Below are 144,179 nucleotides of genomic sequence, written 5' to 3' on the forward strand. Positions count from 1 at the left end.
AGACCATGGACTATAGCCTGTCGCTTTTCAGTGATTTTCACCTTTTTTTCAAATCCTCCGAAACCGTGAAAAATGGCACCCTGTAGCATGTGCTCCGAGACCATGGACTATAGCCTGTCGCTTTTCAGTGATTTTCACCTTTTTTTCAAATCCTCCGAAACTGTGAAAAATGCCACCCTATATCATGTGCTCCGAGACCATGGACTATAGCCTGTCGCTTTTCAGTGATTTTCACCTTTTTTTTTTAAATCCTCCGAAACCGTGAAAAATGCCACCCTATAGCATGTGCTCCGAGACCATGGACTATAGCCTGTCGCTTTTCAGTGATTTTCACCTTTTTTTCAAATCCTCCGAAACTGTGAAAAATGCCACCCTATAGCATGTGCTCCGAGACCATGGACTATAGCCTGTCGCTTTTCAGTGATTTTCACCTTTTTTTTTAAATCCTCCGAAACCGTGAAAAATGGCACCCTGTAGCATGTGCTCCGAGACCATGGACTATAGTCTGTCGCTTTTCAGTGATTTTCACCTTTTTTTCAAATCCTCCGAAACTGTGAAAAATGCCACCCTATAGCATGTGCTCCGAGACCATGGACTATAGCCTGTCGCTTTTCAGTGATTTTCACCTTTTTTTTAAAAATCCTCCGAAACCGTGAAAAATGCCACCCTATAGCATGTGCTCCGAGACCATGGACTATAGCCTGTCGCTTTTCAGTGATTTTCACCTTTTTTTCAAATCCTCCGAAACTGTGAAAAATGCCACCCTATAGCATGTGCTCCGAGACCATGGACTATAGCCTGTCGCTTTTCAGTGATTTTCACCTTTTTTTCAAATCCTCCGAAACCGTGAAAAATGCCACCCTATAGCATGTGCTCCGAGACCATGGACTATAGCCTGTCGCTTTTCAGTGATTTTCACCTTTTTTTCAAATCCTCCGAAACCGTGAAAAATGGCACCCTGTAGCATGTGCTCCGAGACCATGGACTATAGCCTGTCGCTTTTCAGTGATTTTCACCTTTTTTTCAAATCCTCCGAAACTGTGAAAAATGCCACCCTATAGCATGTGCTCCGAGACCATGGACTATAGCCTGTCGCTTTTCAGTGATTTTCACCTTTTTTTCAAATCCTCCGAAACCGTGAAAAATGCCACCCTGTAGCATGTGCTCCGAGACCATGGACTATAGCCTGTCGCTTTTCAGTGATTTTCACCTTTTTTTCAAATCCTCCGAAACCGTGAAAAATGGCACCCTGTAGCATGTGCTCCGAGACCATGGACTATAGCCTGTCGCTTTTCAGTGATTTTCACCTTTTGTTCAAATCCTCCGAAACCGTGAAAAATGGCACCCTGTAGCATGTGCTCCGAGACCATGGACTATAGCCTGTCACTTTTCAGTGATTTTCACCTTTTTTTCAAATCCTCCGAAACTGTGAAAAATGCCACCCTATAGCATGTGCTCCGAGACCATGGACTATAGCCTGTCGCTTTTCAGCGATTTTCACCTTTTTTTCAAATCCTCCGAAACCGTGAAAAATGCCACCCTATAGCATGTGCTCCGAGACCATGGACTATAGCCTGTCGCTTTTCAGTGATTTTCACCTTTTTTTCAAATCCTCCGAAACCGTGAAAAATGGCACCCTGTAGCATGTGCTCCGAGACCATGAACTACAGCCTGTCGCTTTTCAGTGATTTTCACCTTTTTTTCAAATCCTCCGAAACAGTGAAAAATGCCACTCTGTAGCATGTGCTCCGAGACCATGGACTATAGCCTGTCACTTTTCAGTGATTTTCACCTTTTTTTCAAATCCTCCGAAACTGTGAAAAATGCCACCCTGTAGCATGTGCTCCGAGACCATGGACTATAGCCTGTCGCTTTTCAGTGATTTTCACCTTTTTTTTTTAAAATCCTCCGAAACCGTGAAAAATGCCACCCTATAGCATGTGCTCCGAGACCATGGACTATAGCCTGTCGCTTTTCAGTGATTTTCACCTTTTTTTCAAATCCGCCGAAACCGTGAAAAATGCCACCCTGTAGCATGTGCTCCGAGACCATGGACTATAGCCTGTCGCTTTTCAGTGATTTTCACCTTTTTTTCAAATCCTCCGAAACCGTGAAAAATGGCACCCTGTAGCATGTGCTCCGAGACCATGGACTATAGTCTGTCGCTTTTCAGTGATTTTCACCTTTTTTTCAAATCCTCCGAAACCGTGAAAAATGCCACCCTGTAGCATGTGCTCCGAGACCATGGACTATAGCCTGTCGCTTTTCAGTGATTTTCACCTTTTTTTCAAATCCTCCGAAACCGTGAAAAATGGCACCCTGTAGCATGTGCTCCGAGACCATGGACTATAGCCTGTCGCTTTTCAGTGATTTTCACCTTTTTTTAAAAAATCCTCCGAAACCGTGAAAAATGCCACCCTATAGCATGTGCTCCGAGACCATGGACTATAGCCTGTCGCTTTTCAGTGATTTTCACCTTTTTTTCAAATCCTCCGAAACTGTGAAAAATGCCACCCTATAGCATGTGCTCCGAGACCATGGACTATAGCCTGTCGCTTTTCAGTGATTTTCACCTTTTTTTCAAATCCTCCGAAACCGTGAAAAATGCCACCCTATAGCATGTGCTCCGAGACCATGGACTATAGCCTGTCGCTTTTCAGTGATTTTCACCTTTTTTTCAAAACCTCCGAAACCGTGAAAAATGGCACCCTGTAGCATGTGCTCCGAGACCATGGACTATAGCCTGTCGCTTTTCAGTGATTTTCACCTTTTTTTCAAATCCTCCGAAACTGTGAAAAATGCCACCCTATAGCATGTGCTCCGAGACCATGGACTATAGCCTGTCGCTTTTCAGTGATTTTCACCTTTTTTTCAAATCCTCCGAAACCGTGAAAAATGCCACCCTGTAGCATGTGCTCCGAGACCATGGACTATAGCCTGTCGCTTTTCAGTGATTTTCACCTTTTTTTCAAATCCTCCGAAACCGTGAAAAATGGCACCCTGTAGCATGTGCTCCGAGACCATGGACTATAGCCTGTCGCTTTTCAGTGATTTTCACCTTTTGTTCAAATCCTCCGAAACTGTGAAAAATGCCACCCTGTAGCATGTGCTCCGAGACCATGGACTATAGCCTGTCGCTTTTCAGTGATTTTCACCTTTTTTTTTCAAATCCTCCGAAACTGTGAAAAATGCCACCCTATAGCATGTGCTCCGAGACCATGGACTATAGCCTGTCGCTTTTCAGTGATTTTCACCTTTTTTTCAAATCCTCCGAAACCGTGAAAAATGCCACCCTATAGCATGTGCTCCGAGACCATGGACTATAGCCTGTCGCTTTTCAGTGATTTTCACCTTTTTTTTTCAAATCCTCCGAAACTGTGAAAAATGCCACCCTATAGCATGTGCTCCGAGACCATGGACTATAGCCTGTCGCTTTTCAGTGATTTTCACCTTTTTTTCAAATCCTCCGAAACCGTGAAAAATGCCACCCTATAGCATGTGCTCCGAGACCATGGACTATAGCCTGTCGCTTTTCAGTGATTTTCACCTTTTTTTCAAATCCTCCGAAACCGTGAAAAATGGCACCCTGTAGCATGTGCTCCGAGACCATGAACTACAGCCTGTCGCTTTTCAGTGATTTTCACCTTTTTTTCAAATCCTCCGAAACCGTGAAAAATGCCACTCTGTAGCATGTGCTCCGAGACCATGGACTATAGCCTGTCGCTTTTCAGTGATTTTCACCTTTTTTTCAAATCCTCCGAAACTGTGAAAAATGCCACCCTGTAGCATGTGCTCCGAGACCATGGACTATAGCCTGTCGCTTTTCAGTGATTTTCACCTTTTTTTTTTAAATCCTCCGAAACCGTGAAAAATGCCACCCTATAGCATGTGCTCCGAGACCATGGACTATAGCCAATCGCTTTTCAGAGATTTTAACCTTTTTTTCAAATCCTCCGAAACCGTGAAAAATGCCACCCTATAGCATGTGCTCCGAGACCATGGACTATAGCCTGTCGCTTTTCAGTGATTTTCACCTTTTTTTCAAATCCTCCGAAACCGTGAAAAATGGCACCCTGTAGCATGTGCTCCGAGACCATGGACTATAGTCTGTCGCTTTTCAGTGATTTTCACCTTTTTTTCAAATCCTCCGAAACCGTGAAAAATGCTACCCTATAGCATGTGCTCCGAGACCATGGACTATAGCCTGTCGCTTTTCAGTGATTTTCACCTTTTTAAAAAAAAATCCTCCGAAACCGTGAAAAATGGCACCCTGTAGCATGTGCTCCGAGACCATGGACTATAGTCTGTCGCTTTTCAGTGATTTTCACCTTTTTTTCAAATCCTCCGAAACTGTGAAAAATGCCACCCTATATCATGTGCTCCGAGACCATGGACTATAGCCTGTCGCTTTTCAGTGATTTTCACCTTTTTTTTTTAAATCCTCCGAAACCGTGAAAAATGCCACCCTATAGCATGTGCTCCGAGACCATGGACTATAGCCTGTCGCTTTTCAGTGATTTTCACCTTTTTTTCAAATCCTCCGAAACTGTGAAAAATGCCACCCTATAGCATGTGCTCCGAGACCATGGACTATAGCCTGTCGCTTTTCAGTGATTTTCACCTTTTTTTTAAATCCTCCGAAACCGTGAAAAATGGCACCCTGTAGCATGTGCTCCGAGACCATGGACTATAGTCTGTCGCTTTTCAGTGATTTTCACCTTTTTTTCAAATCCTCCGAAACTGTGAAAAATGCCACCCTATAGCATGTGCTCCGAGACCATGGACTATAGCCTGTCGCTTTTCAGTGATTTTCACCTTTTTTTTAAAAATCCTCCGAAACCGTGAAAAATGCCACCCTATAGCATGTGCTCCGAGACCATGGACTATAGCCTGTCGCTTTTCAGTGATTTTCACCTTTTTTTCAAATCCTCCGAAACTGTGAAAAATGCCACCCTATAGCATGTGCTCCGAGACCATGGACTATAGCCTGTCGCTTTTCAGTGATTTTCACCTTTTTTTCAAATCCTCCGAAACCGTGAAAAATGCCACCCTATAGCATGTGCTCCGAGACCATGGACTATAGCCTGTCGCTTTTCAGTGATTTTCACCTTTTTTTCAAATCCTCCGAAACCGTGAAAAATGGCACCCTGTAGCATGTGCTCCGAGACCATGGACTATAGCCTGTCGCTTTTCAGTGATTTTCACCTTTTTTTCAAATCCTCCGAAACTGTGAAAAATGCCACCCTATATCATGTGCTCCGAGACCATGGACTATAGCCTGTCGCTTTTCAGTGATTTTCACCTTTTTTTTTTAAATCCTCCGAAACCGTGAAAAATGCCACCCTATAGCATGTGCTCCGAGACCATGGACTATAGCCTGTCGCTTTTCAGTGATTTTCACCTTTTTTTCAAATCCTCCGAAACTGTGAAAAATGCCACCCTATAGCATGTGCTCCGAGACCATGGACTATAGCCTGTCGCTTTTCAGTGATTTTCACCTTTTTTTTAAATCCTCCGAAACCGTGAAAAATGGCACCCTGTAGCATGTGCTCCGAGACCATGGACTATAGTCTGTCGCTTTTCAGTGATTTTCACCTTTTTTTCAAATCCTCCGAAACTGTGAAAAATGCCACCCTATAGCATGTGCTCCGAGACCATGGACTATAGCCTGTCGCTTTTCAGTGATTTTCACCTTTTTTTTAAAAATCCTCCGAAACCGTGAAAAATGCCACCCTATAGCATGTGCTCCGAGACCATGGACTATAGCCTGTCGCTTTTCAGTGATTTTCACCTTTTTTTCAAATCCTCCGAAACTGTGAAAAATGCCACCCTATAGCATGTGCTCCGAGACCATGGACTATAGCCTGTCGCTTTTCAGTGATTTTCACCTTTTTTTCAAATCCTCCGAAACCGTGAAAAATGCCACCCTATAGCATGTGCTCCGAGACCATGGACTATAGCCTGTCGCTTTTCAGTGATTTTCACCTTTTTTTCAAATCCTCCGAAACCGTGAAAAATGGCACCCTGTAGCATGTGCTCCGAGACCATGGACTATAGCCTGTCGCTTTTCAGTGATTTTCACCTTTTTTTCAAATCCTCCGAAACTGTGAAAAATGCCACCCTATAGCATGTGCTCCGAGACCATGGACTATAGCCTGTCGCTTTTCAGTGATTTTCACCTTTTTTTCAAATCCTCCGAAACCGTGAAAAATGCCACCCTGTAGCATGTGCTCCGAGACCATGGACTATAGCCTGTCGCTTTTCAGTGATTTTCACCTTTTTTTCAAATCCTCCGAAACCGTGAAAAATGGCACCCTGTAGCATGTGCTCCGAGACCATGGACTATAGCCTGTCGCTTTTCAGTGATTTTCACCTTTTGTTCAAATCCTCCGAAACCGTGAAAAATGGCACCCTGTAGCATGTGCTCCGAGACCATGGACTATAGCCTGTCACTTTTCAGTGATTTTCACCTTTTTTTCAAATCCTCCGAAACTGTGAAAAATGCCACCCTATAGCATGTGCTCCGAGACCATGGACTATAGCCTGTCGCTTTTCAGCGATTTTCACCTTTTTTTCAAATCCTCCGAAACCGTGAAAAATGCCACCCTATAGCATGTGCTCCGAGACCATGGACTATAGCCTGTCGCTTTTCAGTGATTTTCACCTTTTTTTCAAATCCTCCGAAACCGTGAAAAATGGCACCCTGTAGCATGTGCTCCGAGACCATGAACTACAGCCTGTCGCTTTTCAGTGATTTTCACCTTTTTTTCAAATCCTCCGAAACAGTGAAAAATGCCACTCTGTAGCATGTGCTCCGAGACCATGGACTATAGCCTGTCACTTTTCAGTGATTTTCACCTTTTTTTCAAATCCTCCGAAACTGTGAAAAATGCCACCCTGTAGCATGTGCTCCGAGACCATGGACTATAGCCTGTCGCTTTTCAGTGATTTTCACCTTTTTTTTTAAAATCCTCCGAAACCGTGAAAAATGCCACCCTATAGCATGTGCTCCGAGACCATGGACTATAGCCTGTCGCTTTTCAGTGATTTTCACCTTTTTTTCAAATCCGCCGAAACCGTGAAAAATGCCACCCTGTAGCATGTGCTCCGAGACCATGGACTATAGCCTGTCGCTTTTCAGTGATTTTCACCTTTTTTTCAAATCCTCCGAAACCGTGAAAAATGGCACCCTGTAGCATGTGCTCCGAGACCATGGACTATAGTCTGTCGCTTTTCAGTGATTTTCACCTTTTTTTCAAATCCTCCGAAACCGTGAAAAATGCCACCCTGTAGCATGTGCTCCGAGACCATGGACTATAGCCTGTCGCTTTTCAGTGATTTTCACCTTTTTTTCAAATCCTCCGAAACCGTGAAAAATGGCACCCTGTAGCATGTGCTCCGAGACCATGGACTATAGCCTGTCGCTTTTCAGTGATTTTCACCTTTTTTTAAAAAATCCTCCGAAACCGTGAAAAATGCCACCCTATAGCATGTGCTCCGAGACCATGGACTATAGCCTGTCGCTTTTCAGTGATTTTCACCTTTTTTTCAAATCCTCCGAAACTGTGAAAAATGCCACCCTATAGCATGTGCTCCGAGACCATGGACTATAGCCTGTCGCTTTTCAGTGATTTTCACCTTTTTTTCAAATCCTCCGAAACCGTGAAAAATGCCACCCTATAGCATGTGCTCCGAGACCATGGACTATAGCCTGTCGCTTTTCAGTGATTTTCACCTTTTTTTCAAAACCTCCGAAACCGTGAAAAATGGCACCCTGTAGCATGTGCTCCGAGACCATGGACTATAGCCTGTCGCTTTTCAGTGATTTTCACCTTTTTTTCAAATCCTCCGAAACTGTGAAAAATGCCACCCTATAGCATGTGCTCCGAGACCATGGACTATAGCCTGTCGCTTTTCAGTGATTTTCACCTTTTTTTCAAATCCTCCGAAACCGTGAAAAATGCCACCCTGTAGCATGTGCTCCGAGACCATGGACTATAGCCTGTCGCTTTTCAGTGATTTTCACCTTTTTTTCAAATCCTCCGAAACCGTGAAAAATGGCACCCTGTAGCATGTGCTCCGAGACCATGGACTATAGCCTGTCGCTTTTCAGTGATTTTCACCTTTTGTTCAAATCCTCCGAAACCGTGAAAAATGGCACCCTGTAGCATGTGCTCCGAGACCATGGACTATAGCCTGTCACTTTTCAGTGATTTTCACCTTTTTTTCAAATCCTCCGAAACTGTGAAAAATGCCACCCTATAGCATGTGCTCCGAGACCATGGACTATAGCCTGTCGCTTTTCAGTGATTTTCACCTTTTTTTCAAATCCTCCGAAACCGTGAAAAATGCCACCCTATAGCATGTGCTCCGAGACCATGGACTATAGCCTGTCGCTTTTCAGTGATTTTCACCTTTTTTTCAAATCCTCCGAAACCGTGAAAAATGGCACCCTGTAGCATGTGCTCCGAGACCATGAACTACAGCCTGTCGCTTTTCAGTGATTTTCACCTTTTTTTCAAATCCTCCGAAACCGTGAAAAATGCCACTCTGTAGCATGTGCTCCGAGACCATGGACTATAGCCTGTCGCTTTTCAGTGATTTTCACCTTTTTTTCAAATCCTCCGAAACTGTGAAAAATGCCACCCTGTAGCATGTGCTCCGAGACCATGGACTATAGCCTGTCGCTTTTCAGTGATTTTCACCTTTTTTTTTTAAATCCTCCGAAACCGTGAAAAATGCCACCCTATAGCATGTGCTCCGAGACCATGGACTATAGCCAATCGCTTTTCAGAGATTTTAACCTTTTTTTCAAATCCTCCGAAACCGTGAAAAATGCCACCCTATAGCATGTGCTCCGAGACCATGGACTATAGCCTGTCGCTTTTCAGTGATTTTCACCTTTTTTTCAAATCCGCCGAAACCGTGAAAAATGCCACCCTATAGCATGTGCTCCGAGACCATGGACTATAGCCTGTCGCTTTTCAGTGATTTTCACCTTTTTTTCAAATCCTCCGAAACCGTGAAAAATGGCACCCTGTAGCATGTGCTCCGAGACCATGGACTATAGCCTGTCGCTTTTCAGTGATTTTCACCTTTTTTTTTAAATCCTACGAAAACGGGAAAAATGCCACCCTGTAGCATGTGCTCCGAGACCATGGACTATAGTCTGTCGCTTTTCAGTGATTTTCACCATTTTTTCAAATCCTCCGAAACTGTGAAAAATGCCACCCTGTAGCATGTGCTCCGAGACCATGGACTATAGCCTGTCGCTTTTCAGTGATTTTCACCTTTTTTTCAAATCCTCCGAAACTGTGAAAAATGCCACCCTATAGCATGTGCTCCGAGACCATGGACTATAGCCTGTCGCTTTTCAGTGATTTTCACCTTTTTTTCAAATCCTCCGAAACCGTGAAAAATGCCACCCTGTAGCATGTGCTCCGAGACCATGGACTATAGCCTGTCGCTTTTCAGTGATTTTCACCTTTTTTTCAAATCCTCCGAAACCGTGAAAAATGGCACCCTGTAGCATGTGCTCCGAGACCATGGACTATAGCCTGTCGCTTTTCAGTGATTTTCACCTTTTGTTCAAATCCTCCGAAACCGTGAAAAATGGCACCCTGTAGCATGTGCTCCGAGACCATGGACTATAGCCTGTCGCTTTTCAGTGATTTTCACCTTTTTTTCAAATCCTCCGAAACTGTGAAAAATGCCACCCTATAGCATGTGCTCCGAGACCATGGACTATAGCCTGTCGCTTTTCAGTGATTTTCACCTTTTTTTCAAATCCTCCGAAACCGTGAAAAATGCCACCCTGTAGCATGTGCCCTGAGACCATGGACTATAGCCTGTCGCTTTTCAGTGATTTTCACCTTTTTTTCAAATCCTCCGAAACCGTGAAAAATGCCACCCTGTAGCATGTGCTCCGAGACCATGGACTATAGCCTGTCGCTTTTCAGTGATTTTCACCTTTTTTTCAAATCCTCCGAAACCGTGAAAAATGGCACCCTGTAGCATGTGCTCCGAGACCATGGACTATAGTCTGTCGCTTTTCAGTGATTTTCACCTTTTTTTCAAATCCTCCGAAACTGTGAAAAATGCCACCCTATAGCATGTGCTCCGAGACCATGGACTATAGCCTGTCGCTTTTCAGTGATTTTCACCTTTTTTTTAAAAATCCTCCGAAACCGTGAAAAATGCCACCCTATAGCATGTGCTCCGAGACCATGGACTATAGCCTGTCGCTTTTCAGTGATTTTCACCTTTTTGTTCAAATCCTTCGAAACCGTGAAAAATGCCACCCTGTAGCATGTGCTCCGAGACCATGGACTATAGTCTGTCGCTTTTCAGTGATTTTCACCTTTTTTTCAATTCCTCCGAAACCGTGAAAAATGCCACCCTATAGCATGTGCTCCGAGACCATGGACTATAGCCTGTCGCTTTTCAGTGATTTTCACCTTTTTTTCAAATCCTCCGAAACCGTGAAAAATGGCACCCTGTAGCATGTGCTCCGAGACCATGGACTATAGCCTGTCGCTTTTCAGTGATTTTCACCTTTTTTTCAAATCCTCCGAAACCGTGAAAAATGCCACCCTATAGCATGTGCTCCGAGACCATGGACTATAGCCTGTCGCTTTTCAGTGATTTTCACCTTTTTTTCAAATCCTCCGAAACCGTGAAAAATGCCACCCTATAGCATGTGCTCCGAGACCATGGACTATAGCCTGTCGCTTTTCAGTGATTTTCACCTTTTTTTCAAATCCTCCGAAACCGTGAAAAATGCCACCCTATAGCATGTGCTCCGAGACCATGGACTATAGCCTGTCGCTTTTCAGTGATTTTCACCTTTTTTTCAAATCCTCCGAAACCGTCAAAAATGCCACCCCGTAGCATGTGCTCCGAGACCATGGACTATAGCCTGTCGCTTTTCAGTGATTTTCACCTTTTTTTCAAATCCTCCGAAACCGTGAAAAATGCCACCCTGTAGCATGTGCTCCGAGACCATGGACTATAGCCTGTCGCTTTTCAGTTATTTTCACCTTTTTTTCAAATCCTCCGAAACTGTGAAAAATGCCACCCTATAGCATGTGCTCCGAGACCATGGACTATAGCCTGTCGCTTTTCAGTGATTTTCACCTTTTTGTTCAAATCCTTCGAAACCGTGAAAAATGCCACCCTGTAGCATGTGCTCCGAGACCATAGACTATAGCCTGTCGCTTTTCAGTGATTTTCACCTTTTTTTCAAATCCTCCGAAACCGTGAAAAATGGCACCCTGTAGCATGTGCTCCGAGACCATGGACTATAGCCTGTCGCTTTTCAGTGATTTTCACCTTTTTTTCAAATCCTCCGAAACTGTGAAAAATGCCACCCTATAGCATGTGCTCCGAGACCATGGACTATAGCCTGTCGCTTTTCAGTGATTTTCACCTTTTTTTTAAAAATCCTCCGAAACCGTGAACAATGCCACCCTATAGCATGTGCTCCGAGACCATGGACTATAGCCTGTCGCTTTTCAGTGATTTTCACCTTTTTGTTCAAATCCTTCGAAACCGTGAAAAATGCCACCCTGTAGCATGTGCTCCGAGACCATAGACTATAGCCTGTCGCTTTTCAGTGATTTTCACCTTTTTTTCAAATCCTCCGAAACCGTGAAAAATGGCACCCTGTAGCATGTGCTCCGAGACCATGGACTATAGCCTGTCGCTTTTCAGTGATTTTCACCTTTTTTTCAAATCCTCCGAAACTGTGAAAAATGCCACCCTATAGCATGTGCTCCGAGACCATGGACTATAGCCTGTCGCTTTTCAGTGATTTTCACCTTTTTTTCAAATCCTCCGAAACCGTGAAAAATGGCACCCTGTAGCATGTGCTCCGAGACCCTGGACTATAGTCTGTCGCTTTTCAGTGATTTTCACCTTTTTTTCAAATCCTCCGAAACTGTGAAAAATGCCACCCTATAGCATGTGCTCCGAGACCATGGACTATAGCCTGTCGCTTTTCAGTGATTTTCACCTTTTTTTCAAATCCTCCGAAACCGTGAAAAATGGCACCCTGTAGCATGTGCTCCGAGACCATGGACTATAGCCTGTCGCTTTTCAGTGATTTTCACCTTTTTTTCAAATCCTCCGAAACTGTGAAAAATGCCACCCTATAGCATGTGCTCCGAGACCATGGACTATAGCCTGTCGCTTTTCAGTGATTTTCACCTTTTTTTCAAATCCTCCGAAACCGTGAAAAATGCCACCCTGTAGCATGTGCCCTGAGACCATGGACTATAGCCTGTCGCTTTTCAGTGATTTTCACCTTTTTTTCAAATCCTCTGAAACCGTGAAAAATGCCACCCTATAGCATGTGCTCCGAGACCATGGACTATAGCCTGTCGCTTTTCAGTGATTTTCACCTTTTTTTCAAATCCTCCGAAACCGTGAAAAATGGCACCCTGTAGCATGTGCTCCGAGACCATGGACTATAGCCTGTCGCTTTTCAGTGATTTTCACCTTTTGTTCAAATCCTCCGAAACCGTGAAAAATGCCACCCTGTAGCATGTGCTCCGAGACCATGGACTATAGCCTGTCGCTTTTCAGTGATTTTCACCTTTTTTTCAAATCCTCCGAAACCGTGAAAAATGCCACCCTGTAGCATGTGCTCCGAGACCATGGACTATAGCCTGTCGCTTTTCAGTGATTTTCACCTTTTTTTCAAATCCTCCGAAACCGTGAAAAATGCCACCCTATAGCATGTGCTCCGAGACCATGGACTATAGCCTGTCGCTTTTCAGTGATTTTCACCTTTTTTTCAAATCCTCCGAAACCGTGAAAAATGGCACCCTGTAGCATGTGCTCCGAGACCATGGACTATAGCCTGTCGCTTTTCAGTGATTTTCACCTTTTGTTCAAATCCTCCGAAACCGTGAAAAATGCCACCCTGTAGCATGTGCTCCGAGACCATGGACTATAGCCTGTCGCTTTTCAGTGATTTTCACCTTTTTTTCAAATCCTCCGAAACCGTGAAAAATGCCACCCTGTAGCATGTGCTCCGAGACCATGGACTATAGCCTGTCGCTTTTCAGTTATTTTCACCTTTTTTTCAAATCCTCCGAAACTGTGAAAAATGCCACCCTATAGCATGTGCTCCGAGACCATGGACTATAGCCTGTCGCTTTTCAGTGATTTTCACCTTTTTGTTCAAATCCTTCGAAACCGTGAAAAATGCCACCCTGTAGCATGTGCTCCGAGACCATGGACTATAGTCTGTCGCTTTTCAGTGATTTTCACCTTTTTTTCAAATCCTCCGAAACCATGAAAAATGGCACCCTGTAGCATGTGCTCCGAGACCATGGACTATAGCCTGTCGCTTTTCAGTGATTTTCACCTTTTTTTCAAATCCTCCGAAACCGTGAAAAATGCCACCCTATAGCATGTGCTCCGAGACCATGGACTATAGCCTGTCGCTTTTCAGTGATTTTCACCTTTTTTTCAAATCCTCCAAAACCGTGAAAAATGCCACCCTATAGCATGTCCTCCGAGACCATGGACTATAGCCTGTCGCTTTTCAGTGATTTTCACCTTTTTTTCAAATCCTCCGAAACCGTGAAAAATGCCACCCTATAGCATGTGCTCCGAGACCATGGACTATAGCCTGTCGCTTTTCAGTGATTTTCACCTTTTTTTCAAATCCTCCGAAACCGTGAAAAATGCCACCCCGTAGCATGTGCTCCGAGACCATGGACTATAGCCTGTCGCTTTTCAGTGATTTTCACCTTTTTTTAAAATCCTCCGAAACCGTGAAAAATGGCACCCTGTAGCATGTGCTCCGAGACCATGGACTATAGCCTGTCGCTTTTCAGTGATTTTCACCTTTTGTTCAAATCCTCCGAAACCGTGAAAAATGCCACCCTGTAGCATGTGCTCCGAGACCATGGACTATAGCCTGTCGCTTTTCAGTGATTTTCACCTTTTTTTCAAATCCTCCGAAACCGTGAAAAATGCCACCCTGTAGCATGTGCTCCGAGACCATGGACTATAGCCTGTCGCTTTTCAGTGATTTTCACCTTTTTTTCAAATCCTCCGAAACCGTGAAAAACCCTATAGCATGCCACCCTATAGCATGTGCTCCGAGACCATGGACTATAGCCTGTCGCTTTTCAGTGATTTTCACCTTTTTGTTCAAATCCTTCGAAACCGTGAAAAATGCCACCCTGTAGCATGTGCTCCGAGACCATGGACTATAGTCTGTCGCTTTTCAGTGATTTTCACCTTTTTTTCAATTCCTCCGAAACCGTGAAAAATGCCACCCTATAGCATGTGCTCCGAGACCATGGACTATAGCCTGTCGCTTTTCAGTGATTTTCACCTTTTTTTCAAATCCTCCGAAACCGTGAAAAATGGCACCCTGTAGCATGTGCTCCGAGACCATGGACTATAGCCTGTCGCTTTTCAGTGATTTTCACCTTTTTTTCAAATCCTCCGAAACCGTGAAAAATGCCACCCTATAGCATGTGCTCCGAGACCATGGACTATAGCCTGTCGCTTTTCAGTGATTTTCACCTTTTTTTCAAATCCTCCGAAACCGTGAAAAATGCCACCCTATAGCATGTGCTCCGAGACCATGGACTATAGCCTGTCGCTTTTCAGTGATTTTCACCTTTTTGTTCAAATCCTTCGAAACCGTGAAAAATGCCACCCTGTAGCATGTGCTCCGAGACCATGGACTATAGTCTGTCGCTTTTCAGTGATTTTCACCTTTTTTTCAAATCCTCCGAAACCATGAAAAATGGCACCCTGTAGCATGTGCTCCGAGACCATGGACTATAGCCTGTCGCTTTTCAGTTATTTTCACCTTTTTTTCAAATCCTCCGAAACTGTGAAAAATGCCACCCTATAGCATGTGCTCCGAGACCATGGACTATAGCCTGTCGCTTTTCAGTGATTTTCACCTTTTTGTTCAAATCCTTCGAAACCGTGAAAAATGCCACCCTGTAGCATGTGCTCCGAGACCATGGACTATAGTCTGTCGCTTTTCAGTGATTTTCACCTTTTTTTCAAATCCTCCGAAACCATGAAAAATGGCACCCTGTAGCATGTGCTCCGAGACCATGGACTATAGCCTGTCGCTTTTCAGTGATTTTCACCTTTTTTTCAAATCCTCCGAAACCGTGAAAAATGCCACCCTATAGCATGTGCTCCGAGACCATGGACTATAGCCTGTCGCTTTTCAGTGATTTTCACCTTTTTTTCAAATCCTCCAAAACCGTGAAAAATGCCACCCTATAGCATGTCCTCCGAGACCATGGACTATAGCCTGTCGCTTTTCAGTGATTTTCACCTTTTTTTCAAATCCTCCGAAACCGTGAAAAATGCCACCCTATAGCATGTGCTCCGAGACCATGGACTATAGCCTGTCGCTTTTCAGTGATTTTCACCTTTTTTTCAAATCCTCCGAAACCGTGAAAAATGCCACCCCGTAGCATGTGCTCCGAGACCATGGACTATAGCCTGTCGCTTTTCAGTGATTTTCACCTTTTTTTAAAATCCTCCGAAACCGTGAAAAATGGCACCCTGTAGCATGTGCTCCGAGACCATGGACTATAGCCTGTCGCTTTTCAGTGATTTTCACCTTTTGTTCAAATCCTCCGAAACCGTGAAAAATGCCACCCTGTAGCATGTGCTCCGAGACCATGGACTATAGCCTGTCGCTTTTCAGTGATTTTCACCTTTTTTTCAAATCCTCCGAAACCGTGAAAAATGCCACCCTGTAGCATGTGCTCCGAGACCATGGACTATAGCCTGTCGCTTTTCAGTGATTTTCACCTTTTTTTCAAATCCTCCGAAACCGTGAAAAACCCTATAGCATGCCACCCTATAGCATGTGCTCCGAGACCATGGACTATAGCCTGTCGCTTTTCAGTGATTTTCACCTTTTTGTTCAAATCCTTCGAAACCGTGAAAAATGCCACCCTGTAGCATGTGCTCCGAGACCATGGACTATAGTCTGTCGCTTTTCAGTGATTTTCACCTTTTTTTCAATTCCTCCGAAACCGTGAAAAATGCCACCCTATAGCATGTGCTCCGAGACCATGGACTATAGCCTGTCGCTTTTCAGTGATTTTCACCTTTTTTTCAAATCCTCCGAAACCGTGAAAAATGGCACCCTGTAGCATGTGCTCCGAGACCATGGACTATAGCCTGTCGCTTTTCAGTGATTTTCACCTTTTTTTCAAATCCTCCGAAACCGTGAAAAATGCCACCCTATAGCATGTGCTCCGAGACCATGGACTATAGCCTGTCGCTTTTCAGTGATTTTCACCTTTTTTTCAAATCCTCCGAAACCGTGAAAAATGCCACCCTATAGCATGTGCTCCGAGACCATGGACTATAGCCTGTCGCTTTTCAGTGATTTTCACCTTTTTTTCAAATCCTCCGAAACCGTGAAAAATGCCACCCTATAGCATGTGCTCCGAGACCATGGACTATAGCCTGTCGCTTTTCAGTGATTTTCACCTTTTTTTCAAATCCTCCGAAACCGTCAAAAATGCCACCCCGTAGCATGTGCTCCGAGACCATGGACTATAGCCTGTCGCTTTTCAGTGATTTTCACCTTTTTTTCAAATCCTCCGAAACCGTGAAAAATGCCACCCTGTAGCATGTGCTCCGAGACCATGGACTATAGCCTGTCGCTTTTCAGTTATTTTCACCTTTTTTTCAAATCCTCCGAAACTGTGAAAAATGCCACCCTATAGCATGTGCTCCGAGACCATGGACTATAGCCTGTCGCTTTTCAGTGATTTTCACCTTTTTGTTCAAATCCTTCGAAACCGTGAAAAATGCCACCCTGTAGCATGTGCTCCGAGACCATGGACTATAGTCTGTCGCTTTTCAGTGATTTTCACCTTTTTTTCAAATCCTCCGAAACCGTGAAAAATGCCACCCTATAGCATGTGCTCCGAGACCATGGACTATAGCCTGTCGCTTTTCAGTGATTTTCACCTTTTTTTCAAATCCTCCGAAACCGTGAAAAATGCCACCCTATAGCATGTGCTCCGAGACCATGGACTATAGCCTGTCGCTTTTCAGTGATTTTCACCTTTTTTTCAAATCCTCCGAAACCGTGAAAAATGCCACCCTATAGCATGTGCTCCGAGACCATGGACTATAGCCTGTCGCTTTTCAGTGATTTTCACCTTTTTTCAAATCCTCCGAAACCATGAAAAATGCCACCCCGTAGCATGTGCTCCGAGACCATGGACTATAGCCTGTCGCTTTTCAGTGATTTTCACCTTTTTTTCAAATCCTCCGAAACCGTGAAAAATGCCACCCTGTAGCATGTGCTCCGAGACCATGGACTATAGCCTGTCGCTTTTCAGTGATTTTCACCTTTTTTTCAAATCCTCCGAAACCGTGAAAAATGGCACCCTGTAGCATGTGCTCCGAGACCATGGACTATAGCCTGTCGCTTTCCAGTGATTTTCACCTTTTGTTCAAATCCTCCGAAACCGTGAAAAATGCCACCCTGTAGCATGTGCTCCGAGACCATGGACTATAGCCTGTCGCTTTTCAGTGATTTCACCTTTTTTCAAATCCTCAACAATGATGAAGAATTGCGCACTATAGCGTGCCGATCAATGACCTTGACCAATATCAATGACCTTGAGCAGTATAAATGACCTTCATAAGACTAGTAAATGACCTTGACCAGTATGAATGACCTTGACCAGTATAAATTACCTTGACCAGTATAAATGACCTTCATAAGACTATTAAATGACCTTCAGAAGACTAGTAAATTACCTTGACCAGTATAAATGACCTTCATAAGACTAGTAAATTACCTTGACCAGTATAAATGACCTTGACTAGTATGCGGTCTGTGACCATGGACTATAGCCTGTTGCTTTTCCGCGATGTTCACCTTTTTTTTTTAATCCTCCGAAATTGTGAAAAATGGCACCCTGTAGCATGTGCTCCGAGACCATGGACTATAGCCTGTCGCTTTTCAGTGATTTTGACCTTTTTTTCAAATCCTCCGAAAACCGTGAAAAATGCCACCCTGTAGCATGTGCTCCGAGACCATGGACTATAGCCTGTCGCTTTTCAGTGATTTTCACCTTTTTTTCAAATCCTCCGAAACCGTGAAAAATGCCACCCTGTAGCATGTGCTCCGAGACCATGGACTATAGCCTGTTGCTTTTCAGTGATTTTCACCTTTTTTCAAATCCTCCGAAACCGTGAAAAATGCCACCCTGTAGCATGTGCTCCGAGGCCATGGACTATAGCCTGTCGCTTTTCAGTGATTTTCACCTTTTGTTCAAATCCTCCAAAATTGTGAAAAACGTATGCCCTCCGAGACCATGGACTTTCGCTTTTCCTTGATTTTCACCTTTTTTCAAATCCTCAATGATGAAGAATCGTGCAGAAATGTAAATACAACACATTGAGCAGGGCACTGCAGGGAGTTGAACCATGTAAATACAACACATTAAGCAGGGCACTGCAGGGAGTTGAACCATGTAAATACAACACATTGAACAGGGCACTGCAGGGAGTTGAACCATGTAAATACAACACATTGAGCAGGGCACTGCAGGGAGTTGAACCCCGTTCCGGTAAACCAGAAGTACGACACCAGTTCCTTAGTTTTTGTGTTGTTGTCATGTACAGGTCCATTCGTTGAAATGTAAAATGTACATTTCAACAGTAAAGTAATATATAAAGTAGAGCTGGGACTCGATTAAACATTTTAATCTAATTAATCAGAGGCTTTGTAGTTAATTAATCTCGATTAATCGCATTTTAATCGCATATCATTATTTGACCCGAGAACAGTGAGAAAGCTATTTTTTTAAATGGATTTTGGTATACTAGTGAATCAATGAATAGTGAATACATAAGTTTAAGCAATAAAACATTGTTTTTGTAGTAATAATAGGGGTAATAAATTATAATAATATCTCAAATTTAATAATTTATATAGAGCTTTTCTGAGTACCCAAAAATGCTTTACAAGGGGGACATGATAAATCAAAACCAACTTTATTAGAGGAAAAACACTAAGGAATTAAATAGATGAAATAGCTGGGGAAAGCAATATTGAAGGTTTGGATGGTGGGGGCATGTTTCTGAGAGTTTGGGGAATGCATTCCACAGGGTTGGGGGGGGCTTGGTGCAGCAAATATGTGACATGACCATAAGAAAGCACCTCTGTGTTTCTTCCGTGGACATACAGTAACAGCCATTCACAGATTTTACATTTTATTTGGCCATAACCGTTTAGTTAGAAACCATGTCATCTGGTCGGGTCCTTGAATTGCTACTGGTAGTTGGAATAACGTTAGCTCTGATCCATAGTGTTAGAAGGAGGAAAGTAGGCTTTCACATATTTTTTTGTGCTAAAAACGAGGGGCTGCACAGCCTGCACTTCCGTGGGTGTGAGGGGAAAGGATCAAATTAAGTACCATAGAACTCCTCCTGAGTCCTAACTACGCTAAGGACCAGAGCTACTGTTGTTGACGTTAGCTTCCAGGCTAGGCAACATGCAACATGTTTCGCATCGAGCCGATACTGGAGGCTTGACGAGGTGCGGTCTTCGGTGATATGCGAATTCTTTATTGAATAATTGCACACAACTGTGCTGTAATCCACGCTATCATCGGATAGCCTTTTAAATCCTATTTCCAATCCACGGGGACAAGCAAAGTGATCTCAGCGGCTTCCCCCGGTCTGGTGAACTGTCTGGTGGTGTTATTGTTCCCCCAATGCTGCTGGGGCATACCATTCTAAAGGGGGGTGGTTTCCACTCCCTGTAACAACGGACACTTCACTCGGTGAACTGGGTGGTGCGCCGGTCCATCTGAAAACTGTCCAGTGACAACGTTCCGCGGTGAAAAAAATAGTGCGATTAAAATGCGTTAATTGTTTTAACGCGTTAATTTTTCTGTAGTTAATTAATCTCAATTAACGCGTTAAAGTCCCGGCCCTAATATAAAGAAGAAAAACATAACACAAAACTAACAATTTTGAATTACCGGTATTCGCTATTTTTTTTTTTTACTTTCTCTTGCCGACCTCACACATTTCATTCGATGATTAACAAAAAAACAGTGTTGGACCTGTAAGGGTCCATTTGGTTACACGTGCGTATGCGTGCGTGTGTATGTGTGTGTGCGTGTGCGTGTGTGCACGCTTCGATAACCAGTGTTGGACCTTCCCATTTTGTTTCATCTGTACACTCTGAGTTACAGACCTGTAAGGGTCCATTTGGTTACATGTTTTACACTCTCAGAGTTACATTTGGTTAGCATGTGCGTGCACGCCATCTGTGCGTGTGCATGTGTGTGCGCGTGTGTGCACGCTTTAAGTACAGCAGAAAAAGTACAAGTCAAACGCAATTTTTGTTTTCACTGCGAGTGTCCTGAGACATTGAGTTACGCCCTGTGCGATCGTGGTATTGGTACGATAACAAATGTTGTTATAAGAGCGAGGTAAGAAGAGAATATCAATGTTGCATTGAAAAGATAGGACAGGACGGTACTCTGGTATAAAGATAGGAGGACAGGACGGTACTCTGGTCGCTTTAAGCGCTGTAGTTCTCATTCAGAATGTGTCTGTGGTCTGGTAATCACATTGTGTGAAAGGCACCTCCCCCCCGCACCACCCAACAAGCAGACTTCCAGAAGATTGAGTCTGTCCTTGAAAGTGCCCTCCAAGAAATGTCAAGCTACTACAATACAACCACCTGAAACCCAACCCATCAAAAACCCAACTATGCAGCTTCCACCTGAGGAACCGAGACGTGAAAAAAGAACTGAGCGTCTCTTGGGATGGTCACAAACTCTCCAACCATACCCTCCCCATGTATCTTGGAGTTACACTGGACAGGACACTCTCCTTCAAAAAACACCTGGAGAACACAAAAGCCAAGGTCAACACCCACAATAACATCCTGTGAAAACTAGTGAACTCCAAGTGGGGCGCAGACCCACAAACAATCCGTGCAACTGCCATGGATGGCCCTGACTTTCTCTACAGCAGAGTATGCCTGCTCAAGCTGGAGCCGATCACGTGCCTTTATGCGGTCCCCCCCGCACATCAGACGACTGTGTATCGCTCAAGATGATTGGAGAACACAGGAGATAGACAGTGAAGTTGGGGATGAACGGAGGAAAGTCTGGAAGGAAATGATAGAGAACACCAACATGACAATAAACAGCAGGAAGGCATGGGCCACAATACGCCTTCTTGGCAAAGACCACACCACCCATAATCACAATGGTCACAGCAAACTCTGTTGCATCACAACTGGTGGCCAAAAGTCGTAACAAACACCGCTGCCGACCCACAGGAGAACACCATCACACAGTGGTATCAGACCAACCACAATCAGCCAGCCCTCAAACCAAACCCTTCGACCTAGAAGAACTCGAAACTGTAATGGGAAAGTAGCAGGGATTGATGACATAATGGCAGAATGATACAGCACCTGGGACCTAACGCAAAGACCTGGCTCCTGGGGATGCTGAACTGATGCATGGCACAGAAAACCATCCCTTCTGTCTGGAGAAAGGCCAAAGTGGTTGCAATCCCCAAACATGGCAAGATCATCCCCAAAGAGCTACCGACCCATTTCCCACCTCTGCATCACCTACAAGCTCTATGAGAGGCTGCTACTCCAACGCCTCATGCCACTCATAGACACCAAGCTGACTAAAGACCAAGCTGGTTTCCGTCCCGGCCGCTCCTGTGCTGGACAGAGCTCAACCTCACCCAACACATTGAGGATGGGTCTGAGGGAAAACAAATAACTGGAGCAGCATTCATAGATCTCTCTGCTGCCTACAACACTGTCCAACACCGCACCGTCAGGAAACTACTGAACATGACTGGTGACCTGGACCTGTGTCAAGTCATCAAAAGCCTCCTCAACAACAGGCGCTTCTATGTCCAGTTAAATGAGGAGTAAATGGAAATCCCAAAAGAACGGCCTCCCACAAGGTAGCGTGCTCACTCCTTTTCAATATCTACACAAACAACCAGCCACTACCCACAGAATGCCAGCGTTTAATCTACGCCGACGACCTCTGCATTACCACCCAACAAGCAGACTTCCAGAAGATTGAGTCACCCATCAAAAACCCAACTATGCAGCTTCCACCTGAGGAACCGAGACGCGAAAAAAGAACTGAGCGTCACTTGGGATGGTCAAAAACCTAACCATACCCACCCCATGTAACTTGGAGTTACACTGGACAGAACACTCTCCTTCAAGAAACAACTTGAGAACACAAAAGCCACGGTCAACACCCACACCCGTAAAATAAGTGTTTACACACCTCATTCAAGTTGCAGGCAGGCAGGCAGGCGGGCGGGCAGGCAGGACGAGACAGGCAAGCATGCAGGCAAGCAAGCAAGCAGGCAGAGGCAGGCATGCAGGTAGGCCGGCCGAGGCAGCCAAGGGTTAGGGTTAGTCAGCTCAGCCAGGCCTCTCTCGAGGTTACTGCCGAGAGAGGCCTGGCTGGTCTACTGATTACTGTCACAATATAGAACTATTTAACACTGTTACTGAACACACTCTATAGCAATGATTACTGTCACAATATAGAGCTATTTAACACTGTTACTGAACACACTCTATAGCAATGATTACTGTCACAATATAGAGCTATTTAACACTGTTACTGAACACACTCTATAGCAATGATTACTGTCACAATATAGAGCTATTTAACACTGTTACTGAACACACTCTATAGCAATGATTACTGTCACAATATAGAGCTATTTAACACTGTTACTGAACACACACTATAGCAATGATTACTGTCACACTATAGAGCTATTTAACACTGTTACTGAACACACTATAGCAATGATTACTGTCACAATATAGATCTATTTAACACTGTTACTGAACACACACTATAGCAATGATTACAGTCACACTATAGAGCTATTTAACACTGTTACTGAACACACTATAGCAATGATTACTGTCACAATATAGATCTATTTAACACTGTTACTGAACACACACTATAGCAATGATTACAGTCACACTATAGAGCTATTTAACACTGTTACTGAACACACTATAGCAATGATTACTGTCACACTATAGAGCTGTTTAACACTGTTACTGAACACACACTATAGCAATGATTACTGTCACACTATAGAGCTATTTAACACTGTTACTGAACACACTCTATAGCAATGATTACTGTCACACTATAGAGCTATTTAACACTGTTACTGAACACACACTATAGCAATGATTACGGTCACACTATAGAGCTATTTAACACTGTTACTGAACACACACTATAGCAATGATTACGGTCACACTATAGAGCTATTTAACACTGTTACTGAACACACTATAGCAATGATTACTGTCACACTATAGAGCTATTTAACACTGTTGCTGAACACACACTAAAGCAATGATTACTGTCACACTATAGCGCTATTTAACACTGTTACTGAACACACACTATAGCAATGATTACTGTCACACTATAGAGCTATTTAACACTGTTACTGAACACACACTATAGCAATGCTTACTGTCACACTATAGAGCTATTTAACACTGTTACTGAACACACACTATAGCAATGATTACTGTCACACTATAGAGCTATTTAACACTGTTACTGAACACACTCTATAGCAATGATTACGGTCACACTATAGAGCTATTTAACACTGTTACTGAACACACACTATAGAGCTATTTAACACTGTTACTGAACACACACTATAGCAATGATTACTGTCACAATATAGAGCTATTTAACACTGTTACTGAACACACACTATAGCAATGATTACTGTCACAATATAGAGCTATTTAACACTGTTGCTGAACACACACTATAGCAATGATTACTGTCACACTATAGAGCTATTTAACACTGTTACTGAACACACACTATAGCAATGATTACGGTCACACTATAGAGCTATTTAACACTGTTACTGAACACACTATAGCAATGATTACTGTCACACTATAGAGCTATTTAACACTGTTACTGAACACACACTATAGCAATGATTACGGTCACACTATAGAGCTATTTAACACTGTTACTGAACACACACTATAGCAATGATTACTGTCACACTATAGAGCTATTTAACACTGTTACTGAACACACTATAGCAATGATTACTGTCACACTATAGAGCTGTTTAACACTGTTACTGAACACACACTATAGCAATGATTACTGTCACACTATAGAGCTATTTAACACTGTTACTGAACACACTCTATAGCAATGATTACTGTCACACTATAGAGCTATTTAACACTGTTACTGAACACACACTATAGCAATGATTACGGTCACACTATAGAGCTATTTAACACTGTTACTGAACACACACTATAGCAATGATTACGGTCACACTATAGAGCTATTTAACACTGTTACTGAACACACTATAGCAATGATTACTGTCACACTATAGAGCTATTTAACACTGTTGCTGAACACACACTAAAGCAATGATTACTGTCACACTATAGTGCTATTTAACACTGTTACTGAACACACACTATAGCAATGATTACTGTCACACTATAGAGCTATTTAACACTGTTACTGAACACACACTATAGCAATGCTTACTGTCACACTATAGAGCTATTTAACACTGTTACTGAACACACAATATAGCAATGATTACTGTCACACTATAGAGCTATTTAACACTGTTACTGAACACACTCTATAGCAATGATTACGGTCACACTATAGAGCTATTTAACACTGTTACTGAACACACACTATAGAGCTATTTAACACTGTTACTGAACACACACTATAGCAATGATTACTGTCACAATATAGAGCTATTTAACACTGTTACTGAACACACACTATAGCAATGATTACTGTCACAATATAGAGCTATTTAACACTGTTAATGAACACACACTATAGCAATGATTACTGTCACACTATAGAGCTATTTAACACTGTTACTGAACACACACTATAGCAATGATTACGGTCACACTATAGAGCTATTTAACACTGTTACTGAACACACACTATAGCAATGATTACGGTCACACTATAGAGCTATTTAACACTGTTACTGAACACACACTATAGCAATGATTACTGTCCCAATATAGAGCTATTTAACACTGTTACTGAACACACACTATAGCAATGATTGCTGTCACACTATAGAGCTATTTAACACTGTTACTGAACACACTATAGCAATGATTACTGTCACACTATAGAGCTATTTAACACTGTTGCTGAACACACACTATAGCAATGATTACTGTCACAATATAGAGCTATTTAACACTGTTGCTGAACACACACTATAGCAATGATTACGGTCACACTATAGAGCTATTTAACACTGTTACTGAACACACACTATAGCAATGATTACTGTCCCAATATAGAGCTATTTAACACTGTTACTGAACACACACTATAGCAATGATTACTGTCACACTATAGAGCTATTTAACACTGTTGCTGAACACACACTATAGCAATGATTACTGTCACAATATAGAGCTATTTAACACTGTTACTGAACACACACTATAGCAATGATTACTGTCACAATATAGAGCTATTTAACACTGTTGCTGAACACACACTATAGCAATGATTACTGTCACACTATAGAGCTATTTAACACTGTTACTGAACACACACTATAGCAATGATTACTGTCACACTATAGAGCTATTTAACACTGTTGCTGAACACAGTAGGCTAGTGGCACTTTGGAGTAGTGTAATTAGTTTCACCCTGTAATAGGCCACCTGATAAGTAGTATAGCCCACTTGATTGCCTTGTGAAGTGTGAAGTGTGTGGTTTAGCCAGCACAGCTCAAGGGATAAGTAGCCAGGTTGTGAGTATTCTATTCAGTGTGTAACCAACATTTGAAGTGAACTGAGCTCCTGACCTCTGTCTAGTTGAGTAAGTAGCATTATTTTGTATTTTAGCAAGCTGCTAGTAGTGGTACTCTAAGTGCTTTTCTATTAGTATTATATTATTAGCTTGTGTGGTAGTCTGTAGTTTATAGTTGTATTGTTTGTGTTCAAGCAGTAGGCTAGTGGCACTTTGGAGTAGTGTAATTAGTTTCACCCTGTAATAGGCCACTTGATAAGTAGTATAGCCCACTTGATTGCCTTGTGAAGTGTGAAGTGTGTGGTTTAGCCAGCACAGCTCAAGGGATAAGTAGCCAGGTTGTGAGTATTCTATTCAGTGTGTAACCAACATTTGAAGTGAACTGAGCTCCTGACCTCTGTCTAGTTGAGTAAGTAGCATTATTTTGTATTTTAGCAAGCTGCTAGTAGTGGTACTCTAAGTGCTTTTCTATTAGTATTATATTATTAGCTTGTGTGGTAGTCTGTAGTTTATAGTTGTATTGTTTGTGTTCAAGCAGTAGGCTAGTGGCACTTTGGAGTAGTGTAATTAGTTTCACCCTGTAATAGGCCACTTGATAAGTAGTATAGCCCACTTGATTGCCTTGTGAAGTGTGAAGTGTGTGGTTTAGCCAGCACAGCTCAAGGGATAAGTAGCCAGGCTGTGAGTATTCTATTCAGTGTGTAACCAACATTTGAAGTGAACTGAGCTCCTGACCTCTGTCTAGTTGAGTAAGTAGCATTATTTTGTATTTTAGCAAGCTGCTAGTAGTGGTACTCTAAGTGCTTTTCTATTAGTATTATATTATTAGCTTGTGTGGTAGTCTGTAGTTTATAGTTGTATTGTTTGTGTTCAAGCAGTAGGCTAGTGGCACTTTGGAGTAGTGTAATTAGTTTCACCCTGTAATAGGCCACTTGATAAGTAGTATAGCCCACTTGAATGCCTTGTGAAGTGTGAAGTGTGTGGTTTAGCCAGCACAGCTCAAGGGATAAGTAGCCAGGTTGTGAGTATTCTATTCAGTGTGTAACCAACATTTGAAGTGAACTGAGCTCCTGACCTCTGTCTAGTTGAGTAAGTAGCATTATTTTGTATTTTAGCAAGCTGCTAGTAGTGGTACTCTAAGTGCTTTTCTATTAGTATTATATTATTAGCTTGTGTGGTAGTCTGTAGTTTATAGTTGTATTGTTTGTGTTCAAGCAGTAGGCTAGTGGCACTTTGGAGTAGTGTAATTAGTTTCACCCTGTAATAGGCCACTTGATAAGTAGTATAGCCCACTTGATTGCCTTGTGAAGTGTGAAGTGTGTGGTTTAGCCAGCACTCCTGGCAGACGATTAGCAATCAGTTGAAGTGGCCTTATACCACCAGCTGAAAGCGTCAGCTTTTAAGCGGCGTCCAGCAAACGAAGGCCAGGCGAACAAAGGCGACAGGCGACTTTGTCAAAGTCCGACTTCGTCACTGAACGATAAGCTGTATCATTGATTAGTGACATATATAGTAGTGTGATAGATATAGTAGTGTATTGTAGTATATGTTTAGTGATCTACAATGTGTTTTCTTCCTATTCCTGTCCTCTCTTCTTCCTGGCGGTCGCACAAACACTGGGTTACACCCAGATGTCGCGACACAACTAATCTCATCTATCCTACTCTTTCAACTCACGTCGAGCAAGTGGTAACGGGAGGGCTTTGGAATTGCCACTCGGCTGTGGTGGAAGGCAAATCTGCTTTCATCTCAGCCTACGCATCCTTGCTCTCCCTTAACTTCCTTGCTCTGACTGAGACCTGGATCAGACCAGAAAACACTGCTACGCCCGCGGCTCTGTCAGATGTGTACTCTTTCTCTCACACTCCCAGAGCCGTGCGGACAGGTGGTGGGGCTGGTCTGCTAATTTCCAGAAAATGGAAATACTCTCCGGTTTCACTGTCACAATTCTCTCCTACCTCATTTGAATTTCATGTGGTCACTGTTTCTCATCCAGTCAGGCTCACCATTGCAGTTGTTTATCGCCCACCGGGCCCTGCTGGTGGCTTCCTGGAGGAGCTGGACCATCTAGTCTCCCACTTCCCTGTCGATGGCTCTGGATTCATCCTTCTGGGTGACTTCAACCTCCCGACTGAGAAGCAGCTTGACCCACTACTTTCGTTTCTCGCCGCCTTTGACCTAGTTATTTCCCCATCTCCTCCTACCCATGAGGCGGGCAACCAACTGGACCTGATCTTCACCAGAGGCTGCTCTATTGCTAACCTGTCTGTCACTCCTCTTTCCAGTGAAAAGGGTAAGAAACTCTCTGATCACTACTTCATGTCCTACTCTCTCTCTCTCTCCTCTCCCCCCTCACAGCCCCTCCCTACCCACATGATTTCCTCACGTCACAATCTTCGCTCACTTTCCTCCACTGATCTTTCCTCTTCTGTTCTCTCTGCTCTCCCTGCCCCTGAATCCTTTGCTCTTCTATCCCCTGATACCGCCACAGATCTTCTTTTCTCTACTCTATCCTCTTCTCTCGACCATCTCTGTCCCCTCACCACCAGGCCTGCACGCCAAACTCCACCTGCTCCCTGGTTGTCGGACTCAGTGCGGACTGAGAGACGGAGCCTGAGAGCGGCTGAGCGCAAATGGAGAAATGGCAACCTCCCGGAGGACCTTCTCACCTTCCAATCTCTCATTTCTACTTTTTCCTCCTCTCTATCAGCTGCTAAAGCTGCTTTTTTCTGCACTAAAATTCAGGCTTCTGCTTCCAACCCTAAAAAACTCTTTGAAACATTCTCCTCTCTCCTACAACCACCACCCCCTCCTCCCTCCTCGTCCCTCCTCCCTGACGATTTCGCCAACTTCTTTGACAAGAAGGTGAACGATATCCGATCCTCCTTCCCTCCTCCCCCGGCTGGTGCCCTGCGCACTACCCACACCCGTCTGCCTGCCACCCCCCACTCTCTACCTTCATCTACTCCTCTTCCCCCCCCCATCCCCTCTCTATCCCACTTCTCTCCCCTCTCCCCTAACGAGGTCCTTCTCCTTGTTACCTCTAGTCGCCCCACCTCATGCTCTCTGGACCCGGTCCCATCCACTCTGTTTCAGTCTATTGCACCTGAACTTCTTCCCTTCTTAACCCACCTTATTAACACCTCTCTGACATCTGGCTACTTTCCCTCTACTTTCAAGACTGCCAGAGTCACCCCCCTCCTGAAGAAACCGACACTTGACCCCTCTGAGATCAAGAACTACAGACCGGTTTCCCTTCTATCCTTCCTATCTAAAACTCTCGAACGTGCTGTCTTTAAACAACTGTCCTCCTATCTCCACCAGAACAACCTCCTGGACTCCAACCAGTCTGGGTTCAAAGTGGGTCACTCGACAGAGACTGCCCTGCTGGCAGTGACGGAGTCGCTCCATGCCGCTAGAGCGAACTCTCTCTCCTCCGTCCTGATACTCCTGGACCTGTCTGCAGCGTTCGACACGGTGAACCATCAGATCCTCCTCTCCACCCTCGAGGGGATGGGTGTCTCAGGCTCTGCACTCTCCCTGTTTGCATCCTACCTGACGGGTCGCTCCTACCAGGTGATGCTGAGAGGGTCTGTGTCAGAACCACACAGGCTCACAACTGGGGTTCCCCAAGGCTCGGTTCTGGGTCCTCTTCTTTTCTCTCTCTACACTACATCTCTGGGTGCTGTCATCCACTCCCATGGCTTTTCCTACCACTGCTATGCCGATGACACCCAGCTGATCCTCTCATTCCCCCCCTCTGATACCCAAGTGGAGGCACGCATTGCTGCTTGTCTGGCTGACATCTCGGCGTGGATGTCGACAAACCACCTGAAGCTCAACCTGGACAAGACCGAGCTGATGTTCCTCCCGGGGAAGGGCTGTCCGCACCGAGACATGGCCATCACCATTGATAATGCTGTGGTGACCTCAACTCAGACTGCGAAAAATCTGGGTGTGACCCTGGACGATCAACTGACGTTCTCGGCAAACATCGCATCAGTGACAAGGTCCTGCAGATTCCTCCTCTACAACATCAGGAGGATTCGCCCCTTCCTCACGGAGAAGGCAGCCCAGGTGCTCATCCAGGCTCTCGTCATCTCCCGCCTGGACTACTGCAACTCCCTCCTTGCTGGTGCTCCGGCATCTGCCATCAGACCTCTGGAGCTTGTTCAGAAAGCTGCGGCTCGTCTGGTGTTCAACCGCCCCAAGTTCTCCCACACAACCATCCTTCTCCGTTCTCTACACTGGCTCCCCGTAGCGGCTCGCATCCAGTTCAAAACCCTGGTGTTAGCCTATAGGGCAGTGAAAGGAACAGCTCCTTCCTACCTCCGGGCTATGGTCGATGCCTACACCCCTGCCCGACCACTTCGGTCTGCCACCTCGGGGCGACTGATTGCCTCGTCACTCAAGGGTCCTTCTGGCCGATCCACACGGTCACGACTCTTTTCTGTTCTGGCCCCACAGTGGTGGAATGAACTTCCCACTGATGTTAGGACAGCAGAGTCACTGCCCATATTTCGCCGCAGGTTGAAAACCCACCTCTTCAGGAAACACTACCCTTCCTCTCTGCCTGACCTACTTGTTAACTAGTTGTACGAACGCTTGTTTTCTATTGTTGTATTGTTTATTGGATCTTGTTTAGTCGATACACTTAATTGTTTTAGCTCATGCTCATTTGATTTAGCTATTTTGTCTCATCTGTTTAAGGAAATAGGTAGCTGATATATTGCACTTTTACCTTAGCACTAGGTATACTCTTGGTTGCTTGTTTTTGCAGAAAATGCACTAAAGACTTCTGGTGATTAGTAGTTTTTGTTCCCTACCTATGTTGAATACACTTATTGTAAGTCGCTTTGGATAAAAGCGTCTGCTAAATGACTGTAATGTAATGTAATGTAATGTATAGCAATGATTACTGTCACACTATAGAGCTATTTAACACTGTTACTGAACACACACTATAGCAATGATTACTGTCACAATATAGAGCTATTTAACACTGTTGCTGAACACACACTATAGCAATGATTACGGTCACACTATAGAGCTATTTAACACTATTACTGAACACACTCTATAGCAATGATTACTGTCACACTATAGAGCTATTTAACACTGTTGCTGAACACACACTATAGCAATGATTACGGTCACACTATAGAGCTATTTAACACTGTTACTGAACACACACTATAGCAATGATTACTGTCACACTATAGAGCTATTTAACACTGTTACTGAACACACACTATAGCAATGATTACGGTCACACTATAGAGCTATTTAACACTGTTACTGAACACACTATAGCAATGATTACTGTCACAATACAGAGCAATTTAATTTAGGTAACCAAATGAACCCCAATAGTAGAATAGTAGATGTTTACACTCTCAATAGTTTAATTTTCGTTAAGCATCTGCATTACTCAATCTCCAAAAAACTACACAATTAGAATGTAAAAGACTGCTACTTCTGGTCATTTGTTTGTACTCTGTTGATAATATTTATATATCTTACAGTGGCCCAGTGCTTAGTGATTTGCTTTGTTAACATGAGTACCCGTGTTTGATTCCCACCAATTTCAAAAAATGTTACCAACCAAACAACAGACAATACTCTTTTCACATCTGTGACCGAGTCCAGTGGTTTGATAAACAAGGGGGGCATGGTACATATTATGAAACATAATGTAAGCATAATGTAAGCTTTCATATGATGTATTGTTCATTGAAATTGGGGAAAAAATGAAGAAGATATGACCATCTGAAACTTGTTGAACTGGAAACCCCAAAGTACAGAATTTCCCCTGCAAAGATTCCAAAAATGTTAGCACCTCTGGGCCCCAGGAATGGGTGTGACAATAGATACTTGTCTATACCCCTAATGGCTTGCATAATCACACCCCACTCACTAACCACTCCCCCACTACGTTAGCTGTCAGTGACAGTGCACAGATGAGTTGAGTGCATGGATACTTAGTATGCAGTGTGGGAAAGTACATGTTGTTTAAGTAAATACATATAAATACATGTGGAGTAAAACTACTTGCAGCCAACACTGCTATAGGCTATAAATTATGGCTTGAACCATTTTCATTTTTCCTCCTTTTTTCAACTCTAAAATATATCGCGGCGATATTGCGATATGCATAATAAGAGTAATACGTTCGTGTTGTGTTTACATGTTCATGTTTAGATGTTATTAATCAGCGGGGTAAACAACCAGTGGCGGGTGGCCAGTGCGCATACATCGTCAAAATGTTTTCTGCGTAGATTTTACCAGACATGGCAACCCTTCATTGACTATTTCAATAGGTGCACGCTAACCCCTCCTACACAATAGATAACAAAATCAAAAATTGGAAAGGAAAAAATAAGTTTTCTGCGTGGTAGTTGTTTTGGTTTCAGTGGTTGAGCTGCATAACGACTATTGATTGATTGATTGAAAATTGTATTAACAGTTTGCAGAATTACAGTACATTTCAAGCACAAACTCAATACAACTACACTGCTACAAATACAGTCTGTGATCTTTATCTTTTGCATCTGCCCGTGTGTGAAGCATAACATTGTGGCAGAGTAGGAACGTCCGTATGCAGTGCACCCCCCCCCCCCCCCCCCCCGCCAGGTTATTTCTTTAAATTAAATTACAAACGAATGGGTCGGATGTTCGCTCGAAAATTCCTGCCTTAGTGGACGACGACGGGTAATCACTTAATTTATACTTTTATTACAAGATCCAACAGCATCATATCAAGTTAACAATAATGATGTTGTTAATATTGTGTCACAGAAACACTGCACCTAATCTGGGCGGCTTGAGCTGGAGAACAAAGAGCCAATCGAAACGACTCTATGTAAATACGTGCAGGAATGTTCACACCCCCAAAATACGCAAATAAACTGTAAATACAGAGACATTTTTGCAATGTAATTACAACGACTTAATGACACTAAAACGACTTTCTGATGGAATAAAAACATTCTTTAACATTCCAACTGTGTCAAACAAACATCATACCCATTTGAGCCACTGACCACCATTGTGAGAGTCAAATGGGTGGTCCGTGGCTCAAATGCTGAATAAAATGGACCTTTTGACCAGATGTGAAATGTATTTATTTTGTTTGGTTGGTACAAAGGAAAAAGACTAATGCCGGCCCTATTGTTTACAAAGCGGCGATTCTAACCAGTCCACCACAGGAACATGGTTAGAATAGTGGATACATAATATATATAAACAACATAACAAGTAACAACAACAAAACAGCATTAAGTATTAAAGTAACATTAATTGTTTACCTGCAGACGACGAGCACGATGTGTGACGTGGCACTTTCAACAAACTGTGATCAAACCCGCAATCCCGCATCACTGCGTCTGCGTCGTATTTGAGGGGGGCGTCACTTCCTTCCGGTATGAGGCTCCGCCCACGAGTTTTCCCCGCGAGTTTGAGTTGTTGTTGTAGTCATTTGTAGTCCTACGTTACATCCGGGTACTAGTAGGCACCAGCTCCCGTCCGCTTCTCATTGTACATACTAGCAACGCGTGAATCTTTTTACAATTAGTTATTTTTCAGAAAGGAAGCCATTGGTGGTTAACATAGGTCTTAATGCTTCCAACCCGAGTAGAATTATTAATGTAACCGTACAGGTGTCTATGACAAAGAAAATATATGATGTGGAAGCGAAGCTTCCTTGAGTAAGACCCGGAAGTGGCTCTGGAAGAGGGTTTCGTCACGGCTTAAATAGTCAATACAGACACATCCCCATTCTGGGAGTGTCCTCAGTGGTCTAGCGGTCTAGACACCCGACTTTGAATCTGAACTTTATAACTTTATGGGTTCAAACCCCTCTGATGTTTTTCTCAATCATTGAGTCACAATACCAGAATGCACTTTTAATTATAATACATGAAGCAGACAGCCATGTGATTAAACCTTTAGCATTACACTGCAACCACACTGTGGCTACCTTTTTATTCACAATGCAAAGTTATTTAATATATCATGGTGTAGTCTAGCTCTGGTTCATAGCTCTAATGGGCATTAGGGCTATGGACCTGCTGTAGTCAGCACAGTAGATTCATATTTCAATCGATCTGGGATGTTAAAATTGTGCCAAACTGTGTTCAATGAATTGCCTCTTCTGCTAAACAGCAGTTACTTATTATTGGGACTCAGAGAGCATGTTGACATGAATAGCTTAGTTAAAGCATCTGTGTTATAATTAATGGGTTTCATTGATTGATTAAATGAATATTTTATTAAAAATGTAGAACAGTACAAGTACCGTCAAAACAAAATAATTCACATGTAAGTAAAGGCATGGTGTTGCAGAGGCAAAAAAAAGCACTGGTAGTAATAAGTACTATCCAGGCTTCTGGATCTAGGGTTGGAAGCCCTACAGCGCTGTGACCTGCTGACTGCCTCACCTTAGTCCTGTTGAAGCCCTACAGAGCTGTGACCTGCTGACTGCCTCACCTTAGTCCTGTTGAAGCCCTACAGCGCTGTGACCTGCTGACTGCCTCACCTTAGTCCTGTTGAAGCCCTACAGAGCTGTGACCTGCTGACTGCCTCACCTTAGTCCTGTTGAAGCCCTACAGCGCTGTGACCTGCTGACTGCCTCACCTTAGTCCTGTTGAAGCCCTACAGCGCTGTGACCTGCTGACTGCCTCACCTTAGTCCTGTTGAAGCCCTACAGCGCTGTGACCTGCTGACTGCCTCACCTTAGTCCTGTTGAAGCCCTACAGCACTGTGACCTGCTGACTGCCTCACCTTAGTCCTGTTGAAGCCCTACAGAGCTGTGACCTGCCGACTGCCTCACCTTAGTCCTGTTGAAGCCCTACAGCGCTGTGACCTACTGACTGCCTCACCTTAGTCCTGTTGAAGCCCTACAGCGCTGTGACCTGCTGACTGCCTCACCTTAGTCCTGTTGAAGCCCTACAGAGCTGTGACCTGCTGACTGCCTCACCTTAGTCCTGTTGAAGCCCTACAGCGCTGTGACCTGCTGACTGCCTCACCTTAGTCCTGTTGAAGCCCTACAGCGCTGTGACCTGCTGACTGCCTCACCTTAGTCCTGTTGAAGCCCTACAGAGCTGTGACCTGCCGACTGCCTCACCTTAGTCCTGTTGAAGCCCTACAGCGCTGTGACCTGCTGACTGCCTCACCTCTGTCCTGGTTGGAAGCCCTACAGCACTGTGACCTGCTGATTGCCTCACCTCTGTCCTGTTATATTTTATGTTTACATTAAATATGAAATGTACTATTTCACTAGAGTGTAAAGACGTTGGGTTCAGATTACCACACCTGAAACCCACTTTTAATATATTGTCTACCATACAACAGTAATACAACATAATTTGTGTGATATAGCAATGCAGTTTTTATTGTCATATCAATATTTACAGCACCCAGACAGCTCTGTAATTTACACCCTTTACACACACACAAATAATAGCAAAATATAACATAACTCATCCTTTTCTTGTTTGTCTAACTAACTAAACCCCCTCCTGTTTTCTACTTTATTGGAATAGCCGGCATTTAAAACGATCCGTTTCCCTCCCTTCTATTTGGGAGACACTTTGATCTAATGCAGTGTTTCCCAAACTGTGGGTCTCTGACTGTCACTCAACAGTAAAACAGTAAACAAGCCAACATACAGTTTAAGTGTACACTTGAGTGTTGGTGTTTAGTAAGAGTCATGACTGTACATTTCAAGGTGTATATTTTGCTGCAAGCGGATGATGTCTTTTATTTTATTTTATATACTTTATTTAGTATTTTAAAACAGTTGTTTAACCCATTTAGACCGATTCTACACGTCTTCTAAATCATGAGTTTTCTGTGTCAGTGACTCAGTGGTGCTCAACCTTTTCCATGTCAAAAATGCCATACTATAGTATGTAAAATTGTATCTGTTTTGCACAAATAAATGTCACAACCACCACTGGAGCGATCAGTGACCTAACCCTAACCCTAACCCTGGAGCGATCAGTGAGAAACCACGACCCCAGTAGGCCAAGAAAGAAGCTTCACGTCTGGATTTGTTCTTTTTCATTTATTTTAATTCGTTTTAAAACATTCGCATATATAACAACAATTTGTTCAAATCAATACAACATTGAAAGACAATAAACTTTAGGCCTTTCCATCATAGCCTAATATTTAGACCCTCGTGGATGTATTTATCGATTCTGACATTTTCAATCTACGAGAGTCTAAGAGAACTCGCCCCGAATGGCCCTGAGCGCCAAACCCCCTGTAGTGGAGCAGATTACTGAAACGATCGTTCACTTGATCATACAAGCACCACATTTGGCACACAAGTGCTTCAGAACCTACTCTCTCAGAAAAGTACGTTGTCCACTTGAAAAAACAAAATGGCCACCATTTTTCAAGATGGCCGCCTTTCAAAATGGTTTTAAACAGTGTTTGAACTATAGTTTGATTGAATAATCTTATTGTGATGGCCTATACATCAAAATGTATGTTTCTGAGTATGAGAAATCCAATTCAAAATGATTGAATATTATGATGATACAATGGGAATTAAACGAAAAGCTGGGGCAAATTAAGTCAATATTCCATAAGAATCTTTCACTTGGTGGTACAAGCACCACATTTGGCACACATGATGTCCAGGATGTATTTCTATGAAAAGTACCTTATCCAGCTGAAAATCCAAGATGGCTGCCAGTATTCAAGATGGCCGCCTCACCAAATGCAAGAAAACAAAACAACAAAAAGGTTTTCGAAGTAGAATTCAAATGTGTTAATGATCCAAACATCAAAATGAAAGTATTCTGACTGTAAGAACTTAATGGTGTTGGAATTTAATTCCAATATGGCCGCCAGTTTGCAAGATGCAGTTATTACGTGACTCAAAATTAGCGTTTTCGGAAGCTGTATATGATCATAGATATTGTTGAAGGGCAACATCATTCGTTGATCATGCATTGAAATGCTGTGATCAAGCTCTATAATTTTGTATAAAGAGTGATGTCAAAGCACAACCAGGACACACTGGTGACATCACTGCTGTGAGACTCTGCATGGGGTTCAGTGTCGGCTTGTAGCATAGCTGTAGTTGTGGTTTACTAACTGTTGTAGTGTACTCACTGTAGTTTGTTGTATACTTTAGTGTCCTAAATGCTAATTAGCCCCTGTATATATCTCCACTAGAAGTTTAGTTAGTTGTAGTATTGTAGTTAGATAGCCGCACCTGAATTGACAAGATGTGCCAGTGTGGGAGAGCTGAGACAAGGGGCTTCAGTTACCTGGATGGTGTACAGATCGCACAGGACTTAAATGGCACTGGATGAACGGTCGGGCTAGGTGTAGGGCACCAGATGCTTGAACCTAGATCAAGGTTCAAGGTTGGACTTTATTGTTACATCTTATGTACAGGTATATAAGAGTAAAACTTATTTTTAATTGGCTTCCTTACAGACAATGCAGCGGCATAGATATAATAGCATAATATTCAAACAACAAAAAACACAGCAAGCACAGCAAAACAAAGGGATAGAATAAAGAGTGCTAGAAAAATAGTAACATATGTACATGTTTCCCTGTAGTAGCAAAGTTAGGTAAACTCGCCCTGGTTCTTATCAGTTCGTTCATGTATCTGATTGTTTGGGGAAAGAAGCTTATTTGCAGTCTATTTCCAGTGGCTTCGAGACTGCGAAAAGGTTTTCCATGTGGCAGCATCTCAAACAGCCTGCGGTTGGGATGGCTTGGGTCCCTCATAATTCCACGACGAGCTTTGCTGACACAACGATCGTCATACAGGGCTTCGATGGGGGGGAGATCACATCCGCTGCACTGCACTCTTTGAATTTTTGCGTGTCCTTCACCAGGATCATTCTGAATTTCAGCTGCTCTCTTAGTGGAACGCTGGAGTTTCAGTTGCTAAACATTTGCCCGACAATTTTGGTGATACTTTGTACTGTTTTGCCTCAATGTATCCTCACTGCCACCTCCATCATCCAATCTGGATGAGTCTAACATGATGGGCAACAGGTGTATTGCCTGAAATACGGGGAGACTTCAACTCCTCTTTCGTATCTGTTTGACACTTCCTCCAATCAGTTTTAGTAGCGGAACATCTTGTGTTATACGGTTAAAGGCAGAGGGCTATATCCTTTTACCACCCAAACGTACAAAACATCAAAGCACATTGAAATATGGGATGCATCTAGGTTCAAGCATCTGGTGTCCTACACCTAGCCCGACCATTCATCCAGTGCAAGTCCTGTGCGATCTGTACACCATCCAGGTAACTGAATCCCTGTTACCCTTGTCTCAGCTCTCCCACACTGACACATCCTGTCAATTCAGGTGCGGCTATCAACTACAATGCTACAACTAACTAAACTTCTATTTGAGATATACAGTATACAGGGGCTTATTAGATAGCATTTAGGACACTAAAGTATACTACAAACTACAGTGAGTACACGACTACAACAGTTAGTAAACCACAACTACAGCTACGTTACAAGCCGACACTGAACCCCATGCGGAGTCTCACAGCAGTGATGTCACCAGTGTGTCCTGGTTGTGCTTTGACATCACTCTTATATACAAAATTACAAACCAATAGAGCTTGATCACAGCATTTCAATGAATGGTGATGTTGCCCTTCAACAATATCTGTGATCAGACAGCTTCCGAAAACGCAATTTTTGAGTTGCGTAATAGCCCCCATCTTGAAAACCGGCGGCCATATTGGAATTAAATTGACACCATCAGAATACATTCATTTTGATGTTTGGATCAATGTGTGGATCACACATTTCTGTTCACTAAAGTTCTACTTATTAATTTGACGAGGTGGCCATCTTGAAAACTGGTCGGCCATCTTGGATTCTCAGCTGGAAAACATAATTTTCCTAGAAAGTACATCCTGGACATCAATTGTGCCAAATCTGGTGCTTGTACCACCACATGAAGGATTATTATGGAATATGGACTTAATCTGCCGCACTTTATCATTTAATTCCCATTGTTTGTCCCACATCATCATAATATTCAATAATGTTGATGTTCTAAATGCAGAATTGGATTTATCATACTCAGAAACATATATTTTGATGTATATGCCATCAAAATAGGATTTTATAGCTCAATATAACTCAAACACTGTTTAAAACCACCTCGAATGGCGGCCATCTTGAAAAAGTGGTGTCCATTTTGTTTTTTCAAGTGGACAACGTACTTTTCTGAGAGAGTAGGTTCCGAAGCACTTGTGTGCCAATTTTGGTGCTTGTATGATCAAGTGAACGATTCTTATGATATATTGACTTAATCTGCTCCACTACTGCCCTAGAATAAAATAAAAAAAAGCTAAATCTAACGTGCTTATACCCTGCGGCGCCATCTTGGATCTTTCCTCGTTTCCCCCAAATTAGTGCAATTTAGGCTAATCCTGCCATATATAACATCATATACATCTATTCTATGCAAAGATTATATGGCTAATAGTAATAATACATCACTAAAGAATTTACGTCTATATCGACAAGATCTATTCTATCAGTTCAGTGCTGAATCTACACGAGAGGCAGTGAAAAAGTACTTTGTGAACCTTCATTACAGTCCTCTGTTGTCTCCATGTGTAGAGCCTACTGCGTCGTATGGCCCCGTCAACAAGCCGTGAGCTTGAAGATCTGTTATTTTTGGTGCGTGACACCGCCCTGTACGACACGCACGCATCAGGCCGACGACGTGGAAGTGTAGCGTCATTTGTACAAATATACAAATATAAGTATAATATAGTAATAATATTATAACTTACTGCATGCTTTATCGCACACATGCACACACACACACACACACACACGCGCGCGCGCACACACGCACACACACGCACACACACACACACACACACACACACACACACACACATTGTAGTTGTACTTTTGTACAACTGTTTTTTTTAAATTATTATCACAGGTTCTCAACTCAATGAGTTGCATTGGTGTGGTCTACCTTAAAAACCGTTCCGTCTCAACCCGACCATTTGGTGTGGTTTGGGCTTTAGACACAAAACTTAAATTTTGATGATGAGATTTTGTCCACAATTCCATTCTGTCATGATGTGGTACCAGAGAGGCCGTTAGGGTCCAAAATGCTCTATTCTACAAGGGTCCATTAGGTTAGCAGCTCTCCATCATTGAGCTGGGGACCACCTGGAACCCCCTCAAGGACCACAGGTGGTCCCCGGACCACCTGGAACCCCCTCAAGGACCACTGGTAAAACCACTACTGAATCAAAACACCAGTTTAATGACAAACAAACAAAAGGCACACTTCATGTAACTCCTGACGATGCCGGGCAGCGCGTCGCGCCCGCAGGGTTCCTCTGGCAGGTCCGTCTCAACGGCGCCACCTTCAGGCTCCTCCGTGTTACTACCACATGTAGATATCATTGTCACTGTGATTGGTCAAGAACACAGCGGTGATCACTTGAACATACATGTTGTATAAATACATACAGAACATACATGTTGTATAAATACATACAACATACATATATACAATACAATACAATATGTATAAATACATGTTACATACATAGACAGAACATACATGTATGAATACATGTTACATACATAGACACAGAACAGAACTTGGTAGTTGTATATTTGTAACATCTCTAAATGTTATGATGAATTGAACATGGACTCTATTGTAAACAAGTGTAATACTTTATGGTGTCGTCCACAGTTAACAGTCTTTGTATTGAGTTGTGCTGTAAATGGACTGTAATTCTGCAAACTGTTAATAAATACTTCAATCAATCAATCAATCAATCAATCACAGTCAGCTTTAAAACGGGTGAATGAAGGTGTTCTCACCTGAGGGCGGGCTCAGTGCGCGGAGGCGGACCGTAGCACTTACTCTCACTGCATCGCCACTCCTGATTGGACAAGAGACACAGAGAGATAAGACTATACAGAGATACACCTGAGGGCGGGCTCAGTGCGCGGAGGCGGACCGTAGCACTTACTCTCACTGCATCGCCACTCCTGATTGGACAAGAGACACAGAGAGATAAGACTATACAGAGATACAGGAGGAGCACGTCTCATACGTACATCCATGGCGTCCGTCATGAACTCCAGGGGCGTGTCCACCTCGCGGTGAGAGGACAGCGTGAGCACGATGACAGGCCCCGCCTTCTTCTCCTTCTGCTCCGTCTCCTTCACAGCTGAGGAGCCAATGAGGAGAGAGAATCAGAGCAGGTACGAGCCAACGAGGAGAGAGGATCAGAGCAGGGTATACAGCAACTTGGAGTTCATATTAAAGGACCACTTCACCACTTTTAAACTCTTCATATAATAATAATTGGTCCTCACTAATGCTCATGATGAAATACCATACACGGTCTGTGTCTCATGGGAGGGCTGGGGGCTTGAGCCCCCTTTGGGGACGCTTATCCCCCCCCCCCCCCCCCCCACCCCCCACCCCCCCTGGCAACATTGCGGTTACCATCCGGCCACTCTACCCCTGAGCCACCGCCACTACACTGTGTGTGTGTGTGTGTGTGTTCATAACTCACCGTCAACAGAGTCAGCGTATGCCTCCTCCTCCTCCTCCTCCTCCACCACCTCCACCTTCGGCTCCAGCTGATGGATGTAGTCTCTCAGGTCCTGAGAGGAGGAGAATTTACATGAGTTAATGTGTGTGTGTGCGTGTGCATGTGCGTGCGTGAAATGGAAACTGGGGGGGGGGGGGGGGTTGGTTTAACCACAACGTTTGGCCTTCATCAGGTGACAGTAGCGTCACCTGATGAAGGACGCTCGGCCCAAACGTCTCCTGATGAAGGACGCTCGGCCCAAACGTCGTGTCCTGAATAATGTCGGTGTTTTAACACAATAAACACTGTTTGGAGCAAAGACTTCTCCTTCACTGTGACTGTCTGCTTCTCATAATGCTAGAGGAGTCATAGTTACAGTTATAATACAGTCTCTGGTTCTCATAATGCTAGAGGAGTCATAGCTACAGTTATAATACAGCAGGTTCTCATAATGCTAGAGGAGTCATAGTTACAGTTATAATACAGTCTCTGGTTCTCATAATGCTAGAGGAGTCATAGTTACAGTTATAATACAGTCTCTGGTTCTCATAATGCTAGAGGAGTCATAGCTACAGTTATAATACAGTAGGTTATCATAATGCTAGAGGAGTCATAGTTACAGTTATAATACAGTCCCTGGTTCTCATAATGCTAGAGGAGTCATAGTTACAGTTATAATACAGTAGGTTCTCATAATGCTAGAGGAGTCATAGTTACAGTTATAATACAGTAGGTTATCATAATGCTAGAGGAGTCATAGTTACAGTTATAATACAGTAGGTTCTCATAATGCTAGAGGAGTCATAGTTACAGTTATAATACAGTAGGTTCTCATAATGCTAGAGGAGTCATAGTTACAGTTATAATACAGTCTCTGGTTCTCATAATGCTAGAGGAGTCATAGTTACAGTTATAATACAGTAGGTTCTCATAATGCTAGAGGAGTCATAGCTACAGTTATAATACAGTAGGTTCTCATAATGCTAGAGGAGTCATAGTTACAGTTATAATACAGTAGGTTCTCATAATGCTAGAGGAGTCATAGCTACAGTTATAATACAGTAGGTTCTCATAATGCTAGAGGAGTCATAGTTACAGTTATAATACAGTCTCTGGTTCTCATAATGCTAGAGGAGTCATAGTTACAGTTATAATACAGTCTCTGGTTCTCATAATGCTAGAGGAGTCATAGTTACAGTTATAATACAGTAGGTTCAGTTAACATGCAGTGTGATGGTAGAGTTATAAGATGGTAGAGCAGACAGTTATAACTTCATCACCTGATGAAGGACGTTCACGGCCGAAACGTTGTGTCTTAACTAATGGTGTTTTAAATACAATAAAACACTACTGAAGCAAAGCCTGTGTGCGGACTACTGTCTTCACTGTATGTATCTACCTTAGTCCAGCACCAGCCAGGAACTGGATGTATCTACCTTAGTCCAGCACCAGCCAGGAACTGGATGTATCTACCTTAGTCCAGCACCAGTCAGGAACTGGATGTATCTACCTTAGTCCAGCACCAGTCAGGAACTGGATGTGTCTACCTTAGTCCAGCACCAGTCAGGAACTGGATGTATCTACCTTAGTCCAGCACCAGTCAGGAACTGGATGTGTCTACCTTAGTCCAGCACCAGTCAGGAACTGGATGTATCTACCTTAGTCCAGCACCAGTCAGGAACTGGATGTATCTACCTTAGTCCAGCACCAGTCAGGAACTGGATGTATCTACCTTAGTCCAGCACCAGGAACTGGATGTATCTACCTTAGTCCAGCACCAGGAACTGGATGTATCTACCTTAGTCCAGCACCAGGAACTGGATGTATCTACCTTAGTCCAGCACCAGTCAGGAACTGGATATATCTACCTTAGTCCAGCACCAGGAACTGGATGTATCTACCTTAGTCCAGCACCAGGAACTGGATGTATCTACCTTAGTCCAGCACCAGGAACTGGATGTATCTACCTTAGTCCAGCACCAGGAACTGGATGTATCTACCTTAGTCATACCATAGTTATAGTTATAATACAGTAGGTTCTCATAATGCTAGAGGAGTCATAGCTACAGTTATAATACAGTAGGTTCTCATAATGCTAGAGGAGTCATAGTTACAGTTATAATACAGTCTCTGGTTCTCATAATGCTAGAGGAGTCATAGTTACAGTTATAATACAGTAGGTTCTCATAATGCTAGAGGAGTCATAGTTACAGTTATAATACAGTAGGTTCTCATAATGCTAGAGGAGTCATAGTTACAGTTATAATACAGTCTCTGCTTCTCATAATGCTAGAGGAGTCATAGTTACAGTTATAATACAGTCTCTGGTTCTCATAATGCTAGAGGAGTCATAGCTACAGTTATAATACAGTAGGTTCTCATAATGCTAGAGGAGTCATAGTTACAGTTATAATACAGTCTCTGGTTCTCATAATGCTAGAGGAGTCATAGTTACAGTTATAATACAGTAGGTTCTCATAATGCTAGAGGAGTCATAGTTACAGTTATAATACAGTAGGTTATCATAATGCTAGAGGAGTCATAGTTACAGTTATAATACAGTAGGTTCTCATAATGCTAGAGGAGTCATAGTTACAGTTATAATACAGTCTCTGGTTCTCATAATGATAGAGGAGTCATAGTTACAGTTATAATACAGTAGGTTCTCATAATGCTATAGGAGTCATAGTTACAGTTATAATACAGTCTCTGGTTCTCATAATGCTAGAGGAGTCATAGTTACAGTTATAATACAGTCTCTGGTTCTCATAATGCTAGAGGAGTCATAGTTACAGTTATAATACAGTAGGTTCAGTTAACATGCAGTGTGATGGTAGAGTTATAAGATGGTAGAGCAGACAGTTATAACTTCATCACCTGATGAAGGACGTTCACGGCCGAAACGTTGTGTCTTAACTAATGGTGTTTTAAATACAATAAAACACTACTGAAGCAAAGCCTGTGTGCGGACTACTGTCTTCACTGTATGTATCTACCTTAGTCCAGCACCAGTCAGGAACTGGATGTATCTACCTTAGTCCAGCACCAGGAACTGGATGTATCTACCTTAGTCCAGCACCAGGAACTGGATGTATCTACCTTAGTCCAGCACCAGTCAGGAACTGGATGTATCTACCTTAGTCCAGCACCAGTCAGGAACTGGATGTATCTACCTTAGTCCAGCACCAGGAACTGGATGTATCTACCTTAGTCCAGCACCAGGAACTGGATGTATCTACCTTAGTCCAGCACCAGGAACTGGATGTATCTACCTTAGTCCAGCACCAGCCAGGAACTGGATGTGCGCAACAAGCCACCTGCTTTTTTTAAACATGTTATAGTCCAGTACCTGGTTCTCCTGCTGCTGCTGCTCGCTCTCCTTCTGAACCCTCTCCAAGCTGCTCTTCAACTCCTGCACCTCCTGCCTGCCATAGCTCAGCTGCACCTGCTGGGGGCAGTATTGTGCAACCTTCAGCCCAACTTATTTTAGATGTTTTAAAAAAAAAACGTTCAGAAAGTACAAATAGTACCCATTTAGTGGCCTGATAGACCCCGCCCACTCTGCTGTAGTATCCATTTAGTAGCCTGATAGACCCCGCCCACTCTGCTGTAGTATCCATTTAGTAGCCTGATAGACCCCGCCCACTCTGCTGTAGTATCCATTTAGTAGCCTGATAGAACCCGCCCACTCTGCTGTAGCCTGGTTCCAGCCCATAGACTCTACTGAGTCTTATCATCAGGCTACCGTTAGGGTACCCATTTAGGGTACCTATACTCTTGGGGTTTTTACCTTTCAAGACGGGAACCCCTTTTGGGGCAGGTGTTGTTATTGTTATATATAGAATAAATATATATAGGTGACACCATGTGACAGATATCAGTTTAAGTGACATCATCATCACGTGACACTGTGACAGATATCTGTTGATGTCTATTTGTGTCTATTTGTGTAGAGAGAGAGAGAGAGAGAGAGAGAGAGAGAGAGAGAGAGAGAGAGAGAGAGAGACCTTGCCAGTGAATGAGTCCTGGGCTTTCTCCAGTTTCTGAAACGTGAGACGATGCAGAGAGAGATTCATTCACCACAGACACTTCTATTTGGAGCTGAGAGTTTCACAGTGAAATTAATGAATGTCCCTCTCTCTCTCTCTCTCTCTCTCTCTCTGGCAGTAAGTCAATGAGACTCACCCTCTCTCTCTCTCTGGCAGTAAGTCAATGAGACTCACCCTCTCTCTCTCTCTCTCTGGCAGTAAGTCAATGAGACTCACCCTCTCTCTCTCTCTCTCTGGCAGTAAGTCAATGAGACTCACCCTCTCTCTCTCTCTCTCTGGCAGTAAGTCAATGAGACTCACCCTCTCTCTCTCTCTCTCTGGCAGTAAGTCAATGAGACTCACCCTCTCTCTCTCTCTCTGGCAGTAAGTCAATGAGACTCACCCTCTCTCTCTTTCTCTGGCAGTAAGTCAATGAGACTCACCCTCTCTCTCTCTCTCTCTCTCTGGCAGTAAGTCAATGAGACTCACCCTCTCTCTCTCTCTCTCTGGCAGTAAGTCAATGACACTCACCCTCTCTCTCTCTCTCTGGCAGTAAGTCAATGAGACTCACCCTCTCTCTCTCTGGCAGTAAGTCAATGAGACTCACCCTCTCTCTCTCTCTCTCTGGCAGTAAGTCAATGAGACTCACCCTCTCTCTCTCTCTGGCAGTAAGTCAATGAGACTCACCCTCTCTCTCTCTCTCTCTGGCAGTAAGTCAATGAGACTCACCCTCTCTCTCTCTCTGGCAGTAAGTCAATGAGACTCACCCTCTCTCTCTCTCTGGCAGTAAGTCAATGAGACTCACCCTCTCTCTCTCTCTGGCAGTAAGTCAATAAGACTCACCCTCTCTCTCTCTCTGGCAGTAAGTCAATGAGACTCACCCTCTCTCTCTCTCTGGCAGTAAGTCAATGAGACTCACCCTCTCTCTCTCTCTGGCAGTAAGTCAATAAGACTCACCCTCTCTCTCTCTCTGGCAGTAAGTCAATGAGACTCACCCTCTCTCTCTCTCTGGCAGTAAGTCAATGAGACTCACCCTCTCTCTCTCTCTGGCAGTAAGTCAATGAGACTCACCCTCTCTCTCTCTCTGGCAGTAGGTCAATGAGACTCACCCTGTAGTCAACGTCTCTCTCTCTGGTCAGCTCCGCCTCCACCTTCTCACGCTCCGCCCTCTCCTCTTGAAGCCACGCCTCTTTCTGCTGCAGCTCGGCTCTCAGCTGCTGCACTTTGTTCTGGTCCATCTGGGGAATGGGAACCATACTTTAACCACATGGTTACTTTGTTCTGGTCCCTCTGGGGAATGGGAACCATACTTTAACCACATGGTTACTTTGTTCTGGTCCCTCTGGGGAATGGGAACGATACTTTAACCACATGGTTACTTTGTTCTGGTCCATCTGGGGAATGGGAACGATACTTTAAACACATGGTTAAACACATTAGGGGGAGGGACTAGTGGAGAAGAGATCCAGTAGAACTAAATGTCAGGGAGGGACTAGTGGAGAAGAGATCCAGTAGAACTAAATGTCAGGGAGGGACTAGTGGAGAAGAGATCCAGTAGAACTAAATGTCAGGGAGGGACTAGTGGAGAAGAGATCCAGTAGAACTAAATGTCAGGGAGGGACTAGTGGAGAAGAGATCCAGTAGAACTAAATGTCAGGGAGGGACTAGTGGAGAAGAGATCCAGTAGAACTAAATGTCAGGGAGGGACTAGTGGAGAAGAGATCCAGTAGAACTAAATGTCAGGGAGGGACTAGTGGAGAAGAGATCCAGTAGAACTAAATGTCAGGGAGGGACTAGTGGAGAAGAGATCCAGTAGAACTAAATGTCAGGGAGGGACTAGTGGAGAAGAGATCCAGTAGAACTAAATGTCAGGGAGGGACTAGTGGAGAAGAGATCCAGTAGAACTAAATGTCAGGGAGGGACTAGTGGAGAAGAGATCCAGTAGAACTAAATGTCAGGGAGGGACTAGTGGAGAAGAGATCCAGTAGAACTAAATGTCAGGGAGGGACTAGTGGAGAAGAGATCCAGTAGAACTAAATGTCAGGGAGGGACTAGTGGAGAAGAGATCCAGTAGAACTAAATGTCAGGGAGGGACTAGTGGAGAAGAGATCCAGTAGAACTAAATGTCAGGGAGGGACTAGTGGAGAAGAGATCCAGTAGAACTAAATGTCAGGGAGGGACTAGTGGAGAAGAGATCCAGTAGAACTAAATGTCAGGGAGGGTCAGGGAGGGACTAGTGGAGAAGAGATCCAGTAGAACTAAATGTCAGGGAGGGACTAGTGGAGAAGAGATCCAGTAGAACTAAATGTCAGGGAGGGACTAGTGGAGAAGAGATCCAGTAGAACTAAATGTCAGGGAGGGACTAGTGGAGAAGAGATCCAGTAGAACTAAATGTCAGGGAGGGACTAGTGGAGAAGAGATCCAGTAGAACTAAATGTCAGGGAGGGACTAGTGGAGAAGAGATCCAGTAGAACTAAATGTCAGGGAGGGACTAGTGGAGAAGAGATCCAGTAGAACTAAATGTCAGGGAGGGACTAGTGGAGAAGAGATCCAGTAGAACTAAATGTCAGGGAGGGACTAGTGGAGAAGAGATCCAGTAGAACTAAATGTCAGGGAGGGACTAGTGGAGAAGAGATCCAGTAGAACTAAATGTCAGGGAGGGACTAGTGGAGAAGATATCCAGTAGAACTAGAGATCCAGTAGAACTAAAAGACAAGTTATTTCATGTTGGGTTGCGCTCGGGTATTATGCTCTGAGAATAGTATCTAAATCTACAAGCACAACTGAGCTTGTAGTTTCAGCATGCAACCAATGTAAAATCAGCCTTACTATCTAGTCGACTAAAACTAAAAATCATATTAATAAAATATGACAAAAAATAAATTGAATTTGATTCAAAATCACTATAAAACTAAGTCAAAAGTTGCAAAAGTCTGCCTCAGGGCCTCTCTCTCCAGGGCCCAGGCAGTAAGGTAACAGGGGTCTATAGGGGGTCTATCAGGGGGTCTATAGGGGGTCTATGAGGGGTCTATCAGGGGGTCTATAGGGGGTCTATCTCACCTCAGGCAGTCTGCCTCAGGGCCTCTCTCTCCAGGGCCCAGGCAGTAAGGTAACAGGGGTCTATAGGGGGTCTATCAGGGGGTCTATAGGGGGTCTATGAGGGGTCTATCAGGGGGTCTATAGGGGGTCTATCTCACCTCAGGCAGTCTGCCTCAGGGCCTCTCTCTCCAGGGCCCAGGCAGTAAGGTAACAGGGGTCTATAGGGGGTCTATCAGGGGGTCTATAGGGGGTCTATGAGGGGTCTATCAGGGGGTCTATAGGGGGTCTATCAGGGGGTCTATCAGGGGGTCTATGAGGGGTCTATCAGGGGGTCTATAGGGGGTCTATGAGGGGTCTATCAGGGGGTCTATAGGGGGTCTATCAGGGGGTCTATCAGGGGGTCTATGAGGGGTCTATCAGGGGGTCTATAGGGGGTCTATCAGGGGGTCTATCAGGGGGTCTATGAGGGGTCTATCAGGGGGTCTATAGGGGGTCTATCAGGGGGTCTATCAGGGGGTCTATCTCACCTCGGCAGTCTGCCTCGCGGCCTCTCTCTCCAGGGCCCAGGCAGTAAGGTAACAGGGGTCTATAGGGGGTCTATAGGGGGTCTATCAGGGGGTCTATGAGGGGTCTATCAGGGGGTCTATAGGGGGTCTATCAGGGGGTCTATCTCACCTCAGGCAGTCTGCCTCAGGGCCTCTCTCTCCAGGGCCCAGGCAGTAAGCTAACAGGGGTCTATAGGGGGTCTATAGGGGGTCTATCAGGGGGTCTATCTCACCTCGGCAGTCTGCCTCGCGGCCTCCCTCTCCAGGGCCCAGGCAGTAAGGTAACAGGGGTCTATAGGGGGTCTATAGGGGGTCTATCAGGGGGTCTATCTCACCTCGGCAGTCTGCCTCAGGGCCTCTCTCTCCAGGGCCCAGGCAGTAAGGTAACAGGGGTCTATAAGGGGGTCTATAGGGGGTCTATGAGGGGTCTATCAGGGGGTCTATCTCACCTCGGCAGCCTGCCTCGCGGCCTCTCTCTCCAGGGCCCAGGCGGCGCGGCCCTCGTAGAAGGCCAGGTTCTCGTCAGACATCTGCATGGTGAGCTGGGCCTTGTGGAGGCGGGCCTTGTGCAGCTCTGCGTGGGTGTGGTCTCTCTGTAGCCCCGCCTCGTACAGCTCCTTGCGCAGCACCTCGGTGACGTGCTCCCCGGACGCCAGGCGCTCCCGCAGCTCCCGGACCTCCACCCGGTACCCCTCCATCTCCACCTTTGTATTGTATATAGACAATATTTTAGGCCAATAATAAAGACTATACCAAATTTCCCACTTCAAACTAAAGAAGCCTGTCAGCTGCCGGACTATCACAATTTAATAGCAAATAAGTAATAAGTTGCTAACAGTTATCCCACTTGTCCCACACAACCGATACCTCCGTCCCTCAAATGAACCGCTTGGATCTGGTCACCCAGTGTGGTCAGTGATCTGGTCAGTGATCTGGTCACCCAGTGATCTGGTCACTGCAGTGATCTGGTCAGTGATCTGGTCACCCAGTGATCTGGTCAGTGATCTGGTCACTGCAGTGATCTGGTCAGTGATCTGGTCAGTGATCTGGTCACTGCAGTGATCTGGTCACTGCAGTGATCTGGTCAGTGATCTGGTCACCCAGTGATCTGGTCACTGCAGTGATCTGGTCAGTGATCTGGTCACTGCAGTGATCTGGTCAGTGATCTGGTCACTGCAGTGATCTGGTCACCCAGTGATCTGGTCAGTGATCTGGTCACTGCAGTGATCTGGTCACTGCAGTGATCTGGTCACTGCAGTGATCTGGTCAGTGATCTGGTCACTGCAGTGATCTGGTCACTGCAGTGATCTGGTCAGTGATCTGGTCACTGCAGTGATCTGGTCAGTGATCTGGTCAGTTATCTGGTCACTGCAGTGATCTGGTCAGTGATCTGGTCACTGCAGTGATCTGGTCAGTGATCTGGTCACTGCAGTGATCTGGTCTCCCCAGCAGTGTTGATTTCGTCGACTAAAACTAAGACAAAAAAGCCGATCTACAAGCTGCGACGCGTTGTGAGCTTGTAGATCTTGTGGATCGGCTTTTTTCAGCAAGTGTAAAACCAGTCATTACGACGACATGAAGGCCAAACGACATGACTAAATGAACTGCAGATTCATTTGACCAAAAATGTATGATATTTAGTCGACTAAAACTAGACACTAAAACATTCCAGGTGACTAAAACTAAATGGAAAATCTTCAAAAGACTATGACTAAAACTAAAATAAATTTGCTGCCAAAAACAACACGCGGTGCGACAGCTTGGCTAAGAACACTTAACGACTCTGTAGAGCTCTAGAGCGTGTCTTGAGTGTACTGGGTTTGATGAGGTCAGATGAACATATGGAATGTTAGAACAGGTCAGCTCCATGTATGGAGATCTAAGGGTGACAGCGGGGACAGTGTCTTGAGTGTACAGGGTTTGATGAGGGCCCAGGTAGGGCCGGGCATTCATTTTCGTGCCTGCTGAGAACTCTAGTTTTCGCCGGCTGCCGGGCGGCTGCCGGGCGGCTGCCGGGCGGCTGCCGGGCGGCTGCAATAATAACTTTGGGGCGGGCCAGTCGAGAGTTTGAATTGACAGATATCAGTCAAAAGGGAGACATTAAATCAATAAAACATCATTGAAAAATAAATAAATACTTTGTTGTGCGCCGGTGTCACTTGCAAAAATAGCTGATCTACAAGGCCACAGCGCTTCGCAGGAAAACACACTGTAAGCTTATAGCTTATAGCTATTTGCAGCGTGTGAATGCAGCAGAGTATAAAGTCGGGGCATACGAGGTGAAGGTATGGGGGCGGGGCCTCGCGGCTATTAACTGATGCTATGTGGCCATAATGTCAGTCACACCGCTGACGCCTGGAGATGTAAATGTGGTGCGGTGGGTTGGATGGCTGACAGAGAGCTCTGCCATGTGCGTATCGTTATATATATATCGGGTGTGTACTGTGTGTATGCAGGCAGCAGCTTTCTGCTTCTACGGCCCGACGGCTTGGAATAAATAAACTCACATTGCACCACAAGATAGGCAGGCAGCTTTAGAGCACAGTCTCACATTCACTGTTGACAACTCTCATGAGAGAAACAAGCCAACCCACCACCAAAAACTAGCCGAAAACAAGCCAACTCTTGCCAGAGAAATAAGATAAATCTCCCCTCGAGAAACAAGCCGAAATAAGCCCAATAATTATCGCCAATTGGTCATATAATCCTAATAAAAAAAGATTTGATGCATTTATCATTATAAATACTATGTATGTCTATAATGATGAATGTTTTAGTCATTTATTATACTATCTACACATACTTTATCCAGGGTTTAATAAGTAGAAACACTGGAGACATTCTGTCACTCAGTGTGAGTCACACTGCTCCAAACCTATGGCTATTTATAGTAAATACATCAAAGAAATGTTGGATCGCGGTAAATAAGCAAACTTGGCAACCCGGCTCACATTATGATAACAAACAGCACACACTGGTCACAGTGGTTTAACCCATTCAGGGCAGGAACAAGCATTATGTTATACTTTAGCTATTGAAAAATAGCAGATCTACAAGCTCATAGCGCAGATCTGCTATTTTCTTTAAATCGTGAAAATTTGGTGCAAATCTTTGAATTTACATAAATTCTTTCAGTGTGAACGTTTTTAACTCAAATCTTTGCTTCTGGGGGGGTCCCTGGAACAACATAATTCAGATGGGGGTCGGCGGCCAAATACAGATATTTTTGGGGGTCCTTGACATGAAAAGGTTTGATAAGGCCCCTCCAATATACAGCTTTTGTCCTCACACGTCTCATATTTGCCAGAGAAATTAGGTCATATGAGCCTCAAATATGACGTACATTTGTGGTAACACAAACATTAAATGCCGTTGACAATGAAAGGAACATTTACGTAATATTGTAGACGAGCAAATGGGCGAACCGATCACATGATAACCCTCACTATCACTTTAGATATGATATAGTTCTCAACAGGCCCGAAAATGAAGGCCCGGCCGTACCTGGGCCCTCATCAAACCCTGTTCACTCAAGACATGCTCCTTATATGGCCCTACCTGGGCCCTCATCAAACCCTGTTCACTCAAGACATGCTCCTTATATGGCCCTACCTGGGCCCTCATCAAACCCTGTACACTCAAGACATGCTCCTTATATGGCCCTACCTGGGCCCTCATCAAACCCTGTACACTCAAGACATGCTCCTTATATGGCCCTACCTGGGCCCTCATCAAACCCTGTACACTCAATGCTCCTTATATGGCCCTACCTGGGCCCTCATCAAACCCTGTTCACTCAAGACATGCTCCTTATATGGCCCTACCTGGGCCCTCATCAAACCCTGTTCACTCAAGACATGCTCCTTATATGGCCCTACCTGGGCCCTCATCAAACCCTGTTCACTCAAGACATGCTCCTTATATGGCCATACCTGGGCCCTCATCAAACCCTGTACACTCAATGCTCCTTATATGGCCCTACCTGGGCCCTCATCAAACCCTGTTCACTCAAGACATGCTCCTTATATGGCCCTACCTGGGCCCTCATCAAACCCTGTACACTCAATGCTCCTTATATGGCCCTACCTGGGCCCTCATCAAACCCTGTTCACTCAAGACATGCTCCTTATATGGCCCTACCTGGGCCCTCATCAAACCCTGTTCACTCAAGACATGCTCCTTATATGGCCCTACCTGGGCCCTCATCAAACCCTGTACACTCAATACATGCTCCTTATATGGCCCTACCTGGGCCCTCATCAAACCCTGTTCACTCAAGACATGCTCCTTATATGGCCCTACCTGGGCCCTCACCAAACCCTGTTCACTCAAGACATGCTCCTTATATGGCCCTACCTGGGCCCTCATCAAACCCTGTACACTCAAGACATGCTCCTTATATGGCCCTACCTGGGCCCTCATCAAACCCTGTACACTCAAGACATGCTCCTTATATGGCCCTACCTGGGCCCTCATCAAACCCTGTACACTCAAGACATGCTCCTTATATGGCCCTACCTGGGCCCTCATCAAACCCTGTACACTCAAGACATGCTCCTTATATGGCCAGTACAGAATTATATTTATATATTATTAACCTGCAGAGCCTTTCTCTTCTCCTCTTCGTGTTTCAGCTGAGTGGACATCTTCTTCTCTCTCTCCTTCATCCTGTAGGACGGACCAGTTAGTTACAGTTAGTTCTCTCTCTCCTTCATCCTGAGGGACCAGTTAGTTACAGTTAGTTCTCTCTCTCCTTCATCCTGTAGGACCAGTTAGTTACAGTTAGTTCTCTCTCTCCTTCATCCTGTAGGACCAGTTAGTTACAGTTAGTTCTCTCTCTCCTTCATCCTGAGGGACCAGTTAGTTACAGTTAGTTCTCTCTCTCCTTCATCCTGTAGGACCAGTTAGTTACAGTTAGTTCTCTCTCTCCTTCATCCTGTTGGACCAGTTAGTTACAGTTAGTTCTCTCTCTCCTTCATCCTGTTGGACCAGTTAGTTACAGTTAGTTCTCTCTCTCCTTCATCCTGAGGGACCAGTTAGTTACAGTTAGTTCTCTCTCTCCTTCATCCTGAGGGACCAGTTAGTTACAGTTAGTTCTCTCTCTCCTTCATCCTGAGGGACCAGTTAGTTACAGTTAGTTCTCTCTCTCCTTCATCCTGTAGGACCAGTTAGTTACAGTTAGTTCTCTCTCTCCTTCATCCTGTAGGACCAGTTAGTTACAGTTAGTTCTCTCTCTCCTTCATCCTGAGGGACCAGTTAGTTACAGTTAGTTCTCTCTCTCCTTCATCCTGAGGGACCAGTTAGTTACAGTTAGTTCTCTCTCTCCTTCATCCTGAGGGACCAGTTAGTTACAGTTAGTTCTCTCTCTCCTTCATCCTGTTGGACGGACTAGTTAGTTACAGTTAGTTCTCTCTCTCCTTCATCCTGCAGGACCAGTTAGTTACAGTTAGTTCTCTCTCTCCTTCATCCTGTAGGACCAGTTAGTTACAGTTAGTTCTCTCTCTCCTTCATCCTGTTGGACCAGTTAGTTACAGTTAGTTCTCTCTCTCCTTCATCCTGTTGGACCAGTTAGTTACAGTTAGTTCTCTCTCTCCTTCATCCTGTAAGACCAGTTAGTTACAGTTAGTTCTCTCTCTCCTTCATCCTGTAGGACCAGTTAGTTACAGTTAGTTCTCTCTCTCCTTCATCCTGAGGGACCAGTTAGTTACAGTTAGTTCTCTCTCTCCTTCATCCTGTGGGACGGACCAGTTAGTTACAGTTAGTTCTCTCTCTCCTTCATCCTGAGGGACCAGTTAGTTACAGTTAGTTCTCTCTCTCCTTCATCCTGAGGGACCAGTTAGTTACAGTTAGTTCTCTCTCTCCTTCATCCTGTGGGACCAGTTAGTTACAGTTAGTTCTCTCTCTCCTTCATCCTGAGGGACCAGTTAGTTACAGTTAGTTCTCTCTCTCCTTCATCCTGTAGGACGGACCAGTTAGTTACAGTTAGTTATCTCTCTCCTTCATCCTGAGGGACCAGTTAGTTACAGTTAGTTCTCTCTCTCCTTCATCCTGTAGGACCAGTTAGTTACAGTTAGTTCTCTCTCTCCTTCATCCTGTTGGACCAGTTAGTTACAGTTAGTTCTCTCTCTCCTTCATCCTGAGGGACCAGTTAGTTACAGTTAGTTCTCTCTCTCCTTCATCCTGTAGGACCAGTTAGTTACAGTTAGTTCTCTCTCTCCTTCATCCTGTAGGACCAGTTAGTTACAGTTAGTTCTCTCTCTCCTTCATCCTGAGGGACCAGTTAGTTACAGTTAGTTCTCTCTCTCCTTCATCCTGTAGGACTAGTTAGTTACAGTTAGTTCTCTCTCTCCTTCATCCTGTGGGACGGACCAGTTAGTTACAGTTAGTTCTCTCTCTCCTTCATCCTGTAGGACCAGTTAGTTACAGTTAGTTCTCTCTCTCCTTCATCCTGTAGGACCAGTTAGTTACAGTTAGTTCTCTCTCTCCTTCATCCTGTAGGACCAGTTAGTTACAGTTAGTTCTCTCTCTCCTTCATCCTGAGGGACCAGTTAGTTACAGTTAGTTCTCTCTCTCCTTCATCCTGAGGGACCAGTTAGTTACAGTTAGTTCTCTCTCTCCTTCATCCTGAGAGACCAGTTAGTTACAGTTAGTTCTCTCTCTCCTTCATCCTGTAGGACCAGTTAGTTACAGTTAGTTCTCTCTCCTTCATCCTGAGGGACCAGTTAGTTACAGTTAGTTCTCTATCCTTCATCCTGTGGGACGGACCAGTTAGTTACAGTTAGTTCTCTATCCTTCATCCTGTAGGACCAGTTAGTTACAGTTAGTTCTCTCTCTCCTTCATCCTGAGGGACCAGTTAGTTACAGTTAGTTCTCTCTCTCCTTCATCCTGTAGGACCAGTTAGTTACAGTTAGTTCTCTCTCTCCTTCATCCTGAGGGACCAGTTAGTTACAGTTAGTTCTCTCTCTCCTTCATCCTGAGGGACCAGTTAGTTACAGTTAGTTCTCTCTCTCCTTAATCCTGTAGGACCAGTTAGTTACAGTTAGTTCTCTCTCTCCTTCATCCTGAGGGACCAGTTAGTTACAAACTCATTTTCAAAAACGTGTTTCCAAAAAAAGCCAATGATTTTCATGAATTTAAAACATTTTTTTTCCAGTAATTTCATGATGAAATAAAAGAAGAAATTCCATACCGTAAATTAGAAACCAAATGTTTTAAGAAGTAGTGGAAATAGCGGATCTACAAGCTCAATTGATGTTGATCGATGTCGATCGATGTCGATATCGATGTCGATTGATGTCGATCGACATCGACCTACAGTGAACGACATCGACATCGATCCTGTCAGTTACCTGTCTAACTGAGTGTCTGTCTCTCTGTCAGTTACCTGTCCATCAGTGTGTCTGTCTCTCTGTCAGTTACCTGTCCATCAGTGTGTCTGTGTCTCTGTCAGTTACCTGTCTGTCTGTCTCCCTGTCAGTTACCTGTCTAACTGAGTGTCTGCCTCTCTGTCAGTTACCTGTCTGTCTCTCTGTCAGTTACCTGTCTAACTGAGTGTCTGTGTCCCTGTCAGTTACCTGTCCATCAGTGTGTCTGTCTCTCTGTCAGTTACCTGTCCATCAGTGTGTCTGTCTCTCTGTCAGTTACCTGTCCATCAGTGTGTCAGTTACCTGTCCATCAGTGTGTCTGTGTCCCTGTCAGTTACCTGTCCATCAGTGTGTCTGTGTCCCTGTCAGTTACCTGTCCATCAGTGTGTCTGTGTCCCTGTCAGTTACCTGTCCATCAGTGTGTCTGTGTCTCTGTCAGTTACCTGTCCATCAGTGTGTCTGTGTCTCTGTCAGTTACCTGTCCATCAGTGTGTCTGTGTCTCTGTCAGTTACCTGTCCATCAGTGTGTCTGTGTCCCTGTCAGTTACCTGTCCATCAGTGTGTCTGTGTCCCTGTCAGTTACCTGTCCATCAGTGTGTCTGTGTCCCTGTCAGTTACCTGTCCATCAGTGTGTCTGTGTCCCTGTCAGTTACCTGTCCATCAGTGTGTCTGTGTCCCTGTCAGTTACCTGTCCATCAGTGTGTCTGTGTCTCTGTCAGTTACCTGTCCATCAGTGTGTCTGTGTCTCTGTCAGTTACCTGTCCATCAGTGTGTCTGTGTCCCTGTCAGTTACCTGTCCATCAGTGTGTCTGTGTCTCTGTCAGTTACCTGTCCATCAGTGTGTCTGTGTCTCTGTCAGTTACCTGTCCATCAGTGTGTCTGTGTCCCTGTCAGTTACCTGTCCATCAGTGTGTCTGTGTCCCTGTCAGTTACCTGTCCATCAGTGTGTCTGTGTCCCTGTCAGTTACCTGTCCATCAGTGTGTCTGTGTCCCTGTCAGTTACCTGTCCATCAGTGTGTCTGTGTCCCTGTCAGTTACCTGTCCATCAGTGTGTCTGTGTCTCTGTCAGTTACCTGTCCATCAGTGTGTCTGTGTCCCTGTCAGTTACCTGTCCATCAGTGTGTCTGTGTCCCTGTCAGTTACCTGTCCATCAGTGTGTTTGTGTCCCTGTCAGTTACCTGTCCATCAGTGTGTCTGTGTCCCTGTCAGTTACCTGTCCATCAGTGTGTCTGTGTCTCTGTCAGTTACCTGTCCATCAGTGTGTCTGTGTCTCTGTCAGTTACCTGTCCATCAGTGTGTCTGTGTCCCTGTCAGTTACCTGTCCATCAGTGTGTCTGTGTCCCTGTCAGTTACCTGTCCATCAGTGTGTTTGTGTCCCTGTCAGTTACCTGTCCATCAGTGTGTCTGTGTCCCTGTCAGTTACCTGTCCATCAGTGTGTCTGTGTCTCTGTCAGTTACCTGTCCATCAGTGTGTCTGTGTCTCTGTCAGTTACCTGTCCATCAGTGTGTTTGTGTCCCTGTCAGTTACCTGTCCATCAGTGTGTCTGTGTCCCTGTCAGTTACCTGTCCATCAGTGTGTCTGTGTCTCTGTCAGTTACCTGTCCATCAGTGTGTCTGTGTCTCTGTCAGTTACCTGTCCATCAGTGTGTCTGTGTCTCTGTCAGTTACCTGTCCATCAGTGTGTCTGTGTCCCTGTCAGTTACCTGTCCATCAGTGTGTCTGTGTCCCTGTCAGTTACCTGTCCATCAGTGTGTCTGTGTCTCTGTCAGTTACCTGTCCATCAGTGTGTCTGTGTCTCTGTCAGTTACCTGTCCATCAGTGTGTCTGTGTCTCTGTCAGTTACCTGTCCATCAGTGTGTCTGTGTCCCTGTCAGTTACCTGTCCATCAGTGTGTCAGTTACCTGTCCATCAGTGTGTCTGTGTCCCCAGCGCGGTCTGTGAGGGTCTTAATGGTCTCCTCCAGGTCGCTGATCCTCTGCTGGTTGACTGATTTCTCCGTCCAGAGGCTGCTCAACTCAGACGACATGTTCTCATGAGTGAACTGGACATCCTTCCAGAGAAGACCAGAAGAAATACAGTCTGTTTTTACTAACAGAGATGTCACCGAGACTCGCTCCGGGCAATGTGATTGGTCTAGATAGAAGTCAGGTGGTTTTGCACGCTGAGCTCAAACAACAAACAGAAACAGAGCAGTAGTGGAGCAGATTACTGAAACGATCGTTCACTTGATCATACAAGCACCAAATTTGGCACACAGGTGCTTCAGAACCTACTCTCTCAGAAAAGTACGTTGTCCACCTGAAAAAAACAAAATGGACGCCATTTTTCAAGATGGCCGCCATTCGAGGTAGTTTTAAACAGTGTTTGAGCTATATTGAGCTCTAAAATTCTATTTTGATGGCCTATACTTCAAAATATATGTTCTTGAGTATGAGAAATCCAATTCTGAATTTAGAAAATAAAAAAATATTGAATATTATGACGATACAATGGGAATTAAACGAAAAAACACTCTCTTGGTGATGTTTCCGATGTGACGTCTAGGTACGTGACCACCCAATGTAGACACATGTGGTAGGACAGTACACTGTGCATATTGCATTTCAGCAGTGCTAGAAGACGTAGATGTATTTTTTTTTCCAAAATGGCCACCAAATAACTAATGATGGAGCATTTTTCTAAAAGATGCGTTAAAGATATTAGTTGTTAATTATTTTACTCCTCACATTTGCAGGCACACAACCGTGTACACTTCAGGCCGAAGCGATAGCATTTGCATCGTCCTCTGCATTCAGTCTTGCAGCCGCATTTTGTCAACTGCTCACAAGACTGAGCAATGGGTGGAAGGGTTGTCCAGAGAACCTGCCAGACCTCACCATCTTTTTGCCAGCCCCAGTTGGCAGGGCTTTCAGTTTGCATTTTGCACACTGTTGCCTGGCCCCATATGCAGGCAGCTTGGAAGGCAGACCGCTTCACATGCTGAACGAGGGATGCGCTTGTCGGTGGAATGGCATCATAAGACCTTTGCTTCCGAGCAAACAAGTCCAGTCTTGCCTCATCAACCTTGCATGTAGTGCTGTGCTTGTCATACATGGTGATGACAAACTTCTCAAGGATGTTGAGTTCCGCATCTTCTATGATAGGTGGGTATTGACTGAGCTTTTTGAAGACAGGGCTCACTTCAGGGCAAACCCGCCATGCTTGCCATGCAGTTTTCTTGCCTTTACCGCGAAAAGCTGAAACTACATCACAGCCAGTGAAGGCGTGAAAGAACAGCATGCCACTGGATTTCTCTGGGCCAAGATTCACCACCATATCATGAATTGGCAACCACCTAATGGACTGACCCTGACCAAATTCTACCCAAATCATTTCTAAGCCTGCATCCTGAAGAGTCGCAAAAACATTGACTGCAACAACAAGAATATCTGTGTCGCATGCCTTCAATCAACACAGACTTCATCTGTTGCTTGGCTGCATGAAGAGCATGTGTGAAGATTCTGGAGTCAGCTTCTTCATGGTTGCAAGGACTTAAGCCTTCAAGGCTGATGGGTTTGTTTGAAAGAGCCTGCTCTCCCTTGGTCACAACTACGACATTGTCGGGACACAGGGTCACTATCTTGTCAGCTAGGAACCCGAAGAGCTCAGTCTTGTTGTCGTCGTCTCGAAGGAAGCTTTTCCAGTTGGGTGGTAGTTTGTATTTTTCTGTCACTCTACGTCGTCCTCCCTTACCTATGTTTGTCCTTGTTTCAGCCTTCAGGCTTGAAGTCCAGTAGACATCAAAAATGATGTCTGTTCGCTCATACTTTGATGAGTATGTCAGGATTTTTGGAACTAGATATTGGACAGCATATTCCTCAAAGGTCTTTGATGTCTTTTGGAGACAATGAATACACAAGAGAGGAACCATCAATGATAATAGCATCACATTTTGGTTGTTTGTCAGGAGGAGAAATGGTATCTTCCAGAATTTTTTGACAAGAGTGGAGTTTACCTGTGTCGCTCAGTGCTGCAGGGAAAGACTGATTCTCATGCTTAAAGAACTCAAGCAGGTCACACTCTCGTGATTGGCAGGATATAAAGAGCTGCGAGAACAGACGACAATTGTCTTTGAGTACCTGCCTCTTCCCCTCACTGGAAGCTGCAGCTGCCTCTTGGCGAAATAAGTCAGCTTTGTTCTTTTTAATGGGTCTATAGAAGGAAGCCTCATCACCCAGACCATTGAAAAAGTCTCTGAAGGCAACTTGGCCTTTCTCAAAGTGAGTTCTTACAAGCTCAGCAGCACTGGGATGTGCAACGTTTTTTTGTGTCCAATGTGAGCAGATCTTTGGACTCTTCCTGGAAAGGATTGCCCAGATCCTTCATCACACTAAACAACTTCTGGACCATGTCAGTGAAGGACTTCTGAGACTGTATGGTCTGCTCATGATGCCTGATATCTTCATTTGCTACTTTGACCTGTGATGCCAACTCATACTGGTTGACTGTTTTAAAACCACCAGTGGTCTTTGAGGTGCAATTGCAATTGAAGCTTTTTTATGGTACATTTTTTTAACATGACAATTTATTTTCTCGATTAATCGTTAATATTTAATTATACTAATCAATTTTCATTTGGACACATTTACACATCCCCACAATTAATTGTATTTGTATAAGATGATAATCTATTAAAATAAGACAATAGGCTATTTATGCCATGCATCGTGTGGATGCCATCGGTCCGTTCAGTTTCATTAATTCATTGTGCATTAAATAATCAATGGATTACAATAATATCACGTTACCAGTATGCCCTGGTTGTGCTTTGACATCACTCGTATAAAAAGTGAATAAATGATCATGGCTGTTGCCCTGCAATATCTGTGATCAGACAACTTCTGAAAACACTAAATTTGAGTCACGTAATGGGCGCCATCATGAAAAATGGTGGCCATATTGGAATTCAATTGACACCATTGAGTTTTTCCACATCAAAATACATTCATTTTGATATTTGGATCATTAACACCTTTCTGTGCATGCAAGTTCTACATCGAAAACCTTTGTGCATTTGACGAGGCGGCCATCTTGAAAACTGGTGGCCATCTTGGATTTTCAGCTGGATAACATACTTTTCTTAGAAAGTACATCCTGGACATCATTTGTGCCAGACTTGGTGCTTGTACCACCAAGTGAAGGATTATTATGGAATATTGACTTAATCTGACCCATTTTATCGTTTAATTACCATTGTATCATCAAATATATATACATATATATTTTTTAATTCAGAATTGGATACTCAAAAACATATATTTTGAAGTAAAGGCCATCAAAGTAGGATTTTAGAACTCAATATAGCTCAAACACCGTTTAAAACCACCTCGAATGGCGGCCATCTTGCAAAATGGTGTCCATTTTGTTTTTTCAAGTGGACAACGTACTTTTCTGAGAGAGTAGGTTCTGAAGCGCGTGTGTGCCAATTTTGGTGCTTGTATGATCAAGTGAACGATTCTTATGATATATTGTTATAGTGTCTCTCCTCTATGGGCCTCTAGGGGGTGCTGTCTCTACCTGGTGTCTGCCCTCCAGCCTCCTGACAGAACAGGAAGGAATAGAACAGAGTGTCTCTCCTCTATGGGCCTCTAGGGGGTGCTGTCTCTACCTGGTGTCTGCCCTCCAGCCTACTGACAGAACAGGAAGGAATAGAACAGAGTGTCTCTCCTCTATGGGCCTCTAGGGGGTGCTGTCTCTACCTGGTGTCTGCCCTCCAGCCTCCTGACAGAACAGGAAGGAATAGAACAGAGTGTCTCTCCTCTATGGGCCTCTAGGGGGTGCTGTCTCTACCTGGTGTCTGCCCTCCAGCCTCATGACAGAACAGGAAGGAATAGAACAGAGTGTCTCTCCTCTATGGGCCTCTAGGGGGTGCTGTCTCTACCTGGTGTCTGCCCTCCAGCCTCCTGACAGAACAGGAAGGAATAGAACAGAGTGTCTCTCCTCTATGGGCCTCTAGGGGGTGCTGTCTCTACCTGGTGTCTGCCCTCCAGCCTCCTGACAGAACAGGAAGGAATAGAACAGAGTGTCTCTCCTCTATGGGCCTCTAGGGGGTGCTGTCTCTACCTGGTGTCTGCCCGCCAGCCTCCTGACAGAACAGGAAGGAATAGAACAGAGTGTCTCTCCTCTATGGGCCTCTAGGGGGTGCTGTCTCTACCTGGTGTCTGCCCTCCAGCCTCCTCAGCTGCTCCAGGGCGAGGCGGAGCTTCTCGCGGAGCTCAGAGATCACCTCCTTCATGGCTCCTCTCTCCTCCTCCCACACGCTGTGGGCCCTACGGCCGGCCTCCTTCTGGCGGTCAACCTCCTGCCTCTCCATGTCCAGAGCACGCTGGACCTCTGACACCAGCCGCTGGCACTCTGCCAGCTGGGTCTGGGGGGGGGGAGAAGAGAGAGAGAGAGAGAGAGAGAGAGAGAGGATGAGGGCCTAAGAATCACGTCACTGACAGTACGGGATAAAAAGTTTGGAGGTCGTTATATAGAGTTGGACCATAATCTAGTAACCTGAACCGCGTAGCTCTGTCTGGACACCATATTCTACAGTCACCTGTAACAGTGTAGCTCTGTCTGGACACCATATTCTACAGTCACCTGTAACAGTGTAGCTCTGTCTGGACACCATATTCTACAGTCACCTGTAACAGTGTAGCTCTGTCTGGACACCATATTCTACAGTCACCTGTAACAGTGTAGCTCTGTCTGGACACCATATTCTACAGTCACCTGTAACAGTGTAACTCTGTCTGGACACCATATTCTACAGTCACCTGTAACAGTGTAGCTCTGTCTGGACACCATATTCTACAGTCACCTGTAACAGTGTAACTCTGTCTGGACACCATATTCTACAGTCACCTGTAACAGTGTAGCTCTGTCTGGACACCATATTCTTTTAAATGATAGTGGATTTTAGATTTGTGTTTTACACCATTTGCATTTTTAGATAGGCTATTGCATTTCAGATTTGAAGTTTTATATTTGTGATCGGCAAAATAATTCAGTGTTTTTAATGGCACCTGTCTTTTAAAACCTGTGATCATGCTGAAAGTTGAATAAACAAATAAACAAATAAACAGTCACCTGTAACAGTGTAACTCTGTCTGGACACCATATTCTACAGTCACATGTAACAGTGTAGCTCTGTCTGGACACCATATTCTACAGTCACCTGTAACAGTGTAACTGTCTGGACACCATATTCTACAGTCACCTGTAACAGTGTAGCCCTGGACACCATATTCTACAGTCACCTGTAACAGTGTAACTCTGGACACCATATTCTACAGTCACCTGTAACAGTGTAGCTCTGTCTGGACACCATATTCTACAGTCACCTGTAACAGTGTAGCCCTGGACACCACCAGCAGCATCTCCTCTCCATCCTGCTCCTCCTTCAGGGTCTCCAGCTCCACCAGAGGTTTGGGAGCGGAGAAGGTGAATGAGGCACTCTGACCTCTGACCTCTCCCCCTTCAGCAACGTACACGAACTGGTACTGCGTCTCGCCGGGGCTGGGCAGGTAGAACGCTGCAGAGAGTCACACATTCTGGTTGGTTAAGTAAGTAAGTAAGGAAGTAAGCCTTGCCAAGCCTTGAGGCCCTACAGGGCAGGAGTCTATCTCCTGTTTCTGTAGCGTGAGGCAGCTTGATGTACAAGTACACCCCCTGGACATGACGCAGGGACTTACCCCCAATCCAACCCTTGATGCTGAGTGCCAAGCAGGGACGCATTGGGTCTAATTTTTATAGTCTTTGGTCTGACCTGGCCGGGGATCGAACCCCCGACCTCCCAGTCTTGGGGCGGACACTCTAACCACAAGCAACTGTAAACTGAACACAAGATTGTATGCATTGTGTACCGTATATATATTATATGAGGAAAATCTTTAGTAGGTATAAATTAATTAAACAAAGGCCTCTATGACTTTAGTTTAGACACGATATCACAGCAATGTGCCACATATCTTTAACATTCCAACAGCCACGTATTAAATAAAGACAAAGTCTAACAAAACATACTCTCTCGTCATGCCTTCGGCCTGGTGGAGACAATAATGGCATCTCTGTGCATTCTATAACTATGATGTATAGCAACGTATCTGTGCATTCTATAACTATGATGTATAGCAACGTATCTGTGCATTCTATAACTATGATGTATAGCAACGTATCTGTGCATTCTATAACTATGATGCATAGTAACTTATCTGTGCATTCTATAACTATGATGTATAGCAACGTATCTGTGCATTCTATAACTATGATGTATAGTAACGTATCTGTGCATTCTATAACTATGATGTATAGCAACTTATCTGTGCATTCTATAACTATGATGTATAGCAACGTATCTGTGCATTCTATAACTATGATGTATAGTAACTTATCTGTGCATTCTATAACTATGATGTATAGTAACTTATCTGTGCATTCTATAACTATGATGTATAGTAACTTATCTGTGCATTCTATAACTATGATGTATAGTAACTTATCTGTGCATTCTATAGCTATGATGTATAGTAACTTATCTGTGCATTCTATAACTATGATGTATAGTAACTTATCTGTGCATTCTATAGCTATGATGTATAGTAACTTATCTGTGCATTCTATAGCTATAGCTATAGCTTGTGAACAGAGCAGCAGTGTGAACAGAGCAGCAGTGTTGTGTGGATGTGCTAAAATGAGCCGAACATCCTAATCTATCCTTTCAGCAGCATCGTATAACTGTATCACTGGACTATCTGTTAATGAAGCATTCAATCAATGAATGATGTAGCAGAATCAGCTGCTAAGAGTTTTATAGCCTGCAGCTAAAATGTCATTTGCAAACACATGGCTCACTGTAGTTGGAGAACTGCATTCCTTTATCCTTTTACATTGGGTTACATTATTATTACAACTGTATACAATACATTTTGAACAATGCCTACAAAATAAAACGGAACAAAAACTTTGTTGTATGAATTCTTATCAGTGTTAATTTTGTCAACTAAAACAATGACAACAAATGATAAGGATGGACTAGTGGAGAAGAGATCTAGTAGAACTAAAATACAAGTAATTTTAGGTTTTGATTGTGCTCTGAAAATAGCAGATCTAAAGCTCACAACGTGCCACGTTGTGACGCGCTGTGAGCTTGTAGATCTGCTATTTTCAGGATGCAAGTGTAAAATCAGCCATTATATTTAGTCGAGTAAACTACACAGTCATAAACTAAAACATTTCAGATGATTAAATATGACTTAAACCAAATGTATTCAAGACTATGACTATGGTTCTTACCAGTGAACAGAACACATCCGTTGGCCTGCGTCCCCTCGGTGTAATCGATCATAGGTCCTTCCGGGGCGCTCACCCACACGTAGGTGTGGTAATCCTTCATGGACGTCCAGCCCACCTGGAGAGAGAACAATAATTGACCATTTGGTCAGCCGTCTGATTGGTCTCTGACTGACCAACCAGCAGGCTCTTCCGCCCTGGTTCCTCCTTGTTTATGTTGAATTTGGTAAAACATAATTTTTTGGAAAAAACTACAAACAAACATGACATGCCCTGCAGTCACCGTGCCCTGCAGTCACCATGCCCTGCAGTCACCATGCCCTGCAGTCACCATGCTGTCACCATGCTGTCACCATGCCCTGCAGTCACCCTGCAGTCACCATGCTGTCACCATGCAGTCACCATGCAGTCACCATGCCCTGCAGTCACCATGCCCTGCAGTCACCATGCAGTCACCATGCCCTGCAGTCACCATGCCCTGCAGTCACCATGCTGTCACCATGCCCTGCAGTCACCATGCAGTCACCATGCTGTCACCATGCCCTGCAGTCACCATGCCCTGCAGTCACCATGCAGTCACCATGCAGTCACCATGCCCTGCAGTCACCATGCCCTGCAGTCACCATGCCCTGCAGTCACCATGCAGTCACCATGCCCTGCAGTCACCATGCAGTCACCATGCAGTCACCATGCCCTGCAGTCACCATGCTGTCACCATGCTCTGCAGTCACCATGCCCTGCAGTCACCATGCCCTGCAGTCACCATGCAGTCACCATGCAGTCACCATGCCCTGCAGTCACCATGCAGTCACCATGCAGTCACCATGCCCTGCAGTCACCCTGCAGTCACCATGCCCTGCAGTCACCCTGCAGTCACCATGCCCTGCAGTCACCATGCCCTGCAGTCACCATGCTGTCACCATGCTGTCACCATGCCCTGCATTCACCATGCTGTCACCATGCTGTCACCATGCCCTGCAGTCACCATGCCCTGCAGTCACCATGCCCTGCAGTCACCATGCTGTCACCATGCTGTCACCATGCTGTCACCATGCTGTCACCATGCCCTGCAGTCACCATGCTGTCACCATGCTGTCACCATGCAGTCACCATGCTGTCACCATGCTGTCACCATGCTGTCACCATGCAGTCACCATGCTGTCACCATGCTGTCACCATGCTGTCACCATGCAGTCACCCTGCAGTCACCATGCTGTCACCATGCTGTCACCATGCTGTCACCATGCCCTGCAGTCACCATGCTGTCACCATGCTGTCACCCTGCAGTCACCATGCTGTCACCATGCTGTCACCATGCTGTCACCATGCCCTGCAGTCACCATGCTGTCACCATGCTGTCACCCTGCAGTCACCCTGCAGTCACCATGCTGTCACCATGCTGTCACCATGCTGTCACCATGCTGTCACCCTGCAGTCACCATGCTGTCACCATGCTGTCACCCTGCAGTCACCATGCTGTCACCATGCTGTCACCATGCTGTCACCATGCAGTCACCCTGCAGTCACCATGCCCTGCAGTCACCCTGCAGTCACCATGCCCTGCAGTCACCCTGCAGTCACCATGCCCTGCAGTCACCCTGCAGTCACCATGCTGTCACCATGCCCTGCAGTCACCCTGCAGTCACCATGCCCTGCAGTCACCCTGCAGTCACCATGCTGTCACCATGCCCTGCAGTCACCCTGCAGTCACCATGCCCTGCAGTCACCCTGCAGTCACCATGCTGTCACCATGCCCTGCAGTAACCATGCAGTCACCCTGCAGTCACCCTGCAGTCACCATGCTGTCACCCTGCAGTCACCATGCTGTCACCATGCTGTCACCCTGCTGTCACCCTGCAGTCACCATGCTGTCACCCTGCTGCGCCTGTGATGTTCCTCTTTAATGACTAACCTGGAACAGTCCGATCCAGTCCCGGCCGCTCCAGCTGTGTTCTGCCGTCAGGCTGTAGTGGCATTCTGCTGGACTCTGGGGGTAGTAGACCTGGGCCACGTTACGGAACACCACCTGGACCGGAACCGCCTGCTTGTTGTCCATGCTGTCGCTGGGCTGGCAGGAAGGAAAACATGGACACATTAAGACCTGGACCGGAACCGCCTGCTTGTTGTCCATGCTGTCGCTGGGCTGGCAGGAAGGAAAACATGGACACATTAAGACCTGGACCGGAACAGCCTGCTTGTTGTCCATGCTGTCGCTGGGCTGGCAGGAAGGAAAACATGGACACATTAAGACCTGGACCGGAACAGCCTGCTTGTTGTCCATGCTGTCGCTGGGCTGGCAGGAAGGAAAACATGGACACATTAAGACCTGGACCGGAACCGCCTGCTTGTTGTCCATGCTGTCGCTGGGCTGGCAGGAAGGAAAACATGGACACATGATCCGGTTAATTAATCCATTAAGACAACAGATTCTACAAAAATCTTCTAAATCATGACAGTTTGTCAGTGGTTCTAAAACGTAATTGGCTGCCGAGGGCGGCAGCCAATTACGTTCCAGGGTCGGACGTTCACCGCGAAAGAAGATATAGATTCAAAGATTTGCGCCACATTTTCATGATTTTTCAAAAAAATAGCAGATCTACAAGCTTGTAGCGCGGCTACGAGCTTGTAGATCTGCTATTTTTCAACAGCTACAGTTTAAAATAATGGTTAAAAGGTGAAACAAAGGCGTTTGTCCGACTCCTAGCCCTAGATGGTTTAATGCGCCTGAGGGAAACATGGGTGATACGCTGGAATGTGTCCCCCCTTAATGTGTCCCCCCTTAATGTGTCCCCCCTTACCGCCTAGAAGAAACAGCTGATGGAAAGTTGATACGAGAGAGAGAGAGAGAGAGAGAGAGAGAGAGAGAGAGAGAGAGAGAGAGAGAGAGAGAGGAGAGGGAGAGAGAGAGAGAGAGAGAGAGAGAGAGAGCATGGGTCGAGGAATGGCATGCCACGGTGAGCCAACGCAGCGTGCCTGTGGTGGTGGCGGTGATGATGACCGACCGTGCGATGTGTTTACAAACATGGTTTCGCACGTGGCACATCCTGACCTGCTTTGACACCAATCTGACCGTCTCAGTAGCAGAGCAGGACAAACTATTACAAATCAGTAGTAATTTAAGATTTGAAGCTATATATAGATCTGTCAACAAAAAAAAAGAGAAATAAAACTTTAAGATTTAGAACTGCGGTTTAAAACAGTTCTCAAAAATAGCAGATGTAAGCTTGGAGATCCTCAACGTTTTTGAGAAATCTTTACAATTTATTATACAATTTATCTTTTTTATTTTTATTTTTTCAAATCTCCTCCTTGACATGAAAACGTTTAATGTCTAAATGGGTTACGTCTAGACTAGAGGATTCAAGTGGCAGGACGTCCCTCTCTCTTTTTGAAGATTTATTTTTGGCATTTTTGATGCCTTCTCTCGCAGAAGGGCTCGCAACTCACTCTGCTGTGTTTGTGAATAAAAGTATCATCTGTTAGTTTAAACAGTTTGGCTCAGAACCAAGACTGGAAGATGTCATATTATCTTCTCTCACAGGTAGGCGGTAGCCATAATGAAGAGAGACAGTGCTGCCATCCGTCCATCCACCCATCCATCCATCCACCCATCTATCCATCCACCCATCCATCCATCCACCCATCCATCCATCCATCCATCCACCCATCTATCCATCCACCCATCCATCCATCCACCCATCCATCCATCCATCCATCCATCCACCCATCTATCCATCCACCCATCCATCCACCCATCCATCCACCCATCCATCCACCCATCCATCCACCCATCCATCCACCCATCTATCCATCCACCCATCCATCCATCCATCCATCCATCCACCCACCCATCCATCCATCCTCCTGGGGACACATGGGTGGAAGGTGTCCTGAATCAGGTCACCCAGATGGTACACCTCTCTCTCTCTGATTATTTAACTAGTCCCTAACATCGTTAAAACAAATTAACTTATAGATGCCGCGCCAATGAATGTATGCATTGACTTCAACTTGCATTACAGATTTGCATTACAGTATAAATAAATGATTTAATTAAATAGACATTTCTTTTGTTTGCATATTTGTCATGAAGAAAATACCACTAGAAGGCCCTAAGACTGAACACCTGAGGAAGACATTGGCGTGTCCTTGATATTCAAAGATGCAAAGAGCTTTTAACTCATACAAGTATGTAGCCTACTACAGTACAAGTGTGTTATTTGTCCTCTTTAGGAGGGGGAAAAAAAGTTGATAATCACTCAGTAAGTTGTAATTTAACCACTGTAAGAACAGGTGTGGCTTTAAAACCTACCTGATGCTGAGCAGAGATTCTCTAGAGATGTATCTTCAGTCTCGTGAAGCCTTGGTGCGTCTCAGTGTGTCGTATCTAGAGCGGTGCTGAGCAGAGATTCTCTAGAGATGTATCTTCAGTCTCGTGAAGCCTTGGTGCGTCTCAGTGTGTGTGGTACTGTATCTAAAGCGGTGCTGAGCAGAGATTCTCTAGAGATGGATCTTCAGTCTCGTGAAGCTGTGTGCGTCTCAGTCTGTGATGATGATCCTCTCCTGGTCTCTCTGGTTCAACTCTCTATCAACAACTGAAGCGTGTGGACGGGTGCGTGGACCATATGTAAACCTTGTGGATGCTGTGCTCACTCATGGGAGATGCAGTTCCCTGACGTTACGGCGCCACGGTAGATCTGTGGAGGCTGGACTCCAAATCCCTTCTTTCACAACCACGGTGGTGGTCGTTACCGGATACTATAATATCATCCATGTAAACATGGTGGTTACCGGATACCGTCCATCTAGTATCCATCACTGATGACTTTAGTTGTTGTTGATGAAGCTCCTTCTGCCTTTTCTAAGAACTGGAGTTGGAGGAAGTGGAGTTGGAGGAAGTGGAGGGGGAGGGGGGGCATGGGGGGGTGGCTGTACATCTGCTATGAAGCCCAATGACTCTGAAAATAGACAGCAGCAGTATATGTGTCACACGTGCACGCACGCACACAGTATTTATATGCAGTGTTTACCAAACATTGATGGTACTTTTCAATCTTTCACAATAACCATCTGACATCATTACGCCTTACATTCCATTCCAATAACCATCTGACATCATTACGCCTTACATTCCCCCCATCCCCCCCCCTTACATTCCCCCCGTCCTGGTGCACTGAATGGGACATCATCTGGTTTTATCAGATTATTGAATGTTCTCAATAAACAGGTGACCTCCTGACCTCCTAACCTGCTGACCTCCTGACCTGCCGATGAGCTCAGTGGGCGTTTTGTTTTGTCCTTATTCTGTATTCCACAGATCTACAAGCTCACAACACGTCACAACAGATCTAAAGCTCACAACACGTCACAACAGATCTACAAGCTCACAACGCGTCACATTGTGATTTACATGAGGAGTAGAGTATTCCACAGATCTACAAGCTCACAACAGGTCACATTATGATTTACATGAGGAGTAGAGTATTCCACAGATCTACAAGCTCACAACAGGTCACATTATGATTTACATGAGGAGTAGAGTATTCCACAGATCTACAAGCTCACAACGCGTCACATTGTGATTTACATGTGGAGTAGACCTTTGTTTCTATGTTTTACTGTACAACATAGCATCTGTTTTTTTTGATAAATAGTATGATTTCTGATGACAGAATGTATTTGTTTTAGTGAACGTGACCTAACGTTATAGACGTGTGACTGCCGCACATCTATACGGTTTTGTTTCCAGCTCCAAATCCTGCTTCTTTTCATAGTTATAGATACAGGGCTATATCTTGTGCCACCCCTTAACCCCTTATCCCTATGTTAAAACAGCCGATCTACATCGACATGTTGTGAGCTGAGCTTGTAGAGCAGCTATTTGAACTATTTTAAAAGATTTTTCGAAACAGTAAAAGATGGCGAATACGTTTAGGGATAAGGATAAAGATAGGGCCCATCGTGTGTAAAGATGTAGACAGATGAGGATAAAGATAGGGCCCATCGTGTGTAAAGATGTAGACAGATGCAGGTCATTGTTCACTTGGCATCATACAGTGTTTATAGATTCAATTAGTGCTGCACATTTAATCTATCAAAGATCATGTTCTAGATTCAGATACCTACTGTATGACATCTCATTTAGATTCAGATACTACTGTATGACATCTCATTTAGATTCAGATACCTACTGTATGACATAATTTAGATTCAGATACCTACTGTATGACATCATTTAGATTCAGATACTACTGTATGACATCATTTAGATGCAGATACTACTGTATGACATCATTTAGATGCAGATACTACTGTATGACATCTCATTTAGATTCAGATACCTACTGTATGACATCATTTAGATTCAGATACCTACTGTATGACATCATTTAGATTCAGATACTACTGTATGACATCATTTAGATGCAGATACTACTGTATGACATCTCATTTAGATTCAGATACTACTGTATGACATCTCATTTAGATTCAGATACCTACTGTATGACATCATTTAGATTCAGATACCTACTGTATGACATCATTTAGATTCAGATACCTACTGTATGACATCATTTAGATTCAGATACCTACTGTATGACATCTCATTTTGTGAAGAACGGAGCAGCACTGGTTGGCTGTCCAGTTCATTGTAGTTACTCGTGTGTTTTTGCTACAAGAGAGACTTTAAGAGGTTTAAGTCTTTAAGCACTTTGATGTTGTCTGTTTAAAACCACAGTAGTTATGGCTCCAGGTGACACATTTTGAACGTAGTTAATGTTGTTCAACAACTACAGACAACACATATTTTCATGGAAAACAAAAGAGAATCGTGTGAGAATCGAGAACTCAATTCTTGTGGAGGAATATCGAGATTCACATTTTGAGCAAGGATCGTGCAGCACTAGGTTAGTTTCAATGGACAGAATATAGATTTTCTTTGGGTATTCTACCGTTAGTCTATTGATAGGTTATTGGTCTGCTTATGATCCTAGATGACTATTATTACCATGTGTTGTCGTTGCTTTACTGCAAGTGGCTCTGGATTCACAGCGTCTGCTAAATGCCTACAGCGTAAAGAGCTGAGCAGCAGTCCTGAGGAATATGGGTTAGTTACCCTGAGGAATGCCCTGCAGACACCCAGGCTGGCCAGCGACCTCTGCTCTAATGCCCAACATATGCTCAGTGGTACAAAGGTGGCACGGCCACCCTGGGAGGGGGGGGGAGCACCCTGGGAGGGGGGGGGGGGCACCCTGGGAGGGAACTGCGACTGGAGACGGGCTATTTGTGGTGCGAGGCACCGTTGTACTGCCAAGGATAAATCAGGGTCAAATGCAACAACGTCCGTTGCCAAGTGTTCCACACCAGCTGCACATGTTATTAAATATAACTAATCATCACAGATATCTTTAGCGGTTAATAGGAACAGTAATTCCTTGGTGTCCCTGATTACTAAGTCATCATCATCACTATTCGTGCAGAAATTATATTCTGTATTTTTAAAATATGGTTGTGGTTTTGGATTTGTTTTTGCAGCCACTCCAGTGTGAGACAGACAGGGCTGATGTGGGCAAAAAGAATATATATGTGCAAAAGAAAAACATGATTTTTATTTGCACACCATGTTACAGTATGACACATTAAGTATGTTTTATATAGAGGGGCGTTTGGGTTTGATGCTGTCACCAGGGACTTACACCAACTGGGCCTGTCACTGACTGAAGCCGAGCCCCTAGCACTGGACCGACCCAAATGGAGAAGAGACTCTACGCATGGTGCCGCCCCGCCCCCTAGAACTGGACCGACCCAAATGGAGAAGAGGCTCTACGCATGGCACCGCCCCCGTCGCCGAGCAAGAGACCTGATGATGGCGTTTGTATTTATGTATTATGAAGAGGGCGCTGAACCTGCCACGGGTTAGTTTTAACCTGCCACAGGTTAGTTTTAACCTGCCACGGGTTAGTTTTAACCTGACACGGGTTAGTTTTAACCTGCCACTGGTTAGTTTTAACCTGCCACAGGTTAGTTTTAACCTGCCACGGGTTAGTTTTAACCTGCCACGGGTTAGTTTTAACCTGCCACGGGTTAGTTTTAACCTGCCACGGGTTAGTTTTAACCTGCCACGGGTTAGTTTTAACCTGCCACAGGTTGGTTTTAACCTGCCACGGGTTAGTTTTAACCTGCCACGGGTTAGTTTTAACCTGCCACGGGTTAGTTTTAACCTGCCACGGGTTGGTTTTAACCTGCCACGGGTTGGTTTTAACCTGCCACGGGTTAGTTTTAACCTGCCACGGGTTAGTTTTAACCTGCCACGGGTTAGTTTTAACCTGCCACGGGTTAGTTTTAACCTGCCACGGGTTAGTTTTAACCTGCCACGGGTTAGTTTTAACCTGCCACCAGTTAGTTGTAACCAGTGCATGTCAGAAGCGACGGTGTTGTCAGACTGTCAGTATGTCTAACCAACGTATGCAGCCCAAGTGAGAGACTATGTATGCTCTCTCACTTGGGGCGAGAGACTATGAGAGACTATGTATGCTCTCTCACTTGGGGCGAGAGACTATGAGAGACTATGTATGCTCTCTCACTCGGGGCGAGAGACTATGAGAGACTATGTATGAACATGCTCTCTCACTTGGGGTGAGAGACTATGAGAGACTATGTATGAACATGCTCTCTCACTTGGGGTGAGAGACTATGTATGAACATGCTCTCTCAGAGACAGGGTTGTTGCTGCTCTGTTGTTGTTATTGGATCTGCTCCTCATTTTAACTGCGGGCCGCCTGGTGTCGTGGAACCAAATAGCCATTCGATCTACAAGCCCACTGAGGTCTCCAACGCAACACGATCCAACACGTGTAGAACTTGTAGGTCGGTTACTTAGAAAGAGAGATAAATCAGAGGATGATGCAATGTTTGTGTGTGTGTGTGTGGGGGGGGGTGGGTCAGAGAATTTTACAGTAAGATGTGAAGATGAGGGTTTAGCTCCATTCTGTGTGAAGATGAGGGTTTAGCTCCATTCTGTGTGAAGATGAGGGTTTAGCTCCATTCTGTGTGAAGATGAGGGTTTAGCTCCATTCTGTGTGAAGATGAGGGTTTAGCTCTATTCTGTTGCAACGTTGCATGTTTTGCATTAGGGGGCGTAATCTAACCTCAACGTCCGTACAGGCTAAGGCTTCACTCACACCTTTGCAACAATGTTGCATGCAAGATTTAAGCAAGTTGTAAGTGTCATGGCCGCCCCAATGCATTTCCAATGGAAGTCACATGGTTGCTTACATCTACCATGCAACATTGTTGTATGCTAGATGTATAGGTGTGAGTGAGACCTTAGTAACATTGTTGTATGCTAGATGTATAGGTGTGAGTGAGACCTTAGTATAGGTGTAGATGTAGATAGTATAGGTATAGATGTATAGGTGTGAGTGAGACCTTAGTATGCTAGATGTATAGGTGTGAGTGAGACCTTAGTATGCTAGATGTATAGGTGTGAGTGAGACCTTAGTAAGCTAGATGTATAGGTGTGAGTGAGACCTTAGTAAGCTAGATGTATAGGTGTGAGTGAGACCTTAGTAAGGTATGTATAGGTGTGTATAAGGTATGTATAGGTGTGTATAAGGTATGTATAGGTGTGTATAAGGTATGTATAGGTGTGAGTGAGACCTTAGTAAGCAAGTACATTTTATTTATAGAGCACATTTCAGTGACAACAATAACAGCAAAACATGTCAATAGTAACAATAGTAATATTAATAATTAGAATAAAAATAATAAGAATAAGGCAAAGAAAAAGAAAAACAGAGCAAACGGCACTGGTAAAAATCAAGAAATCAATACAGCACTATGTTGTGAAGGCCCGTCTAAAAAGGTCGTTCCATAGCCCGGGAGGTCGTTCCATAGCCTGGGAGGTCGTTCCATAGCCTGGGAGGTCGTTCCATAGCCTGGGAGGTCATTCCATAGCCTGGGAGGTCATTCCATAGCCTGGGAGGTCGTTCCATAGCCTGGGAGGTCATTCCATAGCCTGGGAGGTCGTTCCATAGCCTGGGAGGTCAGGTCGTTCCATAGCCTGGGAGGTCATTCCATAGCCTGGGAGGTCATTCCATAGCCTGGGAGGTCATTCCATAGCCTGGGAGGTCGTTCCATAGCCTGGGAGGCAAAACTAGCAAAGGCTCAACGATCACCTTTAGTTTTTAGTTTTGTGGAAGGAACGACCAGCAGGTCTTCATGGGATGAGGATCTCAGAGGAACATATGGGTACCTTCTAGGAACATATGGGTACCTTCTAGGAACATATGGGTACCTTCTAGGAACATATGGGTACCTTGGAACATATGGGTACCTTCTAGGAACATATGGGTACCTTCTAGGAACATATGGGTACCTTCTAGGAACATATGGGTACCGTGGAGTAAGTCACAGATATATGGGGGTGCCTGGTGGCCATGGCACCCGCTGCGGATGTTATTTCCTGAGACAAAGCACTGGGAGGATCCCAGAGGACTGGCGGATGATGAGCTCAGGGCAGCGCTGCTCACAGGCCCATTAACCCGACCTCCTTGCATGTGAAAAATGTCTCTTTTTTATTTTATTATTTAAATATAATTCCTTTTAAATAAATATATATTTTTTGGCATTCAGTTGAGTGGTAAATGTATTCATTATGAATGAATAACATGAGGTTAAAACACATTGTAGTTGTTACGTTCCCACCAAAGAGGTCCAGGTGTTATTTTGTGCAAAAACTCCTTATTGGCTATTTCCCCTACCATAAGCCCTCAATGAATTGCATTGAATGGGAATTGAATGGGGCTATGGGGTGTTGTGCTAATTCGCTTATTTCCATCAAAATAAGTAGTAAAGTCAAAGTGTGCCGCTTGGGATATTATTTACATTATGAAGAGAGGATATGTACAAAAAAATAATAATTTTGAGAGATGGAAATAAGCGAATTATTTCATATTGTTTTATGAAGTACCAGGAATGTGCCACACCTCCATGAGGAGAGCGATGCAAAGCTATTTGTTCTGTTTGAGACTCCGAGTTCCTGCAATCGATACAGGCAGCCTAGTGATGCCATGACAAGGAACCTGTACAGTCGTCACCCTAGCTGTTTGTTTAAACAATGCAATAGAGGGTATGAAATAAAAATAACAACCGTACAACTTAATGTGCACCCTCGATAATTCTGACTGCACCTTTAGTCATTTCATCCTAGAGCCCTGTAGGGGCGGCTGTGGCTCAGGAGGTAGAGCAGGTCGTCCAATGATCCGTGGTTCGGCGGTTCAAATCCCGGCCCCTCCTCCTGTCTACATGTGGAAGTGTCCTTGGACAAGACACTGACCCCTAGGTTATGCTCCGTCGTGGCTCAGCAGTGCCAGCACCCCCAGCTCCGTCAGCTTGGCCCTGGCCACTGCCTCCCAGCCTCGGTTGGCCAGCGGGTTCCTGGGGGAGGGGTGCATGATGCCCTCCACGCGCACGTGGCCGATGCCCGCCGCCGAGAGGGCTCGGCGCGCCCGCTGCTCCGCCACCCTGCCAACGCCGATCACCATGGACACGCCCAGCGCCTCCACGGCGCGGCACAGCGCCGCGTCGCACAGCGCCAGCAGCGCGTCCCGCTCGCCGCGGCACAGCTCCGGAGGCGTCAGGTTCTTCCCGCTGGCGCCCAGGAACATCAGCGGGCACAGGTTGTGCACGAAGCAGTGGCGGAAGAACGCCTGGGGCTCCCCGCACACCTAGAGGGACACACACACACACCTTAACGAGCAGCTGGGGCTCCCCACACACCTAAAGGGAGGGGTTCAGTCATCAGGGAATGATTGACGGTTAATTAGTCCTTCGCTAAATCCCACCCCAAAAAGCTGTAGCTGTTTTCCAATGCCAATCCAAACAGCAACCGTTTCTACGGATGGCAAGCTTCCGTCACCTCATGGCTGTCAGTGTTATTTTTGCAAGTCTGTGTTGTTGAACACACACACAGCTTAACGTCATGGCTGTGTTGTTGAACACACACACACACACACACATCTTAACATCATGGCTGTGTTGTTGAACACACACACACACACACAGCTTAACATCATGGCTGTGTTGTTGAACACACACACACACACACAGCTTAACGTCATGGCTGTGTTGTTGAACACACACACATCTTAACATCATGGCTGTGTTGTTGAACACACACAGCTTAACGTCATGGCTCTGTTGTTGAACACACACACAGCTTAACGTCATGGCTGTGTTGTTGAACACACACACAGCTTAACGTCATGGCTGTGTCGTTGAACACACACACAGCTTAACGTCATGGCTGTGTGGTTGAACACACACACAGCTTAACGTCATGGCTGTGTTGTTGAACACACACACAGCTTAACGTCATGGCTGTGCTGTTGAACACACAAACACAGCTTAACGTTATGGCTGTGTTGTTGAACACACACACACAGCTTAACGTCATGGCTGTGTTGTTGAACACACACAGTTTAACGTCATGGCTGTGCTGTTGAACACACACACACAGCTTAACGTCATGGTTGTGTTGTTGAACACACACACAGCTTAACGTCATGGCTGTGTTGTAGAACACACACACAGCTTAACGTCATGGCTGTGTAGTTGAACACACACACAGCTTAACGTCATGGCTGTGTAGTTGAACACACACACAGCCATGACGTCATGGCTGTGTTGTTGAACACACACACAGCTTAACGTCATGGCTGTGCTGTTGAACACACAAACACAGCTTAACGTCATGGCTGTGTTGTTGAACACACACACACAGCTTAACGTCATGGCTGTGTTGTTGAACACACACACACAGTTTAACGACATGGCTGTGCTGTTGAACACACACACACAGCTTAACGTCATGGTTGTGTTGTTGAACACACACACAGCTTAACGTCATGGCTGTGTTGTTGAACAAACACACAGTTTAACGTCATGGCTGTGCTGTTGAACACACACACACAGTTTAACGTCATGGTTGTGTTGTTGAACACACACACACAGCTTAACGTCATGGCTGTGTTGTTGAACACACACACAGCTTAACGTCATGGCTGTGTTGTTGAACACACACACACAGCTTAACGTCATGGCTGTGTTGTTGAACACACACACACACAGCTTAACGTCATGGCTGTGTTGTTGAACACACACACACAGTTTAACGTCATGGCTGTGCTGTTGAACACACACACAGCTTAACGTCATGGCTGTGTTGTTGAACACACACACACAGCTTAACGTCATGGCTGTGCTGTTGAACACACACACAGCTTAACGTCATGGCTGTGTTGTTGAACACACACACACAGCTTAACGTCATGGCTGTGTTGTTGAACACACACACACAGCTTAACGTCATGGCTGTGTTGTTGAACTCACACACAGCTTAACGTCATGGCTGTGTTGTTGAACTCACACACAGCTTAACGTCATGGCTGTGTTGTTGAACACAAACAGCTTAACGTCATGGCTGTGTTGTTGAACACACACACAGCTTAACTTCATGGCTGTGTTGTTGAACACACACACAGCTTAACGTCATGGCTGTGTTGTTGAACACACACACAGCTTAATGTCATGGCTGTGTTGTTGAACACACACACAGCTTAACGTCATGGCTGTGTTGTTGAACACACACACAGCTTAACGTCATGGCTGTGTTGTTGAACACACACACAGCTTAACGTCATGGCTGTGTTGTTGAACACATACACAGCTTAATGTCGGGAAAGTTACACGACTGACCCACCCAGGTGATGGCAATAATACTAATGACCGTTGTCTTAGGCCCCATACACACACACAGAACACATGTTCTGTGTCTTGTCTGTGTTTAATGGATGCACAATGCATTTCCAATGGGAGCCACATGGTTTGACCATAGAGTAATAAAAGGATAGATAACCCCCCCCCCCCCCCCCCCCCCGCTATTCATTTCAATAGAAGTTGCTCAGTGGCGTTTTGAAGCACCCGGAAAAGTGCCGGAAGTACAATTATAACTCTATGGCTCGAACGCGCGGAAGTTAAGCCCCGAACCTCAAATCTGAGGTGCTGGGATGACGCAAGTTACGCACATGTCCACCTCCATGAAAGTGCTGCAGTTCCTCTTTTCGCCAGTAGGTAGTGGCAGCTTCAACGTTGGATAGCCTTACTGGGGGCTTGGGTTTGACCAAACATCTGTGTTTGATGTGCAGAACACAGCCATCAAACACGAATGATCCAACTGGGAACCGTGCGGTTGTCATGCTGCCACTCTGACTCTACCACTGAGCCACAATTAAAGGAGAATTCCATGCTAGAAGGCTTTCTTACCTTTCTTTGTAGTCGTTACGTCCCCACCAAAGAGGTCCAGGTGTTATTTTGTGCAAAACCTCCTTATTGGCTATTTCCCCTACCTTAAGCCCTCAATGAATTGAATGGGAATTGAATGGGGCTATGGGGTGTTGTGCTAATTCGCTTATTTCCATCGCTCAAAATTATTATTTTTTTGTATATATCCTCTCTTCATAATGTAAATAATATCCCAAGCGACAAGAGATCCAGTATAAGTCATTTTACACTTGGTTGCATGCTGAAAATAGCCAATCTACAAGCTCACAACAAATCGGCTATTTTCAGCAAGTGTTAAACCAGTCATTACAAAGGCATCAAGGCCCGCCAAAAAAACATTTTAGTCGATTAAATCAACTGTATTTAGACGACCAAAACCTTATGATATTTAGTCGACTAAAACTAGACTAACACTAAGACATTCCAGGTGACTAATATGTGACTAAAACTAAATGATAACTATTCAAGAGACTGACTAAAACAAAGATTTGCTGCCAAAAACAGCACTGCACAACAACGCATTTATAAGTTGAGATGACTGACAGGTACAATACAGTATAATACTGTATACAGTATATCATTATACAGTACAATATAAACTGACCTTCTTGAAGAATCCCCAGAAGCGCGCTCCGCTCACTTCGCTCTGCGTGCAGGCCAGCCCTGTGATTGGCCGCTTGGGATGCTCGTCAGGCGGGTGACCCACTTCACCCGTGATCTTCAGCCAATCACGAACCGACTTGACTTCACCGAACGGGACCTGATAGGAGGATGCAAAGAAGGGAAAGGTAGGGTTTGATTATTTGATTATTTTTGTGACCCATTTTGTGACCCATTTTGTGACCCATTTTTGTGACCCATTTTCACCCGGAGCCAAAGCTGTAATCCTGGGCGCGACTCTCCCTCTGCCAACCTGGGGAGAGCACCGAACTGAGCTCACGCACACAGATCCCCGGTCCTAGTCTTTGTGAGCTTGTAGATCTGCTATATTTGAAACGTTTTAAAAGGTTACAGATCTCCATAATTTATGATACTAATAGATACTAAAAGGTCTACTTATGTCTGATAAATAAGCGTGTTATTAATTAATTTGAATCATGTTGTAGGGTATCATCTCACCCCTCCACGCCCTCATAGCTGGGGTCGCACTTGGAAAGATTCAGCTTTTGGTGACTAGTTTTTGGATTTTGGTGTGATGTTAGGTATGGGTATAATGATTTCAAAAAGCTGTGCAAACTTATTGGGAGCGCCCCCTAGTGGTCTGTTTACACAGACTCAAATATTAGACACAGGTATGGTTGAAAACCAAAATTATTGATAACAAATATTTATATAAAATTCAATTCAATTCAATTTCATTAAAGTGTCAAAACAAGACACTTTACAAACCAACAAATATCCACCCAGAGCAGCAATATAGAGCGTCACAGTCCCGCCCCCTACCATGGCCCAGGAAATGATTCTCCGTTCATTTTCCTCATAGACATTTCAGAAAGTATTTATTTAAAGATGTTTACGCCGCGGACAAAGCCAACTCGAGTCGTGACAAATCATGACAACAAACACAATTTTTTGGGCCGAACAAATAATTAGAAAGAAGAAAAAAACGGCAGGTTACAACACTTTTGTTGTTTTTCTTCTTTGTAATTATTTGTTTGGTCCAAAATATTGTTTGTGTTGTCATGAGTTGTCACGACTCGAGTTGGCTTTGTCCGCGGCGTAACCGTCTTTAAATAAATACTTTTTGAAATGTCTATGAGGAAAATGAACGGGGAATTATTTCCTGGACCATGGTAGGGGGCGGGACTGCGACACTCTATTGCAACAATGGTAACAAAAAACTCCCCTTTAGGAAGAAACGTCAGGCAGAATGGATTCTGTTACTATTGGGTGAGCTAAATAACATCTTAGGAAAAACCAACAACCAGAAAGGCATCGTTTTCAAGATGGCGTCCACGGTGGCTAAAATGAGCTAAAATGCCTATAAACTGGGATTTAATATGTACAAAATCATAACAATTATGCACTTGGGAACTACTTTTTTAATTTTGGCATGGTGTTAGGTATGGTCATAAGGTTTTCAAAAACCCTCGCAAACTAATTTGGCTCGCCCCCTAGTGGTCGGTTTTGCAATGAAACCACTATTAGATATGTCAGTATATGGTTGAAACCCCAAATAATTGATAGAAGAGATTTTGAAATAGATTATGTTACTAGTGGGTGTGCTAAATAACATACTAAATTCTTACGAAAATCTAGAAAGGCATCGTTTACAAAATAGCGTCCACGATGGAGCTGCCAGGAGCTTACAATGCCTATGGTTTCATTGCAAACCGACCACTAGGGGGCGAGCAAAATTAATTTGCAATGGTTTTTGAAAACGATACCTTTCTGGTTGTTAGTTTTTCCTAAAATTTCCGTATGTTATTTAGCACACCCAATAGTAACAGAATCTACAGTTTGGTGTAGACTAGTCACTAGAGGGAAAAATAAGCAAACCGAGTGCAGAGCCAAAGGTCAAGTTTACTAAGTATTGACGGGTTTTAGGGTTAAATGTCTGAAATAAACCAAAACCATGAAATTAAACTGGTGATAGTGCTGGAGAACAGGTCTATGAAGCTATGACACAGACCTGAGATCAGATTCTACAAATGTCTTCTAAATCACGACAATCATGAAAAACCTCATGTTTCTACATCAGTGAGCTTTTTCCCCTCAGCTGCCAGGCTGCTAAATGACTCCCACCCCCGCCCCCAGCTATCACCCCTCCATACTCACCCCAGTCTGGGCCATGCCGAAGGGTCCAGGGTTCATCCCCAGGAACAGGACACTCTGCCCGGCGTGGCAGTAGGTCTCCACGTAGCGGCGGTGAGGCTCCCAGGCGTATTCCACTGGGTTGTAGATGTGTCTGACCGGCTCGCCCAACGCCACGCCTCTGAGGACCAGGTTCAGCTCCAACTCCACCTGCAGGAACCTGAGAGGAACAGAGCTATAAGACCTCTGAGAGGAACAGAGCTATAAGACCTCTGAGGAACCTGAGAGGAACAGAGCTATAAGACCTCTGAGGAACCTGAGAGGAACAGAGCTATAAGACCTCTGAGAGGAACAGAGCTATAAGACCTCTGAGGAACCTGAGAGGAACAGAGCTATAAGACCTCTGAGAGGAACAGAGCTATAAGACCTCTGAGAGGAACAGAGCAATAAGACCTCTGAGAGGAACAGAGCTATAAGACCTCTGAGGAACCTGAGGAGAACAGAGCTATAAGACCTCTGAGGAACCTGAGAGGAACAGAGCTATAAGACCTCTGAGAGGAACAGAGCTATAAGACCTCTGAGGAACCTGAGAGGAACAGAGCTATAAGACCTCTGAGGAACCTGAGAGGAACAGAGCTATACGACCTCTGAGAGGAACAGAGCTATAAGACCTCTGAGGAGGAACCTGAGAGGAACAGAGCTATAAGACCTCTGAGAGGAACAGAGCTATAAGACCTCTGAGAGGAACAGAGCTATAAGACCTCTGAGAGGAACAGAGCTATAAGACCTCTGAGGAACCTGAGAGGAACAGAGCTATAAGACCTCTGAGGAACCTGAGAGGAACAGAGCTATAAGACCTCTGAGAGGAACAGAGCTATAAGACCTCTGATGAGGAACCTGAGAGGAACAGAGCTATAAGACCTCTGAGAGGAACAGAGCTATAAGACCTCTGAGAGGAACAGAGCTATAAGACCTCTGAGGAACCTGAGAGGAACAGAGCTATAAGACCTCTGAGAGGAACAGAGCTATAAGACCTCTGAGGAACCTGAGAGGAACAGAGCTATAAGACCTCTGAGAGGAACAGAGCTATAAGACCTCTGAGAGGAACAGAGCAATAAGACCTCTGAGAGGAACAGAGCTATAAGACCTCTGAGGAACCTGAGAGGAACAGAGCTATAAGACCTCTGAGGAACCTGAGAGGAACAGAGCTATAAGACCTCTGAGAGGAACAGAGCTATAAGACCTCTGAGAGGAACAGAGCTATAAGACCTCTGAGAGGAACAGAGCTATAAGACCTCTGAGAGGAACAGAGCTATAAGACCTCTGAGAGGAACAGAGCTATAAGACCTCTGAGAGGAACAGAGCTATAAGACCTCTGAGAGGAACAGAGCTATAAGACCTCTGAGGAACCTGAGAGGAACAGAGCTATAAGACCTCTGAGAGGAACAGAGCTATAAGACCTCTGAGGAACCTGAGAGGAACAGAGCTATAAGACCTCTGAGAGGAACAGAGCTATAAGACCTCTGAGAGGAACAGAGCTATAAGACCTCTGAGGAACCTGAGAGGAACAGAGCTATAAGACCTCTGAGAGGAACAGAGCTATAAGACCTCTGAGAGGAACAGAGCTATAAGACCTCTGAGGAACCTGAGGGAGGAACAGAGCAGTAACCAGGAAGACGCTGAGACAACAGGTCTGGGAATGCCCATATATGGTCCTTTTTTACATGTTTCTAGGACATTGGCTCATTCTAGGACATGACGTGGAATAATAAACAAATGGGTCTATGGAAACATAGGCAAGCTCAGATCTACAAGCTCACAGATCTACAAGCTCACAGATCTACAAGCTCTACAAGATCTGCTGCGATGCGGCAGTGTGAGCTCACACTGTCGCTGCGACAGTGTGAGCTCACACTGTGCTGCGACAGTGTGAGCTCACACTGTGCTGCGACAGTGTGAGCTCACACTGTGCTGCGACAGTGTGAGCTCACACTGTGCTGCGACAGTGTGAGCTCACTGTGCTGCGACAGTGTGAGCTCACACTGTGCTGCGGCAGTGTGAGCTCACACTGTGCTGCGGCAGTGTGAGCTCACACTGTGCTGCGGCAGTGTGAGCTCACACTGTGCTGCGACAGTGTGAGCTCACACTGTGCTGCGACAGTGTGAGTTCACACTGTGCTGCGACAGTGTGAGTTCACACTGTGCTGCGACAGTGTGAGCTCACACTGTGCTGCGACAGTGTGAACTCACACTGTCGCAGCACAGTGTGAGCTCACACTGCCGCAGCACAGTGTGAGCTCACACTGTGCTGCGACAGTGTGAACTTGTACATTTGCCATTTTCTACACAAAGAATCACACCCGTGTGAAGTGAGGGACGCTCTTATCATCGTACGTCATCATGACGTAACATGTCGGACTTGCTCGTCTACATATGACGTAAATTCTCCATTCATTGTCAATGGTGTTAATGTTGTGTTAGGACAACAATCTAGAGGCTAGCGCCCCTCAAAACATAAGCTTGGAATTAAAAACACAAATGTTGTATTGGTGGGTGGAAATATTTTCACATTGTTATCTGCAGACACATACACATATTAATCTGTATGGGGGTCCTTGCCATGAAAATGTTTAAGAATCAATGGTTTATAGAAATAAATAAACAATAGTTTGTCATAGACCAAAGCAATACACTTTTTTTCAACTGTGAATATGATGATTTTTTATTTTTTTTTTGAAAAGAAGTCTATATTTGTATGTCTTTACATGTTCTGATGAATTGAAAATGGAGGACCCTGATTACCCCCTCTCGGGACCCTAAGTAAAGTTTTCTGACAATTGGATGACTTTACACGTAGGGTCCCTCTCCAGTTCGTAAGCCCACAATATGACACAGCTGTACATAACCTCCGTTGCGGCCGTTCTGCGCTTTTTTGATGGGGGTTAGATGTTTCAAAAGAAGATTATAGGAGCTATAGGAGACAACGGAAACGTCAGAGAATTGTCCTTTGGCGCAGAAGCCGTTAAGTATTTTTTACCGTGTTTGACCGTTTTGGCAGCTCTGAAATTCTCTCTTCCTTCCTTCCTTATTGACATCCCATTGTACCGCCTCCAGCGCCAGGTTGGCTAGCTGCGCGTCCCTACGTTCCTGCCTCTGATCGCTCTGTCGTCACTGTAGCCAGTGTCTGTGCTATTGTGGGCTTACGAACTGGAGAGGGACCCTACGTGTAAAGTCATCCAAATGTCAGAAAAGGGTCCGAGAGGGGCTAGACCCTGATGTAAACAAGTCTTTAATAGTGCTTTTTCTGGTTTCATCCTCATAGCATATTTTCTATTGACCTGTACTTTAGTTGAACTGGTACCCATTCTACAAATACAATGTTCAATTGATTGTAGTATTTATTAACAGAATGGGTTCGTTTCACATGAAATCACAACTCAATACAGAGACTGAGGACGACACACTGATACAGCATTACACTGGTTTACTACACGGTCCACCATGTTCAATTCATCAATCAATCAAACTTCAGAAAAAATCTAGTCTTGGATCAAGAACACGATCATAGATGTATTTTATACCCCCCCCCCCACACACACACACACACACACACACACACTCAGAAAGACGCACGCAACCCACAACTAACTTAATAATAAGGAGACACAGTAACATTAATAACACTGACCTGGAGGCTACAGAAACGGAACAATGGAGAGGTTTCTCCTCCTGTTTAAACTCTGCTTCTGTGTCCTGACCAGCAGACATGCTGCTGCTGCTGCAGGCTGTCTGCGTCATCATAGAGGCCATTACACAGCAGAGATTAAAACATTATCTCATCTTTATCCACCCTCATTTCACTTGGTGTGTGTTCTCTCTGCTAGCCTGGCTAGCAGCATGCTAACGGTGTGTGTGTGTTGTGTGTTCTCTGCTAGCCTAGCATGCTAACGCTGTTGTTTACATTCTCCTCCTCGTGAGAACAATGAGCAGCAGACCAGCAGCAGCATTTCATTCCATGGCAGCCTGCTGCCCTCTACAGGACATGAACAGTCACTGCACCTCTTTTGTGAATGCGTTCTGATTATTAAATAAAAATACATACAGGCCTAAAACTGAACAAAATAAACATTACATTTATCTTAATATAAGTTCAGGAGGAATTATTTACAACCGCAGACACACACATGCAACTACCATTTTAATGGTCACGGCCACACAGCCAACTCAAGGTACGGCCACGGAGCCGACTTGGGGACCCAACGCAGCTCCTCCAAGGCAAACAAACAAAGGAACGGAGCTGAACGTGAATCCCCCCCACCGCCCACCCCTTTTTTCCCCTCACTGTATATGTTTCTTTTCCCTTTGTACCTCCATTATGATGAATTCCTGTTCTGTTCTTTGTCTATATAGAAGTGTCTATTTGTACGTCTCTAAATGTTTTTGATGAATTGAACATGGTGGACGCTATTTGGAAACAAGTGTAATGCTTAATTGGGTCGTCCACTCACAGTTAACAGCCTTTGTATTGCGTTTGTGCTTGAAATGTACTGTAATTCTGCAAACTGTTAATACATATTTCAATCAATCAATCAACCAATCAAACATGCAAGTGATGGTCTTCAATGATTGATTGAAGACAAGTATTTATTAACAGTTTGCAGAATTACAGTACATTTCAAGCACAAACTCAATACAAAGACTGTTAACTGTGAGTGGACGACACCATAAAGCATTACACTTGTTTACAAGAGGGTTAGACTGATATAACAGTCTAACCTGTAAATAACAAACATAAATTCATGTTGGTGATTATATAAAAGGTAATACGGGCGTAATAGCATGATGATGCCATACAAAACATGGGCTACATGTGGAAGAAATGTGTTTAATAAAACGAAATTAACTGCTAGAAGGTCCAAAATTAACTTAATTGAGCAGTCACCGTCTCTGTCATGTTATTCATCCTTGATTTTACAGAGTATAGAGATCGACTACTATACAATCAGAGTATAGAGATCGACTACTATACAATCAAATACATCTGTATACAAGATCATTTCAGATTTCAGAGAGAGAGGGAAATACTAAATTAACTGTTAACTACATTAACACTTTTCGCGGGGGCGAGTTGGTAAAGGGGCGAGCAGTCTGGTATTCTGGGGCGAGTTGGTAAAGGGGCGAGCAGTCTGGTATTCTGGGGCGAGTTGGTAAAGGGGCGAGCAGTCTGGTATTCTGTCCAGCAGGGGGCTCGGGGGCGAGTTGGTAAAGGGGCGAGCAGTCTGGTATTCTCCACAACACTGCAGTGCAGACATGTTTTAACCCATTTTTGGCGGGAACCCCTTTTGGTGTTAGCATTATGTTAGCATTAAGTTATGTTAGCATTATGTTATGCTTTAGCTATTGAAAAATAGCAGATCTACAAGCTCATAGCGCGCCACCGAGTGGCGCGCTATGAGCTTGTAGATCTGCTATTTTTGAAAAATCTAAGAATGACTGACATAGAAACACAGCTTTTTCAGAAAACTGTCAGGATGTAGAAGACATTTTTAGAATCTGATCTCAGGTCAAAATGTTTTAACCAGAATCCTAAATATACAATAACTTACTCAACAGATCCTGACCCAGTATGGACATTCAGAAGTCACCGTGAACGGATGCTCAACGATGGTCCCGTTCAGATCAATGGGGTTCAGATCAATGGGGTTCAGATCAATGGGGATGTTCAGATCAATGGGGTTCAGATCAATGGGGTTCAGATCAATGGGGATGATCAGATCAATGGGGTTCAGATCAATGGGGATGATCAGATCAATGGGGTTCAGATCAATGGGGTTCAGATCAATGGGGATGATCAGATCAATGGGGATGATCAGATCAATGGGGTTCAGATCAATGGGGATGATCAGATCAATGGGGATGATCAGATCAATGGGGATGATCAGATCAATGGGGATGATCAGATCAATGGGGTTCAGATCAATGGGGATGTTCAGATCAATGGGGTTCAGATCAATGGGGATGTTCAGATCAATGGGGATGTTCAGATCAATGGGGATGCCGTTCAGATCAATGGGGATGATCAGATCAATGGGGATGATCAGATCAAGGGGGATGCCGTTCAGATCAATGGGGATGCCGTTCAGATCAATGGGGATGCCGTTCAGATCAATGGGGATGCCGTCAGACTCCACACTTTCGATGCATTCTTTAGAGGGACAGAACAGGTCTTGCGGCCTCTTATGCTAGAGGTGTTTTTATGCTAGAGGTGTTTTAGAGGCCTTATGCTAGAGGTGTTTTTATGCTAGAGGTGTTTTAGAGGCCTTATGCTAGAGGTGTTTTAGAGGCTTTATGCTAGAGGTGTTTTAGAGGCCTTATGCTAGAGGTGTTTTAGAGGCTTTATGCTAGAGGTGTTTAGAGGCCTTATGCTAGAGGTGTTTTTATGCTAGAGGTGTTTTTATGGCCTTATGCTAGAGGTGTATTAGAGGCCTTATGCTAGAGGTGTATTAGAGGCCTTATGCTAGAGGTGTTTTAGAGGCCTTATGCTAGAGGTGTTTTAGAGGCCTTATGCTAGAGGTGTTTAGAGGCCTTATGCTAGAGGTGTTTTTATGCTAGAGGTGTTTTTATGGCCTTATGCTAGAGGTGTATTAGAGGCCTTATGCTAGAGGTGTTTTAGAGGCCTTATGCTAGAGGTGTTTTAGAGGCCTTATGCTAGAGGTGTTTAGAGGCCTTATGCTAGAGGTGTTTTAGAGGCCTTATGCTAGAGGTGTTTAGAGGCCTTATGCTAGAGGTGTTTTAGAGGCCTTATGCTAGAGGTGTTTAGAGGCCTTATGCTAGAGGTGTTTTAGAGGCCTTATGCTAGAGGTGTTTAGAGGCCTTATGCTAGAGGTGTTTTAGAGGCCTTATGCTAGAGGTGTTTAGAGGCCTTATGCTAGAGGTGTTTTAGAGGCCTTATGCTAGAGGTGTTTTAGAGGCCTTATGCTAGAGGTGTTTTAGAGGCCTTATGCTAGAGGTGTTTTAGAGGCCTTATGCTAGAGGTGTTTTAGAGGCCTTATGCTAGAGGTGTTTAAGAGGCCTTATGCTAGAGGTATTTTAGAGGCCTTATGCTAGAGGTGTTTAGAGGCCTTATGCTAGAGGTGTTTTAGAGGCCTTATGCTAGAGGTGTTTTAGAGGCCTTATGCTAGAGGTGTTTTAGAGGCCTTATGCTAGAGGTGTTTAGAGGCCTTATGCTAGAGGTGTTTTAGAGGCCTTATGCTAGAGGTGTTTTAGAGGCCTTATGCTAGAGGTGTTTTAGAGGCCTTATGCTAGAGGTGTTTTAGAGGCCTTATGCTAGAGGTGTTTTAGAGGCCTTATGCTAGAGGTGTTTTAGAGGCCTTATGCTAGAGGTGTATTAGAGGCCTTATGCTAGAGGTGTTTAGAGGCCTTATGCTAGAGGTGTTTTAGAGGCCTTATGCTAGAGGTGTTTTAGAGGCCTTATGCTAGAGGTGTTTTAGAGGCCTTATGCTAGAGGTGTTTTAGAGGCCTTATGCTAGAGGTGTTTTAGAGGCCTTATGCTAGAGGTGTTTAAGAGGCCTTATGCTAGAGGTGTTTTAGAGGCCTTATGCTAGAGGTGTTTTAGAGGCCTTATGCTAGAGGTGTTTTAGAGGCCTTATGCTAGAGGTGTTTTAGAGGCCTTACGCTAGAGGTGTTTAGAGGCCTTATGCTAGAGGTGTTTTTATGGCCTTATGCTAGAGGTGTTTTAGAGGCCTTATGCTAGAGGTGTTTAGAGGCCTTATGCTAGAGGTGTTTAGAGGCCTTATGCTAGAGGTGTTTTTATGGCCTTATGCTAGAGGTGTTTTAGAGGCCTTATGCTAGAGGTGTTTTAGAGGCCTTATGCTAGAGGTGTTTAAGAGGCCTTATGCTAGAGGTATTTTAGAGGCCTTATGCTAGAGGTGTTTTAGAGGCCTTATGCTAGAGGTGTTTTAGAGGCCTTATGCTAGAGGTGTTTTAGAGGCCTTATGCTAGAGGTGTTTTAGAGGCCTTATGCTAGAGGTGTTTTAGAGGCCTTATGCTAGAGGTGTATTAGAGGCCTTATGCTAGAGGTGTTTTAGAGGCCTTATGCTAGAGGTGTTTTAGAGGCCTTATGCTAGAGGTGTTTTAGAGGCCTTATGCTAGAGGTGTTTAGAGGCCTTATGCTAGAGGTGTTTAGAGGCCTTATGCTAGAGGTGTTTTAGAGGCCTTACGCTAGAGGTGTTTAGAGGCCTTATGCTAGAGGTGTTTAGAGGCCTTATGCTAGAGGTGTTTTTATGGCCTTATGCTAGAGGTGTTTTAGAGGCCTTATGCTAGAGGTGTTTTAGAGGCCTTATGCTAGAGGTGTTTAGAGGCCTTATGCTAGAGGTGTTTAGAGGCCTTATGCTAGAGGTGTTTGGAGGCCTTATGCTAGGTGTTTTAGAGGCCTTATGCTAGAGGTGTTTTTATGGCCTTATGCTAGAGGTGTTTTAGAGGCCTTATGCTAGAGGTGTTTTAGAGGCCTTATGCTAGAGGTGTTTACAGGCCTTATGCTAGAGGTGTTTAGAGGCCTTATGCTAGAGGTGTTTAGAGGCCTTATGCTAGAGGTGTTTAGAGGCCTTATGCTAGAGGTGTTTTAGAGGCCTTATGCTAGGTGTTTTAGAGGCCTTATGCTAGAGGTGTTTTAGAGGCCTTATGCTAGAGGTGTTTTAGAGGCCTTATGCTAGAGGTGTTTTAGAGGCCTTATGCTAGAGGTGTTTTTATGGCTTTATGCTAGAGGTGTTTTAGAGGCCTTATGCTAGAGGTGTTTTTATGGCCTTATGCTAGAGGTGTTTTTATGGCCTTATGCTAGAGGTGTTTTAGAGGCCTTATGCTAGAGGTGTTCTTATGCTAGAGGTGTTTTAGAGGCCTTATGCTAAAGGTGTTTTTATGGCCTTATGCTAGAGGTGTTTTTATGGCCTTATGCTAGAGGTGTTTTAGAGGCCTTATGCTAGAGGTGTTTTAGAGGCCTTATGCTAGAGGTGTTTTAGAGGCCTTATGCTAGAGGTGTTCTTATGCTAGAGGTGTTTTAGAGGCCTTATGCTAGAGGTGTTTTTATGGCCTTATGCTAGAGGTGTTTTAGAGGCCTTATGCTAGAGGTGTTTAGAGGCCTTATGCTAGAGGTGTTTTAGAGGCCTTATGCTAGAGGTGTTTTAGAGGCCTTATGCTAGAGGTGTTTTAGAGGCCTTATGCTAGAGGTGTTTTAGAGGCCTTATGCTAGAGGTGTTTTAGAGGCCTTATGCTAGAGGTGTTTTAGAGGCCTTATGCTAGAGGTGTTCTTATGCTAGAGGTGTTTTAGAGGCCTTATGCTAGAGGTGGTTTAGAGGCCTTATGCTAGAGGTGTTCTTATGCTAGAGGTGTTCTTATGCTAGAGGTGTTTTAGAGGCCTTATGCTAGAGGTGTTTTAGAGGCCTTATGCTAGAGGTGTTTTAGAGGCCTTATGCTAGAGGTGTTTTAGAGGCCTTATGCTAGAGGTGTTTTTCTAGAGGTGTTTTAGAGGCCTTATGCTAGAGGTGTTTTTATGGCCTTATGCTAGAGGTGTTTTTATGGCCTTATGCTAGAGGTGTTTTAGAGGCCTTATGCTAGAGGTGTTTTTATGGCCTTATGCTAGAGGTGTTTTAGAGGCCTTATGCTAGAGGTGTTTTAGAGGCCTTATGCTAGAGGTGTTTAGAGGCCTTATGCTAGAGGTGTTTTTATGGCCTTATGCTAGAGGTGTTTTAGAGGCCTTATGCTAGAGGTGTTCTTATGTTAGAGGTGTTTAGAGGCCTTATGCTAGAGGTGTTTTAGAGGCCTTATGCTAGAGGTGTTTTTATGGCCTTATGCTAGAGGTGTTTTAGAGGCCTTATGCTAGAGGTGTTTTAGAGGCCTTATGCTAGAGGTGTTTTAGAGGCCTTATGCTAGAGGTGTTTTTATGGCCTTATGCTAGAGGTGTTTTAGAGGCCTTATGCTAGAGGTGTTTTTATGGCCTTATGCTAGAGGTGTTTTAGAGGCCTTATGCTAGAGGTGTTTTAGAGGCCTTATGCTAGAGGTGTTTTAGAGGCCTTATGCTAGAGGTGTTCTTATGCTAGAGGTGTTTTAGAGGCCTTATGCTAGAGGTGTTTTAGAGGCCTTATGCTAGAGGTGTTTTTATGGCCTTATGCTAGAGGTGTTTTTATGGCCTTATGCTAGAGGTGTTTTAGAGGCCTTATGCTAGAGGTGTTTTAGAGGCCTTATGCTAGAGGTGTTTTAGAGGCCTTATGCTAGAGGTGTTTTAGAGGCCTTATGCTAGAGGTGTTTAGAGGCCTTATGCTAGAGGTGTTTTAGAGGCCTTATGCTAGAGGTGTTTTTATGGCCTTATGCTAGAGGTATTTTAGAGGCCTTATGCTAGAGGTGTTTTAGAGGCCTTATGCTAGAGGTGTTTTTATGGCCTTATGCTAGAGGTATTTTAGAGGCCTTATGCTAGAGATGTTTTAGAGGCCTTATGCTAGAGGTGTTTTTATGGCCTTATGCTAGAGGTGTTTTTATGGCCTTATGCTAGAGGTGTTTTTATGGCCTTATGCTAGAGGTGTTTTTATGGCCTTATGCTAGAGGTGTTTTAGAGGCCTTATGCTAGAGGTGTTTTTATGGCCTTATGCTAGAGGTGTTTTAGAGGCCTTATGCTAGAGGTGTTTTAGAGGCCTTATGCTAGAGGTGTTTTAGAGGCCTTATGCTAGAGGTGTTTTAGAGGCCTTATGCTAGAGGTGTTTTAGAGGCCTTATGCTAGAGGTGTTTTTATGGCCTTATGTTAGAGGTGTTTAGAGGCCTTATGCTAGAGGTGTTTTAGAGGCCTTATGCTAGAGGTGTTTTTATGGCCTTATGTTAGAGGTGTTTAGAGGCCTTATGCTAGAGGTATTTAGAGGCCTTATGCTAGAGGTGTATTAGAGGCCTTATGCTAGTGGTGTTTAGAGGCCTTATGTTAGAGGTGTTTTAGAGGCCTTATGCTAGAGGTGTTTAGAGGCCTTATGTTAGAGGTGTTTTAGAGGCCTTATGCTAGAGGTGTTTAGAGGCCTTATGCTAGAGGTGTTTTAGAGGCCTTATGCTAGAGGTGTTTTAGAGGCCTTATGCTAGAGGTGTTTTAGAGGCCTTATGCTAGAGGTGTTTTAGAGGCCTTATGCTAGAGGTGTTCTTATGCTAGAGGTGTTTTAGAGGCCTTATGCTAGAGGTGTTTTAGAGGCCTTATGCTAGGTGTTTTAGAGGCCTTATGCTAGAGGTGTTCTTATGCTAGAGGTGTTTTAGAGGCCTTATGCTAGAGGTGTTTTAGAGGCCTTATGCTAGAGGTGTTTTATGGCCTTATGTTAGAGGTGTTTAGAGGCCTTATGCTAGAGGTGTTCTTATGCTAGAGGTGTTTAGAGGCCTTATGCTAGAGGTGTTTTATGGCCTTATGCTAGAGGTGTTTTAGAGGCCTTATGCTAGAGGTGTTTTAGAGGCCTTATGCTAGAGGTGTTTTATGGCCTTATGCTAGAGGTGTTTTTATGGCCTTATGCTAGAGGTGTTTTAGAGGCCTTATGCTAGAGGTGTTTTAGAGGCCTTATGCTAGAGGTGTTTTAGAGGCCTTATGCTAGAGGTGTTTTTATGGCCTTATGCTAGAGGTGTTTTAGAGGCCTTATGCTAGAGGTGTTTTAGAGGCCTTATGCTAGAGGTGTTTTAGAGGCCTTATGCTAGATGTGTTTTAGAGGCCTTATGCTAGAGGTGTTTTTATGGCCTTATGCTAGAGGTGTTTAAGAGGCCTTATGCTAGAGGTGTTTTAGAGGCCTTATGCTAGAGGTGTTTTAGAGGCCTTATGCTAGAGGTGTTTTAGAGGCCTTATGCTAGATGTGTTTTAGAGGCCTTATGCTAGAGGTGTTTAGAGGCCTTATGCTAGAGGTGTTTAGAGGCCTTATGCTAGAGGTGTTTAGAGGCCTTATGCTAGAGGTGTTTTAGAGGCCTTATGCTAGAGGTGTTTTAGAGGCCTTATGCTAGAGGTGTTTTAGAGGCCTTATGCTAGAGGTGTTTTAGAGGCCTTATGCTAGAGGTGTTTTAGAGGCCTTATGCTAGAGGTGTTTTAGAGGCCTTATGCTAGAGGTGTTCTTATGCTAGAGGTGTTCTTATGCTAGAGGTGTTTTAGAGGCCTTATGCTAGAGGTGTTCTTATGCTAGAGGTGTTTTAGAGGCCTTATGCTAGAGGTGTTTTAGAGGCCTTATGCTAGAGGTGTTCTTATGCTAGAGGTGTTTTAGAGGCCTTATGCTAGAGGTGTTTTAGAGGCCTTATGCTAGAGGTGTTCTTATGCTAGAGGTGTTCTTATGCTAGAGGTGTTTTTTCCGGTGTCTGCCAAAAAGGTGACCATTTTTCCTGACATTTATAAACTCACCAGTGGTAAATGTAAGTATTCTTTAGCGACTGATGTGATGGTATGAATGCTCTGTGGGTTTTCTGTAGAGATGGACGCCAAGGTGTGTAATCCCTGTTTCTCTTCCAGGTGATATCGTTTATAATGGTGCTGGTTCTGCTCATCCAGGTGGTTCTGCTCATGGTGGTTCTGCTGGTGGTGGTTCTGCTCATCCAGGTGGTTCTGCTCATGGTTGTTCTGCTCATGGTTGTTCTGCTCATCCAGGCTTCGTACTTCATGTTCTGATGGTAGATCAAGCATGCCAGCCCGATGGCTCAACACTGGATTGAAGACAAAGACAATTACAATTTAGGCATTTAGCAGACGCTCTTAATCCAGAGCGATACATAAAAAGTAGTTATCATGAAACATGCGTAAGCTAAGAACGTAACTAGCTTGAATGTGAGTTAGTAGTATTATTAGTAGTCTAATAGTCTAATAGTTAGTCCAATGGGTCATTTATCTTCTTTATTGGCCTTTTGAGCTGTCTGAATGAACCTTAACCCATTCTGGGCGGGAACCCCTTTTGGTGTTTTAAACATTATGTTATAATTTAGCTATTGAAAAATAGCAGATCTACAAGACTCACTCCCAATCTAAACTATGGAATGAACTTCCCATTGCAGTCAGAACTACAGACTCACTCCCAATCTAAACTATGGAATGAACTTCCCATTGCAGTCAGAACTACAGACTCACTCCCAATCTAAACTATGGAATGAACTTCCCATTGCAGTCAGAACTACAGACTCACTCACAATCTAAACTATGGAATGAACTTCCCATTGCAGTCAGAACTACAGACTCACTCCCAATGTAAACTATGGAATGAACTTCCCATCGCAGTCAGAACTACAGACTCACTCCCAATGTAAACTATGGAATGAACTTCCCATCGCAGTCAGAACTACAGACTCACTCCCAATGTAAACTATGGAATGAACTTCCCATCGCAGTCAGAACTACAGACTCACTCCCAATGTAAACTATGGAATGAACTTCCCATCACAGTCAGAACTACAGACTCACTCCCAATCTAAACTATGGAATGAACTTCCCATTACAGTCAGAACTACAGACTCACTCCCAATCTAAACTATGGAATGAACTTCCCACTGCAGTCAGAACTACAGACTCACTCCCAATCTAAACTATGGAATGAACTTCCCATTGCAGTCAGAACTACAGACTCACTCCCAATCTAAACTATGGAATGAACTTCCCACTGCAGTCAGAACTACAGACTCACTCCCAATCTAAACTATGGAATGAACTTCCCATTGCAGTCAGAACTACAGACTCACTCCCAATCTAAACTATGGAATGAACTTCCCACTGCAGTCAGAACTACAGACTCACTCCCAATCTAAACAATGGAATGAACTTCCCACTGCAGTCAGAACTACAGACTCACTCCCAATCTAAACTATGGAATGAACTTCCCATTACAGTCAGAACTACAGACTCACTCCCAATCTAAACTATGGAATGAACTTCCCATTGCAGTCAGAACTACAGACTCACTCCCAATCTAAACTATGGAATGAACTTCCCATTGCAGTCAGAACTACAGACTCACTCCCAATCTAAACTATGGAATGAACTTCCCATTGCAGTCAGAACTACAGACTCACTCCCAATCTAAACTATGGAATGAACTTCCCATTGCAGTCAGAACTACAGACTCACTCCCAATCTAAACTATGGAATGAACTTCCCATTACAGTCAGAACTACAGACTCACTCCCAATCTAAACTATGGAATGAACTTCCCACTGCAGTCAGAACTACAGACTCACTCCCAATCTAAACTATGGAATGAACTTCCCAATGCAGTCAGAACTACAGACTCACTCCCAATCTAAACTATGGAATGAACTTCCCACTGCAGTCAGAACTACAGACTCACTCCCAATCTAAACTATGGAATGAACTTCCCATTGCAGTCAGAACTGCAGACTCACTCCCAATCTAAACTATGGAATGAACTTCCCATTACAGTCAGAACTACAGACTCACTCCCAATCTAAACTATGGAATGAACTTCCCATTACAGTCAGAACTACAGACTCACTCCCAATCTAAACTATGGAATGAACTTCCCATTGCAGTCAGAACTACAGACTCACTCCCAATCTAAACTATGGAATGAACTTCCCATTACAGTCAGAACTACATACTCACTCCCAATCTAAACTATGGAATGAACTTCCCATTACAGTCAGAACTACAGACTCACTCCCAATCTAAACTATGGAATGAACTTCCCACTGCAGTCAGAACTACAGACTCAATCCCAATCTAAACTATGGAATGAACTTCCCATTGCAGTCAGAACTACAGACTCACTCCCAATCTAAACTATGGAATGAACTTCCCATTGCAGTCAGAACTACAGACTCACTCCCAATCTAAACTATGGAATGAACTTCCCACTGCAGTCAGAACTACAGACTCACTCCCAATCTAAACTATGGAATGAACTTCCCATTGCAGTCAGAACTACAGACTCACTCCCAATCTAAAATATGGAATGAACTTCCCACTGCAGTCAGAACTACAGACTCACTCCCAATCTAAACAATGGAATGAACTTCCCACTGCAGTCAGAACTACAGACTCACTCCCAATCTAAACTATGGAATGAACTTCCCATTACAGTCAGAACTACAGACTCACTCCCAATCTAAACTATGGAATGAACTTCCCATTGCAGTCAGAACTACAGACTCACTCCCAATCTAAACTATGGAATGAACTTCCCATTGCAGTCAGAACTACAGACTCACTCCCAATCTAAACTATGGAATGAACTTCCCATTGCAGTCAGAACTACAGACTCACTCCCAATCTAAACTATGGAATGAACTTCCCATTGCAGTCAGAACTACAGACTCACTCCCAATCTAAACTATGGAATGAACTTCCCATTACAGTCAGAACTACAGACTCACTCCCAATCTAAACTATGGAATGAACTTCCCACTGCAGTCAGAACTACAGACTCACTCCCAATCTAAACTATGGAATGAACTTCCCATTACAGTCAGAACTACAGACTCACTCCCAATCTAAACTATGGAATGAACTTCCCATTGCAGTCAGAACTACAGACTCACTCCCAATCTAAACTATGGAATGAACTTCCCATTGCAGTCAGAACTACAGACTCACTCCCAATCTAAACTATGGAATGAACTTCCCACTGCAGTCAGAACTACAGACTCACTCCCAATCTAAACTATGGAATGAACTTCCCATTGCAGTCAGAACTACAGACTCACTCCCAATCTAAACTATGGAATGAACTTCCCATTACAGTCAGAACTACAGACTCACTCCCAATCTAAACTATGGAATGAACTTCCCACTGCAGTCAGAACTACAGACTCACTCCCAATCTAAACTATGGAATGAACTTCCCAATGCAGTCAGAACTACAGACTCACTCCCAATCTAAACTATGGAATGAACTTCCCACTGCAGTCAGAACTACAGACTCACTCCCAATCTAAACTATGGAATTAACTTCCCATTGCAGTCAGAACTGCAGACTCACTCCCAATCTAAACTATGGAATGAACTTCCCATTACAGTCAGAACTACAGACTCACTCCCAATCTAAACTATGGAATGAACTTCCCATTACAGTCAGAACTACAGACTCACCCCCAATCTAAACTATGGAATGAACTTCCCATTGCAGTCAGAACTACAGACTCACTCCCAATCTAAACTATGGAATGAACTTCCCATTACAGTCAGAACTACAGACTCACTCCCAATCTAAACTATGGAATGAACTTCCCATTACAGTCAGAACTACAGACTCACTCCCAATCTAAACTATGGAATGAACTTCCCACTGCAGTCAGAACTACAGACTCAATCCCAATCTAAACTATGGAATGAACAGAACTACAGACTCACTCCCAATCTAAACTATGGAATGAACTTCCCATTGCAGTCAGAACTACAGACTCACTCCCAATCTAAACTATGGAATGAACTTCCCACTGCAGTCAGAACTACAGACTCACTCCCAATCTAAACTATGGAATGAACTTCCCATTGCAGTCAGAACTACAGACTCACTCCCAATCTAAACTATGGAATGAACTTCCCACTGCAGTCAGAACTACAGACTCACACCCAATCTAAACTATGGAATGAACTTCCCATTACAGTCAGAACTACAGACTCACTCCCAATCTAAACTATGGAATGAACTTCCCATTACAGTCAGAACTACAGACTTACTCCCCATCTAAACTATGGAATGAACTTCCCATTGCAGTCAGAACTACAGACTCACTCCCAATCTAAACTATGGAATGAACTTCCCACTGCAGTCAGAACTACAGACTCACTCCCAATCTAAACTATGGAATTAACTTCCCATTGCAGTCAGAACTACAGACTCACTCCCAATCTAAACTATGGAATGAACTTCCCATTGCAATCAGAACTACAGACTCACTCCCAATCTAAACTATGGAATGAACTTCCCATTGCAGTCAGAACTACAGACTCACTCACAATCTAAACTATGGAATGAACTTCCCATTGCAGTCAGAACTACAGACTCACTCCCAATGTAAACTATGGAATGAACCTCCCATCGCAGTCAGAACTACAGACTCACTCCCAATGTAAACTATGGAATGAACTTCCCATCGCAGTCAGAACTACAGACTCACTCCCAATGTAAACTATGGAATGAACTTCCCATCGCAGTCAGAACTACAGACTCACTCCCAATGTAAACTATGGAATGAACTTCCCATCGCAGTCAGAACTAGACTCACTCCCAATCTAAACTATGGAATGAACTTCCCATCGCAGTCAGAACTACAGACTCACTCCCAATCTAAACTATGGAATGAACTTCCCATCGCAGTCAGAACTACAGACTCACTCCCAATCTAAACTATGGAATGAACTTCCCATCGCAGTCAGAACTACAGACTCACTCCCAATCTAAACTATGGAATGAACTTCCCATCGCAGTCAGAACTACAGACTCACTCCCAATCTAAACTATGGAATGAACTTCCCATCGCAGTCAGAACTACAGACTCACTCCCAATCTAAACTATGGAATGAACTTCCCATCGCAGTCAGAACTACAGACTCACTCCCAATCTAAACTATGGAATGAACTTCCCATCGCAGTCAGAACTACAGACTCACTCCCAATCTAAACTACAGAACTACAGACTCACTCCCAATCTAAACTAAGGAATGAACTTCCCATTGCAGTCAGAACTACAGACTCACTCCCAATCTAAACTATGGAATGAACTTCCCATTGCAGTCAGAACTACAGACTCACTCCCAATCTAAACTATGGAATGAACTTCCCATTGCAGTCAGAACTACAGACTCACTCCCAATCTAAACTATGGAATGAACTTCCATTACAGTCAGAACTACAGACTCACTCCCAATCTAAACTATGGAATGAACTTCCCATTGCAGTCAGAACTACAGACTCACTCCCAATCTAAACTATGGAATGAACTTCCCATTGCAGTCAGAACTACAGACTCACTCCCAATCTAAACTATGGAATGAACTTCCCATTGCAGTCAGAACTACAGACTCACTCACAATCTAAACTATGGAATGAACTTCCCATTGCAGTCAGAACTACAGACTCACTCCCAATGTAAACTATGGAATGAACTTCCCATCGCAGTCAGAACTACAGACTCACTCCCAATGTAAACTATGGAATGAACTTCCCATCGCAGTCAGAACTACAGACTCACTCCCAATGTAAACTATGGAATGAACTTCCCATCGCAGTCAGAACTACAGACTCACTCCCAATGTAAACTATGGAATGAACTTCCCATCGCAGTCAGAACTACAGACTCACTCCCAATCTAAACTATGGAATGAACTTCCCATTACAGTCAGAACTACAGACTCACTCCCAATCTAAACTATGGAATGAACTTCCCACTGCAGTCAGAACTACAGACTCACTCCCAATCTAAACTATGGAATGAACTTCCCATTGCAGTCAGAACTACAGACTCACTCCCAATCTAAACTATGGAATGAACTTCCCACTGCAGTCAGAACTACAGACTCACTCCCAATCTAAACTATGGAATGAACTTCCCATTGCAGTCAGAACTACAGACTCACTCCCAATCTAAACTATGGAATGAACTTCCCACTGCAGTCAGAACTACAGACTCACTCCCAATCTAAACAATGGAATGAACTTCCCACTGCAGTCAGAACTACAGACTCACTCCCAATCTAAACTATGGAATGAACTTCCCATTACAGTCAGAACTACAGACTCACTCCCAATCTAAACTATGGAATGAACTTCCCATTGCAGTCAGAACTACAGACTCACTCCCAATCTAAACTATGGAATGAACTTCCCATTGCAGTCAGAACTACAGACTCACTCCCAATCTAAACTATGGAATGAACTTCCCATTGCAGTCAGAACTACAGACTCACTCCCAATCTAAACTATGGAATGAACTTCCCATTGCAGTCAGAACTACAGACTCACTCCCAATCTAAACTATGGAATGAACTTCCCATTACAGTCAGAACTACAGACTCACTCCCAATCTAAACTATGGAATGAACTTCCCACTGCAGTCAGAACTACAGACTCACTCCCAATCTAAACTATGGAATGAACTTCCCAATGCAGTCAGAACTACAGACTCACTCCCAATCTAAACTATGGAATGAACTTCCCACTGCAGTCAGAACTACAGACTCACTCCCAATCTAAACTATGGAATGAACTTCCCATTGCAGTCAGAACTGCAGACTCACTCCCAATCTAAACTATGGAATGAACTTCCCATTACAGTCAGAACTACAGACTCACTCCCAATCTAAACTATGGAATGAACTTCCCATTACAGTCAGAACTACAGACTCACTCCCAATCTAAACTATGGAATGAACTTCCCATTGCAGTCAGAACTACAGACTCACTCCCAATCTAAACTATGGAATGAACTTCCCATTACAGTCAGAACTACATACTCACTCCCAATCTAAACTATGGAATGAACTTCCCATTACAGTCAGAACTACAGACTCACTCCCAATCTAAACTATGGAATGAACTTCCCACTGCAGTCAGAACTACAGACTCAATCCCAATCTAAACTATGGAATGAACTTCCCATTGCAGTCAGAACTACAGACTCACTCCCAATCTAAACTATGGAATGAACTTCCCATTGCAGTCAGAACTACAGACTCACTCCCAATCTAAACTATGGAATGAACTTCCCACTGCAGTCAGAACTACAGACTCACTCCCAATCTAAACTATGGAATGAACTTCCCATTGCAGTCAGAACTACAGACTCACTCCCAATCTAAAATATGGAATGAACTTCCCACTGCAGTCAGAACTACAGACTCACTCCCAATCTAAACAATGGAATGAACTTCCCACTGCAGTCAGAACTACAGACTCACTCCCAATCTAAACTATGGAATGAACTTCCCATTACAGTCAGAACTACAGACTCACTCCCAATCTAAACTATGGAATGAACTTCCCATTGCAGTCAGAACTACAGACTCACTCCCAATCTAAACTATGGAATGAACTTCCCATTGCAGTCAGAACTACAGACTCACTCCCAATCTAAACTATGGAATGAACTTCCCATTGCAGTCAGAACTACAGACTCACTCCCAATCTAAACTATGGAATGAACTTCCCATTGCAGTCAGAACTACAGACTCACTCCCAATCTAAACTATGGAATGAACTTCCCATTACAGTCAGAACTACAGACTCACTCCCAATCTAAACTATGGAATGAACTTCCCACTGCAGTCAGAACTACAGACTCACTCCCAATCTAAACTATGGAATGAACTTCCCATTACAGTCAGAACTACAGACTCACTCCCAATCTAAACTATGGAATGAACTTCCCATTGCAGTCAGAACTACAGACTCACTCCCAATCTAAACTATGGAATGAACTTCCCATTGCAGTCAGAACTACAGACTCACTCCCAATCTAAACTATGGAATGAACTTCCCACTGCAGTCAGAACTACAGACTCACTCCCAATCTAAACTATGGAATGAACTTCCCATTGCAGTCAGAACTACAGACTCACTCCCAATCTAAACTATGGAATGAACTTCCCATTACAGTCAGAACTACAGACTCACTCCCAATCTAAACTATGGAATGAACTTCCCACTGCAGTCAGAACTACAGACTCACTCCCAATCTAAACTATGGAATGAACTTCCCAATGCAGTCAGAACTACAGACTCACTCCCAATCTAAACTATGGAATGAACTTCCCACTGCAGTCAGAACTACAGACTCACTCCCAATCTAAACTATGGAATTAACTTCCCATTGCAGTCAGAACTGCAGACTCACTCCCAATCTAAACTATGGAATGAACTTCCCATTACAGTCAGAACTACAGACTCACTCCCAATCTAAACTATGGAATGAACTTCCCATTACAGTCAGAACTACAGACTCACTCCCAATCTAAACTATGGAATGAACTTCCCATTGCAGTCAGAACTACAGACTCACTCCCAATCTAAACTATGGAATGAACTTCCCATTACAGTCAGAACTACAGACTCACTCCCAATCTAAACTATGGAATGAACTTCCCATTACAGTCAGAACTACAGACTCACTCCCAATCTAAACTATGGAATGAACTTCCCACTGCAGTCAGAACTACAGACTCAATCCCAATCTAAACTATGGAATGAACAGAACTACAGACTCACTCCCAATCTAAACTATGGAATGAACTTCCCATTGCAGTCAGAACTACAGACTCACTCCCAATCTAAACTATGGAATGAACTTCCCACTGCAGTCAGAACTACAGACTCACTCCCAATCTAAACTATGGAATGAACTTCCCATTGCAGTCAGAACTACAGACTCACTCCCAATCTAAACTATGGAATGAACTTCCCACTGCAGTCAGAACTACAGACTCACACCCAATCTAAACTATGGAATGAACTTCCCATTACAGTCAGAACTACAGACTCACTCCCAATCTAAACTATGGAATGAACTTCCCATTACAGTCAGAACTACAGACTTACTCCCCATCTAAACTATGGAATGAACTTCCCATTGCAGTCAGAACTACAGACTCACTCCCAATCTAAACTATGGAATTAACTTCCCACTGCAGTCAGAACTACAGACTCACTCCCAATCTAAACTATGGAATTAACTTCCCATTGCAGTCAGAACTACAGACTCACTCCCAATCTAAACTATGGAATGAACTTCCCATTGCAATCAGAACTACAGACTCACTCCCAATCTAAACTATGGAATGAACTTCCCATTGCAGTCAGAACTACAGACTCACTCACAATCTAAACTATGGAATGAACTTCCCATTGCAGTCAGAACTACAGACTCACTCCCAATGTAAACTATGGAATGAACCTCCCATCGCAGTCAGAACTACAGACTCACTCCCAATGTAAACTATGGAATGAACTTCCCATCGCAGTCAGAACTACAGACTCACTCCCAATGTAAACTATGGAATGAACTTCCCATCGCAGTCAGAACTACAGACTCACTCCCAATGTAAACTATGGAATGAACTTCCCATCGCAGTCAGAACTACAGACTCACTCCCAATCTAAACTATGGAATGAACTTCCCATCGCAGTCAGAACTACAGACTCACTCCCAATCTAAACTATGGAATGAACTTCCCATCGCAGTCAGAACTACAGACTCACTCCCAATCTAAACTATGGAATGAACTTCCCATCGCAGTCAGAACTACAGACTCACTCCCAATCTAAACTATGGAATGAACTTCCCATCGCAGTCAGAACTACAGACTCACTCCCAATCTAAACTATGGAATGAACTTCCCATCGCAGTCAGAACTACAGACTCACTCCCAATCTAAACTATGGAATGAACTTCCCATCGCAGTCAGAACTACAGACTCACTCCCAATCTAAACTATGGAATGAACTTCCCATCGCAGTCAGAACTACAGACTCACTCCCAATCTAAACTACAGAACTACAGACTCACTCCCAATCTAAACTAAGGAATGAACTTCCCATTGCAGTCAGAACTACAGACTCACTCCCAATCTAAACTATGGAATGAACTTCCCATTGCAGTCAGAACTACAGACTCACTCCCAATCTAAACTATGGAATGAACTTCCCATTGCAGTCAGAACTACAGACTCACTCCCAATCTAAACTATGGAATGAACTTCCCATTACAGTCAGAACTACAGACTCACTCCCAATCTAAACTATGGAATGAACTTCCCATTGCAGTCAGAACTACAGACTCACTCCCAATCTAAACTATGGAATGAACTTCCCATTGCAGTCAGAACTACAGACTCACTCCCAATCTAAACTATGGAATGAACTTCCCATTACAGTCAGAACTACAGACTCACTCCCAATCTAAACTATGGAATGAACTTCCCATTGCAGTCAGAACTACAGACTCACTCCCAATCTAAACTATGGAATGAACTTCCCATTCCAGTCAGAACTACAGACTCACTCCCAATCTAAACTATGGAATGAACTTCCCATTACAGTCAGAACTACAGACTCACTCCCAATCTAAACTATGGAATGAACTTCCCATTGCAGTCAGAACTACAGACTCACTCCCAATCTAAACTATGGAATGAACTTCCCATTCCAGTCAGAACTACAGACTCACTCCCAATCTAAACTATGGAATGAACTTCCCATTGCAGTCAGAACTACAGACTCACTCCCAATCTAAACTATGGAATGAACTTCCCATTACAGTCAGAACTACAGACTCACTCCCAATCTAAACTATGGAATGAACTTCCCATTGCAGTCAGAACTACAGACTCACTCCCAATCTAAACTATGGAATGAACTTCCCATTGCAGTCAGAACTACAGACTCACTCCCAATCTAAACTATGGAATGAACTTCCCATTGCAGTCAGAACTACAGACTCACTCCCAATCTAAACTATGGAATGAACTTCCCATTGCAGTCAGAACTACAGACTCACTCCCAATCTAAACTATGGAATGAACTTCCCATTGCAGTCAGAACTACAGACTCACTCCCAATCTAAACTATGGAATGAACTTCCCATTGCAGTCAGAACTACAGACTCACTCCCAATCTAAACTATGGAATGAACTTCCCATTGCAGTCAGAACTACAGACTCACTCCCAATCTAAACTATGGAATGAACTTCCCATTGCAGTCAGAACTACAGACTCACTCCCAATCTAAACTATGGAATGAACTTCCCATTGCAGTCAGAACTACAGACTCACTCCCAATCTAAACTATGGAATGAACTTCCCATTGCAGTCAGAACTACAGACTCACTCCCAATCTAAACTATGGAATGAACTTCCCATTGCAGTCAGAACTACAGACTCACTCCCAATCTAAACTATGGAATGAACTTCCCATTGCAGTCAGAACTACAGACTCACTCCCAATCTAAACTATGGAATGAATTTCCCATTGCAGCCAGAACTACAGACTCACTCCCAATCTAAACTATGGAATGAACTTCCCATTACAGTCAGAACTACAGACTCACTCCCAATCTAAACTATGGAATGAACTTCCCATTGCAGTCAGAACTACAGACTCACTCCCAATCTAAACTATGGAATGAACTTCCCATTGCAGTCAGAACTACAGACTCACTCCCAATCTAAACTATGGAATGAACTTCCCACTGCAGTCAGAACTACAGACTCACTCCCAATCTAAACTATGGAATGAACTTCCCATTGCAGTCAGAACTACAGACTCACTCCCAATCTAAACTATGGAATGAACTTCCCATTACAGTCAGAACTACAGACTCACTCCCAATCTAAACTATGGAATGAACTTCCCACTGCAGTCAGAACTACAGACTCACTCCCAATCTAAACTATGGAATGAACTTCCCAATGCAGTCAGAACTACAGACTCACTCCCAATCTAAACTATGGAATGAACTTCCCACTGCAGTCAGAACTACAGACTCACTCCCAATCTAAACTATGGAATTAACTTCCCATTGCAGTCAGAACTGCAGACTCACTCCCAATCTAAACTATGGAATGAACTTCCCATTACAGTCAGAACTACAGACTCACTCCCAATCTAAACTATGGAATGAACTTCCCATTACAGTCAGAACTACAGACTCACTCCCAATCTAAACTATGGAATGAACTTCCCATTGCAGTCAGAACTACAGACTCACTCCCAATCTAAACTATGGAATGAACTTCCCATTACAGTCAGAACTACAGACTCACTCCCAATCTAAACTATGGAATGAACTTCCCATTACAGTCAGAACTACAGACTCACTCCCAATCTAAACTATGGAATGAACTTCCCACTGCAGTCAGAACTACAGACTCAATCCCAATCTAAACTATGGAATGAACAGAACTACAGACTCACTCCCAATCTAAACTATGGAATGAACTTCCCATTGCAGTCAGAACTACAGACTCACTCCCAATCTAAACTATGGAATGAACTTCCCACTGCAGTCAGAACTACAGACTCACTCCCAATCTAAACTATGGAATGAACTTCCCATTGCAGTCAGAACTACAGACTCACTCCCAATCTAAACTATGGAATGAACTTCCCACTGCAGTCAGAACTACAGACTCACACCCAATCTAAACTATGGAATGAACTTCCCATTACAGTCAGAACTACAGACTCACTCCCAATCTAAACTATGGAATGAACTTCCCATCGCAGTCAGAACTACAGACTCACTCCCAATCTAAACTATGGAATGAACTTCCCATCGCAGTCAGAACTACAGACTCACTCCCAATCTAAACTATGGAATGAACTTCCCATCGCAGTCAGAACTACAGACTCACTCCCAATCTAAACTATGGAATGAACTTCCCATCGCAGTCAGAACTACAGACTCACTCCCAATCTAAACTACAGAACTACAGACTCACTCCCAATCTAAACTAAGGAATGAACTTCCCATTGCAGTCAGAACTACAGACTCACTCCCAATCTAAACTATGGAATGAACTTCCCATTGCAGTCAGAACTACAGACTCACTCCCAATCTAAACTATGGAATGAACTTCCCATTGCAGTCAGAACTACAGACTCACTCCCAATCTAAACTATGGAATGAACTTCCCATTACAGTCAGAACTACAGACTCACTCCCAATCTAAACTATGGAATGAACTTCCCATTGCAGTCAGAACTACAGACTCACTCCCAATCTAAACTATGGAATGAACTTCCCATTGCAGTCAGAACTACAGACTCACTCCCAATCTAAACTATGGAATGAACTTCCCATTACAGTCAGAACTACAGACTCACTCCCAATCTAAACTATGGAATGAACTTCCCATTGCAGTCAGAACTACAGACTCACTCCCAATCTAAACTATGGAATGAACTTCCCATTCCAGTCAGAACTACAGACTCACTCCCAATCTAAACTATGGAATGAACTTCCCATTACAGTCAGAACTACAGACTCACTCCCAATCTAAACTATGGAATGAACTTCCCATTGCAGTCAGAACTACAGACTCACTCCCAATCTAAACTATGGAATGAACTTCCCATTCCAGTCAGAACTACAGACTCACTCCCAATCTAAACTATGGAATGAACTTCCCATTGCAGTCAGAACTACAGACTCACTCCCAATCTAAACTATGGAATGAACTTCCCATTACAGTCAGAACTACAGACTCACTCCCAATCTAAACTATGGAATGAACTTCCCATTGCAGTCAGAACTACAGACTCACTCCCAATCTAAACTATGGAATGAACTTCCCATTGCAGTCAGAACTACAGACTCACTCCCAATCTAAACTATGGAATGAACTTCCCATTGCAGTCAGAACTACAGACTCACTCCCAATCTAAACTATGGAATGAACTTCCCATTGCAGTCAGAACTACAGACTCACTCCCAATCTAAACTATGGAATGAACTTCCCATTGCAGTCAGAACTACAGACTCACTCCCAATCTAAACTATGGAATGAACTTCCCATTGCAGTCAGAACTACAGACTCACTCCCAATCTAAACTATGGAATGAACTTCCCATTGCAGTCAGAACTACAGACTCACTCCCAATCTAAACTATGGAATGAACTTCCCATTGCAGTCAGAACTACAGACTCACTCCCAATCTAAACTATGGAATGAACTTCCCATTGCAGTCAGAACTACAGACTCACTCCCAATCTAAACTATGGAATGAACTTCCCATTGCAGTCAGAACTACAGACTCACTCCCAATCTAAACTATGGAATGAACTTCCCATTGCAGTCAGAACTACAGACTCACTCCCAATCTAAACTATGGAATGAACTTCCCATTGCAGTCAGAACTACAGACTCACTCCCAATCTAAACTATGGAATGAATTTCCTATTGCAGCCAGAACTACAGACTCACTCCCAATCTAAACTATGGAATGAACTTCCCATTACAGTCAGAACTACAGACTCACTCCCAATCTAAACTATGGAATGAACTTCCCATTGCAGTCAGAACTACAGACTCACTCCCAATCTAAACTATGGAATGAACTTCCCATTGCAGTCAGAACTACAGACTCACTCCCAATCTAAACTATGGAATGAACTTCCCACTGCAGTCAGAACTACAGACTCACTCCCAATCTAAACTATGGAATGAACTTCCCATTGCAGTCAGAACTACAGACTCACTCCCAATCTAAACTATGGAATGAACTTCCCATTACAGTCAGAACTACAGACTCACTCCCAATCTAAACTATGGAATGAACTTCCCACTGCAGTCAGAACTACAGACTCACTCCCAATCTAAACTATGGAATGAACTTCCCAATGCAGTCAGAACTACAGACTCACTCCCAATCTAAACTATGGAATGAACTTCCCACTGCAGTCAGAACTACAGACTCACTCCCAATCTAAACTATGGAATTAACTTCCCATTGCAGTCAGAACTGCAGACTCACTCCCAATCTAAACTATGGAATGAACTTCCCATTACAGTCAGAACTACAGACTCACTCCCAATCTAAACTATGGAATGAACTTCCCATTACAGTCAGAACTACAGACTCACTCCCAATCTAAACTATGGAATGAACTTCCCATTGCAGTCAGAACTACAGACTCACTCCCAATCTAAACTATGGAATGAACTTCCCATTACAGTCAGAACTACAGACTCACTCCCAATCTAAACTATGGAATGAACTTCCCATTACAGTCAGAACTACAGACTCACTCCCAATCTAAACTATGGAATGAACTTCCCACTGCAGTCAGAACTACAGACTCAATCCCAATCTAAACTATGGAATGAACAGAACTACAGACTCACTCCCAATCTAAACTATGGAATGAACTTCCCATTGCAGTCAGAACTACAGACTCACTCCCAATCTAAACTATGGAATGAACTTCCCACTGCAGTCAGAACTACAGACTCACTCCCAATCTAAACTATGGAATGAACTTCCCATTGCAGTCAGAACTACAGACTCACTCCCAATCTAAACTATGGAATGAACTTCCCACTGCAGTCAGAACTACAGACTCACACCCAATCTAAACTATGGAATGAACTTCCCATTACAGTCAGAACTACAGACTCACTCCCAATCTAAACTATGGAATGAACTTCCCATCGCAGTCAGAACTACAGACTCACTCCCAATCTAAACTATGGAATGAACTTCCCATCGCAGTCAGAACTACAGACTCACTCCCAATCTAAACTATGGAATGAACTTCCCATCGCAGTCAGAACTACAGACTCACTCCCAATCTAAACTATGGAATGAACTTCCCATCGCAGTCAGAACTACAGACTCACTCCCAATCTAAACTACAGAACTACAGACTCACTCCCAATCTAAACTAAGGAATGAACTTCCCATTGCAGTCAGAACTACAGACTCACTCCCAATCTAAACTATGGAATGAACTTCCCATTGCAGTCAGAACTACAGACTCACTCCCAATCTAAACTATGGAATGAACTTCCCATTGCAGTCAGAACTACAGACTCACTCCCAATCTAAACTATGGAATGAACTTCCCATTACAGTCAGAACTACAGACTCACTCCCAATCTAAACTATGGAATGAACTTCCCATTGCAGTCAGAACTACAGACTCACTCCCAATCTAAACTATGGAATGAACTTCCCATTGCAGTCAGAACTACAGACTCACTCCCAATCTAAACTATGGAATGAACTTCCCATTACAGTCAGAACTACAGACTCACTCCCAATCTAAACTATGGAATGAACTTCCCATTGCAGTCAGAACTACAGACTCACTCCCAATCTAAACTATGGAATGAACTTCCCATTCCAGTCAGAACTACAGACTCACTCCCAATCTAAACTATGGAATGAACTTCCCATTACAGTCAGAACTACAGACTCACTCCCAATCTAAACTATGGAATGAACTTCCCATTGCAGTCAGAACTACAGACTCACTCCCAATCTAAACTATGGAATGAACTTCCCATTCCAGTCAGAACTACAGACTCACTCCCAATCTAAACTATGGAATGAACTTCCCATTGCAGTCAGAACTACAGACTCACTCCCAATCTAAACTATGGAATGAACTTCCCATTACAGTCAGAACTACAGACTCACTCCCAATCTAAACTATGGAATGAACTTCCCATTGCAGTCAGAACTACAGACTCACTCCCAATCTAAACTATGGAATGAACTTCCCATTGCAGTCAGAACTACAGACTCACTCCCAATCTAAACTATGGAATGAACTTCCCATTGCAGTCAGAACTACAGACTCACTCCCAATCTAAACTATGGAATGAACTTCCCATTGCAGTCAGAACTACAGACTCACTCCCAATCTAAACTATGGAATGAACTTCCCATTGCAGTCAGAACTACAGACTCACTCCCAATCTAAACTATGGAATGAACTTCCCATTGCAGTCAGAACTACAGACTCACTCCCAATCTAAACTATGGAATGAACTTCCCATTGCAGTCAGAACTACAGACTCACTCCCAATCTAAACTATGGAATGAACTTCCCATTGCAGTCAGAACTACAGACTCACTCCCAATCTAAACTATGGAATGAACTTCCCATTGCAGTCAGAACTACAGACTCACTCCCAATCTAAACTATGGAATGAACTTCCCATTGCAGTCAGAACTACAGACTCACTCCCAATCTAAACTATGGAATGAACTTCCCATTGCAGTCAGAACTACAGACTCACTCCCAATCTAAACTATGGAATGAACTTCCCATTGCAGTCAGAACTACAGACTCACTCCCAATCTAAACTATGGAATGAATTTCCCATTGCAGCCAGAACTACAGACTCACTCCCAATCTAAACTATGGAATGAACTTCCCATTACAGTCAGAACTACAGACTCACTCCCAATCTAAACTATGGAATGAACTTCCCATTGCAGTCAGAACTACAGACTCACTCCCAATCTAAACTATGGAATGAACTTCCCATTGCAGTCAGAACTACAGACTCACTCCCAATCTAAACTATGGAATGAACTTCCCACTGCAGTCAGAACTACAGACTCACTCCCAATCTAAACTATGGAATGAACTTCCCATTGCAGTCAGAACTACAGACTCACTCCCAATCTAAACTATGGAATGAACTTCCCATTACAGTCAGAACTACAGACTCACTCCCAATCTAAACTATGGAATGAACTTCCCACTGCAGTCAGAACTACAGACTCACTCCCAATCTAAACTATGGAATGAACTTCCCAATGCAGTCAGAACTACAGACTCACTCCCAATCTAAACTATGGAATGAACTTCCCACTGCAGTCAGAACTACAGACTCACTCCCAATCTAAACTATGGAATTAACTTCCCATTGCAGTCAGAACTGCAGACTCACTCCCAATCTAAACTATGGAATGAACTTCCCATTACAGTCAGAACTACAGACTCACTCCCAATCTAAACTATGGAATGAACTTCCCATTACAGTCAGAACTACAGACTCACTCCCAATCTAAACTATGGAATGAACTTCCCATTGCAGTCAGAACTACAGACTCACTCCCAATCTAAACTATGGAATGAACTTCCCATTACAGTCAGAACTACAGACTCACTCCCAATCTAAACTATGGAATGAACTTCCCATTACAGTCAGAACTACAGACTCACTCCCAATCTAAACTATGGAATGAACTTCCCACTGCAGTCAGAACTACAGACTCAATCCCAATCTAAACTATGGAATGAACAGAACTACAGACTCACTCCCAATCTAAACTATGGAATGAACTTCCCATTGCAGTCAGAACTACAGACTCACTCCCAATCTAAACTATGGAATGAACTTCCCACTGCAGTCAGAACTACAGACTCACTCCCAATCTAAACTATGGAATGAACTTCCCATTGCAGTCAGAACTACAGACTCACTCCCAATCTAAACTATGGAATGAACTTCCCACTGCAGTCAGAACTACAGACTCACACCCAATCTAAACTATGGAATGAACTTCCCATTACAGTCAGAACTACAGACTCACTCCCAATCTAAACTATGGAATGAACTTCCCATTACAGTCAGAACTACAGACTTACTCCCCATCTAAACTATGGAATGAACTTCCCATTGCAGTCAGAACTACAGACTCACTCCCAATCTAAACTATGGAATGAACTTCCCACTGCAGTCAGAACTACAGACTCACTCCCAATCTAAACTATGGAATTAACTTCCCATTGCAGTCAGAACTACAGACTCACTCCCAATCTAAACTATGGAATGAACTTCCCATTGCAATCAGAACTACAGACTCACTCCCAATCTAAACTATGGAATGAACTTCCCATTGCAGTCAGAACTACAGACTCACTCACAATCTAAACTATGGAATGAACTTCCCATTGCAGTCAGAACTACAGACTCACTCCCAATGTAAACTATGGAATGAACCTCCCATCGCAGTCAGAACTACAGACTCACTCCCAATGTAAACTATGGAATGAACTTCCCATCGCAGTCAGAACTACAGACTCACTCCCAATGTAAACTATGGAATGAACTTCCCATCGCAGTCAGAACTACAGACTCACTCCCAATGTAAACTATGGAATGAACTTCCCATCGCAGTCAGAACTACAGACTCACTCCCAATCTAAACTATGGAATGAACTTCCCATCGCAGTCAGAACTACAGACTCACTCCCAATCTAAACTATGGAATGAACTTCCCATCGCAGTCAGAACTACAGACTCACTCCCAATCTAAACTATGGAATGAACTTCCCATCGCAGTCAGAACTACAGACTCACTCCCAATCTAAACTATGGAATGAACTTCCCATCGCAGTCAGAACTACAGACTCACTCCCAATCTAAACTATGGAATGAACTTCCCATCGCAGTCAGAACTACAGACTCACTCCCAATCTAAACTATGGAATGAACTTCCCATCGCAGTCAGAACTACAGACTCACTCCCAATCTAAACTATGGAATGAACTTCCCATCGCAGTCAGAACTACAGACTCACTCCCAATCTAAACTACAGAACTACAGACTCACTCCCAATCTAAACTAAGGAATGAACTTCCCATTGCAGTCAGAACTACAGACTCACTCCCAATCTAAACTATGGAATGAACTTCCCATTGCAGTCAGAACTACAGACTCACTCCCAATCTAAACTATGGAATGAACTTCCCATTGCAGTCAGAACTACAGACTCACTCCCAATCTAAACTATGGAATGAACTTCCCATTACAGTCAGAACTACAGACTCACTCCCAATGTAAACTATGGAATGAACTTCCCATTGCAGTCAGAACTACAGACTCACTCCCAATCTAAACTATGGAATGAACTTCCCATTGCAGTCAGAACTACAGACTCACTCCCAATCTAAACTATGGAATGAACTTCCCATTACAGTCAGAACTACAGACTCACTCCCAATCTAAACTATGGAATGAACTTCCCATTGCAGTCAGAACTACAGACTCACTCCCAATCTAAACTATGGAATGAACTTCCCATTGCAGTCAGAACTACAGACTCACTCCCAATCTAAACTATGGAATGAACTTCCCATTACAGTCAGAACTACAGACTCACTCCCAATCTAAACTATGGAATGAACTTCCCATTGCAGTCAGAACTACAGACTCACTCCCAATCTAAACTATGGAATGAACTTCCCATTGCAGTCAGAACTACAGACTCACTCCCAATCTAAACTATGGAATGAACTTCCCATTGCAGTCAGAACTACAGACTCACTCCCAATCTAAACTATGGAATGAACTTCCCATTGCAGTCAGAACTACAGACTCACTCCCAATCTAAACTATGGAATGAACTTCCCATTGCAGTCAGAACTACAGACTCACTCCCAATCTAAACTATGGAATGAACTTCCCATTGCAGTCAGAACTACAGACTCACTCCCAATCTAAACTATGGAATGAACTTCCCATTGCAGTCAGAACTACAGACTCACTCCCAATCTAAACTATGGAATGAACTTCCCATTGCAGTCAGAACTACAGACTCACTCCCAATCTAAACTATGGAATGAACTTCCCATTGCAGTCAGAACTACAGACTCACTCCCAATCTAAACTATGGAATGAACTTCCCATTGCAGTCAGAACTACAGACTCACTCCCAATCTAAACTATGGAATGAACTTCCCATTGCAGTCAGAACTACAGACTCACTCCCAATCTAAACTATGGAATGAACTTCCCATTGCAGTCAGAACTACAGACTCACTCCCAATCTAAACTATGGAATGAATTTCCCATTGCAGCCAGAACTACAGACTCACTCCCAATCTAAACTATGGAATGAACTTCCCATTACAGTCAGAACTACAGACTCACTCCCAATCTAAACTATGGAATGAACTTCCCATTGCAGTCAGAACTACAGACTCACTCCCAATCTAAACTATGGAATGAACTTCCCATTGCAGTCAGAACTACAGACTCACTCCCAATCTAAACTATGGAATGAACTTCCCATTGCAGTCAGAACTACAGACTCACTCCCAATCTAAACTATGGAATGAACTTCCCATTGCAGTCAGAACTACAGACTCACTCCCAATCTAAACTATGGAATGAACTTCCCATTGCAGTCAGAACTACAGACTCACTCCCAATCTAAACTATGGAATGAACTTCCCATTGCAGTCAGAACTACAGACTCACTCCCAATCTAAACTATGGAATGAACTTCCCACTGCAGTCAGAACTACAGACTCACTCCCAATCTAAACTATGGAATGAACTTCCCACTGCAGTCAGAACTACAGACTCACTCCCAATCTAAACTATGGAATGAACTTCCCACTGCAGTCAGAACTACAGACTCACTCCCAATCTAAACTATGGAATGAACTTCCCACTGCAGTCAGAACTACAGACTCACTCCCAATCTAAACTATGGAATGAACTTCCCAATGCAGTCAGAACTACAGACTCACTCCCAATCTAAACTATGGAATGAACTTCCCACTGCAGTCAGAACTACAGACTCACTCCCAATCTAAACTATGGAATGAACTTCCCATTGCAGTCAGAACTACAGATTCACTCCCAATCTAAACTATGGAATGAACTTCCCATTGCAGTCAGAACTACAGACTCACTCCCAATCTAAACTATGGAATGAACTTCCCACTGCAGTCAGAACTACAGACTCACTCCCAATCTAAACTATGGAATGAACTTCCCATTGCAGTCAGAACTGCAGACTCACTCCCAATCTAAACTATGGAATGAACTTCCCATTACAGTCAGAACTACAGACTCACTCCCAATCTAAACTATGGAATGAACTTCCCATTACAGTCAGAACTACAGACTCACTCCCAATCTAAACTATGGAATGAACTTCCCATTGCAGTCAGAACTACAGACTCACTCCCAATCTAAACTATGGAATGAACTTCCCATTGCAGTCAGAACTACAGACTCACTCCCAATCTAAACTATGGAATGAACTTCCCATTGCAGTCAGAACTACAGACTCACTCCCAATCTAAACTATGGAATGAACTTCCCATTGCAGTCAGAACTACAGACTCACTCCCAATCTAAACTATGGAATGAACTTCCCATTGCAGTCAGAACTACAGACTCACTCCCAATCTAAACTATGGAATGAACTTCCCATTGCAGTCAGAACTACAGACTCACTCCCAATCTAAACTATGGAATGAACTTCCCATCGCAGTCAGAACTACAGACTCACTCCCAATCTAAACTATGGAATGAACTTCCCACTGCAGTCAGAACTACAGACTCACTCCCAATCTAAACTATGGAATGAACTTCCCACTGCAGTCAGAACTATAGACTCACTCCCAATCTAAACTATGGAATGAACTTCCCATTGCAGTCAGAACTACAGACTCACTCCCAATCTAAACTATGGAATGAACTTCCCACTGCAGTCAGAACTACAGACTCACTCCCAATAGTCCGGCAGCTGGGCTTGTGGGGTGGGACATGTAGTCTTTTGTATTGGCCTAAAATATTGTCTATATTCATACATTCATGAATCCACTTGCTAACCGGCTGTCAGTATTGAGCAATTCCATTGAGCATTCAATATAAGGCAAAAATAGGTTGTTTTTTTTCATGATTCTGAATACATTCCAAGCATTAGTTTTGCACAAATAACACTCCTTGGGCTAAAAATGGCCATAGCCGTCATGACCAAATGTGATCTCGTCACATTTGTCATGACGGCTATGGCCATTTTTAGCCCAAGGAGTGTCAGTACGTCAGCACATTTTGGGCACAATTGTGGCTATGGCTGTTTTTAGCCCAAGGAGTGTTTTTGTGCAAAACTAATAATGATGGGAATGAATTCAGAATCACGAAAACCCCCTAGTTTGACATGTCACATGCTACATAAAGCATAAGGAAAGTTTTACATTTTTGACATTTTTGCCTGTCATAGGATGTTAATGGTAGGGTCACAAGAATCCCCTATAAAAACAATTGCTCAATACCAACAGCCGGTCAGCAAGTGGATTGAATGAATGTACTGTAGACAATATTTTAGGCCAATAAAAAAGACTATACCACATTTCCCACTTTAAACGAAAGAAGCCTGTCGGCTGCCGGACTACAATCTTCTCCCGTCGTCTGAAAAGTGAAAACCCAGAGACTCCATCTTAATCCATAGCACTTGCCCTAGCCTCGACAACCTTACAGTCAGGCATATGCAAAGGCTCAACTTGTAACGCTCAACAATTTATTTCAGATTAGCATTTTATGTAGTCCTATGTAGTGAGTGTATGTAGTCCTATGTAGTGAGTGTATGTAGTCCTGTGTAGTGAGTGTATGTATGTATGTAGTCCTATGTAGTGAGTGTATGTAGTCCTATGTAGTGAGTGTATGTAGTCCTATGTAGTGAGTGTATGTAGTCCTATGTAGTGAGTGTATGTAGTCCTATGTAGTGAGTGTATGTAGTCCTATGTAGTGAGTGTATGTAGTCCTGTGTAGTGAGTGTATGTAGTCCTATGTAGTGAGTGTATGTAGTCCTATGTAGTGAGTGTATGTAGTCCTATGTAGTGAGTGTATGTAGTCCTATGTAGTGAGTGTATGTAGTCCTATGTAGTGAGTGTATGTAGTCCTATGTAGTGAGTGTATGTAGTCCTATGTAGTGAGTGTATGTAGTCCTGTGTAGTGAGTGTATGTAGTCCTATGTAGTGAGTGTATGTAGTCCTATGTAGTGAGTGTATGTAGTCCTATGTAGTGAGTGTATGTAGTCCTATGTAGTGAGTGTATGTAGTCCTGTGTAGTGAGTGTATGTAGTCCTATGTAGTGAAACCAAACAAAGTGAATTGAGAATAGAAGACATAATGGGACAGTTTTCCTAAAGAAAGAAGGAGAGAGCAGAGAGAGACAGAAACTTACTGAGGTATTCATGGTGTTGCATGGTGGGTTCATATGTTCCAGCAGAAATGTGCCTGGCGGGGTCCAGAGAGTTCATCTTCACCTGAAGTCCTGGAGTCCACAGGGAGAGCTGATCAGTAACGGTTTATCTCCTGGAGTCCTGAAGAGTTCGCAGGGAGAGCTGATCAGTAACGGTTTATCTCCTGGAGTCCTGAAGAGTCCGCAGGGAGAGCTGATCAGTAACAGTTTATCTCCTGGAGTCCTGAAGAGTCCGCAGGGAGAGCTGATCAGTAACGGTTGATCTCCTGGAGTCCTGAAGAGTCCACAGGGAGAGCTGATCAGTAACGGTTGATCTCCTGGAGTCCTGAAGAGTTCACAGGGAGAGCTGATCAGTGACGGTTTATCTCCTGGAGTCCTGAAGAGGCCACAGGGAGAGCTGATCAGTGACGGTTTATCTCCTGGAGTCCTGAAGAGGCCACAGGGAGAGCTGATCAGGAGGAGGTGTGGAAACAACCATGAATGACACACAACTAAACCTACACAACTGTTCTTATACTAGAGCATACATCATGCATGCATACTTGTTATGTATGTGATGTAATGCCATGCTTTTCTGTTCTTGCTTAATGTGAATCGCTCTGGATTAAGAGCGTCTGATGAACGCCTGTGGGGGCTGCTGGTCTAGTGACGTCATGTGCCTACTGTATGTGGGGCTGCTGGTCTAGTGACATCATGTACCTACTGTATGTGGGGCTGCTGGTCTAGTGACATCATGTACCTACTGTATGAAAATAGCAGATCTACAAGCTCACAATGCGTCGCATCGCAGACGCATTGTGAGCTTGTAGATCGGCCATGTGGGGCTGCTGGTCTAGTGACATCATGTACCTACTGTATGTGGGGGCTGCTGGTCTAGTGACGTCATGTACCTACTGTATGTGGGGGCTGCTGGTCTAGTGACGTCATGTACCTACTGTATGTGGGGGCTGCTGGTCTAGTGACGTCATGTACCTACTGTATGTGGGGGCTGCTGGTCTAGTGATGTCATGTACCTACTGTATGTGGGGCTGCTGGTCTAGTGACGTCATGTACCTATGTGGTGGGGGCTGCTGGTCTAGTGACATCATGTACCTACTGTATGTGGGGGCTGCTGGTCTAGTGACGTCATGTACCTACTGTATGTGGGGCTGCTGGTCTAGTGACGTCATGTACCTACTGTATGTGGGGGCTGCTGGTCTAGTGATGTCATGTACCTACTGTATGTGGGGCTGCTGGTCTAGTGACGTCATGTACCTATGTGGTGGGGGCTGCTGGTCTAGTGACATCATGTACCTACTGTATGTGGGGGCTGCTGGTCTAGTGACGTCATGTACCTACTGTATGTGGGGCTGCTGGTCTAGTGACGTCATGTACCTATGTGGTGGGGGCTGCTGGTCTAGTGACGTCATGTACCTACTGTATGTGGGGCTGCTGGTCTAGTGACGTCATGTACCTACTGTATGTGGGGGCTGCTGGTCTAATGACGTCATGTACCTACTGTATGTGGGGGCTGCTGGTCTAGTGACGTCATGTACCTACTGTATGTGGGGGCTGCTGGTCTAATGACGTCATGTACCTACTGTATGTGGGGCTGCTGGTCTAGTGACGTCATGTACCTACTGTATGTGGGGCTGCTGGTCTAGTGACGTCATGTACCTACTGTATGTGGGGCTGCTGGTCTAGTGACGTCATGTACCTACTGTATGTGGGGCTGCTGGTCTAGTGACGTCATGTACCTACTGTATGTGGGGCTGCTGGTCTAGTGACATCATGTACCTACTGTATGTGGGGCTGCTGGTCTAGTGACGTCATTTACCTACTGTATGTGGGGCTGCTGGTCTAGTGACGTCATGTACCTACTGTATGTGGGGCTGCTGGTCTAGTGACGTCATGTACCTACTGTATGTGGGGCTGCTGGTCTAGTGATGTCATGTACCTACTGTATGTGGGGCTGCTGGTCTAGTGACATCATGTACCTACTGTATGTGGGGCTGCTGGTCTAGTGACATCATGTACCTATGTGGTGGGGGCTGCTGGTCTAGTGACGTCATGTACCTACTGTATGTGGGGCTGCTGGTCTAGTGACGTCATGTACCTACTGTATGTGGGGCTGCTGGTCTAGTGATGTCATGTACCTATGTGGTGGGGGCTGCTGGTCTAGTGACATCATGTACCTACTGTATGTGGGGCTGCTGGTCTAGTGACATCATGTACCTACTGTGTGTGGGGCTGCTGGTCTAGTGACGTCATGTACCTACTGTATGTGGGGCTGCTGGTCTAGTGACGTCATGTACCTACTGTATGTGGGGCTGCTGGTCTAGTGACATCATGTACCTACTGTATGTGGGGCTGCTGGTCTAGTGACATCATGTACCTACTGTATGTGGGGCTGCTGGTCTAGTGACATCATGTACCTATGTGGTGGGGGCTGCTGGTCTAGTGACATCATGTACCTACTGTATGTGGGGGCTGCTGGTCTAGTGACATCATGTACCTACTGTATGTGGGGCTGCTGGTCTAGTGACGTCATGTACCTATGTGGTGGGGGCTGCTGGTCTAGTGACATCATGTACCTATGTGGTGGGGGCTGCTGGTCTAGTGACATCATGTACCTACTGTATGTGGGGCTGCTGGTCTAGTGACATCATGTACCTATGTGGTGGGGGCTGCTGGTCTAGTGACGTCATGTACCTACTGTATGTGGGGCTGCTGGTCTAGTGACGTCATGTACCTATGTGGTGGGGGCTGCTGGTCTAGTGACATCATGTACCTACTGTATGTGGGGCTGCTGGTCTAGTGACATCATGTACCTATGTGGTGGGGGCTGCTGGTCTAGTGACGTCATGTACCTACTGTATGTGGGGCTGCTGGTCTAGTGACATCATGTACCTACTGTATGTGGGGCTGCTGGTCTAGTGACGTCATGTACCTACTGTATGTGGGGGCTGCTGGTCTAGTGACATCATGTACCTACTGTATGTGGGGCTGCTGGTCTAGTGACGTCATGTACCTACTGTATGTGGGGCTGCTGGTCTAGTGACATCATGTACCTACTGTATGTGGGGGCTGCTGGTCTAGTGACGTCATGTACCTACTGTATGTGGGGGCTGCTGGTCTAGTGACATCATGTACCTATGTGGTGGGGGCTGCTGGTCTAATGACGTCATGTACCTATGTGGTGGGGGCTGCTGGTCTAGTGACGTCATGTACCTACTGTATGTGGGGCTGCTGGTCTAGTGACGTCATGTACCTACTGTATGTGGGGCTGCTGGTCTAGTGACATCATGTACCTACTGTATGTGGGGCTGCTGGTCTAGTGACGTCATGTACCTATGTGGTGGGGGCTGCTGGTCTAGTGACGTCATGTACCTACTGTATGTGGGGCTGCTGGTCTAGTGACGTCATGTACCTATGTGGTGGGGGCTGCTGGTCTAATGACGTCATGTACCTACTGTATGTGGGGCTGCTGGTCTAATGACGTCATGTACCTATGTGGTGGGGGCTGCTGGTCTAGTGACGTCATGTACCTACTGTATGTGGGGCTGCTGGTCTAATGACGTCATGTACCTATGTGGTGGGGGCTGCTGGTCTAATGACGTCATGTACCTACTGTATGTGGGGCTGCTGGTCTAGTGACATCATGTACCTACTGTATGTGGGGCTGCTGGTCTAGTGACATCATGTACCTACTGTATGTGGGGGCTGCTGGTCTAGTGACGTCATGTACCTACTGTATGTGGGGCTGCTGGTCTAGTGATGTCATGTACCTATGTGGTGGGGGCTGCTGGTCTAGTGACATCATGTACCTACTGTATGTGGGGGCTGCTGGTCTAGTGACGTCATGTACCTACTGTATGTGGGGCTGCTGGTCTAGTGACGTCATGTACCTATGTGGTGGGGGCTGCTGGTCTAGTGACGTCATGTACCTACTGTATGTGGGGGCTGCTGGTCTAGTGACATCATGTACCTATGTGGTGGGGGCTGCTGGTCTAGTGACATCATGTACCTACTGTATGTGGGGCTGCTGGTCTAGTGACGTCATGTACCTACTGTATGTGGGGCTGCTGGTCTAGTGACATCATGTACCTATGTGGTGGGGGCTGCTGGTCTAGTGACGTCATGTACCTACTGTATGTGGGGGCTGCTGGTCTAGTGACGTCATGTACCTACTGTATGTGGGGGCTGCTGGTCTAGTGACGTCATGTACCTACTGTATGTGGGGCTGCTGGTCTAGTGACGTCATGTACCTACTGTATGTGGGGCTGCTGGTCTAGTGACGTCATGTACCTACTGTATGTGGGGCTGCTGGTCTAGTGACGTCATGTACCTACTGTATGTGGGGCTGCTGGTCTAGTGACGTCATGTACCTACTGTATGTGGGGGCTGCTGGTCTAACTTGAAGAATGTGTATGCACAAATTATCCCCCCTGAGCTAACCTAGCTTCCCCATTTGGTCAAACATTGGTGGGGGGGGGGGGTCCCTTTTGTCCTAACTGTCCAAGGGGAGGGGGGGTCCCCCTTTGTCCTAACTGTCCAGGGGGCCGGGGCATTCACAAATGCTAATAATCTGGTGGATTTTCCACCTGCTCAGCTGTCAGGAGAAACACCTTCCTCATGCAATGAATGGTACTCATTAATCATTTACTGTTGATCATCCATTACTACTGTTATGGTGCTGAAGTGTTGAAACAAGTCATGAGTGAATCTTGTGTTCGTTGTGAACTGAAATCATACCACTGTGTTTATTAGAAAACTGTAAATAAAGTACCCAACGAAAAAAGAAATCAAATCAATCAATAAATCATCAAGATTGCTGCAATTTCCCAGCTAAATAGTATAGTATAGTATATATAGTATAGTTAGGAACCAATGGACCCTTGTCGGTCTGTAACACGGGTCCATTTGGTTCCATTTCTACACTCTCTGAGTTAAATGAACATTGATTTTACAATATAAATGGGGGTCCGTAGACTAATGCATGTCAAACTGGGGGTCCTTGAAATTAAACGGGTTGAGAATCACTGCCAGAGAAATGAAATGAAATGAAATGATTACTATATTTACCCAGGGTATCTGGGCTAAGCTAAAGAACTTGTTTCCAGCCAGGCCCTGCTCATAGAACACATTTCATCGTAGTGGTTCAATGCCTTGTTCAAGGGCACTTCAGCGGTGGTAATTTTAACGTGTCGGACCGCTGATTCGAACTGGCGACCTTCCGGTATCAAGACCGCTCCGCTATCCGTTCGGCCACCGCTGCCACAAAGTAAACATCGTCTCTCCTGGGGGTCCCTGGCATGTATTTTTCAAATGGGCGTCCGCGGGGCTAATTAGTGTCAATTTGGGGGTCCTTGACAAAGGAAAAGGTTTGGGAACCAGTGCTCTAGAACAATATTTAGATAATGTTGTAGTGCAGATAATATTAGCAGAAACACATGTGTTGAGATGTATTAAAAATGATCATTAATTGCCTGTGTATATAAATATATCATTGTCATTGTATGTATATCTATATATGCTTTTATACTGAAACCGGATGCCGGATGTGTCAATTGTGTTGACGTGTATATAATGAGTAAAATAAACACACTCGCTTCTCTCAGCCATGGTCTAAGGAAGCAAAGGATATCTGCTCTCTGAGTCCCTTTATTATCCTCCGTCAGTTCCGGCTAGCTCTGTTGTTGTTTGTCTGACGCGATGCGCGCTAGCTTTGTTTAACAGGTCATGGAGCCCAGTAGTAGAGACAGCAACGACAAATGGAACCGGGTTCGCTTTGACGGAGATGAAAGGAACTTTGAATTATGGTTGGTAAAATTTCTCGGCTACCTCCGGCTGAAAGGGCTGAAAGACACCATACTATACGAGCCTGATATCGACAACGAGGAAACACTCGGTGCGGAGGAGGCCGCAGCAAGAGACGCTGAGGACGGCGAGAAAAATGAAAATGCTTACGCTGAATTGGTTCAAGTGCTCGATGATACAAGTTTGTCGTTGGTTATGCGTGAGGCAGCGGATGACGGAAGAAAGGCGTTACAGATTCTGAAAGATCACTATGCGGGCAAGGGGAAACCGAGGGTGATCAGTTTGTACACAGAGCTGACGTCGCTCCGGAAAACTGCAGATGAAACAATGACAGCATATATTATACGAGCAGAAACAGCTATCACGGCACTGAGAAATGCGGAAGAGACTTTGAGTGATGGCTTGCTAACAGCAATGGTTCTGAAGGGGCTGCCAGAATCTTATAAGCCATTTTCCATCCACATCGCACAAAGTGATGACAGGATCACCTTCGCCGACTTTAAGTCCAAACTGAGGAGTTACGAGATCACTGAAAGGTTCAGTAGCAGTTCCGGGGATGACAGCGTGATGAGACTAAGAAGCAAGGACAACGACGTGAGACTGTCCTGTTATAACTGCGGCCAGAGGGGGCACAAATCGTTTGAGTGCGGAGATGCTGCTGGTCAGAAAGAACAGAGACAGTGGTGTAGTCTTTGCAGAAGTCCAACACATAACGACACCAACTGCAGACGAAGAAGACGGAAAGACAACGTCAATGTGACGCAGGATGAAGAGGAGCACACGTTCGCCTTCAAGGTGGGCCAGGTGAACCGCGACTCGGACGGCGCCGGAAGACCGAAGCAGAGACTTTGTCGGAGTAATACTCTGAGCAGAGGGCTGATGGTCGACACCGGGGCTACGTCACATATTGTGACCGACGTGAAGAAGTTCCGAAACTTCGATGAGAATTTCGAGCCACGGAGGAATGTTCTGGAGATGGCTGATGGAGTGAGGGCCTCTGGCGTAGCGCTGAAGAGAGGTACTGCAGTGTTTTACCTGAGAGATACCAAGGGTCGAGAGGTGGAAACGATGCTGAAGGGGGCGCTGTATGTTCCATCCTTTCCCCAAGACATTTTCTCAGTCAACGCAGCAACATCAAATGGAGCCACATTCATCTTCAAAGAGGGACAGAACAAGTTCATCCAGAGAGACGGCACGACATTCGACATTAAGGTACATGACAGGTTGTTTTATGTAAACACCGTTGATGAGAGTATTGATGTTGATGAATGTCATGGATTCTATGACATCAAGACGTGGTATGAGATTCTGGGACATTGCAACTACGAAGATGTGTTAAAACTGCAGAATGTAACTGATGGTATGGAAATTAAAGGCAAGGTTGATATTTCCAAGTTGTCATGCGATGTGTGTATAGAAGGTAAATTTGCTCAGAGCCGAAATAGAGAACCAGACCAAAGAGCTAAAGCAGCACTAGAACTTGTACACACTGATTTATCTGGACCAATTGATCCAACGGCTAAAGACGGATTCAAATATGCTTTAGCATTTACTGACGACTATTCAGGAGCTACTTTTGTTTATTTCTTGAAATCTAAGAGTGACACAGTCCAAGCTACAGAGAAGTACATTGCCGATGTTTCACCTTATGGGAAAATTAAGTGTATTCGTTCGGATAATGGTACTGAGTATACTTCTGGTCACTTTCAGGCATTGTTAAGCGGAAAGTCCATTAGACATGAGACCTCAGCTCCATACTCACCCCATCAGAATGGGACAGCTGAAAGAAATTGGCGAACGCTGTTTGAGATGGCCAGATGTATGCTGATTGAGTGCAAATTACCAAGGGAATTGTGGACATATGCGGTAATGACGGCTGCTGTTATTCGAAATAGATGTTTCAATAAGCGTGTAGGACAGACCCCATATTACATGCTGACAGGAAAGAGGCCAAACCTTTCAAGAATGAGAACTTTTGGGTCCCCATGCTATGCATATAAACAAAATAAGAAAAAGTTGGATTCACGATGTGAAAAAGGGATATTTGTAGGATATGATAAAAAGTAGCCCAGCCTATTTAGTGTTTTATCCCGACACTGGGAAGGTAACTAAGCACAGATTGGTAAAGTTCATTCAAAGGAATGTCATTGAGATTCAGACCCAAACAGAGTGGGATGATGATTGCAGTGGGGGAAGGACTGTAAACCACCTCCCTGAAGATAGGGAAACTAACGAGACACAAGAACAAGAGGTGGTTGTTGAAATGAGTGATTTGGCAAATGTTCAGGCAGGTGAAGATGGCCAAACCAGTGAGATACAGGAACAAGAAGCAGGGGAGATGGATGATTTGGTCAGTGCTCAGGCAGGTGACAGTGGCCAGAGTGCAACATATCCCAGAAGAAAAGTGAAACCACCTCAGTATTTAAAGGATTATGAGTGTCAAGTAAAATCTGATGACCTAGATGACATAACCTTTGATTATTGTTATAGAGTCATTTGTGATGTGCCACACACAGTAAAGCAGGCAATGGCATCACCTGACTCTAAGTTATGGGCAAGAGCTATGGATGAGGAAATTGAATCACTAAAGGAAAATGACACGTTTACCCTGACTAAACTGCCAGAAGGCAAAGAAATAGTGGGGGGTAGATGGGTGTATGCTTTAAAAACAAATGCAGATGAATCTAAACAATTCAAGGCACGTTATGTAGCCAAAGGTTTCAATCAAAAACCAGGTGTGGATTATGAAGAGACTTTTTCACCAACGGCAAACCAGACTAGTGTGAGGGTATTGATGCAAAAGGCAGCACAAGAGAATATGATCTTACACCAAATGGACGTCAAAACGGCCTATTTGCATGCACCAATAGATTTTGAGATTTACATGAGACAACCAGAGGGATATGAAGTTACATCTGAGAATGGGGACATGCTGGTGTGTAAACTAAATAAATCTTTGTATGGTTTAAAACAATCAGGGAGAAATTGGAACAAGATGTTGCATGATTTTTTAACTAAAAATCAATTTATTCAGAACCCAGTTGATTATTGTGTTTACACAAGGGAAATGAAGGATCAAAAGGTATTCATTTTATTTTGGGTCGATGATATAATAATTGCAGCAAGTGATGACAATGTGATGATTGATGTCAAATAAATGCTTACAGCAAAATTCAGAATGAAAGACTTAGGCAAATTGAAACATTTCATTGGTATTGATTTTGAACAAGGTGAACATTATGTGACTATGTCACAAAGGAAATATGTTGACAAAATATTGACTAGATTTGACATGCAGGACTGCAAGCCAAGAACAACACCCTGTGAGGCAAAATTGAACTACACTGACAGCAGTGAGTCATTGGGGGATGTGAGAAAGTACAGGGAAGTTGTGGGTAGTCTAATATACTTGACTACTTGTACCAGGCCAGATCTGAGTTTTGTAGTGGGAAAACTTTCACAATATTTTTCTAAACCAACAGAAGAGCAGTGGATCACAGTGAAACATGTGCTGAGATATCTGAAGGGAACCAGGGAAAAATCCTTATGCTATAGGAAATGTGAGGAACTAGGCTTGATAGCATATAGTGATGCAAACTGGGCAGAGGATGCAAGTGACAGACGTAGCACTAGTGGTTATTGTGTCAGCCTAAACCCAGAGGGCCCTTTGATTTCATGGAGGTCTAAAAAGCAATACACCGTAGCACTTTCAACTTGTGAAGCTGAGTACATGGCTTTAGCGGCAACTCTACAAGAGTGTTTGTATTTGATTCAATTGTTACAATGTATTGATGAATTTCATTACATGCAGCCAAAGATTTACGAGGACAATCAAGGTACAATAGCATTAGCTAGAAATCCTGTACAGAGACAGAGGTCAAAACATATTGACATAAGATACCACTTTGTAAGATCAACTGTCAATGATGGTAAAGTGATTCTCGAGTATTGTCCAACTGAACAAATGGTTGCCGATGTTATGACAAAACCAGCCAGGCTGTGTCAATTGAGAAATTTTGAGGGTTTCATGTTTGGAGAATAACACACAGTCCAAAGTTTTTTTTTCCTTCAAGGGTTCTTTGTTTTTTGTTTTTTTTGGTTATTTATTTTTATGTTTACCAATTCACGATCAAGTGGGGGTGTTGAGATGTATTAAAAATGATCATTAATTGCCTGTGTATATAAATATATCATTGTCATTGTATGTATATTTATATATGCTTTTATACTGAAACCGGATGCCGGATGTGTCAATTGTGTTGACGTGCATATAATGAGTAAAATAAACACACTCGCTTCTCTCAGCCATGGTCTAAGGAAGCAAAGGATATCTGCTCTCTGAGTCCCTTTATTATCCTCCGTCAGTTCCGGCTAGCTCTGTTGTTGTTTGTCTGACGCGATGCGCGCTAGCTTTGTTTAACAACATGAATATATAGGTTAGTATATATATAAATATAGTATAGTATAGAATATATAGGTTAATATAGTTTAGTAGACAGTATAGGCTAATGGTGTTTACTGTAAAACAAAATCAAACATTTGCCACAGACATAATGCATGCCTATTGCCTGCCCGTGTTTACGGACATGTTATGGTGACCTCAGCTCACCCAAGGCTAGATACAAGCAGCACAACCGCTATTTACAAGCAACTTTACACAGAGCAAAAGTTCAGATGATGTGTATTACAAGCAGACATGGTAATAATAACAATATGGCTACAGTTCAACCAAAGTACAGCCTGTAGGTAAATAATTAACGTCTACAAACACTACAACATGTTTCATCTAAATAACTTTCTGTAGCCTAGGAACTGTTTAGTTAGATCCTGAGTCTACACGATGTGAATCTTCACCAGGCATTGTTTTGGGTAACTCAGCCTCTCGACTTTAGTAAGAAATAAAGCATATAGGCCTACTTTCGCTACTCACCCAAAACAAAGATGGTTTTAACGTCCTCGGTGGGGAGTGGGGACCCCCTGAACCCCCGCCTGCTGTGACTTGCTGTCTAAAATACACTTTGTTTTGGCCAGAAAACTGAAAGGAAAATACGAATTCTGCTAAGAGGATGAAACCATAAACACAGCACTATAAAGACTTGATTACATCAAGGTCCTCCAGTTTCAATTCATCAGAAAAGACTGACCTGGCTCAGCTGGCTGGAGGGAGGCTGCAGAACAGAACAATGGACGTGTTTCTCCTCATGAGTGTCTGCGTCAAAAAGTTTAGCAGCAGCTAAAGTTGTTTACGTTCTCCTGAGAAACATGAGTCGCAGCAGCCTGCCATGACATGCTGCTGCCATCTACAGGATATGGACGGTCATTACACCCCTCTTTGTGAATGCATTCTGATAAATAAAAATAAAAATAAACATTCATTCATCTTAACCCTAGAACACTAAACATGGGTGATTTTTCACCCAGACGATTATATATTTGCAATTTTCATAATGTTGCTGATGTCTGAGGTGGGCGGGGCTTTCAGTACCTTCATGGTGCTCTTTTTTAAGGAATATTTTAAAAATAATATGCACCAATTTTGCCCCCCCATGAAATCTATATTTTGTTTTTTTTTGTGAAAAGTCATGATGAAATATTAAAGAAGAGTTCCTCAAGTAGCCATGTATTAATTGTATTGCTGTACTGCAATATAATTATTTTGATGAGAAATATTTATGGAATTTATGGAAATTATGGATATACCCGAGTTTAGTGATGGTGTTACAAAAAATATGTTTAGTGTTCTAGAGTTAATGACGTTTTGACACATTTAGACCGGACGTCGAAATAAGAAAAACGTTCGCTCTGAAAGAATATATAATTCAAAGATTTGTGGCGCATTTTCACGATTTTTCAAAAATAGCAGACCTACAAGCTCGTAGCGCGCCACTCGGTGGCGCGCTATGAGCTTGTAGATCTGCTATTTTTCAATAGCTAAAGTATAATTAAGACTAAGAGTAACGGGTTTGAAACACACCTTCAATCTTTACAATTGTTTTTTACTCACCTCTCTGGCTCCCTGTGGTGTCCATCGTGTGTCATAGCAGTCATATTAAATAATAAAAATCAAAAATTGAGAACGCTTCACGATTGTGCGTGTCATCTCTGCGCGAGTGGCCATGCTAATCTTCTCTGTATCGTTCCAATTTTAGTATATGTGTAGCAGTGAAGCTGACACACAGGATGGACCGCTGGGGGAGCTATTTAAAGGTCTCAGTAGAGACAGCATATGATGTCATGGTGTAAATAATTGATTTACATTTGTATTGATTAACATTTTTATTTTTTTCATTACAAGTGAAATAAAAATGCTGTGTTTGTGTTGTTGTAAAACTGTGTTGTTGTTTGTCAGGAATACAAAATAATGATATTCCTCGAGGCATGCTGGGTAACCCCGAGAGGAGGCAGCACCGGCCCGTGATTGGTGGATCACTTTACAGCCCCGCCCCCTCCAGGCACCGCGTCGTAGCCGTCCGTGACGTCGGTGTCGCACATTGATCACAGCGCGTCACATCCGCTGCACGTCGTGAGCTTGTACATCTGCTTTTTTTTGATTGATTGAAAATTTTATTAACAGTTTGCAGAATTACAGTACATTTCAAGCACAAACTCAATACAAAGGCTGTTAACTGTGAGTGGACGACCCAATTAAGCATTACACTTGTTTACAACAGGGTCCACCATGTTCAATTCATCAAAATTGCTATTCGCAGAGAGCCTCTGATTGGACGGTTGTTCCACAGTGGGCCGACCTGAAATGATTACTATATTTACCCAGGGTATCTGGGCTAAGCTCAAGAACTTGTTTCCAGCCAGGCCCTGCTCATAGAACATTTCATCGTAGTGGTTCAATGCCTTGTTCAAGGGCACTTCAGCGGTGGTAATTTATATTTAATCATTTATAATATCTTCACATCACATTTATGATTTGTCTACGTCATTCATTCGTCGACACAGACAACTTATTTCGTGTCTGTTGTCAATGTTACATTTTGCTGCTGTTACAGTCAACGGCCGCCAGGTGGTGCTGTACGCCTACACACTGCACAAAAGATAACCGTTGTGTCTGATTATTATTATTATTGAGGCAGCTCAACCAATCAACAGACTCTTTCTGTTTGAGAGTTAAACTTATAAATCATGATTTAAATTTAACCAAGTGTGCGCTCTCTCTCTCCCCCCCTCTCTCCCCCCCCTCTCTCTCTCTCTCTCTCCCCCCCCCTTTCTCTCTCTCTAAAAGGTGTCCCACTTCTCTCATCAGTGTCCGTGAAACAGGTTTCATTACTATTATTACAATTTGATGACCAGCAGTGGTTCCCTATGGAGACACAAAACAGTGGTTCCCTATGGAGACACAAAATCTTGTTCTATCCCCTTTAACTATATGAAGCAAATATCAAGAGGCATAGATACAAACACAGCTAGAGACATAACAAAATTAACATAAAACATAGAAATACAATTCAGTAAATTTGTTTCAACCTGATAAAAGAGTGAAGTATATTTAATAACGGTTCTGTGTAGTTTGCAGTGGTGTCGGCGTGTCAAGGAAGTCCAAACGGAGAGATTTCTTTGTCTTAAAGTCGTATCCAAGTTTTATTGAAAGAGATACGAAATGCAGTTTTACAAGGCAGTTTTCGGGAACAAAGGCCCTTGGAGTCACCGCACACGCATATTCAAATCAGCTTAGTACGAGTGAGCACACCATAGGAACGAAAACATGTAGTCTATATACTAATGCAAGTTTAAAACTCCCCCCCCTCTCATGAGGGTGGGACTCAGAAGTGTCCTTACTTACTGGCCAATCAGTGAGCCAGGACTGTCATGCAAGGTTTCCTATGAGAACTTAGCAACAGATGAAACTATACCAATAAGAATGAATGTACCATATAAAATATACAGAACATTATTTAACACCTGCAATGAAATAGTTAGACTGTATTCTTGACTCTAGATGCATATTTGACAAAGATACGTTGCATTCATGACAGACAGGACAGACAGATAGAGCAGAGCAGAGCTTGACCTAAGATATGCCATGCAGCTGTTATCTTATGGAGGCAGCTAGGGTAAGGAGTTCACGCAGACCCCTGTGGGGTTTAATTACCCCCTCTGTTTCTTCAAGCCTAGTTGTAAATAACTAAGCATAATCTCAAAGGATCTTACCGTGAGCCAGTTACCACAGATTGCATTGTATACTCATGTCGATTCTGGAGCAGAGAGCAGGAGCCCTCTGCAACACACACACACCCACAGCTGTTGGTTAGCAGTTTGAGATGTTACTCAGATTAGAAACAGCACCCAGACCCCTGGGGTGCCTGGCAGCATTCTTAACAAAGACTTTGTTTTTACGGACTGATTGTAAATAACTCTAGCAGTTTAGCAGTCTTAACTTACAGTTCGTCCTGTGCACCTCCTGTGTGTCAACTGTCTATAAAATATCCATCAAGAGCAATATTTTAGTTCTTTCAGATTGCCCTGAAACCCGTAGATTGCCATAGTCTCCAGTGGCATCTTAACCAGAACAAGTTCAGTTCAGGCATCCATGGATGGTGATTCCAGGACCCTCGGCTAAGCTTCTTAGCCGAGGGTCCTGGAATCACCATCCATAATCGGTCAGTCTTACATTTCCAAAGAATTCCAAAAACATTTTTATTGAGGGATATAATTAAATGTGCGTATTCTTGTGTAGCATCAGGGAGTGTGTGTGCGCCACTATACATTGTGTTAAAAGGTATATTCAGTGATTTATTTCACTTAATTCAAATACAACGTCAAACAGACCTCTCGGTAAACGCCAAACCCAAAACGTACATATAATACGACGTCCTGAGCACATAACCAACGGGACGTCCATACGACGTCAAACAGACCTATCTGTAACCACCACCACCAACCCAGAACGTCCAGGTCGCCGGCCGTCCCAGCCAGACGTCCATACGACGTCCAAACAACGTCTTCGATACGACGTGACAGTCAAACCTGCAGACTCAGTCCGTTGCAAAAAGACGTCCATATGACGTTGACAGGACCTGCTGCATTGGGATTATTCAGCGGCCCTAACCATTCATTCTCTATGGTAGTGCTGAACCACTACGGACGTAATGACATTTCTGGCCACAACGTGGGTGTCAATGCGCTGTGGCGCTGTTCCAAATTCCACTGCCCATGTGCGCTCAGCTTCAACTGCTGCTAGCTGATACATTTGCACTATTTTATTGTATATATTGTAACCACTGTGTTTTGCTATTTTATCTATTTTCTAATACTAATTATCTTTATCATTGTATATGTAACGACTCACTGAGTCCAGGGTGGTTATGTTTAAATGAGGCAAGGTGTTTAATGGCAGTTGTTTTATTTTTGTTACTCTTTTGTGGCATACAGAGTGAAGACAGTTTATTATCAAGTTCTACCAGTGCAAACAGGCTGAGCAGGACCTAAAGCAATGAAATAAACTAAATATCCTAACACTGTATCCTAACGTAAACCCCTCCCAAATCTGACTACCTAACTGATATTAGCAAAAAAGAACTAACTACTCTATTCTATACCGAACGCAAAACAAAAATACAAGTGGAGCCTGCTTAACTACCTAAGTGGATAACAGTGAGAATACTATAGAAAAATACCTACAATTATTGACGCTACAGCAGCCATCTTGCCAGCAAGGTGCTAACTGGTGCAACTTCCCATAGACAGCCCATTCATCCAAACAGAAAAGTCCTGTCTGATTGTATTAAACAACGTCAAACTCACCAACATTGCAGCTGTACGGAAAGCTTGAATTATCCTCTTTCTATCTGCAAAGTGTTTGTTTCATAAAAATCCACCGGTCCGTAGACATGTTATGAGCTACTTAATGTGTCAGAGTTTGGGAGTGCTCGTTGGATCACTCAACAAACAGCCCTGCGTACCACCGGTTTTGAATTTGCACAAAAAAAAAATACTTAGGAAAACAAATCACTTGCAAGGAAGTAGCTCATAACAGGTGGATGTTTGAGTGGTGCAACCAACCACTCCAAGGAACAGCAATGTCCCTATGTCCCAACCTATGTCCTAACGTGACTATGTCCGTTTAGAGTACCAGTAGGGGCAAAAGTGGCGCTGTTGTGCCAGAAACAGAGAGAGAGATAGTGTTGCAATGTTGCCTGCTAATAGGCCTATCTCACAGCCCCCTTTCCACGCCCACTTCCGGTAGATAGTGGTGTCATTTAACATTAGGCATTTACACTTTTTTTCTCTGGAGAATCTAAGTACATTTCCTAATGTTAAAATGTCAAAGACCGATAATAATATGAAGAAAACACAATGGTATAACAACTCAAATAAGTAGAATAAACCTTACCTTTACAAAACGGTAGTTTGTGGCTTGTGAAAATACCTCTTTTAACATGGAAGCCTATGGACCAGAAAAACAATAACACCACTAGCTCTAAAAGGGGGCGGGGAAATGCTGTGAGATAGGCCTATGAGAGAGAGAGAGAGAGAGAGAGAGAGAGAGAGAGAGAGAGAGGAGGGGGTGGGAGTTGCACTCACCACTCAGTTCACGCATGTGTGATTTTATGAAACAAACACTTTGCAGATAGAAAGAGGATAATTCAAGCTTTCCCTACAGCTGCAATGTTGGTGAGTTTGACGTTGTTTAATACAATCAGGACTGTTCTGATTGGATGAATGGGCTGTCAATGGGAAGTGTCACCTAGTTAGCACCTTGCTGGCAAGATGGCCGCCGTCTGAATATGGTCAACACTACCTGCTCTTGATCACAGTACAAATATGCACTTTAACGTTATGTGTAGCAACTCTTACAAAGATGTATGAAGGGTTTAAGTCACTGCACAGAGGGCGCGCTGCCTCTACTCTAGAGGGCGCTGTCTCTACTCTAGAGTTAACTGAAGGACAGCAGTAAGGTAAGGTAATATTATTTATAAAGCGCCTTTCAAAACAATCGTTACAAGGTGCTGTACAAAGTACAATAATAAAATAAAACAAGAAAACACAGTCAACAGTAAAACAGCAAAAAAACAATACATAAATATATACAAGCAGAACAACTCAACAGAAAACAATACATATAAATATATACAGGCAGAACAACTCAACAGAACATAGAGATAATCACTATAGGCTAGCAAACCACAACATATATGATACAAATGTGTTTTTAGCAGCTTTTTAAAAGTATCGACTGACTGATTTTTTAAGTTAAGAGGTAAATCGTTCCAAAGAGTAGGTGCTATGGATGAGAAGGCTCGATCACCTTTAGTTATCATCTTGGTAGCAGGGATGACAAGAAGGCCTTTATCAGAAGACCTAAGTTGTCTTGTATATACCGGATGGTCTCAGGTCCTGATCAGGGGACTGGATGGTCTCAGGTCCTATGATCAGGGGACTGGATGGTCTCAGGTCCTATGATCAGGGGACTGGATGGTCTCAGGTCCTGATCAGGGGACTGGATGGTCTCTGGTCCTGATCAGGGGACTGGATGGTCTCAGGTCCTACGATCAGGGGACTGGATGGTCTCAGGTCCTGTGATCAGGGGACTGGATGGTCTCAGGTCCTCTGATCAGGGGACTGGATGGTCTCAGGTCCTGATCAGGGGACTGGATGGTCTCAGGTCCTCTGATCAGGGGACTGGATGGTCTCAGGTCCTGATCAGGGGACTGGATGGTCTCAGGTCCTCTGATCAGGGGACTGGATGGTCTCAGGTCCTGATCAGGGGACTGGATGGTCTCAGGTCCTGATCAGGGGACTGGATGGTCTCAGGTCCTATGATCAGGGGAGCAGGAGCGCCGTCTTGAGCGTTGTTTAAGCAGTTAGGTGGTCTCAGATGGAGGAGCCGGTTGGATGAGCAGGATGAGGAACAGGCGACCAATGGTGGAGAGTCGGGAATGCTCTCCACCAATGGCTGGGCTGACGGACCTGCAGGGACGAATAAGACAAACGGGGCGCGCGCGCATAGAACACACACACACACACACACACACACACACACCTTTACATAGATGGTGCATTACATTCACCCATTCACACACACATTCACACACCTTTACATAGATTGTGCATTACATTCACCCATTCACACACACATTCACACACCTTTAGATAGATTAAAAATGAAAGATAATGTGACAGATGAGACAGGAATTAAACTTATGGCACGGTTACATCCAGATTTCGATTGTGAATTCATTGTGCTTCTTTTTCATTTACATTAGATTTACATTTTCACTGCATTAAATACACAAATCAACCGTTATCAGGACATTGTGGTGTTTGGCTGTGTTCACCTGGACTGCACGCATGCAGGGTGGTGCAGACATAGCCTGGTAAACCACTCCCCCTGCTGGACGTGTCAGGGCCAACTCTATGGTCGGGGCATGGAAAATAGTAGTACTAATATTTACTATTCTCTGCCTATCGGGACGCAACTCAAACGGCGCTGAGTCAGCTCTGGTGGCCGTCGCAAGGCTCGGCACGGCGACTCGCTCGGCGGTGCCTCACGTGGCTCAAGGCCACCAGAGACCTTCGTCATTGACACATAAAGCAAACGCTCCCATAGTTTCACTTCCGTGTTTCCTAGTATGTGTGATTATTATCACATTCTGGCTGAATTCTAAGCTGCTGATCACCTATATTCTGTTGATTATGAGGCGATAACAATAGATATTATATGATTATGGGGTGATAACCATAGATATTATAATGATTATGGGGTGATAACCATAGATATTATAATGATTATGGGGTGATAACATTGGAAGCAGGTGCTTCTATCCCACCTGCTGGGATGAAGGAGCATACAGTTGGTACAGTATTCCACATACAGGAGCCATAGAACAGTGTCCTTGACTTGTACTGTAACTCACCCATTAAATAATTCCTCTAGTCCTCTAGTTTCACATCCATGTGAAAGTTCTGGCACAAAACGTGTATTTAGTCAAATATCTCCACTTATTCCCGAGCTGCACCCGGACGGCTTTCTCTCCGGGCGAGGGGCCCGGAATGACAGCTGGACTGAATTAATCAAAACTTCCTCTGATCACCACAAACGTCATCACCAATTGACCAGGGAAGCACAAATGTTTGGGTCACACAATTGGCAGGTGCCTTGCGATAGGTGCTGGGTAATTAATCACACCGCCTGCCAATTGTGTGCCCCAAACATTTGTGTCACATCTGAGACCAAGACTGTCCCTAGTGTCCTGTTACAGACACTACACCAGGTTCTGGAGCACCGTTGTCTTTCATTTTACTTTTAGTCATATTTTAGTCACCTGGAATGTCTTAGTGTTAGTCTAGTTTTAGTCGACTACATTTACAGTTGATTTAGTCGACTGAAATGTAGGGTTGGGGGGTCTTGATGCCGTCGTAATGGCTGATTTTACGCTTGCTGAAAATAGAAAATACAAGCTCACACCACGTTGGCAATTTTCTGCATGCAACCAAGTGTAAAATTAGGGCTTTTCACCTGTATGGATCCTGATGTGTTCTTTCAGAGTGTCATCTCGGTTAAAGCATCGACTACAAAATGTGCAAGAAAAGGGCTTTTCACCAGTATGAATCCTCATGTGTTTTTGTAGATTGTGAGATTTGTTAAAGCTGTGACTGCATACTGTACAAGCAAAGGGCTTTTCACCTGTATGAATCATCATGTGTGTTTTCAGAGTTCCAGGTTGATTAAAGCTTTGACTACAAACCGTACAAGAAAAGGGCTTTTCACCAGTATGAATCCTGATGTGTTTTTTTAGATTGCAAGCTTGGTTAAAGCTTTGACTGCATACTGTACAAGCAAAGGGCTTCTCACCAGTATGAATCCCCATGTGCTTCTTCATTACTCCACTAGTGCTAAAGCGTTTGCTACACACTGTGCAAGAAAAGGGCTTTTCACCTGTATGGTCATTGCTCATGTGTCTTGTCAGAGCTCCATCATATTTAAAGCATTTGCTACATACTGTGCAAGCAAAGGGCTTTTCACCTGTATGAATCGTCATGTGTGTTTTCAGAGTTCCAGAATGCTTAAAGCATTTGCTACATACTGTGCAAGAAAAGGGCTTTTCACCAGTATGATTCAACATGTGTGTTTTCATTTGACTACGAGTGATAAAGGACTTTCTACATACTGTGCAAGAAAAGGGCTTTTCACCTGTATGATTCAACATGTGTGTTTTCATTTGACTACGAGAGATAAAGCATTTGCTACATACTGTGCAAGAAAAGGGCTTTTCACCTGTATGATTCAACATGTGTGTTTTCATATGACTACGAGTGATAAAGCATTTGCTACATACTGTGCAAGAAAAGGGCTTTTCACCTGTATGAATCCTCATGTGTCTTTTCAGAGTTCCAGAACGGTTAAAGCATTTGCTACACACTGTGCAAGAAAAGGGCTTTTCACCTGTATGAATCCTCATGTGTTTTTTCAGAACAGCATTGGAACAATAGACCTTTCCACACTCTGTACAACATAAGCTTTTCTTTCTTGTTTGGCTCCTCATGGACGGCTTTTGTTTTAACGATTTTGATTTATTTTCTTGCCCGTTTCTCAAAGTAATTTTTTGTCCTTCCACATGTTGTCTCTTGTGTGATTTCAGTGTGTTTAAATCTGACTGTTGTTCACTGGTCTCCCGCTCATCACTGTCTTCAGCATCAGATTCAGAACAGTGGGAAGGCCAGTCATCACTGTCCTCCGTGATGTCAGAGTCAGAACAGTGTGAAGAGAGGAGCTGGTCGTCACCAGTTGGTTGTGATTGTACCCAGTACTCTATGTAAGCTTGTGTTTTCATGTGTTCAGTTGAGGTTCCGGCTAGAGGCTCTGTCTCTCTGTTTTCAGTACCATCCTCTGGTCTTTGAAGTAACTCCTCCTGCTGTTCCTCTTTAATCTGTGGAGGTTCTAGTTTCACCTGGACCAGACTGGGACTCATCTCCTCCTCTGCAGACACTGGAAGGAGTGAGAGACCTAGGAGGAGGAGGAGGAGAGAGAGGAGGCAACATCAGCTGAGAACAACTTGTTAGTAATGCTAGTTATTGCAAGACCTGGTAAGGACGTGCTGTGATTGGCCAGTAGTCACTGTGGTCGACAGTTCTGACCTGTTGAACTTCTTCATATGTGGGGGCCGTCCTCTGGAGATACATCAGTCAGATAGATGGATGAGGGACAAATATTTTAAATCCTGGTTTGTGGGGGAGGGGGACGGAGTTGTATCCAATAACATTTGATTTGATTTATTTATTAGATCCCCATTAGCTTGCTGTGAGACACAGCAGCTATTCTTCCTGGAGTCTTAAAACATATCATTACATTATTTATTTTATATTATTACATACATCTACATACAACATTCATCCAACACAACAATACAACACAAAACAACTCATGATCCGTCTACTACATTGATAGCTAGCTCCACAGTACAATTAAATCTTCAACATTGATAATAAAGTAAATATACATTATAATGGGATATATACCATAATATATAATATAATATACATATTATAATATATAACACACAATATATAATATGTATATATATATATAATATATACTTTATATCACAGCTCACATGCATCTCCTTCACATCTCCTGAGTGAACAAAAACAACTTCAGCTTCTTCTTAAAACTCATAGTTATCCTCATAAACAAAAAACATAGGTAAAGAGTTCCATGCCACCATTGCTCTGTAATGGACTGTTCTTTGTTTAACATTAGTTCTACATGAAGGCAGCATAAAACGATCCTCTGATGACTGCCTAGTAAAATAATGATGTGTATCTGAGAACAATGATAAATTATTATAAAGTATTGCTGGGGTTTTAGTTGTGATGATGTTTTTCACAAAACACAGTAATAAATAATCCAACCTACTTTTTACACTTAACCACACTAGATCATTGTTCATTGTACTTACTCTTGTTCGATATGGGCATTGAAGCACTATACGAGCTGCTTTGTTTTGGGCCACCTGTAATCTGTTCAAGTTACTTTCTTTCGTATTGGACCAAATTACTGCACAATAATCTAAATGTGATAACACTAATGCTTGTACTAATTGTTTGGTTAAATATTTAGGCAGGTATTTCCTACAATGTTTAATAGAGCACCGAAGTCTGACGTCACTTTCAGTAGAGGGCACCAACACACAGGTTTATAGGTTTTTTATTTGTATTGAAATCTCCATAGGGCGATTTTATGTCGCTTCATATAAGAACTGTGTTTGAAAAATAAACCGACCACCCCGGCGTTTCTGTCAGGGGAGTGGCTGTGCGTCGTTAATGATGTCCATTCATATTTGATACAGCCAGTTTCTAGAGAAAATGGAATTAATGTGACCGCAAAAGCCTTGAAACTACATATGAATGCAATGTCGCTGAGCATATATGTCACGCCCAGCTGTCAACATATTGCGTTCCTGAGATTCCTCATTGACGTAAGCTCAGCTGGTGGTGACTCGACTCGTACTAACCACGATACATTATATATCAATAAAATTAAAATAAACGTAATTAACGTTCAGTTTCTGTTGTGCGACGGGCTGCGGGCAGAAGCAGCCTACCCGGAAATGTAGTCTCTGGGTTGTTTGGCTCGTTTCTAACGCTTATTTTGTTACTCTTTGGGTATATTTGTACATTTCCACCTTCAGTCGATGCTTCATATCCATATGAGTGAAAAGGCCGGGGTGATCGGTTTATTTTTCAAACACAGTTCTTATATGAGGCAATCTAAAATCCCCCTATGGAGAGTACAATGCTTATAAAAAAATACACGAACCATGGGACTGGCGCCCTCTACTGATAGTAGAGGGCAGTGACGTCAGGACTTCGGTGCTCTATAGCACCCATACCTCTGCCCATTTTTTTCACCATTTCATCTATCTGATTATTCCAGGACATTGTATTATCTACAATAATACCTAAGAGTTTTACTTCAGTTACTTGTTCAATATTTTTTATCTCCTATGGTTAAGTGTAAAGTTGGTACATCTTTTAATGAGTGATTTGAACCCAATACTTTACATTTTGTCTTTTCTTTATTCAGAACCAGTTTATTTATTCTCATCCATTTCTCTATTTGTTTTAATTCATAATTTAAAACTCTTGTAAGTTAACTGGATGTGTTAGAGGATGTATATATTGTAGAGTCGTCCGCGTACATCGCAACGGTGGCATGTTTTAAAATTAAAGGCAGATCATTCACAAAAATAGAAAATAAAAGTGGACCCAAAGAACTTCCCTGAGGCACACCACAACTCACTCGCTTCAACCCAGAATAACTTCCATTGAAGTATACAGTATATTTCCTGTCAATAAGATAACTTTCAATCCACGCCATAGCAAGTGCTTCGAATCCATAACATCTCAATTTATTCAGTAAAAGCGTGTGATCTAGAACATCAAATGCTGCACTTAAATCTAACAATACCGCACCGACTAATGTTTTATCAGCTATTTCAGTCATCCAATCATCTGCCATCTGAGTTAATGCTGTGGTTGTGGAGTGCCCCTTCCTATATGCATGCTGGTATACTGTATATAGATCATTTTTACAGAAGTATTCTTGAATTTGTTCATACACTATTCTTTCCATAATTTTACTCAAGGCTGGTAATAGACTTATTGGTCTGCTATTTTTACCTGAGAAAGGTTCTTTACTGTTCTTTGGTAATGGAATAATCTTGGCTATTTTCCATTCCTCAGGACATATGCCTTTATTTAAACTCAAATTCATTATGTACGATATAGGCATAGCAATCAAATCAGCCACAGGTTTCAATAACTTAATTTCAAGATTATCGGTGGTCTTTAGTTCCGGTATGGAACGGTGCTGATCAGTCGCACGTTTGCTCAGCTCCGCGTCAAGTCTGAAATAAACCATGAAATAACGACACCTTTCAAGTTCAAAATGCTAAGAAAGGACGCTGCAACTCTACAATAGTCTCAGGTACTTACAATGCCGCCGAAAAAGCAACCAATGAAGAAATTCGATCTTAGAAGTGGAAGTGCGCTCTTGCCTGTGAACAGTGAGCTGTTTGATGAGCCCGGCGCTTTGTTTACTTCACCAAGTCCAAGTTCAAGTGCAAAGGCTGCCGGCGGTGACGAGGATATATTCAGCAGTGAACTATCAAACATGAGCGACAACGTGAGCTCGGGAGACATTCTCAGAGCTATAAATGAGATGAAAACGGAATTCTCTTCTAAGTTTGAAAGTATCCTGTCTGCGGTGAATAATGTCCAGATCGAAGTGAAAGAATGCGCCGAGCGCGTCACCCAAGCTGAAGGCCGCATTTCTGGTGCAGAGGATAACATCACAGCCATGCAGGCTTCATTCGCCGAGTTGGAGATAAAAGTCTTATCACTCTCTTCAAAAGTGGTGGAATTAGAGGGCCGTAGCAGGAAAAATAATTTGAGATTAATTAATTTACCCGAGGGGGCAGAGGCTGCGGACCCCTGCTCATTCCTAGAGAATTGGCTGCCCGAGGCCTTGGATTTGGGCCCTCTCCGCTCTCCTATAGTTGTTGAGAAAGCCCACCGCATTGGTACTAAACAAGCCAATTCTACACATCCGAGGGCTCTGATAATGAGGTTCTTGAACTACAAGGACAAGATTCGTGTCAACAACGCAGCCAAGGCAAAGAAGACAATTCTCTACAAAAACGTGCATGTGATGTTTTTCCAAGATCTGCCTACGGAAATCCACAAACAGCAGAGGCGCTTTACTGACGTAAAAAAAAAATTACGAGACAAAGGATTTCAATGTGGAATACTCTACCCGGCCCGTCTATGGGTCTCCAAAGGGGACAGATCCAACTACTTTCAAACACCGACAGAGGCACAGAGGTTCCTGGAGAATTTAGATTTCGAGGAGAACGAAGAGCTGCCGCAAGAGGTCGACGGAATGTAATGTAGTGTTTAATCCTGACCGCTGAAGTTAAAATCCTTTTTTTTTTTTTTTTTTCCTTCTCTTTACCCCCCCCCCCCCCCCCCCCCCCCCTCTTTCTTTCTTTTTTATTTCGTTCCAACTGGAGCCTATAGGCCTATGTAAAATGCATGGTTAATTTAAAA

The 144,179-nt window shown here is 43.8% G+C and overlaps 2 protein-coding genes and 1 long non-coding RNA gene across 3 annotated transcripts in view; all 3 read right to left on the reverse strand.

The window, feature by feature from the left end:
- Positions 1 to 40,855: 40,855 nt before the first annotated feature.
- Positions 40,856 to 68,132, reverse strand: LOC306928750 (calcium-binding and coiled-coil domain-containing protein 1-like; the record flags this gene model as incomplete). The annotated part of the gene is made up of 12 exons (XM_079509022.1): positions 40,856 to 40,933; positions 41,003 to 41,115; positions 41,467 to 41,557; positions 44,834 to 44,932; positions 46,622 to 46,750; positions 49,546 to 49,800; positions 53,695 to 53,764; positions 58,363 to 58,511; positions 62,655 to 62,867; positions 63,829 to 64,019; positions 65,780 to 65,894; positions 67,689 to 68,132. 12 exons carry the CDS (start codon positions 68,130 to 68,132, stop codon positions 40,856 to 40,858), a joined length of 1,947 nt encoding a protein of 648 aa, XP_079365148.1.
- A 7,315-nt stretch (positions 68,133 to 75,447) lies between these two features.
- Positions 75,448 to 119,737, reverse strand: LOC306928153 (single-strand selective monofunctional uracil DNA glycosylase-like). Its single transcript, XM_079508081.1, has 6 exons — positions 119,301 to 119,737; positions 95,261 to 95,559; positions 86,561 to 86,661; positions 82,898 to 83,093; positions 80,724 to 80,879; positions 75,448 to 77,505 (listed from the first exon to the last, which is right to left on the reverse strand). The coding sequence occupies exons 1-6, from the start codon at positions 119,374 to 119,376 to the stop codon at positions 77,122 to 77,124; spliced, it is 1,212 nt and encodes a 403-aa protein (XP_079364207.1). The 5' UTR covers positions 119,377 to 119,737; the 3' UTR covers positions 75,448 to 77,121.
- Positions 119,738 to 138,410: 18,673 nt separating this feature from the next.
- The window catches only part of LOC306927777, a 19,693-nt gene continuing 13,924 nt past the window's right edge, over positions 138,411 to 144,179 (reverse strand). Inside the window, exon 3 of the long non-coding RNA XR_013790581.1 lies at positions 138,411 to 140,076. This is a non-coding gene — a long non-coding RNA (uncharacterized lncRNA). The remainder of the gene's footprint in view (positions 140,077 to 144,179) is intronic.

Source organism: Electrona antarctica (assembly GCF_951216825.1).
Source record: "Electrona antarctica genome assembly, chromosome: 8".
In the NCBI taxonomy this organism is placed as follows: domain Eukaryota; kingdom Metazoa; phylum Chordata; class Actinopteri; order Myctophiformes; family Myctophidae; genus Electrona; species Electrona antarctica.

What these genes read in the sequence shown, in the direction of transcription:
- LOC306928153 (XM_079508081.1), bottom strand. Translation starts at nt 119,376, where the DNA reads ATGAACTCTCTGGACCCCGCCAGGCACATTTCTGCTGGAACATATGAA. An exon ending in TCGGCATGGCCCAGACTGGG is followed by an intron (nt 80,880 to 82,897) that starts GTGAGTATGGAG and finishes TCCTCCTATCAG; the next exon opens with GTCCCGTTCGGTGAAGTCAA. An exon ending in TCTGGGGATTCTTCAAGAAG is followed by an intron (nt 77,506 to 80,723) that starts GTCAGTTTATAT and finishes GTGTCCCTCTAG; the next exon opens with GTGTGCGGGGAGCCCCAGGC.